The 130,674-nt window shown below is 45.9% G+C and overlaps 2 protein-coding genes across 2 annotated transcripts in view; both read right to left on the reverse strand.

Moving 5' to 3' along the window:
- Window positions 1-894: 894 nt before the first annotated feature.
- ASPG (asparaginase) lies at window positions 895-73,422 on the reverse strand. The gene is made up of 14 exons (XM_056851248.1): window positions 73,266-73,422; window positions 63,528-63,657; window positions 62,017-62,128; window positions 55,505-55,630; window positions 54,343-54,426; window positions 52,993-53,119; window positions 44,246-44,358; window positions 40,859-41,044; window positions 31,533-31,646; window positions 24,033-24,152; window positions 22,800-22,895; window positions 22,096-22,259; window positions 17,669-17,755; window positions 895-1,048 (listed from the first exon to the last, which is right to left on the reverse strand). Exons 1-14 carry the CDS (start codon window positions 73,420-73,422, stop codon window positions 895-897), a joined length of 1,770 nt encoding a protein of 589 aa, XP_056707226.1.
- Window positions 73,423-88,885: 15,463 nt separating this feature from the next.
- TDRD9 (tudor domain containing 9) overlaps window positions 88,886-130,674 on the reverse strand; it is a 96,379-nt gene continuing 54,590 nt past the window's right edge. The window contains exons 14-36 of the mRNA XM_056851249.1: window positions 129,738-129,842; window positions 125,619-125,716; window positions 123,592-123,723; window positions 122,089-122,254; window positions 119,572-119,635; window positions 118,279-118,342; window positions 117,167-117,211; window positions 113,501-113,617; window positions 112,345-112,452; window positions 110,423-110,523; window positions 109,585-109,758; window positions 107,167-107,278; window positions 104,405-104,617; window positions 103,315-103,404; window positions 101,932-102,192; window positions 100,842-101,006; window positions 99,770-99,840; window positions 97,799-97,908; window positions 97,558-97,654; window positions 96,828-96,966; window positions 95,986-96,104; window positions 91,884-91,956; window positions 88,886-88,987 (exon numbers count right to left, since the gene is read on the reverse strand). Coding sequence (XP_056707227.1) covers window positions 88,886-88,987; window positions 91,884-91,956; window positions 95,986-96,104; window positions 96,828-96,966; window positions 97,558-97,654; window positions 97,799-97,908; window positions 99,770-99,840; window positions 100,842-101,006; window positions 101,932-102,192; window positions 103,315-103,404; window positions 104,405-104,617; window positions 107,167-107,278; window positions 109,585-109,758; window positions 110,423-110,523; window positions 112,345-112,452; window positions 113,501-113,617; window positions 117,167-117,211; window positions 118,279-118,342; window positions 119,572-119,635; window positions 122,089-122,254; window positions 123,592-123,723; window positions 125,619-125,716; window positions 129,738-129,842 — 2,726 coding nt within the window. The remainder of the gene's footprint in view (window positions 88,988-91,883; window positions 91,957-95,985; window positions 96,105-96,827; window positions 96,967-97,557; window positions 97,655-97,798; window positions 97,909-99,769; window positions 99,841-100,841; window positions 101,007-101,931; window positions 102,193-103,314; window positions 103,405-104,404; window positions 104,618-107,166; window positions 107,279-109,584; window positions 109,759-110,422; window positions 110,524-112,344; window positions 112,453-113,500; window positions 113,618-117,166; window positions 117,212-118,278; window positions 118,343-119,571; window positions 119,636-122,088; window positions 122,255-123,591; window positions 123,724-125,618; window positions 125,717-129,737; window positions 129,843-130,674) is intronic.

Genomic DNA, 130,674 nt, shown 5'->3' on the forward strand with positions numbered 1-130,674 from the left:
TGAGATCAATTCCCCTGTAGTTTTTTTGGCCACGCCAATTGTCCGTTTTTGGAAACCTCACTGTATACTCTTGACGATCGTCGGGGTCAATTTCCTTCCCTTCCTCTCCCCTCAAACAGACACCTTGCGAGGTAGGTGGGGCTGAGAGAGTTCTGAGAGAACCCAGCAGGCTTCATGTGAAGGAGTGGGGAAACAAACTTGGTTTACCAGATTAGAGTCCACCGCTCTTAACCACTACACCAGACTGGATTGTTAATTATTCATACATACATTTAAAATGCTGTTTTAATGTCCTAATGCATTGATATTCGTCACCTTGGGGCCATATTTGGGTGGAAATGCAGCATATAAATGTTTTAAAAAACAATTTAGTCTATCATCCAAATTAACCATTCCACATTCAGCAGTCATATATACACATCAGCAAATGCCTGTTTTCGTTTTGCAAAAAGAAAAAGAAAAAGCTAGCCTTACCAAATTTGGTTAAAGATTTTAAAAATGCAGCAACTTCGACATGTCCCATATGCTTGGCCTGTAAGACAAAATTTCAATGTCGGTAAGCACCATCACACAATTTGCACATAGATACATGTGTACATGCTGTTGTACACTGCACACTTCAAGTGAGACCCAGCTCCAAATACCCTTCAACATTTTTAGTCAAATTGGAATGAAGAAGAGCTGTTTTTATATGCCAGTTTTCTCTACCACTTAAGGAAGGATCAAACCGGAGCAAAAGTACAATAAAATAAATAAATAAACATGATGGCGGGGGGGGGCAAAGAGGTAAATGCCCCCTTCCCCAGAACTGTGGCCCCGATTACTGCGATTCTCTCCCCCACACATACTTTTTCCAGCTAAATGACCAGGAATACAATCACAGTTCCCCCAACGTCACGTATTCGGTTCTAATAAAAGCATGTCATAGATGTCTACATGATGCATTACCACTTGAAGCGGACTCTTCCCATCATAGCCCTGCTGATTCAGGTCCACGCCACCCAGGTGCCAAGCTCTCAGCCCATCAATATCTCCCTTAAAAGCAAGACTGGAAAAAAGGGAAAAAATGTAATCAGTAAGTAATAACAATGACTGTAATGACTACAGGAGAATTACTCAACTTTAAGGTTAACAATAAGGAAATTGTAATTGTTCAAGACTTTCTATTCCTTGGCTCCATCATCAACCAAAAGGGAGGCTGCAGCCAAGAAATCAGAAGGAGATTGAAACAGGGAAGGGCAGCCACGAAGGAGCTAGAAAAGATTTTTAAGCGTAAGGATGTGTCACTGGCTACCAACATCAAGTTAATTCATGCCATCGTATTCCCTATTACTATGTATGGGTGTGAAAGCTGGACAATGAAGAAAGCTGATAGGAAGAAAGTAGATTCCTTTGAAATGGGGTGTTGGAGGAGAATGTTACGGATACCGTGGACTGCCCAAAAAACAAAAAAACAAATCACACCTGAACTGACCTAGAAGCTAAAATGACTAAACTGAGGCTGTCATACTTTGGTCACATTATGAGAAAACAAGAGTCACTCGAAAAGACAATCACGCTAGGAAAAGTTGAAGGCAGCAGGAAAAGAGGAAGACCCAACAAGAGATGGATTGACTCTATAAAGGAAGCCACAGCCCTCAATTTGCAAGCCCTGAGAAAGGCTATTAGGACGTTTTGGAGGACATTGATTCATAGGGTTGCCATGAGTCGGAAGCGACTTGACGGCACTTAACACACACACAAGAAATTACAATAGGACATATAAGTAATCTTTCTGAGTCAGACAAATAAGCCTTCTAATACGCTGTCTTGAGAGATGTTCTAGTCGGTTTACAAATTTACAATACATGCAGGTCTGTTTAATTGTCATGACTTTTAAGAAATAAATTCTAGGAGCTGTACAGATAAACTGCTAGATACAAGTCCCGTAGCACCTTAGAGACCAGCTCAACCAAACTGGCTTCCTCGGGAGGTGGTGGGCTGTCCTTTGGAAGTTTTTAAGCAGAGACTAGGTGGCCATCTGACAGCAATGCTGATTCTGTGAAGTTAGGCAGATGATGAGAGGGAGGGCAGGAAGGGATGAGTCAGTGCTCGGCTCTCCTGGCCCTTTCTCACATGCACAGGGTAATGCTGATCGCCACTTTGGGTTCAGGAAGCAATTTTCCTCCAGGCCAGATTGGCCAGGGATCCTAGAGGGTTATTATTATTATTTTTTGCCATCTTCTGGGCATGGAGCAGGGGTCACTAGGGGTGAGAGGGGAGGTACTTGTGAATTTCCTGCATTGTGCAGGGGGTTGGACTAGATGCCCTCCCTCTCATGATCTGCCTACGGTCATAGAACAGCATTGCTGACAGATGGTCATCTAGCCTCTGCTTAAAAACCTCCAGGGAAGGAGAGCTTAATAGCACCCGAGGAAGCCTGTTCCACTGAGGAACCACTCTAACAGTTAGAAAATTCTTCCTAATGTTTAGATGGAAACTCTGTTGATTTAATTTTAACCCGTTGGTTCTGGTCCGACCTTCTGGGGCAACAGAAAACAACTCGGCACCCTCCTCTATATGACAGCCCTTCAAGTACTTGAAGATGGTTATCATATCACCTCTCAGTCTTCTCTTCAGGCTAAACATACCCAGCTCCTTCAACTTTTCCTCAATAGGAGTTGGTCTATTGTGGCCTACTGGAGAGGATTCTCCAGGCATGTTCCTGAAGGGCTCTCTTTTGGCCAGACTGAACCTCGCAGTCACTCTCTCTAAGCCTAACAATGGTTGGATAGCCATCTGTCAGCAATGCTGATTCTATAACCTTAAGCAGATGATGAGGGAGGGCATCTTGGCCATCTTCTGGACATGGAGTGGGGGTCACTGGGGAGGTAGTTGTGAGTTTCCTGCATTGTGCAGGGGGTTGGACTAGATGACCCTGGTGGTCCCTTCCAACTCTATGATTCTATTCTATCTTAGGGTTGTTGTAACAACAAAATAAAGAAAGGAGAACCACATGTGGAACTCTGAGCTCCCTGGAGCAGAAGAGAAAAGCCAGCATGAAAGAGAAGCTTATGTCACTCCATGGTAAACTTCAGGGCTGTTTTGTTTTGCTTTTGTGAGGGAAAGGGAGGGCCGCAGGGATTTTTTTTTTTTTAATGAAAGTTTGGAATCAGAATCTTTTGTTCATTTAGCAATGGATTCTGACTGGAGAAAGTAACTCGTAGGGGATACTTTGAAGGAGATACTATTTTGTTGTTCTAAGGGCATGGTGTGGTTTCAGGTGGTTAATCTCATCCACGGTCGTTACCCAACTGGCAATGTGTGGTGATGACATCTCTCCAGTCACGACTACAGTCCTGAAGAGAAAGGCGTGACGGTCAAACCAGTTTCAAACAAATTTATACTTGTTACGTAGATGGGATTCTAGAAGAGTTATCAGATGACAGCTTTGTTCTTATTGACTGTATCCACCTAATGGGGTGTGCGTCTTCACACAAACGCACCCCTCTGTAGACTACGGCTTCCCAAATGCCCCAAACAAAACAGGATGCTCAGAAGGAAGAAGAAGAGTTGGTTTTTAAATGCTGACTTTCTCTACCACGTAAGGAAGAATCAAACCGGCTTACAATCGCCTTCCCTTCCCCTCCCCACAACAGACACCCTGTGAGGTAGGTGGGGCTGAGAGAGTGTGACTAGCCCAAGGTCACCCAGCAGGCTTCATGTGTAGGAGTGGGGAAAGCAACCCAGTTCACCAGATTAGCCTCCACCGCTCATGTGTGGGGAGTGGGGAATCAAACCCGGTTCTCCAGATCAGAGTCCGCTGCTCCAAACCACCACTCTTAACCACACCACAGGAAGCTGCCTACTGGCAGCGCCGCTCCCCGGCATGCCCCGGAATGCCCCCGTGATGCCCGCGTGGGACTTTGCACAGGTAGGACACCGGTGGAAGGCCCAGCTGGCGACTCTGGGTGGTGCTGCTGCGGCAGCGCTGGGAGAATGGCGTCCGGTTCCCCTCGCCAGAGTCCATGCCACCCTGGATGGCTAAGTGGCATGTGCGCTGGCGCAGGGGGGCATGAACACCGGCGCAGCCCTGTCCTGGGCTCCTAAGGACTTTCATCCTTTTGGGTCAGGAATGGGCTGCAAGTTTATACAGTCAGCGTAATTACACGGAAATATGGTTTCCTTAACTGAGCCATTTCGGGCAGCAGATATTGAGGGTGGATTTTCTTTTTGGACATTCTATTTTAAAGAAGTCTTTTCATATGGAAAAAGCGAATGTAAAGGGAGGGCAGGTTGGACCCTGCTATGACTCTTCACCAGTTACTTGAAGTGGAATAGCTGTCTTGCTTGTTCCTGCTGATTGTGTAAACTGTCCTACAAACCTCACTGCGACCTTAACCAAGCTCAAAAGGTTGTTGTAAGGATAAAATGAAGGAGAGGAGAACGAAGTAAGCTGTTTTGGGTCCACACTGGGAAGAAAGGTGGGATACAAGAGAAGTGAAAATAATAATTAAAAAAATACATTACTCTCTCCTTCTTTATCTTATCCTCAGGCTTAGAGAATCCTTGGTCAGCTGCAAATTAGAATCACAGAGTTGGAAGGGACCTCATCTAGTCCAACCCCCTGCGCAATGCAGGAAATTCACAACTACCTCCCCCCACACATTTCCCCAATGTCACACCTCCATGCCCAGAAGTTGGCAAAACAAAAAAACAACCACCACCACCCCGAGACTTAAGGGCATTTTCCACCACCAGTGTCAACAGGAACCAGGGATAATACTAACAAAGAAGAAACTGAGACAGTTCACTCCTGAACGGAGAGGAGATAAATAAACAAAACTAAAAATATTTATGTATTGGAAAAATTTTATACCGCTCAATAGATAGAGAAGAAAGCAGGTTCCCTAGGCTGGCTTCCAACTGGCAAACCAGGGACAAAGAACCACTGCAAATTGTATACCCAGGTGGCATACAAATGCCTGGGTCATCTGCATACCACCATTAGGAGGGACTGTATTCCAATGGTAGAGCATCATGCTTGACACGTAGACAGTCCCAGTTAAATTCCTGTCATCTCTAGTTAAAGGATCTCAGGCAGCCAATGCTGGGAAAGACCTTTCTCTGCTTGTGACCCCAGAGAGATGCTGCCGATCAGTAGACATTACTAAGCTAGATGGTCCATTGGGCTGATGCTATAAGGCAGCTTTGCATGTTCAAGAGTCTTGGTCTTTGCTGGGGCCTTTATAATAATAATGCCCTGACCTGGATGGTCCAGGCTAGTCTGGTCTCATCACGGAAGCTAAGCAAAGTCAGCCCAGGTTAGTCCAAGATCATGTAGTGAGTTTCAGGGCTAAGTGAATCAAACTCAGGTCTCCCCAGGCCTTGTCTGACTCACCACCACTACAAAGTGCTCTATCTCTATATACTCATTCAAAAGGCTTTCCAGAAGATTTCTATTTAGTGCGTTGTGATATTGCCTTTCTTCTAAGGAGCTCAGGGTGGAATACGTGCTTCCCCCTTTCTTCATATTACCCTTGCACAACAACCCTGTGATGTAGGCATGTTAGGCTGAAAGAGAGACTGGCCCAAAGACACCCAGTTAGCTTTGTGGCAAAGGGAGGGATCTGAAATAGGGTCACTCTGCCCCCAGTTTGTCCCTCTGACACTCATACCGGCTCTCTTTTGAACGTCGCCGGGCAGCCCCAACAGGGCTGGCTAGAGCTGTGCCACAAACGTAACCCTACTCCTACAATTTTAACAATCGTTGCAGTTCTCTTCTGTACAAAATCCCTCTGAGCAGTGAGGCAAACAAAAGACTTGGAAATGGCTGCCGGGAACGGAGGAACAGGATTACAAAAACTCTAAGCCGCTGAGCAAGCAATACTACTTGATGAATCAGTCGCCTAAATTAATAGGGGTGTACTAGAAAAAGCTTTCAGCAGGCCGGTTTCACCCAGTGGGTGTGCCCCATGACCAAAGGGGAAAAGGCACAGGCAGTTTCAGATTTCACAACACGTCCCGCCCCGTGAAATGCAGTTTAAAGGAGAAGAAGAAGAAGAGGAGGAAGAAGAAGAGTTGGTTTTTTTATATGCTGACTTTCTCTACCACTTAAGGAGACTCAAACCGGCTTACAATCACCTTCCTTTCCCCTCCCCACAACAGGCACTCAGTAAGGTAGGTGGGGCTGAGAGAGCTCTGAGAGCTGTGACTTGCCCAAGGTCACCAAGCTGGCTTCATGTGTAGGAGTGGGGAAACAAATCTAGTTCACCAGATTAGCCTCTGCCGCTCACGTGGAGGAGTGGGGAATCAAACCCGGTTCTCCAGATCAGAGTCCACTGCTCCAAACCATTGCTCTTAACCACTACACCATGCTGGCGCTCTTAAAGGGGATGCACAGCTTACGTTCAAAATTACATTTCGTTCTTCTTTAAAAGTGACTACCGGAATGAAGGATAAAGAACCCAAGGATAGGTGACAACCATGTGCTTCTTCATAAGAAGAAGGTTTTTATATGCCGCGCAGACAGAATTAGGTGAAAGGTCCAAGGAAAACATCCAAGAATTCCTATGGAAAGGTAATTCTGAACCAGTGCTGTTGTGTGGCTCCTCGCCTGTCCAAAGCTGCTTCTTAATCCTTAAGTGCTGGTAAAATATTTGCAAGTCCTTCAGAAGCATTACAAGTTGAATAGTGGAATGCACTGACTCCAGCAGCCCTAGAGGCGAAAGGAAGAGAAGCCAAGACGGCCGTTCCAGGTTTGTAAAGCACTCAAAATAAGTCTCTGAGGTTCTTGGAGTTGCTGATATGGAGTGTGATACTGGGACAGAGGAAGGAATTTGTGCCCTTTCGTCCTTTGTGAGATCAAAACAGCTGCAAAAAAAGAAAGAAAGAAGCCCTTCTGGGTTACCGAGAGATTCAGAGGAGGAAAAATTAAACCGCAATTAACGGGGTTAAATGAAGTATGAACATATGAAGCTGCCTTAGTCCAAGTCAGACAGGGGTCCGCCTACGCTGGCTGGCAGTGGCTCTCCAAGGTCTCAGGCAGAAGAAGTTTATCCCAACGCCAGATGCTAAAATTGTTTTAACGGGAGAAGCCAGGGACTGACTCTGTATGGGTTCTATCACTGAGCCACAACACATGGGAAGAGAAGTCAAGGCTTGAGAGCCAGTGTGGTATGGTGGTTAAGAGCAGTGGACTCTAATCTGGAGAACCGGCTTTGATTCCCAGCTCCTCCACATGAGCGGTGGACTTTAATCTGGTGAACCGGGTTGGTTTCCCCACTCCTACACATGAAGCCTGCTGGGTGACCTTGGGCCAGTCACAGATCTCTCCGAACTCCCTCAGCCCCACCTACCTCACAGGGTGTCTGTTGTGGGGAGAGGAAGGGAAGAAGATTGTTAGCCGGCATGGTATAGTGGTTAAGAGTGGTGGTTTGGAGCGGTGGAGTCTGATCTGGAGAACTAGGTTTGATTCCCCACTCCTCCACATGAGCTGCGGAGGCTAATCTGGTGAACTGGATTTGTTTCCCCTACACACGAAGCCAGCTGGGTGACCTTGGGCAAGTTATACTCTCTCAGCCTCACCTACCTCACAGGGTGTCTGTTGTGGGGAGGGGAAGGGAAAGTGATTGTAAGCCAGTTTGCGTCTCCCTTAAGTGGTAGAGAAAGTCATAGAATTATAGAGTTGGAAGGGACCCCCAGAGTCATCTAGTCCAACCCTCTGCACACTGCAGGAATTTCACAACTACCTCCCCTACACACACCCAGTGACCCCTACTCCATGCCCAGAAGTCGGCATATAAAAACCAACTCTTCTTCTTCTTCCTTAAAAGGTAGAGAAAATCGGGATATAGAAACCAACTCTTCTTCTTAGATAGCACTTGTGCTGTGTACTTCTATAAAGTCTCAAATTCAACGAGCAAGGGAAGTCTCTCTCTTAATTTTCCATACCTTCCTCAAATTCTGAACCCCCCCCCCCTTTACATTTACGTAAAGGGCAGGGCTCTGAAGACAGGGACAGGCTTGAGTGGTCATCAACAACCGGGGTCACTGGGGCAGAGAATAGGTTTAGCCCCCAACCCAAGGGTGACCTTGAAGGCACACTGTGACAGGCTGAGTACAGAAATGTACCCCAGAGATGCGGCAGACAACCAGAGCAGTGCTCTGGGACAGTCAGGAGGGTACTGTTGAGATCTGAAAGGGGGGAGATTGTTAGAAGTAGTCATACTTAGGTTTCAAGGCAGAGGAAAGTCGTTAGGCTTCAAAGACTGAAAGTCGCGAGTTGTGTTTTGAGGACTAGTCTAGCAGGAATGTGAAGTACAGATCTGAAAGGATATCAGATCTTTGGGTTGTTTCCTTGCCTGAGTGTGCTGAGGTGTTACTGTAGGCCAGCGGGGCAGGGCTGGGCCTGGTGTGTAACTAAGGGCCACCACAAGGATGCAGTCGCCATTCTGAAGTGATTTTAAAATGCCGCTAGGGCTCGATCTTGGTCGGGCCCGTGTAGGGTTGCCAGGTGCCCGGTGGTGGCGGGCAAACCTCCGGCAATTCACTCCTCTGCCTGCCGACCAGCTGAGGATAGGCGGGCAAATGTGCACACGCGCGGGCACACAGCGGCACGTCACTTCTGGGGCCTTATACCACTCAAACTCTTAGTTTGAGTGGTAAAATGGCCACTTGGGATGCGGCACTTCTGGGTGTAAATGCATTGCAAGGGGCCATTTACCCCTTGCAATGTGTTTACACCTGGAGGTGCCGCATCGCAAGCAGCCCTTTACCACTCAAACTAAAAGTTTGAGTGGTATAAGGCCCCTCGTGAGGCGGCCCTTTCGGTTGTAAATCGGAAGTGATGCGCACGTGCGCACCGACGTGTGTGTCACACCGAGCTCTGCCCAAAAAGTCTCCCACAGGAGGAGAGGGGGGACCTGGCAGCCCTAGGCCTGTGGCACTCTTCCTCCCCCACCCCCACCTTGCCAAAACAGCCACAGGAGGAGAGTATGTGGCCATTTTGGCTCTGGGTAAGGCATGGGGGGGGGACAAGAGCCCCTCAGCCCAGTGCACTGCCGGCCTGATCAGGGTCGGGCCCTCATGGCATTTCAAAATCACTTTGCATCATGTCTATCTTAGCCCTTAGTTGCAGAAGGAATTTGGTGTAGGACATTACAGTCCTGTCTGAGAGACTGTTGTACTGAGGCACATACCGTGTAGAACTTAACATCCCACAACTCCTGGTTAAGTTTTGATATTTACCTCAGCTACATGTCTTTTCTGAAATAGACTTTATTCTTATTCACTTTAAATAACCTTTTAAGCATGACTCTGCAACTTTCAAACATTTCTTGTGGGGCTTTGGCAAGCACACTGAGACCAGATTCACCGCAAAAGCAAACAGGCGGACAGAGGATAACCCACTACCACTCAACAGGAGTTTTCCTTTCTTGTCCAGCTTCAAAAAAGGTCCAAAGGCAGAAAAAGCCCAGTTTTGTGGGAAAGTGTTAAGCTGGGCTTCAACACTACATACACAAGGCTTTTAACAATTTGGTTCCCATTTTTATGATTCTTCATGGGGTTTTTTACAAAGACGATGGAGACGCTCACAGCTAAGCTCACACACTGGCATACCCACGCTACTGCCAAGCAAATGAAAACATCCCCACTAAAAAGAATGAAATTGATTAGCACAAGTCATTTATTTAACCAAACCATTTGCCTCACGGTTCATATATCGGGTTAATGATGTTCCTGGCATGGGAAAATTGCCTTTCAGATTCCAGCCCTTTCCCTTCATTATGAGTCAGGAGATTTACTTAAAAACTCTTTCATCAGAGGCATGGCTAATTATGTCCTTTCCACCATCTTAGATATACACAAGATTAGTAATACGGCAAAAGATTTCATAAGAGCATCTGACAAATAAGACTTCAAGTGGAATTGCATGTATTAAACAGGACTTGCTCCTGACTCAACCCTAACCAAAAGGTTGAGGTGGCAGCTACATTCATATGCAGATTTAAAACCATTTTTGAACAAGTTTCGAGAGGGTTGCCTTGTTGGTGTGCAGTAGAAGAACTAGATTTGAGTCCAACAGCACCTTAGAGACCAACCAGGTTTTCAGGGTATGAACTTTCGAGAGCAGCAGCATCTGTCGAAGGGAGCTTTGACTCTCAAAAGCTTATACAGGCACACCTCGCTTTATTGCGCCGCGCAGATATTGCGTTTTCAAGCAAGCCTATCGGCACCATTTCCCCAACAGCACGCGCTCACTTCATGTCTCTGTGTCACATTTTTATAATTCTCGCAATATTTCAAACTTTTACATTATTATTACAGTACACTGGTAAGCTGCAGTACTGCAGTCCAAGCTCTGCTCACGACCTGAGTTCGATCCCGACGGAAGTTGGTTTCAGGTAGCCGGCTCAAGGTTGACTCAGCCTTACATCCTTCTGAGGTCGGTAAAACAAGTTCCCAGCTTGCTGGGGGTAAAGGGAAGATGACTGGGGAAGGCACTGGCAAACCACCCTGTAAACAAAGTCTGCCTAGTTAACGTCGGGATGTGACGTCACCCCATGGGTCAGGAATGATCCGGTGCTTGCACAGGGGACCTTTACCTTACCTTTACATTTTTTAGACAAAATGCTATTGCACACTTAATAGACTACAGTATAGTGTAAACCAAGACCGGGCAACCAAGATTAAGTTAATTCATGCCATAGTATTCCCCATTACTATGTATGGGTATGAAAGCTGGACAATGAAGAAAGCTAGGAAGAAAGTAGATTCCTTTGAAATGCGCTGTTGGAGGAGAGTATTACAGATACCGTGGACCACCAAAAAGACAAATCAGTGGGTTATAGATCAAATCAAGCCTGAACTGATCCCTAGAAGCTAAAATGACTAAACTGAGGCTGTCGTACTTTGGTCACATTATGAGAAGACAAGAGTCCCTGGAAAAGACCGTCATGCTAGGAAAAGTGGAAGGCAGCAGGAAAAGAGGAAGACCCAACAAGAGGGGGATTGACTCAATAAAGGAGGCCACAGCCCTCAATTTGCAAGACCTGAGCAAGGCTGTTAAGGATAGGGCATTTTGGAGAACATTGATTCATAGGGTTGTCATGAGTCGGAAGTGACTTGACGGCACTTAACACACAACACACATAGTGTAAACATAACTTTTATATTAACTGGGAAACAAAAAAATTCATGTGACTCGCTGTATTGCGGTGGTCTGGAACCGAACCCGCAATATCTCCAAGGTATGCTTGTACCCCAAAAATCTTCCTGGTCTCTAAAGTGCAGCTGAATGCGAATCTAGCCTATTGAACAAGGATCAATGCAGGGTTTGTGTTTTTGCCATAAAAAAAAACCCCAACAACGTGCAAAGCATCCTTCGGTGCAGATTTGAGTGGAGGATCACAGTAACAGAACAAAAGAGTGAGGAGCCAGTTGAACAAAATGATTAAGGGTCTGCTTCTCATGAAGCTGCCTTCTACTGAATCGGACCCTCGGTCCATCAGAGTCAGTTTTGTCTACTCAGGAATGGCTCTCCAGGGTCTCAGGCAGGAGTCTTTCGCATCACCTACTTGCCTAGTCCCTTTAACTGGAGATGCCGGGGATTGAACCTGGGACCTTTTGCATGCCAAGCAGATGCTCTACCACTGAGCTATGGCAGGCTCCCCATTTCTCATTTGGGGTTACCCTCCTGGGCCCATTCAAAAGACAGTGGGCTGGATCCAGCCAATTTTTTTGCTCTGTCTCTTCCAACTCCCCTCCTTATTACAATTTGCATCACACGTGGTTAGTCCATGCAGATCCCAGGACCCCAGCATAGACTTTTAGGTGGTCCAAGAGGACCCCCCTCCCCCATTTGTCTGTCAGCTGACTGGATCCACCCCACAGGTTTCATCTCACTGTTCACACTCGAATTGAGACCGCATGATGAAGCTTGGAGACACCAGCTCAATAGCTACAGAGCCAGTTAATACAGCAGACTGAAATAATGACTTGATGGAGGAATTACCAACACAGTCTCCTGTGGATTAATCAGGCGTTGCTTCGATTACGCAAGAACAGGAATTTCGGGATACTTCGCCATAGCAGGGTTAGAATGCCAAGGTCACCCAGCAGGTTTCCATGCAGAGTGGGGATGCGAACCTGGGTTCCCTAGATCCTAGTCTGACACCTTAACCATAACACCACGCTGACTCTCCAAACGGCCCATACAAAAACTACAAAATTGACAACTGTAGTTCACAAAGTGTTCATCCTACACGCACAGTACGGCTACGGCATAGTTCCATGCTTGTGGGAGGAAATCTTCTAGGCCCAGACACCCACCTGGAGAGGGAAGGTACCAAGTGGCTATGAAAGCATGGGGAAACCGTGGCCCTTTCCACTGTGCATGCAGGGCAGTTGTTATCCCAAAAGGGCCCAATACATAGCATGCATACAGTGCTGCCTGTCAAGGTCAGACAGCGTTCTGTGCCACATGAACACACATGAACGCATGAATCTGCCTTATACTGAATCAGACCCTCGGTCCATCAAAGTCAGTATTGTCTTCTCAGACCAGCAGCGGCTCTCCGGGGTGTCAGGCGGAGGTCTCTCACATCACCTACCTGCCTAGTCCCTTTAACTGGAGATGCCGAGGATTGAACCTGGGAGCTTCTGCATCCCAAGCAGATGCTCTACCACTGAGCCACGGCCACTCTTGTGTATGATCCACTGTGCTACACACAGCTCACAAGCCGTGCATTGGCAGCTATTCAGAGGTTGCTAAACCTGTTGATTGTTTATGATTGTTGCCTAATGTAGTACTGAAAAACAGGCAAGTTACAAAGTCCCCGGCAGCCCACAGTATGTGGTTGGCAGGTGGCATTCAATTTGGCAGATCACAAGTTGTACAGGCCTGTCTTAAGAGGACGGCACAAAGAAGAACACTTCTATACCTCTTTATCTTTTTCAGGAGTTCTTACATATCCTCCCTCCACTCCCTGCATGAAGAGAGTTAAAGCCACCCATGGGAGATTGAGATGTTTATAGCTGAAAAGTGTCACCCAGATAGTGAAGAGATTACACTTCTCTGTTGGTGAAGAGCCTTGATAAGCAGGGTAGTGATTTTGCGCAAGGGGAAAGATAATTCTGCCTGGAGCACATTCAAGGATATGGTTCCTATCAGCCAGCCTGCCCCGTGCCTTTCTTTAATGCAATCTTTGCAACCGCTGGGACAGATGACAGATTAAGATAATAAAAACCCCACTCCATATTTTATTTCTCCGGAAGGATAATCAGGTATTAGAGGCATGGTCAAAGTTCCATCAGAATCATAATTTCCCCCCTGACAGCTGTGATCAGAACTGAACACCCATTTTAGTCTACAGATGGGCTATGATAACAGGCTTGAAGGAAAGCATCCTTGGATTTCATAAAGTGGCATTTTGATATATAGGAAAGAGAGAAGAGCTAGAAAGAAAAGGGGAATTTGGATGCTTCCCTACACACTCTTGGGGCTTACATTTTTCCATCTGGGGGCAGCAGCCAAATATGAAGAGGTGAAGGTTCACTGGTTTTTTCCAGTAATTACTGAAACACAAATGTCAATCAAACATAATCTCCGGTCAAGTAAGACCGGAGCCAATTTTAGCATACGGCTCGTTTATGGTGGCTATATGTTTTCTGCCACTTGACATTTGGGTTTTAAATGTTCAGAAAACCATGGGAATTTTTTTAGTTAAAAAAAAAATAGAGCCACACACTTGTGGAAACACCCTTGGAGAAACAAAGAAGCGCATTAACTGGAAACCCAGTCTTGGCTACCGAAAATGTCTCGCTACAAATTTCATTGTAGGCTTTTCTGCGTTCCAGCTCTACAATGTGTGCTCGAAGGGTATGCTCTACTCAGTTCTTAGGTATCCTTCGTCCTCTGCGAACTCCACCGTATTTCAATAATTTAACTGTCCTGGGTTTTCAAAGAGCCTTTATGCTTGCTCGTTTGAATGCCGCGCCATCAGCACTGCTAAATGGAAGGTAGGGCAATTTATCCTACTCAAAGGGACTTTGCTCATGCAACACGAAGAAAGTTGATACACTTGCTCAGATGATGCTGGAGTGTCCCCATTTCAAACTCCAACGTGACCAATGGATTACTCCTATTTTAACTAAACTACCTGCCACCGTAATAGGTGATAAAGCAGCCCCTTTTTGCTGGTGGATAGAGATCCAAGTATAACTGGCAGTGGCCAAGTATCTCTCCACCTTATTTTCCTTAAAGAAATAGGGGGAAAAACTCCCCATTAACTGGTTCTTGTAGGTTATCCGGGCTGTGTAACCGTGGTCTTGGAATTTTCTTTCCTGACGTTTCGCCAGCAACTGTGGCAGGCATCTTCAGAGTAGTAACACTGAAGGACAGTGTCTCTCAGTGTCAAGGGTGTAGGAAGAGTAATATATAGTCAGAAAGGGGTTGGGTTTGAGCTGAGTACTGTACTCAGCTCAAACCCAACCCCTTTCTGACTATATATTACTCTTCCTACACCCTTGACACTGAGAGACACTGTCCTTCAGTGTTACTACTCTGAAGATGCCTGCCACAGTTGCTGGCGAAACGTCAGGAAAGAAAATTCCAAGACCACGGTTACACAGCCCGGATAACCTACAAGAACCAATGAACTCTGACCGTGAAAGCCTTCGACAATATCCCCATTAACTGATCAAGACCAGTGGGTCATGGGAGCTAGAAAGGAAATGAAAGACTTTTGTGCAGGTGGTTGTTCAAATCCCCGGGGCCCTTTTGTTGTCCTGTCACACCAGCCAGTGAAACAGGTTCTTCGGAGGGCAGAAGAGGCTAACGTGGGGTCATTTTTATACATGTAAAGCATATGAATTTTTTTTTTTAGCTACTCCCCTTAATAAGCATGATGGGTGAGTAAGATTGGACGGAGCAGCCTCCAAACCTGTCAGCTGAGAAGTGAAGGAGATGTAAGTTTCTTTAAGCAAACTGCAGCCGCGGCACACAAAGTAATCCTACAGATATGTCCATGGGATAGTTTGCAGTGTTCTGCAGGCAGGCTTTTCTGTATAACACCCCCCCCACACACACACACACACACATTGAAGCAGCTGGGGTCCCCGAAGGCATTCCCACCCCAAATCCCTACAATCCAAAGCACGAGAGATGGGAGAACAACCCAGCAAGGGGGTGCAGCATTCCCTCTGCAAGACAGTCATGGGTGAACTCTAGTCACAAGGGAAGGGGCCGTGGCTCAGTGGAAGAGCCTCTGCTTGGCATGCAGAAGGTCCCAGGTTCAATCGCCGGCATCTCCAGTTAAAGGGACCAGTCGAGTAGGTGATGTGAAAGACCCCTGCCTGAGACCCTGGAGAGCTGCTGCCAGTCTGAGTAGACAGTACTCACTTCGATGGACCAGTGGTCTGATACAGTGGAAGGAAGCTTTGTGTGTTCATGTGTTCACATGCCTCCGAGGAGCTATGGCGGTGCCCTTTTCCTTGAGTGACTGCATCCCACAGAAATCAACAGATCTTCTTAATCCCAGGCAGTTACCAGCTAGGGTTGCCATCTCCCCCCTGGTCACCTGCAGGGGATGGAGGTAGGGTTGCCCGATCCAGGTTGGGAAACTCCTGGGGATTTGGGGATGGACCCTGGGGAGGACAGAGACCTCAGTGGGGTACAATGCCATAGAGTCCACCCTCAAAAGCATCCATTTTTTCCCCAGAGGAACTGATCTCTGTATTCTGGAGATGAGCTGTAATTCCGGGGTTCCCCACATCCCACCTGGAGGCTGGCATCCTCATTACCAACTCTGCCTTCTCCACCCCTCTGTGCTGTGATTGGTCACTGTTCTTCCCAGTCCTGGTGTAAGCAGTTCAGACAGCATGGTATAGTGGTTAAGAGCGGTGGTTTGGAGTGGTGGACTCTAATCTGGAGAACCGGTTTTGATTTCCCCACTCCTCTACATGAGCAGCGGACGCTAACCTGGTGAACCGGGTTGGTTTCCCCACTCCTACACACGAAGCCAGCTGGGAGACCTTGGGCAAGTCACAGTTATCTCAGAACTCTCTCAGCCCCACCTACCTCACAGTATTTCTGTTGTGGGGCGGGGAAGGGAAGGTGATTGTAAGCCGGTTTGATTCTCCCTTAAGTGGTGGAGAAAGTCGGCATATAAAAACCAACCTTCTTCTTCATAGACTGCAGCTGCAGTCTTAAAGATGCATACTAAGGGTGTCAGCTCAATGGGATTTAATTCTGAGCATACCTGCTTAGGATGGCACTGTTGGTTTCCTACTCTGCCCTTGATTCCTCCTACTTGATGATCCAGCAAGCCTTTCGTTCGTTCCTTGGCGGCATGAGTCCTGCCACCTGCTCCTTTCTCCATGCCTACCCGGCTTGCCTGAACTGGTTTTTGGAACCAGACTGCGGTTGGCCTTTTCGATTCAGTTTTGCCAGCTGCCTTGCTTGAGATGCCTCAGCCCAGCTCTTCAGAGAGCCAGGCCTTCCCTCTCTCCCTCAAGAAACCCTGCAAACATCTTTTTAAATGTCATTCAGATGGGTGCTGAGCCACTGTGAACTGTGAGGAAAGGCGGGGTATAAAAGTTTTAATAAATATGAATAAACAAAAAAATAAATAAAAGGAATGATGCACATCGCCCCTTCCCAGAGGGGTCCATCTTTGGGCCCACCCCAAGGCCTCAGGAAAAAGGGAATGGAGTTTATAACTATCCACACTCCTCCTCTCAAACCAATTTTTTTAGGGTATTTTGGTAGAATTTTCCCCACAGTGTAAAAAACAAAACAGGACATGGTAATCTACAGCAGTTAACTTATATGATAAGCAATTGCCAATTTCTATCTTATAGAATTCAAATTCGAGATAAAACAGATCCCTGAAAACACAGGCAAAATGCGCAGAAACACAGGGGGACAGCAAGGCGACCTGTGACAGTCAGAAACGGCATGCATAATAAAAGCAAAGACCCGAAGTCTTCGGAGGGGTGACCGTGAGGGAAACAGCCATGCATAAAAGGCCTAAAAGTGGCAAACAGAAATCAAACCTAACATTAAGGATCTGCCTAGTAGCGATCAGGCATAAAGGGTCTCTTGATGAACGTGTGCTGGAGATATTCGTACTATATGCATATATCATAAATATACCTATATCGATAAAAATGCCTTGCTTACAGTGCTATTTTTATGACCTAATTTTTTTAGTAGCGGCTTGAGAGGCATTCAACGATAACACTGAGTACTTGGTAGGTGGTCGAGGATTGCAAGTCAAGGAATCATGGTCTTAATGATTCCTTTTAAACTGCAGTTATTCATAGTAGTCAATTCCGTTTCCCCTTTCTGCTATTACTTTGCCATCAATTCATACCTCATCGCTTTCTCTTTCCCAGAACGACTACAACTAAACAGAAATCACCTAGTGGACATGATGCTCCCGACTCCAAACAGCTAGGTGATGATGTCATGAAGCCGATTCAGAGTGAGGGTAATGCTTCCTTGACCTCCCTCTAAATGCGCAACTGCATAGCTAATCAGATTTGGCAGCACAACAACCCCTTGGAGACAATTCAGAGTGAAACGAGAGAGAAACAAGTGTACAGATGTTAAGGGATGCATGTGTATAGTTGTCCAGATTCAATGTACAAGGCCAACTCAGAATGGAGGTGCTCTTTTCCTTACCTACAGAGTTCTGTTCCGACATTCACAAGCTCTTGGCTGGAAAGATGAGCCCCAGTTTTGCGGAGCAAGGAAATCACATCCGGATGCCTTTAAGACAGACAGAAGGGGGGGGGAAAGCTTATTCTCAAACTGATAACCTTTTTGGAGATTTCTATAGCATACAGAGAACAGAGATTTATTTGCAAACTTCTGATAAATTGGATCGGAGATCTATTTATCACATTATGATTGTCCTTCAAACAAACAGAACTTTAAAGTCATACCTGTGGTGACAGCCACGTATCAGTGTCTACTTGCCAATCAATCACAGCTATGTTATGAGCCTCTGACCAACATACCCGTTTCAGTCCCACAAAGACAGAGGTTCTAGCCCAAATTGTCTCTAGCTATCATACTCAGCTGAGTCAAACAATGGGGACAAAGAGCTTGCACATCATTAAAAGATTTGCCATGGGACTTAGAAATCACAAAAACAGAAGCAGTATAATGGGTTGAAACCAAACTCTCCCTTGGTTAAGTAGAAGGTCTTCTGCTCATATAAGGGGGGGACACAAATTCTTCTGACCCTCACATTGCATCCTACTCTGTTTCTGAGGACTTCTCACACAGAGATGCAACACCTGCCCTCAGAGGAGGGGTCTCAGAACAGTGACTCTTGCAAAAACACCAAGGATGGACTCCTCTCAGAGAATCATAGAGTTGGAAGGGACCACCAGGGTCATCTAGTCCAACCCCCTGCACAATGCAGGAAATTCACAACTACCTCCCCCCCCCACACCCCCAGTGACCCCCTAAGTTTACTTCTTACACTTCCACCCCCTAAAATAAACCTTTTAAGGGGTATAAAGGTGAACTGTGCTTCCACTTTTAATTCAGAAATAAAGTGTGACTCAGATATCAGAGATTTGGAAAACACTGCCATAGAGGACTATTAGAAATTCTTCCCACTCTACCATGTGGTTTGGCTCGGTCCATTGGAAGCTCTCTGCTTGGCAAATCTTGTTGGCGCTTGATATTCTCTCATGTGAACTGTGTGGGGGAATTCTGTGTGGGGGAATCCTGCCTTGGTTTGAGAAAGCAGATTTGAGCAAGAAGGGGGCAAGGGAGATTAGATCTTGCTTGTTTCATTGCGTGATCACTTCTATGAGCAACCTAGCATCCCTGTTCCTTGTGCTACAAACTGGGCAGTTCATCCCACTTGTTCTTTTCTCTGTCGATTGAAACTGAAATGAGAATATGGCCAAGTGAAGTGGCCTTATATCCTTGTACAATAAAAATAAACCTGTTAGGAATGTTTATGCATGAAAGGCGCCCGGCTTTGGGGTGTGCGTGTTAAGTGCCGTCAAGTTGCTTCCGACTCACGGTGACCCTATGAATCAATGTCCTCCAAAACGTCCTATCTTTAACAGCCTTGCTCAGGTCTTGCAAATTGAGGGCTGTGGCTTCCTTTGTTGAGTCAATCCCCCTCTTGTTGGGTCTTCCTCCTTTCCTGCTGCCTTCCACCTTTCCTAGCATGGTTGTCTTTTCCAGTGACTCTTGTCTTCTCATAATATGACCAAAGTACGATAGCTCAATTTAGTCATTTTAGCTTCTAGGGATCAGTTCAGGCTTGATTTGATCTTTAACCCACTGATTTGTTTTTTTGGCAGTCCATGGTATCCGCAACACTCTCCTCTAACACCACATTTCAAAGGAATCTACTTTTTTCCTGCCAGCTTTCTTCATTGTCCAGCTTTCACACCCATACATCGTAATCGAGAATACGTTTTCATGAATTAAATTGATCGTGGTTGCCAGTGGCATTGGGGTACAAGGATGCTTTCGTACACCCCCACCCCCAATTCATTCCTCGAAGATGTCTACCCAAATTCTATGGACTGGCTGTTTTTGCACCACTAAGGGATTTTTTGCAGAATGTTTTTCCCCCCGTGTAGAATTAATTCCACAGCCCACTTGCACCTACGGTGGCAGTAGCTAAATGAATTCCACACAATTCATCCAATTCCACTTAAGAGCTTTGGGGCAAAGTATGTTGGCAGAGCAGACCTGGAGCGATCATTACCTCAGCCTCTAAGGAACTGACAACAGCTTTAACTTGTCCCTCTCAACCTGACAATAGCATAAAACCTGAACCACAGGCATGGATTCATTTTCATTTTTCAGCTCTCCCTCCCCCTTCCCCTTTCGGCAGCTTTAAAGCAATCAAGAGTCCCAGTAGGACTCTCTTATGGGAGTGGTAAAGCAAAAGAATCTGAATAACAAACTCATGTGAAATTCCTCAGGCAGTCGCTGGGTGCGGCTAAGATACACACAAACACACAGCTGTTTGCAGGAACATCTTACACTGGCGTGCTGGCCGAGGGCCACCTCTGTTCTGTGGTGAGTCTTGTTGGATTTGCTCAAGGGGATTTTAAGAGATCCTTGCAACATTTCCTGCAAACAGCACGGCGAACCATCCGACCGTCATAGTGACAATTACGATTTCATTCCGAGTCACTTAACAGACCCCTTCCACAATGCAAAATGCTAAACCAGGAGTCCTATACCAGTGGAGGCTTCCAACCCAGTTCTTAAGAAGAAAACATTGCTTGCTCGGAATACCATTGATGTGGGGAGAGGGGGGGAGTAAAATACAATTAGCACAAACACACGAAGCTGCCTTATACTGAATCAGACCTTTTGGTCCATCAAGGAGCCAGTGTGGTGTAGTGGTTAAGAGCGGTGGTTTGGAGTGATGTAGTCTGATCTGGAGAACTGGGTTTGATTCCCCACTCCTCCACACGAGCGGGCGGAGGCTAATCTGGTGAACTGGATTTGTTTCCCCACTCCTACACATGAAGCCAGCTGGGTGACTTTGGGCTAGTCACACTCTCTCAGCCCCACTTACCTCACAGGGTGTCTGTTGTGGGGAGGGGAAGGTGATTGTAAGCCTGTTTTCTTTAAGTGGTAAAGAAAGTTGGCATATAAAAAACAACTCTTCTTCTTCAAGGTCAGTATTGTCTTCTCTGATGGGAAGCAGCTCTCCATGGCCTCAGGCAGAGGTCTTTCATATCGCCTACCACCTGACCCTTTTAAGTGGAGAGGCTGGGGATTGAACCTGGGACCTTGTGCATGCCAAACAGATGCTCTACCATTGAGCCACAGCCCCTCCCCAGCTTGCACTGATTAGGACAGACAGGTCCCAGATATACAGTTGCAGATTTATGGAGAACAGGGCAGATTTATGGTCCACCAATGACTATGAGCCATGATGACAAAAGAGGATTTCCATATTCAGAAAATCCCAAGAATCCCAAGTGCTAGGAGACAACATCAGGAGAAAGTCTTGGCCTCGGTTTGCTGGCCCTCCAGGGCAACTGGGTGGCTGCTGTGTGAAACAGGATGCTGGATTAGATGGAACACAAGTCTGATCCAGCAGGGCTCTCCCTACATTCTTATGGCGTAGCTACTATTAACTGTTCTTTAGATTTCTTCCTTAAAACAAAAACTTTCCAGACAGACGAATGAGAAATTTACATAAATGCACATTTTCCCCCCATAACTGATTCTCACGGTTAAGATGAGAGTCTTTGTAGAATTCAGAGCTCTTTGACAAGGTCTAGAAGAACTGAACGACTATTTGGGCAAATGCAGTTGGGTAAATGTTCCGGCTGGACATTAGGAAGCTTTTTTTTACAGAAAGGGTAGTTCAGCTGCCTAGGGAGGTGGTGAACTCCTCCTCTCAGTGGCTGAATTAACACTTGTCAGGGATGCTCTAGGCTGATCCTGCATCAAGTTGAGGGTTGGACCAGATGGCCTGTATGGCCCCTTCCAACTCTATGATTCTATGGGAGTCTCGGATTGGGGGGGACATGAACAGAATATGAGCATAGGAAAGGAAGTCCCTGGAAGTCAAATAGAAAAACACCTTCTGGGTGTAGAGATTTTAATAGATGTATCCTGGTTTTGCATACACCATCAAGTATTTATGTTGGACGGCAAGATTGCACATCCTACTGTATCCAGCCAAAATATTTCCTGGGTATCTTCTAGATCTTTCCTTCAGAAAAAATGTCACAGCGGTAATTTTAGATGAGTCAAAAGATCTACACAACGTCTACTCAGCACACTTGACAGTCTAAAGTTCTCTTCTATCAAGAGTTTTGGATGTGGCAACATCATCTTATCTAAAATGAAACTTTCCTCCCCTGCCCGAGAAATGTGTACGCTCAAAGTACAGGGATATCTGAGGCATGTCCAGAGCTGGGGGAAGGTGAACATTCCCAAAGTGACCGCGTTGCAGAAAGAGAGGAAAGAACTCGGCATTTGTGCTTGCCGTCCACAACAGTAATGGGCCCAAAGATGTTCGGTGGAACTGGGTTTCTATAAAGTGTCAGAGATCTTGCCCTCCCAAAAAGCATCATACAAAATACCTTTTTCAACAATACCTGAATTTGATAGCGTTCATCAGCGGGGTAGCTCCGAATCGGTCTTTCGCATACACTGTTGCTCCAGACTCCAATAGGTAGGTGACTAACTCCAGGTTGCCCTCACAGGATGCAACATGAAGGGGCGTACGCCCATCATAATCCCCAGAGCTCAAGTTTGCACCCTGTAAATTTGTTTAGAAAGGCGTCCTTAAAAATATCATAAGGGTTTCATCTACATGCTAACCTTTTTTTGTGGGGGGGGGTATTTTAATGGTTTTATAATGTAATGTTATCTTATATTTATTGTTATCTTTAAATTGTTGGCAGCCCCTGTAAGGGCAGAAAGGTGGGGTATAAATTTTGCAAATAAATAAAATACATCATGACACCTCCGTTCTGTCAGGGCTTGAGCAAACACAGGCCTATGTCTTGTAATGATCTCTAGGTTCAAGCAGAGGATGCTGTATTGTGGTTGCCTTCTGCATGCCAACCCAAGATGGGAAAGACACACGGAAAGTATCAAAACCTTATCAGTTCATGCAATTTCACGTTCACTGTTTGAGAAGACTCCCTGCTAAATGACTAGATCTTGGGGTTTTTTAGTCTTGGTTTATAACTAGAGACTGGATGGCACCGAATAATCTCCATTGAAAGTGGACTTGAGATATGCGAGTAAGGATGGGGGGGTGTTATAATGTCTGAATTTAAAAAGTGTCTCTTACCATATTCTGTAAAGCTTTCAAGGCATCCAAATCACCAGTTTTTGCAGCTGTACAGGCCAAAGCCGGAGTCAACGCATCTCTAACAGCCTCTAGCTCCTGAAAAAAGAATAAATTATTAGCAATGAAATCTATTCCCCCCACAATAACCTTTATCTTATGATGCCTACATGACTTATCTACTTTCCTTGTGACACACAGTGGACGGCGTTACAGCATGATAGAGGGTTATAAAATTAGGCATGGGGTAGGGAGAATGGACAGAAATAAATGTTCTCCCTTCCCAAAGTACAAGAACTCGAGGGCACCCAATGGACTCAATGAGCAGGTAGATTCAGGACGGACAAAAGGAAATACATCTTTACGTAACAAGTGATTAAAATGTGGAACTCACTGCCAGAGGAGGTAGCGATGGCCACAGGCACAAACAGCTTAAAAAGGGGATTAGACAGATTCATGGAGCAGAGGTCTATCAGTGGCTATTAGCCATGGTGACTAAAGGGAACTCCCACACTCAGAGGCGGTAAACATCAGGGGAAGGCATCGGCCTCTACGCCCTGTTGTTGGACCTCCAGAGGAACTGGTTGGCCACTGTGAGAGACAGGAGGCTGGACTAGACGAACCACTGCTCTGATCCGGCAGGGCCGAATCAGGTGGCCTTTCTAATCCCTTTCAACACTATGAAAACGTAAACTTCACCTCTAACCCAATTTTGTATTTGAATTATTCCAGCAATTATCAAATGCATTAGCTTACACAGCTTCACTGACTGTGCATTTTAGATGTCTTGGGGGCTTTTACGCATGGCTGTTTCACTCACCGTCACCCCTCTGATGACTTTGGGTCTTTGTGTTGATTATGCATGCTGTTTCCGACTGTCAGAGGTCGCCTTGCTCTCCCCCTGCATTTCCCCACATTTTACCTGCTTTCAAGGTAAAACAGGTCTCTAAAAACACAGGCAAAAAGCAGGGAAACGCAGGGGGAAAGGGAGGCGACCTTTGACAAAACAGCCTTGCATAAAAGACTTTATTTTAAGCTGGAATGGAATCCTTAAAAAACAGTACGAATCCAATGAAAGACATTCATTGGAGGCATGAAAAAGTCGCAGGTCAGTTGTGCTGCTGGCTGCATCCTGGAAAGCTGGCATAAAGAGTGCTCGAACGCCAGCACAAGGCTTTGGCCCTTTTTACATGTTCTGTACTTTGCACTGCTCTAACAAACCATTTGAACAGGTACCTCCTTGCAGCTGATATACAGATATTTGGCAATCCCTTGAATAAATTTGCTGTCTCTGAGCGTGATTCGAGTTCCTATGGGTATAACAGTTATCTCTCCTCTTAGATTCTCATTCAGCATCTGAGGGGGGGGAAACAGAAATTAACAACCAAGTTGGGAAAGCAGTTATAGGAATCCATTTCTGATCCTGAAAGATTTACAAATGCAGTCTCATGCAGAGTTACCTCAAACAAGAAGGAAAGTGCCATCAAGTCCCAACCAACTTATGGCAACCCCGTAGGGTTTTCCAGGCAAGAGATAAACAGAGGTGGTTTTGCCATTGCCAGCCTCTGCGTAGTGACCCTGGACTTCCTTGGTGGACTCCCGTCCAAGGACTAACCAGGCCCAGCCCTGCTTAGCTTCCAAAATCCAACGAGATCGAGCTAGCCTGAACCATCCAGGTTACGGACACATCAAACTAAACCCATTGAAATCAATGAGTTCAGACTGGAGTAACTCCACACAGGATTGTGTTGTTGTTAATGTGGATTAGAAGGCTTATTGAAAACCTCCTGAAATCAGATTGTAAAGAAGCATATAGGCTTTTTGAGTTGCTCAAGAGTTTCTACAGGGTTAAAAAAATATTCTTAGTACTATTTGCTTAACAGACCCTATCCCAGTTTAAATAGTTTTAGAGCAGGGGTGTCAAACATATGGACAGTGGGCCGGATTCGGCCCGTGAGCCAGGCAAGGCAGCCACCCCCTACTCTCGATCTGGGCTGGTGAGGCAAGGCCCGGACCAACCAAGTAACATTTATGTCATAAATGGGGAGGGGCCATGGCTCAGTGGTCGAGCATCTGCTTGGCATGCAGAAAGTCCCAGGTTCAATCCCCGGCATCTCTAGTTAAAGGGACTAGGCAAGTAGGTGATGTGAGAGGCCTCTGCCTGATTGAGACCCTGGAGAACCACTGCCGGTCTGAGTAGACAATACTGACTTCGATGGACCAAGGTCTGATTCAGTATAAGGCAGCTTCATGTGTTCATATCCGGCCCTCGTAACAAATGAGTTCGACATCCCTGTTTTAGAGGACAGCCATGCTGGTCTGCAGTACAAGAGCTAGATTCGAGTCCAGAAGCACCTTAGAGACCAACTAGATTTTTGGGGTATGAGTTTTCGAGAGCCAAAGCTCCCTTTGTCAGATACCCACTTCTCATCAGGCACCCCACTTCAGATTTAACAAAAAAAGATCAAGATTGGTTTTACCTTAAATACCTTTCTGTCTTTTAAACTAGAAGACTAAGAAGGAGAAGGCATAACTCAGTGAAAAAGCATTGGCTGTACACCCAAAAGGGCCCTGGTTCAATCACTGGCAGCTCCAGTAACAGGTGCTGGGAAAGTTTTTATCTTCTATAATGTTCCAGTGTGAAAGAGCAACAGTTAAGTCAGAAGGATGGGGCACAGATTAGTGGGAAAGCATGTTCTTTGCATGCCAGGGCTCAGCCCCTGGCATCACCAGCTAAGAAGATCTCTGGTGGCAGGTGCCAGTAAAGATCTTCCTCAGATCTTGGAGAGAAGAGTTGTTATTTATATGCTGACTTTCTCTACCTTTTTTAAGGAGAATTAAACCAGCTCACAATCTCCTTCTCTTCCTCTCCCCACAACAGACACCTTGTAAGGAGAGTGGGGCTGAGAGAGTTCAGAGGGAACTGTGACTGGCCCAAGGTCACCCAGCAGGCTTCATGTACAGGAGTGGGGAAACAAATCCAGTTCACCAGATTAGAGTCCGCCGCTCATGTGGAGGAATGGGGAATCAAACCCGGTTCAACATAGTTGCACAGTTGATTCCTCTATCTTCACAACGTTTAACTACCATGGCTTTTAGACATGCCAGGTCTCCTGCTGTGGTGGGAAGCCTCCCACGCCCACCCCAGGCTCTTGGCTCCCACGGCTGCTCTGTGAAGCAATAGGGGCAAAATCTGGGGTGGGGGATCGGTGTCACAACACCAACATGATGTCACTTCTGGTGTGAACCCTGAAATGCCATTGTTGTTTCAGTGTGATGCTCTAGGACTCACCCGAAACGTAACACAGTTTTGGATGAAACCTAGGTCATGCTGTTGTGGTTACCACACTTCCAGGTTCTTCACACAACACATAGTTGAGTTGTAGAACTCCCTGCCTCAGGATGTGGTGATGGCTGCCAACTTGGAAGGCTCTAAGGGGGGAGTGGACATGTTCATGGGGGAGAGGGCTATCCAGGGCTACTAGTCAAAATGGATACTAGTCATGATGCATACCTATTCTCTACAGTCTTACAGGAGCATGCCTATTATATTAGGTGCTTTAGAACACAGGCAGGACGATGCTGCTGCAGTCATCTTGCTTGAAGGCTTCCTAAAAGCACCTGGCTGGCCACTGTGTGAACAGACCGCTGGACTTGATGGGCCTTGGTCTGATCCAGCATGGCCTTTCTTATGTTCTTATGCCAGAAGTGATATCATGGTGTTGTTGATGCTGTTTGTCGGGACTCCACCCCCTGTCTCCTGGGGGCTGTTAGCACTGGGCGGGCAACCCTAATGGCTTTCCTCCGAAGAATTAAGGAACTGTAGTTGGGTGAGGTGTTGAGGTGTCCCACCCCCGAATTACAACTCCCACATTTCCATTGGAAAAGGAAATCAGTTTGAGTCGGTAATGTGGATACGCACTTAGGCTCTGAACAAAAAATGCCATGTGGACACCTGTTTGAACACATGAAGCTGCCTTATTCTGAATCAGACCCTCGGCCCATCAAATTCAGTATTGTCTACTTAGACCGGCAGCGGATCTCCAGGGCCTCAGGCAGGGGTCTTTCACATCACCTACTTGCCTAGTCCCTTTAACTGGAGATGCCAGGAACTGAACCTGGGACCTTCTGTATGCCAAGCAGATGCTCTACCACTGAGCCACAGCCCCTCCCTCCCCCCAAGATGGCTTCTCAGTCTTTTTCCAAACTGTATCTCCACCACCCCGGAAGCCATTTCTGAACCTCATGAAAAGGGGGACTGAAGAGGTTCTGTGACTGTTCCAGAAAAAGCAGAAGCCATGTGTGCATAATGAGATTTGCTGGATTGGGGTGGGGAGGGGGGTTCCACAGTTTTTGCAATGCAGAATTGCTTTATTAGAGAGGGCGAGCCTGGGAATGCAGTTGGTGGTGATAACCATCTGGAAACATGGCTTTGTAAAGCCAAGACAGCAAGGAGTGTTGTGGGAAGGAAGGCTTCCCCCCAGAGTTAGTACTGTTTAGGCATGCCTTAAAAAGAAAAAAAATAGAAAAAAAGGAAAACACTGTAGGTGTTATGAGCTGGGAATGTTTATCGTTCCTTTTCAGGGGGGCAAAGACACCGATTTGCTATGCAAGGACATGTTCTCTTGTGTTATTTAGGAAGGGGGGGAGGAAATCTTCCCAATGCCCAATCCTAGATGTTTCAGAGAAGTGGAATGATTCACCAGCAACATTTCTATCTCTTCTTTCTAAGGGATGAAAAACGAACCCACAACACCCGCTCATACACTGGCCGTTTATGCTTGGTAATTAGCAGCACATTCCAGGCTGAAGTGCCCCGCATATTTTTTTGAGTTCTTCACGCTGAACTGTCATCCCAAAAGTCACTACGAAGCCGGCGCATACCTGCTTTGCATTTCTTAATGCGAAGAAAAGCGACCTTTAATGCGACCTTTTTAATTTGCTCTGTCCCCGCCTCGGCCCCCACCTCAAAGCATCCACTCAAGGAAGCATGACGAATCACACCGTGGGTTAGCTATGCAAACGACGATTGCTTTTTTTTAAAATAAATTTTATTGATTTTTCAAAACTATAAATTCTTCATAATTTTAACAATGTAAAAATAATGTCAAAATCACAATTACATCAATTGTTGTCTTAATTTCCAATAAACATAAAAATAAAACGACTTCCCCATCACCTCCATCTACCTCTTAATAAAGTGTTGCTATCCTTCGTTAACATATTCTGATCCTAATATTAATCTCATTCTAAAGTTTCATGTTATATAAAATTTTACATTCTGGATCAGAGTAAAAGGTAACCTTCCATTTTCCCCAGATCTTATACATTGTCACAATGATTCATCCAAGCCTCCCATTTTCCCTAATTTCTCCAACTCCACCAGTTCTAACATTTAAATGATTTAATCCCTTTATTCTGAAACATTTGTCCCTTTCCATTTGGCTGCCTAAAATAATCTTGCAGCCATGTTAACATAAATTTAATCATACTAAGTAACATCATCTCCAATATTTTAGGGATATTTTTCTGTTTAATCAATCTTATTTCATTGTAAATCATATCCCAAATCCATATCACAAGTCCACCCCTTATAAAAAAGGAAAAGAAAAAACCAATATCCTTACTACATTCCAACATTTTCCTTGAAATGATAATCACATTAATATTGATAATTCCACTATATATTTATATCACATCGATAGTCTATATAAGGAGGTCTTGTTTACATAATCCCTAAATGATGTCTAAATCTTAATTCCACTACATCATAAATAGCCATGCCACCCATCCACACTGTCAAAGCCTTCCAATCCAGCAATCATATTTAAATCAGTCCTTTAACCATGGTCTAATACTTACTTCTGCAACTGAAATAAGTCAGTCAGATATGGGAACAGGATCTCTTTATTCTCTCTCATTTCCTCAGGCAGGTTGCATAACCAAAAAAAATTCTTTCTGGCCTTCATCTCCCTCATGGCTTCAATTTGTTTTCCTTGACCTGCTCTCTTCTTCCTTATATCCACACGTCCTTCCATAACTTTTTTAGATGAAAAGTCCATTTCTTGCATGTCTGTTCTCATTGTCACAAGCTGGTTACCTTCTTGGACTTCTGTCTTCTTCTTTGTATCCTTGTATTCTTCCATAACTTTTTTGACAGAAGAATCCATTACTTGCATGTCTGTATTGGTAGCCATCATTTGAACCTTCATATCTTTTATGCCTTCTATAACCAGATCCAACTTCTGATTACATATCTGTGATGATTGGTCAAGAGTCGTCATCATTGAAATCAGTTGAGCCATCTGTGTTGATATCTGTTTTAATTGTTTAATTGTCGCCTCAGAATGTTTAGCAAGCATGTCCTGCACTTTTTTTTCCATGGTTAAATTCTGTAAAGTTTCCTTTAATTTCGTAAAGGCAGGGCTATGAATTAAGCCAGATCAGGGAGAGGTTCCAGACATTTACATAAGTAACTTAGTTAAGAAATTGGTGGTCGTCTAGCAGGAGTCCATTGCATGTAGTTAATAAAGAATATTTCATTGACCAGCTTAGTATCTTTTTCGGGTTGAAAAAATAAGTATTTAGGCTTAAAATAACTTTTTAAAGTTGAAAATACCAACGAGTTTTACCAGACGCTCTAGATCGGCAGAACCAGGAAGTATTCCAGGAATTACCTCATCGCGGACCTTCTATCGTCTCTTCTCTATGGTTGTTACCTTCAGGAATGGTTTTAGTGTAACACGAGTGAGACGAATTTCCGGTCCTACGACCTGCTTCCTGTTGATTTGCTTGCAGAACAATAGAGAGGGATATATGAAGCACAGAGTCTTCCGGTCCAGAATATCCTCTTTGTTGTAAAACGTGGCTGGAGGACTCGGACAAATTCTCAAAGGCTTCTCCCTCCCCTTCCTTTAAGGACGCGTCGGATTGGCAGATCTTAAGTCAATCATTCAAGCTCGTTGTTTTAGTTTAAGCTGATCAGTTTGATAAGGCTCCTGCTGCTTTGTCTGATGGATCTCATGCAGCAAAATCATCCAGTTCAATTAAGGGAGGAACACAGTTACCAGTAATATTTTCTTCTACCCCCTGTTATTCGATAACGCCAGTGAAGAACGAAAGATTCTTATCTACTCACTTGGGCGTCTGGAGGCAAGGTTCTAATCTTAATGTAGTCCTTATGATGTTTATAAGGTGCTGGAGGGTAGAGTCTAATGCCGAAGTTGCGCTCTGGTGATTTCAATCCCTTCGTGCCCACGGGATCAACGTCTGAATCTCCGGGGGACTTAATGAAGCTCCCTCGGAGTATTCAGGAGATCAAACCGCATAGATGGCTGCAGGGAATTCCTGCTTCCCAGCCCACTTGCAAGGGCTGGATTGGGGTGTGGTAAATCACCCCAAATTACACGCAAACTTGGATTCCCCCCAGGAGCCCCTGGGAGGACGTGGCACTCAGCCCAGCGTCAGCACCGGAAGTTCTAGCTATGCAAACGACGATTGCTAACGGCTATGCAAACGAAGAAACAGGCGAGTGGGGGGGGGAGGAATTTGTTTGGCTTCCTCCTCTTGCATGGGGACTGTGATTAGGCATTTTAAAGGTCGGATTTAAAAAAGGAGCTTTGCGCGAGCATCAAAATCGACCCTGCATAAATGGCCACCATGTTTTGCTTTTACAGTTTAGATCCCTATATAGTATCTCTGGCGGCATGGTATAGCCCGATCTCATCAGATCTCGGAAGTTATGCAGGGTCGGTACTCGGAAAGGAGACCGCCAAGGAAGACTGTTGGGAATTAGTATACAAGTTTTGTCTCTGCCAGGATTACAAAAAGAGTTAAATGTTTGTGTTTCATTTACATTGACTCAGGGGCATGGTGCTAGTCACTGGGCAAGTGTTGATTGGTCAGATCAAGAACTATTGGTCATGTGATGTTCTGGCGCGATTCTAGAAGCTTCAGTTGAACTGCCATTTTGGTTAAAAAGAGACTTACTTCTTTTCACTTCTTCTTCCTCTAGTAGAGAATGTTAACTATATTCTTTACTATGTTTTAAGCCTTAGAGCCTGTTAGCCACATGCTGGCAACAGTTTAGGAAGCAAATGGTAGATATGAGTTATTAATCTGTATTCCAAGTTTATCCTCTTTTTGACATAGTGTGTGTGTAAAGTGCCGTCAAGTCGCAGCCGACGTATGGCGACCCCCTTTTTTTGGGGGGGGGGTTTCATGGCAAGAGACTAACAGAGGTGGTTTGCCAGTGCCTTCCTCTGCACAGCAACCCTGGTATTCCTTGGTGGTCTCCCCTCCAAATAATAACCAGGGCTGACCCTGCTTAGCTTCTGAGATCTGAAGAGATCAGGCTAGCCTGGGCCATCCAGGTCAGGGCTTTTGACATAGTAAACCTCTATATTTACTGAAGGAAAGCAATGTGTCTTGAACTTTGTGTGTCTAATTTATGATCCACAAGATCACGATTTATCTCAACAAAGACTCTGCATCTCACTTGAAAGCCCCTTGCTGGGGTCACCATAAGTCCGTTGTGACTTAATAGCATTTTGCACACACACGTGCGCGCGCGCACACACACAGTATCTCCAGCTATTATGAAGTAGTTTCAAATTCACAAGAGGTTGGACAGGCAAGTAGGGCAGAGGGGCTGCTGTCTGAGAAACACAAATCTGAAACTGCCTGTGTGCATGATGGAACCACTTCCGCAGATTCTAAACTCAGAAGAACATTTACCTTTCTCTTCTCGGCCAAGTTAAGTTGGGGTTTGCCCAGGACGTAGGACAGCTTTGCAAGAGCAGCTTCAGGTGTCATATCTGCTCCTGGAATTACTCCCACATCCAGGAGTGTCTTTGGTCGACGATAAAAAAGAAACACAAACACGTGCTTGATTAATGAATTGTTTGTATGCATTTTTTGTAGGCTACTGTAATTTTTTGTTTACCTTTAAAATTTGTATTAAAAAAATAAACTAGAGCTGTTCAATCGACTTCTCTTGGAATGTGGCTTGATTCCTTGATGGCTCAGTTGTACAGCCTCTGCTTGGCATGCAGAAGGTCCCAGGTTCAATCCCCGGCATCTTCAGTTAAAGGGACTAGACAAGGAGGTGATGTGAAAGACCTCTGCCTGAGACCCTGGAGAGCCGCTGCCAGTCTGAGTAGGCAATACTGACTTTGATGGACCAAGGGTCTGATTCAGTATAAGGCAGCTTCATACGTTCATGTGTTCCTACACTCCTCAAATGGAATCAATAGAAAAGAGTCCAGTAGCACCTTGAAGACTAAAAAAATTTCTGACAGGGTATGAGCTTTCGTGAGTCACAGCTCACTTCTTCAGATACAGCTAGAATGTGAGTCCACGGGGCAAAAACGCATGGTCGCTTTAGCCTCCTTAATTCCTTGTTTCAGCCAGGATTTAGCCAGGATCGAACACAAGTTCGGCGAAACGCATGCGTTCGATCCTGGCTGAATCCTGGCTGAAACAGGGAATAAAGGAGGCTAAAGCGACCATGCGTTTTTGCCCCATCTATCCTTGAGAAGAGTGATTCTAGCTGTATCTGAACTATGACTCACAAAAGCTCATACCCTGCCAGAAGTTTTGTTAGTCTTTACAGCGCTACTGGACTCTTGCTCTTTTCTACTGCTGCAGACAGACTAACACGGCTACCCATCGTGGTCTATCCTCAAATGGAAGGGTGAGAATTAATTCTACTAACTAACCTCTTCACATCTTACATTCTGTAGCTGTATACCTAAGCTTGGAAAGTTCTAAACCTGAAAGGTGCGGATCAGGCAAACACCTGTATCACACAGATGGTGAGTTTTATTTTATTTACTTAATCTTTATTCTGCCTCTCATTCAAGGAGATGAGGGAAGCAGCATACATATGCCTCTCCTTTTATCCTCACAACCATGTGAGGTAGGTCAAAATGAAGATGTGTGACCGGCTGGCCCACAGTTATCCAGTGAACACATCAGAGGAGGGATCTGACTCCAACCTTAGCCCAAACCCCTACACTAGTGATCCCCAACATGATGCTCATGGGCATTGTGGAACTCCCTGCCCCAGGATGTGGTGATGGCTGCCAACTTGGAAGGCTTGAAGAGGGGAGTGGACATGTTCATGGAGGAGAGGGCTACCCATGGCTACTAGTCAAAATGAATACTAGTCATAATGCATACCTATTCTCGAAAAACAACAAGAAAAGAAGGGAGGGGGAACCAAATGGAACTCAACCAAAATGCTGATTCCAAACCGAAGAGGTTGAGCTGAAAAATGCTAAAATTACAAATATATAAATTTTAATAAGGTGCACAATCAAGTTAAAAACATAAGGCCTCTACCATAGGCAAGACTTTCACATTCAATATATACAAACATAAACACCTGCGATGTACAATCTTACATTGACCAAAGTAGGATCCAAAAAGGACCGAACACAATTATATCATTAGGATGTGTGCTAAATTATAACTCTAGGACTGACCACTGAGGAAGGCCTTCTCAGGCCGAAACGCGTCCTTTTTGGATCCTACTTTGGTCAATGTAAGATTGTACATCACAGGTGTTTATGTTTGTATATATTGAATGTGAAAGTCTTGCCTATGGTAGAGGTCTTAAAAACTTGATTGTGCACCTTATTAAAATTTATATATTTGTAATTTTAGCATTTTTCAGCATACCTATTCTCTCCAGGATCAGAGGAGCATGCATGTTATATTAGGTGCTGTGGAACACAGGCAGGACAGTGCTGCTGCAGTCGTCTTGTTTGGGGGCTTCCCAGAGGCACCTGGTTGGCCACTGTGTGAACAGACTGGTGGACTTGATGGGCCTTGGTCTGATCCAGCATGGCCTTTCTTATGTTCATCATGGTGTCCAACAGTGGGTTTTCTGTGCCCACTTCCTTCTTCCCCAAATGATCTCTGGCCCAAAGAAAAGAGTTGACCTCTGGTGTAGTTTCAGGTGGGTAGCCATGTTGGTCTGTAGAACAAAATTCAAGCCCGGTAGCCCCTTAGAGACCAACAAAATTTTCCAAGGTATAAGCTTTCATGAGTCAAAGCTCATTTCATCAGATGTAGGAGGTGCTTCCAAAGAGGCCAGAAGCCTTTACCTTTGTGTCTGCAGGAAGAACCCAAAAGTGCCCACAGGCTCAACAAACCATCACACCCCATTACTCCAGAGTGGTGTAGTGGTTAAGAGGATCTGGGAGACCAAGGTTCAAATCCCCACTCGTGCCCTGGAAGCTTGCTGGGTGACCTTGGGCCAGTCACACTCTCTCAGCCTAACCTACCTCACAGGGTTGTTGTAAGGATTAAAAAGGAGGAACGGAAACCGATGTAAGATACTTTGGGTACCCACAGGGGAGAAAGGCGGGAATCAAATAAATCAAATCAAATAAAGAAATAAACAAAATACTCCATGAAAGAGCTGGCATAGGCTTAGGGCAAAACCGGCAACAAACCTGAGTTTGCTGCTGAGAAATATGTGGAACAGCATTTAGCACATTGGCCATGATCATTACCACAGAAGTCCATAATTCAACTTCTAGCTGTGCCACACCTATGCAATAATTTTTTTTAATCACTGCAACTTCAATGCAAGACTCTTAACGAGCAACCCTCAAACTACACATACAACATCAGATCAGATTACAGGTAGCTGGTCCTATAGAATGATCCCATAATCTAGTAGTTTCACACTTTCACACTTTCAATGGGAACTACTTCAACTCATATTGAAGATGTACATCTGATACTTCTTGCTTTCATCTCTTTACATTATTACAGGGACGGATGCAACACTTCCTTTTCCTAGAGAAAATGTAAGTGTCAACACACTACTAGGAAAAGCCAAGGCAATAAAAAGAGCCTATCATTAGAAAGACAGCCACATTCCTAAGAGCTGGCCTATTAATTAAATGAGAAAGGCAAAGAGGAGATGTGCCTTTTCACGTCTCAATAGTCCACTGTAATGTCTGTTCCTTGGCTCTGTCAGCAACCAAAAGGGAGCCTGCAACCAAGAAATTAGGAGGAGATCGAGACTGGGAAGGGCAGCCATGAAGGAGCTAGAAAAGATCCTTAAGTGTAAACATGTGTTGCTGGTGACCAAGATCAAGATAACTCATACCAAAGTGTTCCTCATTACTATGTATATATGTGAAAGTTAGACAACGAAGACAGACGACAGGAAGAAAGTTGATTCGCTTGAAATGGTGTTGAATGAGAGTTTTAAGGATACCTGTGAGAGATCCCCTCTCTCTGAGTTTGCTTCTCCAAATCAAGGAACGGGTACTCAGGACTCCGGCCGCCGCATTGGTAGGGTCCCCCACCCCAACCTCCGTTCCTCCTCAACTGCCCACAGAATACTCGCAGTTTGCGGATGTCTTTGATGTTAGAGAATGTGACGAACTACCTCCCCACAGAGAGACGGACTGTGCCATCGAAATTGTGGGGGATGGCAAGCTGTCTAAAGGGAAGGTCTATCCCATGAGCCCTAGTGAGAAGGCGGTGTTACGGGACTATCTGGATGCCAACTTGGCGAGGGGTTTCATACGCCCTTCCAAAGCTCCTTATTCGGCCCCAGCCTTCTTTGTGAAGAAAAAAACGGGAGATCTAAGACTGTGTATTGACTTTCGTAGGCTAAACGCGGTCACCCAGTCTAACGCTTACCCTCTCCCTCTTATTCCCGACCTTCTAGCACAATTAAAGGAGGGCCGAATCTTCACCAAACTGGACTTGGTGGAAGCATACCACCGCATTCGCATTAAAGAAGGAGACGAACCCAAAACGGCCTTTTCCAGCTGTTTTGGAATGTTTGAATACCTAGTCATGCCTTTCGGACTTTCGGGGGCTCCCAGTGTGTTTATGCAATTGATTAATGAGGTTTTACATGATTTGCTGTTTCGGGGGGTGGTGGTATTTCTCGATGACATCCTTATTTACTCTGAAACCATGGAAGAACATGTGCGCCTAGTGCGAGAAGTGCTCCAGCGGCTGCGGGAGCACAAACTGTATGCTAAGGTATCCAAATGTGAGTTCCACCAACCTTCCATTACATTTCTTGGGTACGCGATTTCCCACCAAGGGTTAGAAATGGACCCCGCAAAGGTCCAAGCGGTGCGAGATTGGGAACCCCCCACTACCCGCCGCCAGCTTCAGCAGTTTTTGGGATTTGCTAACTTTTACCGGAACTTCATTCCCAACTTTGCCCAAGTTGCGCTTCCTCTCACTGCCCTGTTGCGTACCAAGGACAAGGGGGCTAGCGCCGCGCTTCCCTCAGCCCGTTTGCAATGGTCCCCCCAGTGCCAGCAAGCTTTTGAACGTTTAAAGCTGCTTTTTTCATCCGAACCCGTTTTGGCTCACCCGGATTGCACCAAGCCTTTTGTGGTGCAAGTGGATGCCTCGGATGTGGCCATGGGCGGGGCCCTATTGCAGAGGGATGAAGGGGGGCGGTTGAGGCCATGCGCCTACTTCTCCAAGAAGTTTTCCCAGTCCGAAATCAACTGGGCTATTTGGGAGAAGGAGGCGGCGGCGGTCAAACATGCCCTCACCATATGGAGGCACTTTTTAGAAGGTGCCGAACTGCCGTTTGAAGTGTGTACCGATCACAAGAATCTCGAGGCTCTCAAGGGAGCTAGAAAGCTCAACGCCAAACAAATTCGGTGGGCCCAATTCTTCGCAAAGTTCCGGTTCACCCTCAAGCATGTCCCTGGCAAAGAAAATGCCCTAGCCGACGCTTTGTCACGACTTCCCCAGTATCGCAACGATTTCGATCGCCCAATCGACTCCCTGTTCACTCCCGAGCAGCGAGGGGAGGTTCCTAGCTTAGCCGTCACTACCCGGTTCCAAGCCCAACAACCAGAGACCCCCCCTACGCTCAAAGGTATCCCGGAAGCCTTCCAACAGCGGCTCCGGGACGCCTCCTTACAGGAGGAGGAGCACCATCTCCTCCCCACTGGCTTGGAACGAACCAACACCTGGTGGGTGCAAGGGGGAAAACTGTATGTCCCATCCTCCCTTCGTAAAGAGGTATTGGGACTTGTACATGGTGCCAGGTTGGCGGGTCATTTCGGTTTCATAAAAACTCTTCACCTGGTACGGAGGCAGTTCTGGTGGCCCGGTATGAGATCCGATGTAGAGCTGTATGTGCGCAGCTGCCCCACTTGCGCCACAGCTAAAAGACGGATGGGAAAACCCCCAGGGCTTCTCAAACCGCTTGAGAACCCCTCCCGTCCCTGGGAAGTCATCGCCATGGATTTTATCACCGACCTACCTCCTAGTCGGGGAAAGACGGTTCTCTGGGTAATCACGGACCTCTTTTCCAAACAGGTCCATTTCGTTCCATGTGCAGGTCTTCCTTCAGCCCAGGGCTTGGCTAAACTGTTCGTCACACACGTCCTCAGGCTACACTCGATCCCGAGGAAGGTCCTCTCCGACCGGGGGGTCCAGTTTCTCCGGCACCACCGGTTCCTTCGGTGCCACAGGGGTAGTAGGGGTGTTTTCCTCGTCGCCTTGCATTCTGTCCCAAAAGGTACAGCAGCAGTCCGAGAGGCAAGGACTTGCAACTTAATGTGAGAGATCCCCTCTCTCTGAGTTTGCTTCTCCAAATCAAATGTTCAGACGGTGGTAAAGAAACAAAGGATTTATTGAAGACATCAGGAGATGAGACAGGCACAGGTAGAAAGTTGCAAGTGAGGGGCTATTCGGGTTTACAGAATATATTGACTCCAGGGCACTGGGGCACTGGGGTTCACACTTATTGTTATGGGAAGTTACAAGCTTGGCATAATACAAAACATCAGACGAGTCCCAGGAAGTCTGGTGAAGCTATCACACTTCCAAGGCCGCATCGGCCTGAGGGAGTACTGACAGGAAGAACAGCGGGGGGGAGGATACTTGGGGCAATCAGGCCTGGCGCCTGAGACCAGAAGGTGTGAACTGCTTTTACGAGTTCACTGATAACAAAGCAGGTGATGGGAAGCAGAGACACATAGACAGAGACCCTCACAATACCATGGACCGCCAAAAAGACAAATCGGTGGGTTCCAGATCAAATCAAGTCAGAGCTTTCCCTAGAAACTAAAATGACTAAACTGAGGCTTTTATACTTTGGTTACGTGAGAAGACAAGACAAAACTGGAGAAGACAATAATGCTAGGAAAAGTTGAAGGCAGCAGGAAGAGAGGAAGACCCAACATGAGGTGGATTGACTCAATGAAGGAAGCCACGACCGTCAACCTGCAAGACCTGAGCAAGGCTGTTAACGATAGGATGTTTTGAAGGACATTGATTCATAGGGTCGCCATGAGTTGGAAGCGGCATGATGGTGCTTACACACACTCACACACACACATGCAACCAATTTTTATTATTATGCATATACAGTATGCTGTGATAGTATCACAAGACTGTATAGCATTAATCAGAACAAAAATATGTAGGCGGGTATCTTTCATACAAAGAACTAGGAAGAGTATTTGTCTGCTTGTATGGGAAGGGAGACAACTCAGATTCAAATTTAGTACTTTTGATCCATCAGAGCCTTCTTCAAGATCCTACCTTCCCATCTCTCTTTTGAGAGTGGTGAAATACTTAAGCGATGTGAAAAAAAGTAATGGATGGTCAAATTTTCATAACCAAAACAATATCTGGACGTACTTGGTCTTTATAAGGATGAAGCATGACCGGATGATGACTGTATTATTTTGGAAATCCTTGAGCATACTTCAGACATGTTTGAACACATGAACACATGAAGCTGCCTTATACTGAATCACACCCTTGATCTATCCAAGTGACTATTGTCTACTCAGACTGGCAGCAGCTCTGCCGGGTCTCAGGCAGAGGCCTTTCACATCACCTACTTGCCTGGTCCCTTTAACTGGAGATGCCGGGGACTGAACCTGGGACCTTCTGCATGCCAAGCAGATGTTCTACCACTGAGCTACTTCCCTTCCCCTTATGTGTTTAAGTGGTTTAAGGGCTGCCATATATGTTTGGGTGTGACAGGTATGAATGTCCACAGGTCTTCAAGATAACGAAGATGACTGAAAAACCCTAGTACATACTCATCCCTCCCAAATATTTGATGGTGCGCTGGGATCTTGATCAGATGTCTCCAGAAAGCTTAAAACGAGTGGCAGACTTAATGTCATTTTCAGCCCAGCCCTGATATGATCTGAAGAGTTGGGTGGGGACCAGGTTTAAGTGGTAGTGTCAAGTCTTGAAGTTGGGACTTGCAGTTTAATGCCTTGTTTTTTTTATTATGCCCCAAATTTGACTAGCCACTTCCACCAGTTAATGCCTAAACTGGGCACACAATTTTCATGCCTAACTAATCATCTTTAACTATTTCAATTTATTCATCGCCAACCTTAAAGTTGAGTAATTCTCCAGTATTCATTACTTTTGTCTTCTTGATGTTCAGCTGTAATCCTGCTTTGGCACTTTCTGCTTTAATCTTCATCAGTAGCCGTTTCAAGTCTTCACTATTTTCTGCCAGTAATGTGGTATCATCTGCATATCTTAAATTGTTAATGTTCCTTCCTCCAATTTTCACTCCGCCTTCACATGAACACATGAAGCTGCCTTATACTGAATCAGCCCCTTGGTCCATCAAAGTAAGGATTGTCTACTCAGATTGGCAGCAGCTCTCCAGGGTCTCAGGCAGGGGTTTTTCACATCCCCTACTTGCCTAGTCCCTTTAACTGGAGATGCCGGGGATCGAACCTGGGACCTTCTGCATGCCAAGCAGATGCTCTACCACTGAGCCACAGCCCCTTCATCTAAATCTAATCCAGCTTTGTGTGTGTGTGTGTGTGTATAAAAAATACAATTTGGTCTTGCGGCACTTCATCAACTTATTGAAACTGAACTTAGAATTTCCAACAAGACTGTTACTTCTTCTCTTTGGAATTACTATCTTAGATTTATAGATCAGATATAATCGTTCAGAACTATACAATATATGTAATATACGATAACACATTACTTATATTATACTATGCTGACAGGTTAAAATATATAACAGTAGATTTGTATAACAATGTTCATGTTCTACTAAGTACTTATTCCATAAGTCGATTAAAAGGTTTGGTATATAATATTAGTATTTTACAATAATAATTAAGTATTGTAGTCTCAGGTCTTCTCCACCCTTTATAAGGCTTATTTCTTTCTAGATTTATAAATGATTTATTAGTATAAGTCAGAAGGTATAGAATGATTTAGATCTGCTCCAAATAGTAATGGATGATGGTCTTGTCGTAGGTATTGAGTACTGTGTATGTATAATGTGTGTGTTTTTTCTTCTTTTGTGTTGTTTTGAAAAATATATTTTTTTAAAAAAAGACTATTACTTCTTTGTGGAACCAGCATAAGGACCTGAGAACGCTGGCTGATTATTTCATTTTACACCTGATGTATCTAGTTAAATGGACCCTAGCCCACAAGAATTGAAGCTTCAATAAATCTGTTTTTAAGTAAGGCATCGCGGGGTACTTTTTTCACTGCAACAGTCCAACATGACTAACTCAATGGAAATTCCGTATCTATACAATTTTATAATTCAACCTACAGATACAAATTTATTTCTTTAAAATGTGTTCGTATTTCCTTCCCAACTGAAAACATTTACATTTATCTCCCAACCCAAACAAACTGTGATGATCCAATAGACCAGGGGTGGGGAACGTAAGGCCCGGGGGCTGTATAAGGCCTGCGAAATCATTTGGTCTGGCCCTTTATGGATCCTGGCAGATCTCTAGCTCAGAAGGATGCTGCCCTGCCTGAATCTTTTGATCCCAGCTGCAGACAGCAGAGCTCAAAAGCGAGTCACTCTATGTGGCAGATACTCGAAGCAGTCTCCGGTTGTGCCTCTTGGCTAAATGTTTGACCAAATATAGCAGGCTAATTTTTAAGTTGATAATTTTGTATGGCCCACGAATGATGTTATAAATATCCAAATGGCCCTTGGCAGAAAAAAGGTCCCCCACCCCTGCAATAGACCCTAACCACAAACACAACGCTACATAGGCAGTGGACAGCCCTATCGTTTTTCTCACCTTTCCTGTGGCATACACTAAAGACACAGCTCCTCGCAGACACTGGGTGCAGTTCAGTATCACGACATCACGATCGGTCGCCTTCTTCAGCTCCTCTAGTAAATCTGGGCGGTTATTGGGGGCGTTCCCACTTCCGTAGGTCTCAAGCACAACCCCCTCCATTGGGCTCTGAAGAAATGCCTTCACCTGTGTGAGAGAAAAACATGGTCAGAAGCCTCCCTTCCAAACCCACCTTTCTCCAGTGTGCAAACACACACCCTATCCTACGAAGCCTAACCTGCCACTGGAACGAATACATGTGCTTCCCCTGTTTATCCCAATTTCCACCTCTCTTCCTTTGCTTTATTTTCTTCCCCATGTCATATTGTTGTTATTTCATTTATAACCCACTTTCTCCCCAATGACACGAGCCCTGTGGTGCAGTGATAAGCTGCAGTACTGCAGTCAAAAGCTCTGCTCATCACCTGAGTTCGATCCCGACGGAAGTCAGTTGCAGGTAGCCGCTCAAGGTTGACTCAACTTCCATCCTTCCAAGGTTGGTAATATGAGTACCCAGCTTGCTGGGGGTAAAGTGTAGACAACTGGGGAAGGCAATGGCAAACCGTAAACATAGTCTGCCTAGCAAAAGTTGGGATGTGACGTCACCCCATGGGTCAGTAATGACCCGGTACCTTGACCTTTTTCTCCCCAATGGGAACCCAAAATGACTTACAAAGTTCTCCTCACCAACATTACAACATTCTAAACCAAAGTCACCCAGCAAGCTTATATGGCAGAGTGGGGATTCGAACCTGGGACTCCCAGACACTAGTCCAACTACAACACCACACTGGCTCCATACTACGGATAATAAATTGCTTGTGCAGTGCGCTGTTTTCTTGTACTAGGAAAAAACGCCATGAGTGCTGAAGGGACAACTAAACAATAACAGTTTTAGAATTCAGCATCCAACTGTCAGTCCTTGTACATTTGGAGAAGATGGCTGTGATTACAAAGAGCCAGCACAGGTTCCTCAAGAACAAGTCATATCAGACTAACCTTTTTTACTACTTTTTTGGATCAGGGGAATGCTGTGGATATAGTTTATCTTGATTTCAGTAAGGCTTTTTGATAAGGTTCCACATATTTTTGATAACAAGTTGATAAAATGTGGTTTGGATCCTACTACTGTTAGGTGGATGTCTAACTGGTTGACAGATCGCACCCAAAGAATGCTTGTTAATAGTTTCTCATCCTCTTGGAGAAGAGTGACAAGTGGAGTGCCTCAGGGATCTGTCCTGGACCCTGTGTTGTTCATCTTTATAAATGACTTAGATGAGGGAATAGAGGGGATGCTCATTAAATTTATCACAGAGAGGATGGAGCAGAGTTGTTTTCTGTTGCCCCAGAAGGTCAGACCAATAGGTTGAAATTAAATCAAAAGAGTTTGCAGCTAAACATTAGGAAGAACTTCCTGATAGTTCGAGTGGTTCCTTGGTGGAACAGGCTTCCTCAGAAGGTGGTGGGCTCTCCTTCTTTGGAGGTTTTGAAGCAGAGGCTAGATGGCCATCTGATAGCAATGCTGATTCCATGACTCACTATGAATTTAAGCAGATCATGAGAAGAAGGCAAGAAGGGATGAGCCAGTGCTAGACTCTTGTGGCCCTTTCTTATATGCCCAGGGTATTTCCAATTGCCACTCTGGGGTCAGGAAGGAATTTTCCTTCAGGCCAGATTGGCCCAGTGATCCTGAAGGTATTTTGGCTTTCTCAGGGCATAAAACAGGGGTCACTGGGGGGAGTGGGGGGAGGTAGCTGTGAATTTCTTGATTTATGCAGGGGGTTAGACTAGATGACCCTTGAGATACCTTCCAGCTCTGCGCTTCGATGTTTCAAATCCAAAGTATATCATGTCACAGAATTTTGGTTTTCTTTATGCGTTTTTTTTTTAATCACCATCATAGGAAGAAGCCAGCTCTTGAAAAGATTTAGAGTATTTGGGGTCTTACTGTCCGAATGTAGTACAGCTTTTCATTCTCAGGGTCAATCCTGAAAGTACGGATAATCACAAGCATGCCTTTGAACAGGATAATAAATCTAATGACACAGCTCATAGGGAATCTAGATAACGGGGTGTTCAGATATTTTACCCCAAAAAAGAATACGGAGTTATTTTTTTCATAATGGGGGAGCAGGTAATGCTAGTATTTACCTGCCTCTATCCCACAGGATGGGATATCTATACATAAAAATTCATAGGAAAAAACACAATGAAGGAAGAGATGAGCTGAAACAGACACTTGGTCAGCACTGATGGTTTGTAGTAGACAAGGTATTATGTGCCAGAGATGCAACTCATGTGCACATTTTGATTATAATGAGGGAGGGGGCATCAAGCCCACTGTTTAGGACAGGCAGTGATAACTTGATAAAAATAATTAAAACAGTGGTTAGGAGAGGCTTGGTGTAGTGGCCAAGCAGTGGTTTGGACCGGTGGACTCTGATCCGAAGAACCGGCTTTGATTCCCCACTCCTCCACATGGGCGGCGGAGGCTAATCAGGTGAATTGTCTTTGTTTACCCACTCCTCCACATGAAGCCAGCTGGGTGACCTTGGGCTAGTCACAGCTCTCTCAGCCCCACTTTCCTCACAGGGTGTCCGTTGTGGGGAGGGGAAGGGAAGGTGATTGTAAGCCGGTTTGATTCTCCCTTAAGCGGTAGAGAAATTCGGCATATAAAAACCAACTCTTCTTCTTCTACTAATCTGGAGATCCAGGTTTGATTCCCCACTCCTCCACATGAGCAGCAGACACTAATCTGGTGAACCGGGTTGGTTTCCCCACTACTACTCATGAAGCCTGCTGGGGGACCTTGGGCCAATCACAGTTCCCTCCAAACTCCCCCAGCCCCAACTACCTCACAAGGTGTCTGTTGTGGGGAGGGGAAGGCGATTATAAGCCGCTCTGAGACTCCTTAAAGGTCTAGAAAAGCGGGTTATAAAAACCAGCTCTTCTTATTCCACGAATACTATGGGATTGCTGATTAAAAATAAATAGCACAAAAGCACTCTGGGAGCGGCTTGGTAATACCAGGGTCTTTTCTTGCTGCTAGTTACTCGTAATCTGCACTCCTACACTTTGGTGTCATCATACGTTTTCCTTCTTGAGATGCTTCTAGGCACCGTGGTGTAGTGGTTAAAGTGTCAGACTAGGCTCTGGGAAACCCACTCTGCCACGGAAACCTGCTGGGTGACCTTGGGCCTGTCACACTCTCTCAGCCCCACCTACCTTACAGGGCTGCTGTGAGGATAAAACAGAGGAGAGGAGAATGATGTAAGACCCTTTGGATCCCCATTGGGGAGAAAGGCGGGATATAAAGTAAATAAATAAACTGAGGCAGGAGGAATTTACCGCTGCGGTGGTGATCCCTGGGAAGATCCGCAGTATCCCAACATTGCTGTTCATGTTGGTGTGGACCTCAAACTTCTTGGTGGTATTGGATCTCCATACGGTTTCCCAGTTAACTGTTAGTATAACAAAGAAAACACAGAATACTTACATTTTATGGGCTTTCCTGACCACCTCAATTTAAAGCACACTTTCCTACCCCCGAAGCCTTGACCATAAACTTTTTCAGGCCAAGCAACGCATGATTTCAGGGAGCACCGATGTGCAATTTTACTATACATAGACGCCACCAAGGAATCTGATGTAGATTAGGGTCACAAAACAGGGGTGAAGTTATTAGCTGTTCTCCCTGTTGAACCTGATACCCCTGGTTTGTTTTTAGCTATGCTAGGGAAAGACAGGCATAGTATAGGCACCCTTCTTCCTCAGTAGCCCAGGAGACCAACTCCAATCAGGAAACTGACACATGGGGAAGAGTTAATAATCTTCCAGTGTAACAACCTTGAGCCAGCATGGTGCAGTGGGTTAAGGTGTCGGACTAGGATCTGGGAAACCCAGGTTTGAATCCCAACTCTGCCATGGAAGCTTACTGGGTGACCTTGAGCCAGTCACACACTCTCAGCCTTGACCCTGGCAAGTATTTGGATGGGAGACCTCCAAGGAATACCAGGGGTGTGAAGCAGAAACAGGAAACAGCAAACTACCTCCGAATATCTCTTGCCTTGAAAACCCTATGGGGTCGCCATCAGTCAGCTGTGACTTGACAGCCAAAACAAAAATTGCAACCTCAGTTGGTGGGGGGGGAGGTTTATAGTAGCTTTTTAGGCCTGAATTATGTCTGTGAACATAGATGCCACTGCTGTCTCTGGTTTGGCCCTTGTCTCATGCGACCTCCGTATGTGTATGTGTGCGTGTGTTCAAACTGCCATCAAGTTGCAGCCAACTTATGGAAACCCAGTAGGGTCTTCAAGGCAAGAGGCTAACAGAGGCGGTTTGCCATTGCCTTCATAGAATCATAGAATTTGAAGGGGCCACCAGGGTCATCTAGTCCAATTCCCTACACAATGCAGAAAATTCACAACCACCTCCCTCCACAGCCCCAGTGACCCCCTACTCCAAGCCCAGAAGATCGGGGGGAACCCTCCAGGATCCCTGGCCAATCTGGCCGGGAGGAAAATTGCTTCCTGATGCCAAAGTGGCAATCGGCATTAACCTGGCCATGTAAGAAAGGGCCACAAGAGCCAAACACTGACGCAACCCTTCCTGCCCTCCCTCTCATGATCTAACTAACTTCACAGAATCAGCATTGCTGACAGATGGCCATCTAGCCTCTGTTTTAAAACCTCCATCTCTGTTTTCCCCAGTGTTTTTCTCTGTCCAGCTCAGTATTTAGGGGAGGGGCTGTGGCTCAGTGGTAGTGCACCTGCTTGATAGGCAGAAGGTCCCATGTTCAATCTCCAGCATCTCCAGCTAAAGGAACCAGGCAAGTAGGTGATGTGAAAGACCTCTACCTGAGACCCTGGAGAGCCGCTGCCGGTCTGAGTAGACAATACTGACTTTGATGGACCGAGGGTCTGATTCAGTATAAGGCAGCTTCAAGTGTTTAAAAACCTCCTCAGCATAGCAACCCTGGGGGTCTCCCATCCAAATATTATCACATCCATAGCGATTCCTTGGTGGTTTCCCACTGAAATACCAACCAGGGCAGACCCTGCTTAGCTAACAAGATCTGATGAGATCGGGGCAGCCTGGTCCATTCAGGTCAGGGCATAACCTCCATGCCACCTTGAAAGCTGCTCCTAAACATCAACAGACTCCCAAAGATCAGTGTGGGATGCAGCAGAAGAAGGGACTGTGTGCAAACTACAGAGCCCCCCCCTCCCCATGCCCAAGCAGAAGTGCCATCTGCTCACTGATGGACTTCGATCCAATCCAACGGGTGTGGTGCTCCCTCCCGTGAGAATTTAACAAGCCGCCGAATTTTGACATAGGCCATACTCACAGACTAATCTGCAAGGGTAATGTCACAGTTCGGCGCTACTGAACCATTCGGTGTGCAGTATTTTAGGCGCTTTGCGCGAGGATGGCATGAAGGCGCTCTAGTGTATAAAAACACATTCTGATATTTCAATCCCAACTTCCTCTGACTGAACAAGGGCACCTCTATTACCATGCGCCTTGGGAGGGGGGAAGGAAGAAACCCTCAGCAAAGCCACCTTGCCAGGCGTCGACGCAACACATATTTCACACATGTTTAAAAGACAGATGTTGTTACTCTTACCACTAATCATCTCTGGAGTTTATAATGCAGTTACTAGTGATTAAATAAAATGGCAATGATTCAATTAAGAGTGATTATATGTTTCAAACCAGATGCCAGCAGTTTAACTAATAGTCACTCTTGAGTTCCATTACTAAATGCCAAATCGTTCATTATTAATTCTGGGGAAGCTCGCTCACTATTCCATGCATTGCCAACAACAGCACGTAAATAATCCGGAAAGACTGGCAGGGTTGCCGCATCCAGAAAGACGTGGGCACACATCAATCCCGCGCATGGAGCAATTCATTCCAGCTACACAATGGTGGGAACGTACAAAAACGTCTGGCTAAGGAGGAGTCTGGAAAAGCAGGAGTACTCTTTGTGTCGTTTTAATTAGTAACTTTTTTTACGGGGCACTTTAAAAAAGGTAAGTAGGTGCATGTCCCATTCATGCCTACGAAATACATATTGCTAGGGAGCACATGTCATAACTTCGGCCATTTGGAACGCAGCGCTAAGGGCAGAAATAGCTTGCGCTGAGGTTAGCAGGATGGGCATCCACGCAGACAATGTTCAGGATTCAGTCTTGCTCTGCGAACATAAAAACAGCCGTGCTGGATCAGACCAGTGGTCCACCTAGTCCAGCCACCTGTATCACACATTGGCCAATGTTGTGAGGATAAAATGGGTTTGTTTCCCCACGTCTCCACAGGAAACCTGCTGGATGACCTTGGGCTAGTCATAGTTCTCTTAGAACTCTCTCAGCCCCACCTACCCCACAAGATGTCTGTTGTGGGGGGAGGGGAAGGGAAGGCGATTGTTAGCTGGTTTGATTCTCCTTAAAAGGTAGAGAAAATCGGCATATAAAAACCAGCTCTTCTTCGAGCCCGAGCAGATAGTGGCTTGGGTTAGCGACTAGGACCTGGGAGAGCCAGAGTCAACTTCCCCACTCAGTTATGAAGCTCACTGTCAGGCCTTTGGCCACTCACTTTCTCTCAGCCTAACCTACCTCATAGGGTTGTCATTCGAGGCAAAATGGAGGAAGAGAGAACCGTCTGCGCTAACCCCTATTCCTTGGTGGGAGGGGTGAAATAAAAAAAACACACGCGAAAGATAGGAAGCAACAAAATAATCGTCACAACAGCATGACATTTTCCAAATAGGTACACACAGAATCTCATCTAGCCAACTGCTTTGTTAGTAATAGTTTTAACAGATTTTTTTCCCAGATGCAACGCAACAAACTCCCAGTAACCTGTTCTGACTTGGACAGGCAGAGATTGTAAAAGAGCTTTTAGCTGATGGAGGATACTCCTTTGCATTATGCAAATCTGAACATCAATCTCATCGTCATGAACTAAGATAAGGGTACAGCGGATTTTGTTCAATAAAAGCAAGCCTTTATATATATCTCTCTCTCTCTCAAAAGAAAGTTTGGCTGCAAACCCAAACATACTTAACTGAGACCTATCCAAATCAATGGGACTGAGTTCTGAGCAGACATGCTTAGGAACACATTGAAAAATAATCGATAAAAAGGTTCACTGCACACATGTATCTCAGAACTGCTTTACTCTTTCCAAATGCAGTGAACAAATTTGCTATCAAGTGTCTGAACCTAACACATCACACACTGCTTTCCCATTCCAGTTTCCACGGGTCAGAAGAGGATAAAGCAGCAAAAAGTTGGCTAGCCCAATCTTGTCAGATCTCAGAAGCTAGGTGGGATTGGCACTGGTAAATATTTAGATGGGAGACCACCAAGGAATTGCAGGGTTGTTATGCAGAGGAAGGCAATGGCAAACCACCTCTGTAAGTCTCTTGCCTTGAAAACCCTACGGGGTCACCATAAGTCAGCTGTGACTTGACAGCATTTTACACACACACAGTTTAGGCTGGGGCAACAGCAACAGAGGGTAAAGTACCGCCAAGTCACAGCCGACTTATGGTAACCCATTAGGGCTTTCAAGGCAAGAGACTAACAGAGGTGGTTTGCCACTGCCTGACTCCGCATAACACAGGTATTCTTTGATGGCAGGACCGACCCTGCTTAGCTTCTGAGATCTGATGAGACCAGGCTAGCCTGGGCCATCCAGGTCAAGGCATGCCCTCCTTACAGTAGATAAAATTAATACTTTAGAGCTGAGAATTTTCAAAACTAGATTTTTATGGCAAGGCCTCAGAATCCAGAGTAAGCTCTTAATTTTTTTTAAAAAAAGACAGAGTCACATCCTAGCATTTAGTTAACGTTAGCACCTTCCTCAGGTGAGCAGAACCTTCCTCTTGCGTTGCACCAAGGTCCATGGTGCCACAGGAAAGGTGCCAAATAATCCACTGAGTAGGAGAGGGAATGGGAGCAAACAACCCATTGAGTAGGAAAGGGAAATGTATCTGGTTGAAGTCAAGGGCTCCAGAGCCCATTCAGCGTGGTGTAGTGGTTAAGAGCCAGCATGGTGTAGTGGTTAAGAGTGGTGGTTTGGAGTGGTGGACTCTGATCTGGAGAACTGGGTTTGATTCCCCGCTCCTCCACGTGAGCGGTGGAGGCTAATCTGGTGAACTGGATTTGTTTCCCCACTCCTACTCATGAAGCCAGCTGGGTGACATTGGGCTAGTCACAGTTCTCTTAGAGCTCTCTCAGCCCCATCTACCTCACAGGGTGTCTGTTGTGAGGAGGGGAAGGGAAGGTGATTGTAAGTCGGTTTGATTCTCCCTTAAGTGGTAGAGAAAGTCGGCATATAAAAACCAACTCTTCTTCTTCTTCTTCTTCAGTACGCACAAACTCCACGCTCGTTAAGGAAACCCCTGCCATGCAAGCCAAGCTCCTTGGCCAAGGACCCTCTCTCTGAAGGGAGGAGCAATTTCACTAATCCAAGCATGTTCTAGAAAGCAGCCAGGCTTTTTTGGTTAGGCAACCGGCTGGAGCCACGCTTGCGGTACAGGTTTGAACTCATTCATTTACAGGAGTGCAGTGGCTCAAAGAAGCGACGCCTCTCTAAGGAGGGGTGACCAAATTCCAGGTTACGAAATCAAACCTGAAAGGCAACTTTCACAAGATCCACGCTCCAGACAAACAGTGACGCCGGCACCCCGCCCCTGACCCTGCGAGGCGAAAAGCAAACCAGCCCCATTACGTCAGAGTATGCCAACTTCTGTTCTGAAGGTAGGGAGGCAGCCGAGAGGTGGACAATCTTGAGCGGCCGATAGGTGGAAGTCCGCGGGAGAGAAACGAGGTTGATGTGGCAGCCTTTCCTTCTTTCAAGCTCCCTTGACCAACAGTTCTTGAGCAGTAAAAGGGGAGCCTTATTTCTTTAAAGAAAATATGGTGGATAGATTTGTGGCTACCGCCAATGTTGTTCTTGGATCTCTATCCGCCAGTAAAAAGGGGACTGTTTTATCTTTTATCTTTTGGCCAAGATGACCAGCAGTTAATTAGAAAGGGGCTAGGGGATGAGCCTGAACAATTTATTTTCCCCTATTTATATATAAGAGCCCCATGGCACAGAGTGGTAAGCTGCAGCACTGCAGTCCAAGCTCTGCTCACGACCTGAGTTCGATCCCAACGAAGTCGGGTTCAGGTAGCCGGCTCAAGGTTGACTCAGCCTTCCGAGGTCGGTAAAATGAGCACCCAGCTTGCTGGGGGTAAAGCGTAGACGACTGGGGAAGGCAATGGCTAACCACCCCATAAATATAGTCTGCCTAGTAAACGTCAGGATGTGACATCACCCCATGGGTCAGGAATGACCCGGTGCTTGCACAGGGGACTACCTTTACCTTTTTATTTATATAACAGATACTCAAAAGATAAGACAGTTAATGCAGCAGGTGGTGTAGAAGCTCAGTCCACAACGGGGACTCAAGCGGCTTCCAACGTTCTCACCTTCACCATTTTATCCTCACCGCAGCCCCATGAGGCCGAGAGTGTAGATGGCTGGCTCAATGTCACCCAGCGAGCTTCCACAGCAGAGTGGGGATTCGAACCTGGGTCTCCCAGATCCAAGCCACCCAACCCTACCCCGTGCTTTTATATTTTGTAAGCTACTCTGGACCCCCACTGGGGAGAAAAGCAGGGTTAACATACTTGGAGCAAATAATTTTGGTCAAGAATGATGCACATTCAAAATGTTTTCCAATTGATTAAAGGTAGTATTCAGTGAGCTGACTGTACTGATCTAGTATGGTGTAGGACAGGGGTAGGAGAACTGCGGCTCAAGAGCCGCATGCGGCTCTTTGGCCCCTTGAGTGCAGCTCTGGGCTGCAGGATCGCGGCCGCCCACCCGAGAGAAGCCACCTTCCCCGGGCGCGGAGGGGGGGGGCTGGCTTCTTTCGGCGGAGGATTGGGGCTGCACGTCGCGGCGGAGGAGAGCCTGGTGTCCCTTCCCTGCTCTGGCTCTGCGCGCACGCAGAAGTCCCGCAAAAGTTCTCTGCCTTTCCTAATATCTGGATGTCTTAATGTCATACCTAATTAGCTATCCCAGAATCCCAGACGGTGAACAACGCTTGCTAAGAGCAGAAGATAATACTGGAATTGACAGGGTTCTGCCTGGCCTGCCAGTATCTGACTGAAACAAGGAAGGAGTGAGCCGACTCCCTGAGTGTCTGAATCGCATCATCTTCTACTTTTAGTTACCTCGCTCCCAGTCCTGGAAGTCTGCCATAGTCTTCTTGATCATCTCTGGTCTGGGATTGCTGTCTTGCTTTTTGCTTTTTGGTGGAGTTCCTGAGCCCCATCATTTGTCACAGAGAGTCAGACAAAACCAGTACATCTTCTCTTGCCAACTTGGAAGGCTTTAAGAGGGGAGTGGACATGTTCATGGAGGAGAGGAGTATTAGGAAGAATTTTCTAACAGTCAGAGCGGTTCCTCAGTGGAACAGACTTCCTTGGGAGGTGGTGAGCTCTCCTTCCCTGGAGGTTTTTAAGAAGAGGCTAGATGGCCATCTGTCAGCAATGCTGTTTCTATTACCTTAGGCAGATCATGAGAGGGGGGGGCATCTTGGCCATCTTCTGGGCATGGAGTAGGGGTCACTGGGGGTACTGAACTTGAATCTAGCTCTTCTACTAGAGACCAACAAGGCTACCCTATGAAACTATCTTCTGACAAAGGGAGCTCCGACTCTCAAAAGCTCTACCTTGAAAATCTTGTTGGTCTCTAAGGCGCTTCTGGACTTGAAGGTAGTTGTTCTAACTTCTTGAAAAGGTAAAGGTAGCCTCCTGTGCAAGCACCAGGTCATTCCTGACCCATGGGGTGATGTCACATCCCGCCGTTTACTAGGCAGACTGTGTTTGCGGGGTGGTTTGCCACTGCCTTCTCCAGTCGTCTACACTTTACCCTCAACAAGCTAGGTACCGACCTCGGAAGGATGGAAGGCTGAGTCAACCTTGAGCCAGCTCCCTGAAACCAACTTCTGTCAGGATCGAACTCAGGTCATGAGCAGAGTTTTTGACTGCAGTACCGCAGCTTACCACTCTGCGCCACGGGGCTCTAAACTTCTTGAAGTATAAGCTAAAAAATTCTCTGAAATCCAACCATATCATCATCCCATCCAGGGGAGCGTCAGCTGTTTGAACGTTAAGCCTGCAATGACGCAAGCAGGACTCGCCAGAGCGCATGCGTTAGGCTCCATACCACCCCATGCTTTGGATAAGCTATGGGGCAGCCACACAAGTACTGGCAACGGGGAATCCTCATAACAACTTGAGACAATCTTGCCAGATGTTTGTATAATTGGTAATATATTATGTAAGTAATTTCAAACGACTCTTTTAAGATTTACACAATTGACTTCTTAATAGAGACTAACCTATTACTATTTTATTATTATTATTATTATTATTATTAGAGTTGGTTTTTATATGCCAACTTCTCTACCACTTAAGGGAGAATCAAACCGGCTTACAATCACATTCCCTTCCACTCCCCATAACAAGATACCCCCTGAGGTGGGTGGGGCTGAGAGAGTCTGACTTGCCCAAGGTCACCCAGCTGGCTTCGTGTGTAGGACAACCTATAAACATGCCTGGTCTGATATATATTGTCTGTATATGTATATATATATATCTGTAAATGTGCGTATGTTTTACATGGGTTCCAACTGACCGCTGAGGAAGGCCAAGCAGGCTGAAACGGTTTGGGCACATGGTTATAGATATCAATCTCAGGAGATGCCATTGTGCTGTTTTAACATTTTAAAAAATAATTTTATTTTGACATATAAATAAATTATATTTTCATTATCTATAGATTTTATTCATCCCACCCAACCTTGGGTACCCAGCAGCAGGGAATCCTCGTGCCAGTTTGTAAACTCAATAATCATCAAAGGGAGACAGCAACCTCGAGTACTATCCACAAACTAGCTTACAACACACAACACACACACACACACACACACTGAGGATAATGATTCAGAACCCTAATCCAACATTGCAATCATTCAGGAAAGGGTTACAGATGATACTGTCGTGGAGAAATATCGCAGCATTGCTTACTTGTAAAATCAACTTCAGCATTTGCAAGTGGAGGCAGGTTAGGTGAGGAAAAGGCATTGAAACTCTCTGCATCCACCTTAGTCACCCGGTTTCCCCTGTACAATTTATTATAAAAGTACAGGCACACCTACGGGACAAGAAAAGAAACTTGTCAGGGTGCAAACCTTGTAATTAAAAAGATCCAACAGATTATTTTTTTAAAAAAACAACAACACTTGTCTGCCTCTTTCTTTAAAATATAATGAGAATTATTGTTGGGGAGGTTAATATCCTATGTGCTTGAAGAAGCGCCACGTCTGTCGCTTTATAATTTGCGTTATAAAGACCACAGAAACTAAATATAAAGACAACCGCTTGTGGCATTTCCTAGCACAAACAGGTTTCTCAGCTCTCAAGGACTGCCAATAACCTCTGAAGTTCAGATCTAAGGGACCAAGATGTTAAAAAGAAGTAGGAAGGTTGAATAGGTCACACCTAAAGACTTGGCCTCAAGTGCCAAGCATGAGAGGGGCTGTGGCTCAGTGGCAGAGCATCTGCTTGGCATGCAGAAGGTCCCAGGTTCAATCCCTGCTATTTCTAGTTAAAGGGACTAGGCAGATAAATGATGTGGAAGTCCCCTGCCTGAGACCCTGGAGAGCCAGTGACAGTCTGAGTAGACAATACTGACTTTGATGGACCAAGGGTCTGATTCAGTATAAGGCAGCTTCACGTGTTCATATGAGATGGTGCCACCGTAATATTGACCACATTGTGTGATTTTTAGCCCCTTTGGCCAGAGGGATAGACTAGATGATTTTTCAGCTCTACAACACATTATTTTTATTTGTTTGTTTGAAACATTTGTACCCCACCTCTCCAATAATGTGCTTTAGATGACTTATAAGCAAAACATACCTAAGTGCCATCAACTCAAAACCAAATTATCCAGCAAGGTCCATTAAGTACCCTGGTCCCAGACCTTCTATGACATTCTAGGTTTAAAACAGCACTAGAACTGGGGCAGAAAAAAATCTGGTAACCAGAGCACATAAACAAGAAGGGACTGTAGCTCATTGGTAGAGCATCTGCTTGGCACGCAGAAGGTCCCAGGTTCGATTTCTGGCATCTCCAGTTAAAAGGATCAGGTATTAGGTAACATGAAAAAAACTCAACCTGAGACCCTGGAGAGCCACTGCCAGTCTTTTTTTTTTTTTAATACAAAAGCATTAATTTCTATGACTAGCTGGCAAAGTTAACAATTCCACAATATCAGCACATTCGATTTCACAGTATTTGAGCATTCGGAAAACCCTGAAGCATTTAACAAGAAAGCTGAGGAGGAAAAAGTAGGGACAGTGCAAGCAACCCAACCTCAGGGATTACGAACTGTCCAGCAATCAGTAAGGACCCCAGCAGGTTGGATCTGCCGTCATTCCTCAGTTCATATATGGGCACCTAGGGAGAAAGGCAGAAATTACAGCCGATGGCTTTTTTGTTGTTGAAAAATCAGCAATGAGAGAAAAAAGAAGGCTCCTGCCTCAAAGCAAATAGAAGGCCATGAATAATTTATAGGACATTCTCTTATCATATGATTTACTGGGACTCGGACATATTTCTTCATCTAAACTATGGCAGATGGTAGGATTTCTCCCTTTGAATATAAAACATTATTCTCTGCCCCCTCATGAAATTATCCTTCTCTTTTGCATGATTTTTTTTCATGTTTTGGGGGTAGGGGAAGGAGGAATTCAACGTATAAGAAATATCCCTTGACAAGAACCGTTGTCCGACAGTTAATCTATTGCAGTGGTTCCCAAACTTTTCAGGCCACCGCCCCCTTGGTTCCACAAACTCAACCCTAGCACCCCCTACCCTATCCAACAACAAATTGAAAGGGCCCACCTCTAGCGCCCCCTGCTGTCCCCTTGCCTCTTAGTGCCCCCCTAGGTAATCACACTGACCCCCAGGAAGGGGTACTGCCCACTTTGGGAACCACTGATCTATTGCTTCTCTTTTCGTTTCGAAATTTTGGCTGGTACAGATAGCGGCTGCTGGGCTCCTGCCGAGGGTGGCTCAATCATCATACAGGCCTTCTTTAGGGCATAATGCTAATTCACACCCTCATGTCCCCCTACTTGAAACAGGGACAGTGAACACCTACCAAACGAGGGTTTGGATCCTACGAACAAATTCTGTGCGTGCCAGACTGCCCTGCCATGGTGTGCGTTTCCCCTTCCGTCAGAACGCCCATTTCCACGAGGGCCGATTAAAAACCACTGCTCTTACCAAATGGACGTTTTAGCATAAGAGGAAGCGTACTCTGCGCAACAGACCATCCTGCTCACCCAGAATTCATTTGTAAGATCCGAGCCAGTGTTGCTGCAGGGGTTTGATTTATTTTTTTCGAAAATGCATATCCTCCCCCTCACGGACACTTGCTCAAGGTTGAGTGAGGCAACCTGCTTCCGAACTTAAGCCTAACTCACAGAATACAGCCCACCTCTCTTTTTTTTTTTTCAAGGAAGCTGCCTACCTGCGAGCCGGTCAGGACGATGGTTTTCCCCAGATTCTCACACATAAACGACAACGCTGAGGCTGTATAAGCCATTGTGTCCGTGCCATGAAGGATCACAAAGCCATCGTGCTTTTCATAGTTCGCCTGGCAATCCAAAAGAAATGTTTCACATTGAGAAGGTGAATTTTAGAAAAAGGCAAGAAAACAACCAACCCTGACTGGAAAGGATCATTAAATAAACATAGAATAGAATCAAGAATCATAGAATCAGAGTTGGAAGGGACCACCAGGGTCATCTGCACAATACAGGAAATTCCAAACTACTTCCCCCCCACACCCCCAGTGACCCATACTCCATGTCCAGAAGATGACCAAGGTGCCCTCCCTCTCACGATCTGCCTAAGGACATAGAATCAGCATTGCTGACAGATGGCCATCTAGCCTCTGCTTAAAAACCTCCAGGGAAGGAGAGCTTACCTCCTCCCGAGGAAGCCTGTCCCACTGGGGAACTGCTCTAACTGTTAAAGAATTCTTCCTAATGACTAGACGGAAACTCTTCTGATTTAATTTCAACCTGTTGGTTCTGGAGCAACAGAAAACAACTCGGCACCCTCCTCTATATGACAGCCCTTCAAATACATGGCGGGTTGCACCTTACTACTATGCTCAGCTAACAGTGCTTCGTTCCTCCACCACCAGGAGCTTTCCACTAAAATAGGCATCTTGCATTGGAGGAAGGTACGCCACCAGTAGCAAACTGGAGCAATAGGATACAGCATTTAAGAACAATGGCGAAGCGTGCTGAATTTTTTTTAAAAATTCACAATTACTTTTCTTCTCCAAATAATATTTTAAGACTGCATGCATTTCAGATGCCATCATTTAATTACGGCTGTAACGAAACAGTGTAGAAAAAGAGCTGCCCCTGTGTTTGTTGCAGAGCATTGCTTTCCACCTTTGCATTCCTCTGCTTCTCATTTTTGTGAATACCACTTCTTTCCCTTCCCTTAAAGACCCCCTGCCAGACATCTTAAAATTGGGGAACATTAGGGTAACATGGAAAGGAGGGGGAGCATCATAACTGCATGTAAATTAAGAGAAAAACCTAAAACAAATATGTAATATTTTTTAAAATTACTTGGTAAATCATTTGAAAGCAACAGGTGAGATCCAAACTGACAAACTGGAGTATTTGTAGGAGTGATTTTTACCACCCTCCCCTGGCAATTCCCTGTACCCCCTCCCAAGAAACCCACTACTGAGGGTTAGGGACCCATCACAGGGAGAGGATGTGGCTCAGGGGTAGAGCATCTGCTTGGCATTGCAGAAGGTCCCATGTTCAATCCCCGGCATCTCTAGTTAAAGGGACTAGGCAAGTAGGTGATGTGAAAGACCTCAGCCTGAGACTCTGGAGAGCCGCTGCCAGTCTGAATAGACAATACTGACTTCGATGGACCAAGGGTCTGATTCAATATAAGGCAGCTTCATGAGTTCATCAAAATAATATGTCAAACGAACAAGGGAAGGGGGCTGATGCAAGAAGGGGAACTGGACAAAATCTCACCTCCAACTCTGTGCAACAATCCCTGTCCTTCGGCATCTGACAAAGGCAGCTTTGCCTCTTGAAAGCTTTGCCTCTTGGGGAAGGGCCGTGGCTCAGTGGTAGAGCGCTGCTTTGCATGCAGAAGGTCCCAAGGTTCAATCCCCGGCATCTCCAGTTAAAGGGACCAGGCAAGTAGGTGATGTGAAAGACCTCTGCCTGAGTTCCTGGAGAGCCGCTGCTGGTCTGAGTAGACAATACTGACTTTGATGGACCGAGGGTCTGATTCAATTTAAGGCAGCTTCATGTGTTTGTGTGTTCAAAGCTCATACCCCAAAAATCTTGTTGGCCTCTAAGGTGCTATTGGACTTGAATCTAGTTGTCCATCAGCAGTAGCTTTTCAGGGGTATGGGGCAGGGGCGGGATTGCTAGGAAAGGCACTAAAAATTGCTCTCGGAAAGCAATTCTGTTCACGGAAGACTCTGATCCAACCAGATAAAAGTCAGTACCCTGTGCACTCACCCCAACATGTTGACACACTCAATGGCCAGAATGCTCCCAAGGAGAGCAGCATTCTCTTATACCGCCACTTGTGCGTGTGTGCGTGTTAAGTGCCGTCAAGTCGCTTCCAACTCATGGCGACCCTATGAATCAACGTCCTCCAAAATGCCCTATCTTTGACAGCCTTGCTCAGGTCTTGCATACTGAGGGCTGTGGCTTCCTTTATTGAGTCAATCCATCTCTTGTTAGGTCTTCCTCTTTTCCGTCTGCCCTCAACTTTTCCTAGCATGACTGTCTTTCCCAGTGACTCTTGCCTTCTCATGATGTGACCAAAATACGATAGCCTCAGTTTAGTCATTTTCGCTTCTAGGGTCAGTTCGGGCTTGATTTGATCTATAACCCAGATTTGTTTTGTTGGCAGTCCAAAAAATGCCTCCACTTATACCACCCATATTTCCAGCGTGGTGAGTGGTTAAGAGCGGTGGTTTGGAGCGGTGGACTCTGATCTGGAGAACTAGGTTTGATTCCCCACTCCTCCACATGAGTGGCGGAGGCTAATCTGGTGAACTGGATTTGTTTCCCCGCTCCTACACATGAAGCCAGTTGAGTGACCTTGGGCTAGTCACACTCTCTCAGCCCCACCTACCTCACAGGGTGTCTGTTGTGGGGAGGGGAAGGGAAGGTGATTGTAAGCCGGTTTGAGTCTCCCTTAAGTGGTAGAGAAAGTCGGCATATAAAAACCAACTCTTCTTCTTCTTATATCAATACGGCATCTCCTTGGTACAGGAGATGAGTTGCTTGAAGAACCTCAAGTTCAATCCTCGGTAGCTCACATGGACACATGAAGCTGCTTTATACTGAATCAGACCCTTGGTCCATCAAAGTCAGTACTGTCTACTCAGACGGGCAGCGACTCTCTAGGGTCTCAGGCAGAGGTCTTTCACATCACCTCCCTGCCTAGTCCCTTTAACTGCAGATGCCGGGGATCGAACCTAGGACCTTCTGCAATGCCAAGCAGATGCTCTACCACTGAGCCACCGCTCCAGTTAGAAGATCTCAAATAGCAGGGCTAAGAAAAGACTCCTCTCTGCCCACCCGACAGCCACTGCCAGACAGAGAGAATAATACTGGTCTGGCTCAGTGTAACACAGCTGTGTAAGTTTATATGTATAAGACAGTCTCATCTCTGGGAAAAAATGGATGTTGAACATTGAGGAAAAGGGCCAGTAGAGGGGGAGAGACACAGGCCTCACAACAGCAGCTGACCAAGGCAAATCGAGCAATGTCGCTGGGGTCCCATTTTATTTGTGTTTTCCTGTCTGGCATTTTAATATTTCCTTTCAGAGAAGCACCATTTTTTCTCCAGTGGAACATAATTAATTGTTCAAGAACACAGTCGACATAAAAATCTTATTTCTTTCAGTTGCTAATTATGAGGGAAATTCAAAGACCCATACTGCCACGTATACATATTAATGATGTGTTCTTAACCAGAGGAAGACTGCTAATTAAGCAAAGCTTAGCAGTGGCTTTAAAACAGGAATGTTAACATATGTAAATGAGTCGTATGGACTGATTTTTTTGTTGTTGTTGTCTCTGCTTTTACTTTGGGGATTATAACATTTACGAGAACAGATTAAGCAAACTGGGGATATTGTGGTAGGCCGGGAGGAAGCCCTGTGAGCCAGCCTCAAGTGAGGCGAACTACTAACGTAAGACTGCCCTCTTCTGTTCAAAACACAGGAACAGTGCATTAAATTGAATTCATTTCACTATGGTTTTAAAAATTCCTACGCAGGATTTTATTTTTCCCCCCTAAAATTTGACAAAGTTACATTCCTTTGAAATGTGGTGTAGGAGGAGAGAGTTAAGGATACTGTGGATTGGCAAAAAAAAAAAACAAATCAGTGGGTTATAGATCAAATCAAGCCTGAACTGACCCCAGAAGCTAAATGATGAAACCGAGGCTGTCGTACTTTGGTCACATCATGAGAACACAAGAGTCACTGGAAAAGACAGTCATGCTAGGAAAAGTTGAAGGCAGCAGGAAAAGAGGAAGACCTAATAAGAGATGATTCACAGTGGGTAGCCGTGTTAGTCTGTCTGCAGTAGTAGAAAAGGGAAAGAATCCAGTAGCACCTTAAAGACTAACACAAATATTTTCTGGTAGGGTATGAGCTTTCTGAAGAAGTGAGCCATGGCTCATGAAAGCTCATACCCCACCAGAAAATATTTTTGTTAGTCTTTAAGGTGCTACTGGACTCTTGCCCTTTTCTACTAATAAGAGATGGATTGACTCTATAAAGGAAGCCACAGCCCTCAGTTTGCAAGACTTGAGCAAGGCTGTCAAAGATAGGGCATTTTGGAGGACATTGATTCATAGGGTCGCCATCAGTCGGAAGCGACTTGACGGCACTTAACACACACAAAGCAAGGTCTAAGCCACAAGGAAAAGTTAATCTCTGGAAGATTTACAGCATACTAGACAATGGGGGCATCTAACAAAAGGATATATAAGCAAATCTTTCTGACGTTGCCTTACACTACTGAGTCGGAGCTAGGCCAATACTGTCTACCTTGCCCGGCAGTAGTTCTCCAAGGTCCTAGGCAAAGATCATTCCATAGTCCTAATAGCCACAATCTTTTATCTGGAACTGCCAAGGATTGAACCATGGACCCTATGTGACCCTACCACTCATGGACCCTATGATACCCTACCTATGTGGACCCTATTACTCAATTGTAGAACCACCTGTCCCCACAACACGGAATTATGTGAGGAAAATTCCATCAGTTTCATTGGCTCAGAACTATATTCAGCCGTGGATTCAGGCTGTTTTTCAGGTGTGCAAGGACCTCTGTCCCCAAAGCACCATTTTCCTGCCTCCCCCACCTATGGCCCAAAATATGCCCCGAAATCCTGTTCCCGGGGATCCCTCTCCCCCAAGAAACTCACCCGCATGCCACAGGAAAAACTTGGCAGTGCTCAAAGTTACCTTCTATCTCCACCTTGTGGTCAAATGGATTTTAGCCAGAAATTAAAAACTGGAAAGACGGTCTCCCGTACACTGATCATGTAACAGACAAAAGACACTATAATTTGTTTACCTCCTGCTCCCAACCCCCCAGGATAAGGACATAAGAACATAAGAAAGGCCATGCTGGATTAGACCAAGGTCCATCAAGTCCAGCAGTCTGTTCACACAGTGGCCAACCAGGTGCCTCTAGGAAGCCCCCAAACAAGACGACTGCAGCAGCACCATCCTGCCTGTGTTCCAAAGCACCTAATATAATAGGCATGCTCCTCTGATCCTGGAGAGAATAGGTATGCATCATGACTAGTATCCATTTTGACTTACAGCCTTGAATACCCTCTCCTCCATGAACATGTCCACTCCCCTCTTAAAGCCTTCCAAGTTGGCAGCCATCACCACATCCTGGGCCAGGGAGTTCCACAATTTAATTATGCCTTGTGTGAAGAAATACTTACTTTTATCTGTTTTAAATATCTCATCCTCCAGCTTCAACAGATTCTAGTATTATGAGAGAGGGAGGAAAGCTTCTCCCTGTCCACTCTCTCCATATGTGCGTGTGTGTTAAGTGCAGTCAAGTCGCTCTCCATACCATCCATAATTTTATAGACCTCTATCATGCCTCCCCTTAATCGCATTCCTGTGAGCAAGCTATTAGGTCCCTCTTGGATCCTGCTTAACTATTCATCCTTGGTAAACTTGTTTAGAACCACCAAAGTTCTGGGTGTTACAGGGGAAGGCTAGCCTCACTGGCAGTGTTCAAGCAATGCACTTAGCAGATTACATCAATTCCACAAATCTTAAGCTACGGTCAGCTTGAAAGGTCATTTTAAAAAGGAGATGGAATGTAAACAGCACGTTGTTGTGGGTAAAGAAAGCCTATTGAATGAACGGCACAACCTGGATTGGTCCAGCCTAATGCATCCTCAACATGCAAGCTGGTGTGTGTGTGTGAGTGCGCGCGTATGCTGATGTCTGCCGGGCCATACCTGATCCCTAAGGTCTGAAGCAGTTTGGATCGTAATGTAAAAGAAAAAAACATAACAAACTTCTATGTGTAATGTCATATCCCTGGTTTATAGAATCATAGAGTTGGAAGGGGCCACACAGGCCATCTAGTCCAAAACCCTGCTTAATGCAGGATCAGCCTAGAGCATCCCTCACAAGTGCTTGTCCAGCCTCTGTTTAAAGACTGCCAGTGAGGGGGAGCTCACCAGCTCCCTAGGGAGCCCATTCCACTGTTGAACAACTCTTAATTATAATATTTTTTTTACAGTTTTTAGAACTGTAAAACCTTTAGAATTTTAGCATAAATTTTATTGTATTATTATGAAGTAGTGTTACTAGATTGTTAATTTCTGGTTGTGAGCTGCCCTGAGCCCAGGTTCGGTCAGGAAAGGGTGGGACAGAAATCCAATCAATCAATCAGTCAATCAATCAGGTCAATGCTGGAATACCTCAAGGCACTTTGCAATCTTGCCCCAGTCAGCTGGTGACATGTTTGCAGAATCCAGCAGCGGAGAAAGTTCTGTGATGGTGTAGATTATTCTTTTGTTTTCCTTAGAAAGGCTTTCAAGGAGAGAGAGAGAGAAAAACTTTGAGGAATTATGTTACTTCTGTCACTTTCCTTGGCCATTTATGCAAGGTCAATTTTAATGCTCGCTCAAAGCTCTTTTTAAAAAAAATGTGATGTTTAAAATGCCTATTCAAGGTCCCGATGCAAAAGGAGAAATTCCATCTTCCCCACGTTTTCATAGCCATTAGCAATCGCCGTTTGCATAGCTAAGAGGCAGCTGTGGTTTTGCATGCTTCCTTGAGGGGATTCTTCGAGGCAGGCGGAGCAAACAAAAAAGGCTGCGTTAAAGGGGCTCTTAAGAAATGCAAAGCAGGTATGCGCCGGCTTCTCAGTCACTTCCTGAATGACGGTTCAGCGTGGAAAAACTCAAAAAAATATGTGGGGCACTTCAGCCTGGAATGCACTGCTAATTACCAAGTATAAATGGCCGTCCCTCTCCATGGATGGGGGGAGGTTACAAAGCATTTTTGCCTTGACTTCAGGATGCACCCCACCTGGTTGTTGAAGCCACGATCAGTCTTAATTATATCTGCAAAACTTTGCAATGAACACCGTTTTTTCCTTTTGCATGAAAAAGCAGCTGTTCTTCATTTGAAAATTTAGCCTGTGAGCATCTTAGGGCCAAACGATACATTTCAACCTATGAAAAGCGCCGTTTTAGTCGGGCGGTAAAACAAATCCCCAAGGATCAACGCTTGTGTATCTGCAATATCCGTGCGCAGGAGGATTTACCCCATTATTTATTTCATTATACACTCTATGCACAGCCCAGGATTAAGCTTCTTGATGGGCTAGTAGTGGGTACAAACCTCCACCCAGAAAAGGAGAAAATCATATTCTTGCTGTCTGACTCCAACGAGTACATTTCTCATAGAACATCATTGTTTGCTCTGGCAGCAAGAAAAATAAGAGCTAAGGTAGTTAGCTCTAGAGCACAATCTCACAAATGATGCTGTTTTTGGTGGTTCATATCAATGTTAATTCTACTAGATTTTATTTTCTTGTACATGTCTCTCTTTTTTAACATTGTGCTACTCTGTGGATGATGTTTTCTGAAGGCCTATGGCCACATACAAATAAATTCTACTACTACCTATGCAAGTGTACTAAGGGGACTTGCAAGCATATTGCAGCTGCGAGTTCCCTGTGGGACCTCCATTTATAAATGCCTCAGGGTGGCCCGTTTGGATTGGGGACCATGCCATGGGGGCAGGACAGGGCAAATAATGCCCTCTAGAGCCCATTCAGCTTGTGAAAACAGCGCAGGGGGTGGCAGGAGCTCCTTTCCCCCCCAATCCTGATATGAATTGGGGGCCCAGTGGTAAAAAGGTAAGAAGTTATAGAAAATCAGAACTCGTTAAGAGTGGAAACGCTGAATTTCCCAATACGTACGGAAGTACCAAAGAGTCATCTCCAAGGGCAAGGCGGCTGTACAGTTTTGTTTCCTTGGCATATGCTACATCGTGAAGGATTGGAATCTTCGCCAGGGCCCCTGCTAGTTTGTTAGCTTCAGGAGCAAGACCTAGGACGTGGAAGGGGAAAAGGAAAATCATAAAATGAAAATACATTTCCATTGATTTCTTATCCTGAATGTTCTGAAATTAGTTCCTCAAAGGATACAGGTTGGTTTACATTCTATGGCAACACATTGCATTCAGGGCAGTGGTGAACAGAGCACCATTATGGACTCTAGATATAATGGTCTCACAGAGCCCTTCCTTTAGATCAGTGGTTCCCAAAGTGGGCAGTACCACCCCTGGGGGGCGGTGGGATTACCTAGGGGGGTGCTAGAGGTGGGCCCCTTCAACTTCGTTGTTCACTAATTTACAATAGATCAAGCTATGGCACCATGCTGGCAAATTTGGTGGAAACTATCAGAATTTTCCCCCCAGAATATTGTCGAAGGCTTTCACGGTCAGAGTTCATTGGTTCTTGTAGGTTATCCGGGCTGTGTAACCGTGGTCTTGGAATTTTCTTTCCTGACGTTTCGCCAGCAACTGTGGCAGGCATCTTCAGAGAGACACTGTCCTTCAGTGTTACTACTCTGAAGATGCCTGCCACAGTTGCTGGCGAAACGTCAGGAAAGAAAATTCCAAGACCACGGTTACACAGCCCGGATAACCTACAAGAACCAATTTCCCCCCAGACTTTGAAGAGCTGGTACCACGGGATCAAGTTCATCAGTTTTGTTGAATAAATTTCAACTAAAAAGTTTTAATTTGATTTAGAATAGCTGTGCAATTAATTGTGACTGTTTTGAAATTGTATTGTGATTATCTTCTTTAGTGGGTCACCCCAAACCTCTATTTTGAATAATGCTTTTTATAGGGTAGGGTAGGGGGCGCCGGGGTTGAGTTTGTGGAACCGAGGGGGCGGTGGCCCGAAAAGTTTGGGAACCACTGCTTTAGATGGTTATACTTCAAGTGTAAAAGGTATTGGCTACTTTGGACCTGCCCCCACGGAGCCCATGAGCCAGGGCCCTGGACTCCTGCCCTGCTTCAGGGACATACAGTCCAAGGATGGCTCCAGAAATGATCCTCCTAGCAGTAATCCAATCAGATAGCAATGTTTGGTTGGCAGTGCATAATCACAGCTGCGCATAGAGTTTGCTCAAGTTCCCAGTGCAAGTTTCCTGTGGAAGGACAACCTTGCCATCCCAGTCAAACGCAGAAATGACAGTATATCCAGCTTACTGAGAAGAATCACATTCAGAGCCACGCCAGTACTTCAGAGTCAACATTTGTATGAAAGTTGTTGCTTCTGGAGATTTTTCACTTGATTTGTTCCAGTCTCAACAATTATCAAACCAATCATCACAAACAGGTCTCCAGCAGAAGGCATCTGACAAAGTCAGCAGTTGGTGGAAACATGATAATGCGAGTTTGTGTCAATTGCAAATGAGGCTAAAAAATGCCCTTTCTACACTTAAAAAGGTAAAGGTCCTCTGTGCAAGCACCGGGTCATTCCTGACCCATGGGGTGACGTCACATCCCGACGTTTACTAGGCAAACTTGTTTTACGGGGGGGTTTGCCAGTGCCTCCCTCAGTCATCTTCCCTTTACCCCCAACGAGCTGGGAACTCATTTTACCGACCTCAGAAGGATGGAAGGCTGAGTCAACCTTGAGCCGGCTACCTGAAACCAACTTCCATTGGGATCAAACTCGGGTCGTGAGCAGAGCTTGGACTGCAGTACTGCAGCTTACCACTCTGCGCCATGGGGCTCCTCCTACACTTACAAAGTGGAAATCGTTTCAGAGGGTAGCCAGGTTGGTCTCCAGTAGACCAGCTAGATTCAAGTCCAGTGACACCTTAAGGTTGAAGGCAGCAGGAACAGAGGAAGACCCAACGAGAGATGGATTGACTCAATAATGGAAGCCATGGTCCTCAGTTTGCAAGACCTGAGCAAGGCTGTTAAAGATAAGATATTCTGGAGGACATTGATTCATAGGGTCGCCATGAGTCAGAAGCGACTTGACGGCACTTAACACACACATAGCACCTTATAGGATTTGGGGGATTATATTCCCCAACAGGATTTGGGGGATATAAGCTTTTGCGGCTCCAAGCTCTCTTCGTCATATATCTGATGAAGGGAGCTCTGACTCTCAGAAGCTTATACCCCCAAAATCTTGTTGGTTTCTTAGGTGCTACTGGACTCCAATCCAGCTGTTCTACTAGAGATCAACATGGCTACCCTCTGGAACGGTCCCCACTTCGTAAGAGTAAAAAAGAGTAATGGCAAGTTATGCCACCAAAAAACATGACGAAGACAATAGATACCCATGGATGTTGAAATACAAGTGCTCCCCCCCCCACGCCACTGGCACAGCCATGCCCATAAGAGTCAGAGGACCTCAGAATGCCAACAGCGGGCACGACCAATCAGCTCCCACCCCAGTGGTAGTCAAGCCTGAGGTGAGCCAGCGTGGCATAGCAGTTAACAGAGGTGGTTTGGAGCGGTGGAGGCTAATCTGGAGAACCGAGTTGGTTTCCCCACTCCTCCACGGGAAGCCAGCTGGGTGACCTTGGGCAAGCCACAGCTCTCTTAGAGCTCTCTCAGCCCCACCTACCTCACAAGGTGTCTGCCGTGGGGAGGGGAAGGGAAAGTGATTGTAAGCTGGTTTGATTCTTCCTTACGTGGTAGAGAAAGTCGGCATATACAAACCAAGTCTTCTTCCTCAGTGCCCAATCACAGGTCCCCCAGCCCTACAAAAACCCTGTCGTGGATTCCCCACAACCCATGAGGCAGGGCATGGAGCAGAGGACTCCGTCTGACAGCTCCAAAGTGCATCTTGGTATTGTTTTGCTGATAGTTCCCACGCACCCAAATATATCTGGTATTCTTCTAGAGGGATTCTTCAGGAGGCCGTGGGGTATTCATGGCTACTAGTCAAAATGGATACTAGTTATGAAGCATACCTATTCTCTCCAGGATCAGAGGGCATGCCCATTATATTAGGTGCTTTGGAACACAGGCAGGACAATGCTGCTACAGTCGTCTTGTTTGTGGGCTTCCTAGAGGTACCTGGTTGGCCACTGTGTGAACAGACAGCTGGACTTCAGTCTGATCCAGCATGGCCGTTCTTATGTTAATATGGACTCTCTGAAAAACTCAAAAACTGTTGGGTTAATCAGGGAGCAGTTGGGGTCTGGGTTTGCTGGCTTCCTGCACTGCCAAGTCCTGGTTCCCCTTCCCCTGTGCTCCTCTGGTTTACAGAGACAGAGGCTGACACATGGCTTGGAAGGTACAAACAGCTGTTTCTGTCAGTTTCAACTGAGCCGCTTCCCCCTGCCCCCTCATTCCTGGTTCAGCACATGTGGCTTGGTCGGACAATGGCCTAGCAGGTGAAAAATTGATGGAAGAGGAGTCCAAAAGGAAGCCCAACTGGCTGAATTAAGACTGGGATCCTAAATTAAATAGTTGATGCTTCATCCTCTTAAGTTTTGGGGGGGAACTGCAGGCATTGGCTCGGATGCAGCAATGCGCAAACAGAAACGGACGTAGCGCTGTTCTGCTTGTGCTAGTGATAGATCTTGTGCAAGATCTAGCAATTCACTCACTATATACTGCAGTGCCCAGAAATTGGTAGCATAAGATACAGCACAGGGAGAAACACAAGCAGGAGGAGGAGGAGGAGGAAGAGTTGGTTTTTATATGCCAACTTTCTCTACCACTTATGGGAGAATTAAACCAGCTTACTATCACCTTCCCTTCCCCTCCCCTCCCCTCTGTGAGGTAGGTGGGGCTGAGAGAGTGTGACTAGCCCAAGGTCACCCAGCTGTCTTCATGTGTAGGAGTGGGGAATCAAACCCGGTTCTCCTGATCACAGTCCACCGCTCCAAACCACCGCTCTTAACCACTACACCACACTGACTCTCTGAGTTAGTGCAAGTGGCTACCGCTGTCTTTTTCTAGCGTTCGGTGTGTGCAGGCGCTCTAGAGCAAGCGGAAATTTTGCACTGGACCCAACCTTATCTCTTAAAAAATGTAGGGTTGGAACCTAGAAATGTAAAAACTGTGCTATAGAAATCTAAGTCCAGCTGATTCATATCCTCGTTGCAGTTATTCATGCAGGACAAAAGCCAGCGTCACAGAAGGGAAAGGAAACATCCCCCTGAAAGGGACGTGCTTGCATTCCTGGAACATATAATCTCATCTACCTTGCGATATTTCATCATCATCTGAAATGTTTGCACAGAAAAATGGTCATTACACATAACACTGTTGCAATCCTCGTAAAAAAGAAGACAAAGAAAAGCCACTTTAAAATCTTGAGAGGAAAGTTTCCAGTGGTTCCCTCTCCCATCTGTAAACAGGTGGAGAAGCCATACAAGATAAATCAGGACTTTCCCCCCTTTTGCTTTAAGACACAAAAATCTAGGTTACCCCAATTGAAGGCTGACCTTCAGTAAAACTCGTAAATGAAAATGAAAGTTGGATCAAGCAGAAAACCATTCATTAATGATTGACACAAACACTATTGAGCAAAGCCACAAATAAGCTAAACCTCCAGTGGAGTATAACATAAATATTTCCCTAACTTCAGCATGTCAGCAAATAAACATGCATTGATCTGACCCATAAATGTTGCAGCGATAGATTATAATCTTCATAAGAACATAAGAAAGGCCATGCTGGATCAGACCAAGGCCCATCAAGTCCAGCAGTCTGATCACACGGTGGCCAACCAGGTGCCTCTAGGAAGCCCACACTGCAGCAGCATTGTCCTGCCTGTGTTCCACAGTACCTAATAATTTCGGCATGCTCCTCTGATCCTGGAGAGAATAGGTATGCATCATGACTAATAGCCATTTTAACTAGTAGCCATGAATACCCCTCTCCTCCATGAACATGTCCACTTCCCTCTTAAAGCCTTCCAAGTTGGCAGCCATCACCACATCCTGAGGCAGGGAGTTCCACAATTTAACTCTGCGTTGTGTGAAGAAATGCTTCCTTTTATCTGTTTTGAATCTAACACCCTCCAGCTTCAACAGATGACCCCGCGTTCCTGGTATTATATGAGAGGGAGAAAAACGTCAGTTCATCTATGATGGCGAGGGTAGAAAAGTAAAACAGATGGTTCTCGCCGACCACTCTGTTCAGCCGATGGTAGTCTTCCTCTTATGCAAGAGTTCCGTATTTGTTTCAGGATATCGTAAAGCCCCCAAATATTAAGCTCTGGGCAGATTTGAGAATCTCAGTAAAATAAAACTGGACAATACAGTACATATCGGCTGCATGTATTTCAAGTGGCGTTTAATAAATCCTTTAAGGCAATGTGTGTTACAGTCAGTGAAATCCTTGCAAAAATACCTAGCACAAAATGCATAGCGTTTACCTAGCACTTGGAAGTTTTCCAAGGGACTGTTGTATGATGTGGTGTTTTCCACACAGGGGCAGGCTTATGAGATTTCTCTGTTGCTCATGCAGCTGCCGATACAGCACGTAGGCAACGGGTCTTCCACAGGGCACGTTTCTCCACATTACCCCTGCCCAGTCCCTCAGGGTAGCTATTCGCCTGACGCATCCCCCCAACTGAGGACTTTGTTTTCTGCTTGATCCAACCCACAGCATTCATTTATTTAATTTATACTCTGCCTTTCTCCCCAATAGAGACCCAAAGAAGATTACATCATTCTCCTCTCCTCCATTTTATCCTCACAACCCTGGGGGGGGGGGTAGGTTAGGCTGAGTGTGATCCTGACCCAAGGTCAATCCATGGCAGGGCATGGTTTCAAACCCGAATCTCCCAGATCCTAGTCTGACACTGCAACCACTATATGTAGAAGAAGAAGAGTTGGTTTTTATACCCCACTTTTCTCTACCATAAGGAATCTCAAAGCAGCTTACAATCGCCTTCCCTTCCCCTCCCCACAACAGGCACCTTGGACATCCAGCAAGATTCATGTGGAGGAGTGGGGAGTCAAACCGTTCTCCACCAGTATATCAATCCATTTTTTAAAAGGAAGTCTTTCCCCTTAAATCTCCAAGATGAAAGGGGCTACGGGTGCGTGGAAACTGTTCCCACCCTGCTTGTTGCAGCTGCTATAATGGCAAATGCCTAAAGATATGGCCTTTGTACAACACTCTATTTTTTTTCTTGCTTGCCTCAGGTTCAAACTGCACATAATGCTGTACATCCGTGATTCGAACTCAAGAGCTATTATTTGGCCATAAATGCAGGCAACCCCTCCACCAATATATACTCTATGTTGTAAGATAAAATCCAGGATAAAACTTAGCAGGTGAGAACATTAAAAGGCTTCATTTACAAAAGCCACCCGTCTTCTGAAGTCCAGAAAGAATCAGAAACTATCAGATGCTGGCTAGAGAAAACGAATCTGACTTTTGCTAGTATTTTCAAGGATTCATTTTTTTAGTGAGATGAGGCAGGGATACAGATACAACAAATAAGAGTTCAGGATTGCTGTAACTGCAACACTTGTAGCCTGCTCCTATGCAAATCTTACATTCATGTTTATACTTCCTGCTCCATCCTCCCCACATCTTTCCTCAAGGTGCCCTGTCCCCCCACCACCACCCGACCAGCATTGGTGGAGATCAGTTAGGTGAAGTGGGAGGAAGGAGACAAGAAAATGCCATTCTTCCACTAGAAAATTTAGTCTGACTCCAACTGATATCTTAGCATAATCTTCATTTTATCAGTGGAGAACTTTCTTAACCATGCAACAGCCACTGAACAGTTTATTCCACTCATAACAGCAGTACCTCTAGGGATGCCAACCTCCAGGTGGGACCTGGGGATCCCCCGGAATTACGGCTCATCCCCAGACCACAGAGATCAGTTCCCCTGGAGAAAAGGGATGCTTTAGAGCAGCAGTTCCCAAACCTTTTGGGTCATGGAGCATTTTTCAGGAGAGTAATTCGTCACGGAGCGCTAATTTTCACCTAGCATCTACATACTAAACCGAATGACAGTAATATTTTTCTTTCCAATCTCTTCACAGAGTATTAGGAGATGTTTTGCGGAGCACTAAGTGCTCCATGGAGCATGGTTTGGGAACTGCTGCTTTAGAGGTGGACTCTGTGGCATTGTACTCTGCGGAGGTCCCTGTCCCCCCCAGGGTCCAACCCCAAATCTCCAGGAGTTTCCCAGCCTGAAGTTGGCAATCCTATCCCCCCATTCCCCGCTAGTGGCCAGGGGTGACCTGGCAACACTAAGTGCCTCTCTTTTGTATTTATAATTACTAACGTGGATAAGCACACACTGAAAGGGTAAGAGAAACAGCAGATTTTAACAACCCTGCTTTTGAAGACTCCAAGCTGAATAATATTGGTAGCAGATAGCAGCTGCAGGACCTACACCCCCTTGAAGCAAAACATAAGAAAGGCCCTGCTGGATCAGACCAAGGCCCATCAAGTCCAGCAGTCTGTTCACACAGTGGCCAACCAGGTGCCTCTAGGAAGCCCCAAACAAGACGACTGCAGCAGCACAGTCCTGCCTGTCTTCCACAGCACCTAAGATAATAGGAATGCTTCTCTGATCCTGGAGAGAACAGGTATGCATCATGACTAGTATCCATTTTTACTAGTAGCCATGAATAGCCCTCTCCTCCATGAATATGTCCACTCCACTCTTAAAGCCTTCCAAGTTGGCAGCCATCACCACATCCTGGGGCAGGGAGTTCCACAATTTAACTCTGCGTTGTGCAAAGAAATACTTCCTTTTATCTGTTTTGAATCTCTCACCCTCCAGCTTCAGCAGATGACCCCAAGGGAGAAAAGCTTCTCCCTGCCCACTCTCTCCATATCATGCATGATTTTTTGACCTCTATCATGTTGCCCCTTAACCACCCTCTTTCCAAGCTAAACAGCCCTAAGCATTTTAACTGCTCCTCATAGGGCAGCTGCTCTAGTCCCCTGATCATTTTGGTTGCTCTTTTCTGCTCTCGCTCTTTTCCCACCCCACAGATATATTCAGGTGAATGTCTGCATGGAGCCTTTCTGTATGCCATTCTCCCCGGTCAATCGGGAACCAAGGTAAAGTGCTGTGCAGAGACAAGCTCCATTCACAACACTCAACTGAAGGCACATGCATATTCTCACCCTGATGTTCCTACATAGGGACTGCCTTAGTCAGCTATGTCAGGCTGAAATTCAACACACGCATCTGCAGATGTATTGATGGATACTTAAGCAGCTGAATATTTACCTGTCAGGCAGGAGCCTTGGGAAGTTTTAAGAGATGCTTCCCAAATTAAAGAAAATGTTGATCATAACAAAATTGTTTGGGGGAAATACCTTTCTTTTTATCTTTTTATGGGACTTTGCAGCACCTCGTGTGTGTGTGTGTGTGTGTTAAGAGTATGTGCTTTAAGTGCCATCAAGTTGCTTCCTGTGGCATCTTAAAGACCAATAAAATTTTATTGCCACACAAGCTTAAGTGGGCTCAAGGCCATGAAATCTTACACCGGAATAACATCTTGTCATTCTTGAAGGTGCCACAAACTCCAATAAAAAAAACATTTTAAAGGAAGTCATATTTGGAATTATTCTCTCTGTAGCAATTCCATCATCATGTTTGCTTATGAACCCTTCAACAGCAAAAAAAGAAAACTCGCCATGATCGCTTGTTTTAAAAAAATTGTAGAAAAGAGCAAGAGTCCTGTATCACCTTAAAGACTAACAAAATATCTGGTAGGGTATAAGCATTCGTAAGTCACAGCTCACGCTGAGACTCATGAAAGCTCATACCCTACCAGAAATTTTGTAAGTCTGTAAGGTGCTACTGGACTCTTGCTCTTTTTGTTTTTAAATCTGATTATTATCCTACCCAATATGTGGTTCTACAACGATGCCCTTTTCTACTTTTCTCATACCCTACCAGAATTTTTTTTTCCAGTGCATTCCTAAAGAGAGTTAACCCAGTCTAAGCCCACTGAAATGAATGGGCTTAGACTGGAGTAACTCTCCTTAGGAATGCAGTGCAAGCCTTTAAGGTGCTACTGGACTCTTATTCTTTTCTTTTAAAAAAACTGATTATTATCCTATCCAATGCGTGGTTCTACAACAATGCGCTTTTCTACAAATCTTCTTGCCAGTAATTGCATCACTTGCCAGTTGTCCCGCACCATCAGCGCCATTTATTGCAAACAAGTTTTAAAGAAATGATTATTATCCTATCCAATGCGTGGTTCTACAACTACGCACTTTCCTACTTTTCTCATACCCTACCAGAAATTTTGTTAGTCTTTAAGGTGTTACTGGACTCTTTTTTTAAAAAAGGATGATTATCCGATGATTATCCAATGCACTTTTCCACAAATCTTCTTGCTTGTAACTGCATCACCTGCCAGTTGTCCCGCACTATCAGCGCCGTTTAGTGCCAAAACTACTTTTAAAATAAGAAGGTTGCACGCAGGATCTGGGGAGGGGGCTCGGAGGCAAGACTGAAGGGCGACTGAAACCGGCTTACAACCCCCTTCCCCTCCCCACAACAGACCCCCTGGGAGGTAGGTGGGGCTGAGAGAGCCGTGACTAGCCCCAGGTCCCCCCAGCCGGCCTTCCCGTGGAGGAGTGGGGGAAACCAATCCCCCGCCCCGGGAGAGCCAAGAGGGGATCGCCCTGCCATGCGTGCCCACCCGGCTGCGCCCCCTCGCTCGCTCACCCTCCGACCGGGGGATCATCCCGATGGTCCCTCCCGTGTTGACCACCAGCACCCGCACTTCGGCCACGGTCTGGCAGCCGCCCACGGTCTCCAGCGCCGGCGAGGGCTGGGTGAAGGAGAGGAGCCTGGACAGCACCGCTCGCTCGGGCTCGGCCATCGCCCTGGGTGTGGGGGGGGGGGGTTGCAGGGGGGGGGACCCGGCTTGCCCGCGTAACGCCAGGACAACCCCCCCCCCCCGCGACCGGCACTTGGCGCGGCCCCTTCCCCGCTCTCATTGGCCGCGGCCTCCACCCGCCGACCCCCGAGGACCAACTGCCACCACCCACACCCCCTCCCATTAGGCCGCTGGGTCGGTCCCCCGTGAGGGACGTCGCCTGAGGGAGCGGGGCCCCCTGCAGGGGGGGCGGGGAACGGCGCTGCCGCTTCCCCGCTCTCATTGGCCGCGGCCTCCACCCGCCGACCCCCGAGGACCAACTGCCACCACCCACCCCCACACCTCCTCCCATTAGGCCGCTGGGTCGGTCCCCCGTGAGGGAGGTCTCCTGTGGGACCGGGGCCCCCCGTGAGGGAGGTCGCCTGAGGGAGCGGGGCCCCCTGAGTAAGCGGGGCCCCGGCCGACCCCCGAGGACCAACTGCCACCACCCACCCCCACACCTCCTCCCATTAGGCCGCTGGGTCGGTCCCCCGTGAGGGAGGTCTCCTGTGGGACCGGGGCCCCCCGTGAGGGAGGTCGCCTGAGGGAGCGGGGCCCCCTGAGTAAGCGGGGCCCCGGCCGACCCCCGAGGACCAACTGCCACCACCCACCCCCACACCTCCTCCCATTAGGCCGCTGGGTCGGTCCCCCGTGAGGGAGGTCGCCTGAGGGAGCGGGGCCCCCTGCAGGGGAGGCGGGGAACGGCGCTGCCGCTTCCCCGCTCTCATTGGCCGCGGCCTCCACCCGCCGACCCCCGAGGACCAACTGCCACCACCCACCCCCACACCTCCTCCCAATAGGCCGCTGGGTCGGTCCCCCGTGAGGGAGGTCGCCTGTGGGAGCGGGGCCCCCCGTGAGGGAGGTCGCCTGAGGGAGCGGGGCCCCCTGAGGGAGCGGGGCCCCGGCCGACCCCCGAGGACCAACTGCCACCACCCACCCCCACACCTCCTCCCATTAGGCCGCTGGGTCGGTCCCCCGTGAGGGAGGTCTCCTGTGGGACCGGGGCCCCCCGTGAGGGAGGTCACCTGAGGGAGCGGGGCCCCCTGAGTAAGCGGGGCCCCGGCCGACCCCCGAGGACCAACTGCCACCACCCACCCCCACACCTCCTCCCATTAGGCCGCTGGGTCGGTCCCCCGTGAGGGAGGTCTCCTGTGGGACCGGGGCCCCCCGTGAGGGAGGTCGCCTGAGGGAGCGGGGCCCCCTGAGTAAGCGGGGCCCCGGCCGACCCCCGAGGACCAACTGCCGCCACCCACCCCCACACCTCCTCCCATTAGGCCGCTGGGTCGGTCCCCCGTGAGGGAGGTCGCCTGAGGGAGCGGGGCCCCCTGCAGGGGAGGCGGGGAATGGCGCTGCCGCTTCCCTCCCGGGCGTGGGAGGGGGGCAACCAAAGAGGGAAGAAAAAAGGGCCGCGAACTTAGCCTAACGGCTCTTGTAGGTTATCCGGGCTGTGTAACCGTGGTCTTGGTATTTTCTTTCCTGACGTTTCTCCCGCTGCTGTGGCAGGCATCTTCAGAGGAGCAACACTGAAGGACAGTGTCTCTCAGTGTCAAGTGTGTAGGAAGAGTGATATATTATCAGAAAGGGGTTGGGTTTGAGCTGAATCATCGTCCTGCAAAAAGTATCAACGGTAATGTGGTGATCATTGTCCTGTAAGTATCAAGATAATGTGCTAATGAGGGTGTGGTATGTTAATGTGGAACCATTGTATCCTGAAGTGATCTGTTAATGTGTGAAATCCAAGGCTAATCTGCATGGCTATTGTGGACTGTAGTCTTTGTTAGTCTGGAGGTTTTCAGGACAGTAAGCCAAGCTTTATTCATTCTTAAACTCTCTTCTTTAACACAACTTAGTTTAAGAATGAATAAGGCTTGGCTTAACATATCACACCCTCATTAGCACATTATCTTGATACTTACAGGACAATGATCAGCACATTAGCTTTGATACTTTTTGCAGGACGATGATTCAGCTCAAACCCAACCCCTTTCTGACTATATATCACTCTTCCTACACACTTGACACTGAGAGACACTGTCCTTCAGTGTTGCTCCTCTGAAGATGCCAGCCACAGCAGCGGGCGAAAACGTCAGGAAAGAAAATACCAAGACCACGGTCACACAGCCCGGATAACCTACAAGAACCAATGAACTCTGACCGTGAAAGCCGTCGACAATATTGAGTCTAACGGTGGCTGGTTTCACGCCTCAGCAGCAGGCTGGAGGAGGGGGGGAGAGAGGCCTCTCTCCCGCCTTTTTGTTAGGGCAGGCGGGGTGCCGAGGGGAGGAGAAGGCGCGCGCTGTGTGAATGCCACACAGAGGGAAAGAAGGCAGCTAAGGGAAGACATGATAGAGGTCGATGAAATTGTGCATGGTGTAGAGAGAGCGGGCAGGAAGAAGCTTTTCTCCCTCTCCCATAATACCAGAAAGCGGGGTCATCTGCTGAAGCTGGAGGGTGAGAGATGCAAAACAGACAAAAGGAAACATTTCTTCACATGACGCATAGTTAAATTGTGGAGGGGCCGTGGCTCAGTGGTAGAGCCTCTGCTTGGCAGGCAGAAGGTCCCAGGTTCAATCCCCGGCGTCTGATTCCCAACCTTTTTGAGTATGAGAAGCCTTTTTTAATATTGTGACAGCAGGTAGACTTCCCCTGACTATGGAAGATCCACTGATTTAGCAATTTGTAATAATCTCTTTTCCTTTCTCTAAATGTATTAGGACAGCAAGGGAATAGCTTGTTGCTGGGCAGAATATCCCTGTATGTCTGTGTGCTAAGGAAGTGGGTTAGGAGTCATGGAGAGTCAGAGTGAACTATAAACAATGATAGGAGGAACTGGGTGAAACTGTGATTCTACTGTTACTCTACTGCCGCCTCGATGTCTAGAGTGTTATCAGCGCTAACCTGAATGTTGATGGGTTGTCATATCTTGAATTTGGATAAATATCCCTTCCTCAGTATGATCGGGGCTCAGAGATTTCTGCCCATTAGGGCCTCTGAGTCAGCAGCTGCAAATAAACTGTTTTCTTGAATAACGATCTCAGGTCTCTCTCTCCCCCCACGAACCCTTGTTTACTGTATCAATATCAATAAATGTCTTGGTCCTCCATGCAACAACAGTTGCACTTTTAATATTCATTGATTGAGAAAATACATCAATAGGATCCAAATGATAATACACAGCGCACATATGGATTCACAGAACCCCCTTGCAATAACTCTGTGGCCCCCATGGGTCCACAGCTCACTAGTTGGGAACCACTGAGTTAAAGGGTCCAGGCAAGTAGGTGATGTGAAAGACCTCCGCCTGAGACCCTGAACAGCTGCTGCCGGTCTGAGTGGACAATGCTGGCTTTGATGGCCAAGGGTCTGATTCAGTATAAGTTGGCTTCATGTGTTCAAATTGTGGAACTCCCTGCCCCAGGATGTGGAGATGGCTGCCAACTTGGAAGGCTTGAAGAGGGGAGTGGATATGTTCATGGAGGAGAGGGTATTCAGGGCTGTAAGTCAAAATGGATACTAGTCATTATGCATACCTATTCTCTCCAGGATCAGAGGAGCATGCCTATTAGGTGCTTTGGAACACAGGCAGGATCATGCTGCTGCAGTCGTCTTGTTTGGGGGCTTCCTAGAGGCACCTGGTTGGCCACTGTGTGAACAGACTGCTGGACTTGATGGGCCTTGGTCTGATCCAGCAGGGCTTTTCTTATGGAAGAAGAAGAGTTGGGCCATTTATGCATGGAAGGTTTTGCCTTGGATTTGCCACTCTCTAGATGCACATCTTCCCCATCCACATTCTCAGAACTCTGCAGGGGGGTTATTTTTGACTTCTGAGGATTTGGATGGGGAAAATGTGCATCTACTGAGCAGCAAATCCAAGGCCAAACCTCCCATGCATAAATGGCCTTGGTTTTTATATGCCGACTTTCTCCACAACTTAAGGGAGACTCAAACCGGCTTACGATCACCTTCCCCACCCTGTGAGGTAAGTGGGGCTGAGAGAGTGTGACTAGCCCACTGTCACCCAGCTGGCTTTATGTGGAGGAGTGGGGAAGCACTTTGAAATGATGGGACAAAACGATTAATTGCTTTTTACTTTTTGCTATTGTGATACTGCGGTGGCTAATTATTAGAAATCGGAGCTATTACAGTGCACCCTCTGACCTGCTAACCCTTCTTGCTCCCAGGTATGAAGAATGGGTTATGACAGATAAATTTTATTGCTGTAACCACCAGGTCATAACAAACAGGAACGGGTTGGTTATGCATTGTTTAAGGAAAGGCATATTGCACATGCTCAGAATTTTTTTAAAATATGAGTTCAGAAACCCATCTCTTAACCCAAATGCACAGAGTCATTAAAATCTTCATGATCAGAGGGGACTTGTGCAGCAAGAAGAAAACCATCAAGGATCCTACAGTATCCAGGTGCAAACCCAGCAGTTCAGAATAGCGCCTTTCACCAGATGACTCCAAGGTAAGTATATACATGTTAAAGACATCCTATATCATGGATAAAATAGTACCCAAAAAGCCACATTGAGATGATACCTATTCCAAACCCCTAGTCTTACTTTTTAAATGCTTTCCATCTTTGGTCCTGAACTATGGCCATTTATGCAGGGTCGATTTTGATACTCGCTCAAAACTCCTTTTTTAAATTCGACCTTTAAAATGACTATTCACGGTCCTAGTGCAAGAGGAGAAAGTCAAACAAATTCCGCCAACTCCTTCGTTTGCATAGCCATTAGCAATCGACATTTGCATAGCTAAACCATGGCTATGATTCTTCATGTGAATGCTTTGAGGCAGGGCGGAGCAAACACGAAAGGTCACATTAAAGGAGGTAGAGGAATGCGAAGGAATGCGCATTCTTAAGGAATGCAAAGCAGCGGCTTCGCAATGACGTCTGGAATGATTCAGTATGAACAATTTTAAAAAATATGCGGGGCATTTCAGCCTGTAACTTGCTGCTAATTACCAATCATAAACGGCCTCATCATCCCCCCCCCCACAAGAAACTACCTTATATTGAGTCACCCCTTTGGTCTATCAAAAACAATATTGTCTACTCTGACTAGCAATAGCTCTTCAGGGTTTCAGGTCAAAGTTTGTCACTGTACTACCTGATCTTACCTGGAGATGCCAGGGATGATTCATTTCTGTAGTTTTGACTGGGGATTACATGCCAAATAATTTACTCCTTGCTCAATGCAACTTCTGTTTTTCATTTTTGAGCTTTACAGGAATTGCACAGAAAACGATGCCATTCACCAGACAAAGATACGTATTTGATTTCCAGAACGGCCCAAAGTCCAGTTATTCTCTTTCCACACCAAGGGAAGACTAAAGGGGCAATCCGTCAACTGTTTTCCAATTTAAAACCCTGATTAGTCCATACGCCATAACTTCAAGCACATTCCATTAATAATGTGCATTCCATTCACTTTGAAGAACCTATAAGGAGAAATAATTCAAAGGATTATTTAGTGATAAATTCTACAACAAGGGCTCTTTCAAACTATTATTTGTTAAGTACAGATTTATTCTGCCCTTCCTCTAAGGAGCTTGGGGGAGCGTACAAGATCTTTTCATCCTCCATTTTATCCTTACAACAAGAAGTGGGGAAAAATAATGTGATTTTAATCTGTTCCTTGTGATAATGTGATTCTAATCATCAACCAGAAGGAGATTGAAACTGGGAAGGACAACCATGATGGAGCTAGAAAACATTCTTAAGTGTGAGGATGTATTGCTGGCGATCAAGATAATTCAGACCATAGTATTCCTCATTACTATGTATGGGTGTGAAAGTTGGACAATGAAGAACTTTAATTCCTTTGCAATGTGGTGTTGGAGGAGAGTTTTACAGATACCAAAGAGATGAATCAATGGGTTCTAGATCAAATCAAGCCTGAAGCTAAAATGACTAAAATGAGGCTATCACACTTTGGTCACATTAGGAGAAGGCAAGAGTCACTGGAAAAAATAATACTAGGGAAAGTTGAAGGCAGCAGGAAAAGAGGAAGGTACAATATTAAATGGATTGACTCAATCAAGGAAGCCATGGCTCTCAGTTTGCAAGACTTGAGCAAGGTTGTTGATAGAGCGTCCTAGAGGCTATTAATTCACAGGTTCACCATAAATCGGAAGCAACTTGACAGCACTTAACACACACCTAATCAGTTCTACAGATAACACCAGGCAGCAGCAGAAGAGTTGGTTTTTTATATGCCGACTTTCTCTACGACTTGAGGCAGAATCAAAGTGGCTTACAATCACCTTCCCTTCCCCTCCCCATAACAGACACCCTGTGAGGTAGGTGGGGCTGAGAGAGCTCTAGCCCAAGGTCAACCAGCTGGCTTCAGGTGTAGAAGCGGGAAAACAGATCCAGTTCACCAGATTTGCCTCTGCCGCTTGTGTGGAGGAGTGGGGAATCAAATCAGGTTCTCCAGATCAGAGTCCATCACTCCAAACCACCGCTCTTAACCACTACACCATGCTGAAAGGGATCTGGAGCCCTTGACTTCAACCAGATACATTTCCCTTTCCTACTCAGTGAGTTATTTGCTCCCATTCCCTCTCCTACTCAGTGGATTATTTGGCACCTTGTGGCACCATGGACCTTGGTGCAACCCAAGAGGAAGGTTCTGTGCATCTGAAGGTTCCTGCCATTAGCTAAATGCTAGGATGTGACACTGTATTTTTAAAAAATGAACAGCTTACTCTGGATTCTGAGGCCTCGCCGTAAAAATATCTGATTTTTCAAATTCACAGCTCTAAAGCATTAATTTTATCTACTCTAAGGATGGCATGCCTTGACCTGGATGGTCCTGGAATTAGAACTGATCTCCAGCCTACAGAGATCAGTTCCCCTGGAGAAAAGGACAGCTTTGGAGGGCGGGCTCCATGGCATCATATCCCTGTTGTGCTTTCACCCCTTCCCAAACTCCATCCCTCCCAAGCTGCGCCCCAAATCTCCAGGAGTTTTCCAACCCGGATTTGACTACCACTATCTTTTCTGTGTCAACAAGCTATTTCTTACAGTGCAATTTCAAAACCAAATTAAATGACGCAATTTGAACCACCTGTTGTATATTCCCTTGCTCCAGATGCTGTTATCTTGTTAAAAATTATAATAAAAGCCACTACATGTTGCCGCGCTACTGTTTGTGCAAGCAGAACTGTTCTGTATACACTTTCCCTTTGCTGGTTCCAACCCAACGTATATGTGTCCAATATATCACCTGTCTTACCCAAATGTGATTATAAGATTAAATAATTCTTATTGCAGCTATTAGAACCACGAAAACTTGCGCCTTCCACTTTTAATTTTAAGTGAATTCAACCCACGATGACAAACCATTCATCAGTTATCCTATAGCAATGCTAACACCTTTACCAGCATGTCTTCCTGAAGTTTAATTCTATTCGTCATTTATATGTGCGGTTGCCAGTCTCCAGGTGGTGGCTGGAGATCTTCCCGCTAATTCAACTGATCTCCAGGCGATAGAGAACAGTTCCCCTGGAGAAAATGGCCACTTTGGCCATTGGACTCTATGGCATTGAAGCCCCTCCCCTTTCCAAACCCCACCCTCCTCAGGCTCCATCCCCAAAATCTCCAGGTATTTCCCAACCTGGAGCTGGCAACCCTATTAATACATTTTTCCTTGTCTTCTTAGGTGGTCTCCCATCTAAGTATTGACCACAGCTGACCCTGCTTAACAACCAAGCTCTAACAAGCTCAGGCTAAAGTAGGCCATCCGGGCTGCTCATCCAAAATTAGACACACAATTTTCACTGATTTCATCAGTTTTAACATTACCTGTTTTTATAATCAGACCTACACTTGAGACTTATTCAGCAAAAAGGTTATGTTTAAGATATACTGGACACCCCGGTGACAGTGTCTAATTGTCAAGCGTTGTCACTTACTGGACATGTCTCTCCAACATATGCTTTGGGCATGTCCACTCATTCCGTCTTTCTGGGAAGAAGCTATTACTCATATCAATGTTGTATTAGACAGTTCACTGATTTTTGAGGATGTCTATGTACTTTTAAACTATTTGCCTGTCTCTTGGAAGCTAACCAATGGTCAACAAAAATGGACCTTCTGTGCCCTTACTACAGCTAAACATTCTTATTACAACATTGGAAAGATAAATGCCCGCCTCTGGTAAATCAATTGATTGAGTACTTTACAACTCTATCAATATTTGAATGCATGGCATATAGAAGGCAATTGTGCATGGACTTATTTTTAGATATTTGGAAACCATTAATAGAAACTTATGTGTAGATCCTTCACCACTGTAGTTATATTTTAGTCTTTATGTATATCGGGGTTTTTAAAAAAAAAAACTTTGGTTTTTTTCCTGTATTTTCGAAAGAAAAAAAGAGAAAAAATCAGACCAACACTTTTATAATTTTACATTATATATTTACCTCTTTGCAGTCAAGACTTAAAAATTTGGTGATCACTTTAATAAAATTGCTGCTTCTTAAGGAGATTTGGGCTCCCGTGAGCGTGGAAGACATTTCTCCCTTAAGATTGTCAACCAGCGTTTGAAGGGAAGAGGAGAAAGAAATAACAAAATGTCAATTAAAAAAGAAGTAATTATTTCTCTCTTAAGTCTTGTTTTAATAACTACGGTGTGCAACTTACTGATCGATATACCACTGATGTTCTTCTACCAAGGCTTTGCAAAAGGTCACTGGATTATCCTCCCTCCCTTAAAATTAATCAATCAACAGAATACTGTTGTTCAGTGAAGCCAAGAACTAGTTTGATGAGAGGGGAGTCTGCTTTCTCTCTTTCGATAAAGACCTGGCCAGCAGCAGCAGCAATTGGCCTAGGCCAGCCTGTTCCCTCCACTCCTTGAGTCCAAAGGAAGTAGCCCCATGGCTCCTGGGCGACTTTACCTTCCTAATCTGCCACTGCCCTTTTTGTACCTTTCCCTGCTCTTTGCTGTCCTTCATGAAGAAGAGGAAGAGCTGGTTTTTATACCCAGATTTTACTCTACCTTTGAGTCTCAAGGCAACTTAAAATTGCAAGCCTCTCTCTACAACAGGCATCTTGTGAGGCTGAGAGAGTTCGGAGAGAAATGTGACAAGGTCACCCAGCAGGCTTCCTGTGCAGGAGCGGGGAAACCAACCTGGTTCTCCAGATTAGAGTCCGCCACTCACGTGGAGGAGTGGGGAATCAAACCTGGTTCTCCAGATTAGAGTCCTCCGTTCTTAACCACTACACTGTTCTGAGCAACCAGTAAGAGGGGGCAACCAGAACTGTTCACAGTATTCTATACGGGGCATGCATTTATATAGTGGCTTTGAAGTTCTAATTTCTAACAAATTTTGACACTGAATCTGCCTATTTTTCCATCACTGTACAGAGGTTTTCAGGGAACTATAAACCAGGAACACCTCTCCCCAAGCTCTCTCTGCTTCGGGGCTTCCTTTTGATTATGCATGCTTTTCCCGACCATAAGAGGTCACCTTGCTCTCTCTGCATGTTTTGCCCATGTTTTCCGGGTGCTGTTTTAACCAGAATCTGGAAAACATGGGCAAAATGCATGGGGAGGGAGAGGCAACCTCTGATGGTCGGGAAAGGCATGCATAATCAAAAGGAAGCCCCGAAGCATTCGGCAGGGGTGACCACAGGGAAAGAGCCCTGCATAAATGGCCCATATTTCCTGTCTGCATTTTTGCCAAATATGTGGGGTATTTGGGGATTCCCAGGGATTCTAATAGAATGGGTGAAGAAGTATAGAAGCTGGTGGGGTCAGTCAATAGTTCAGGGGGGAAATCAAGCTGCACGTGCTCAGGAACGTTCTTTATTGCGGTGCACTCTGGTTTTCTAAAACAGCCATTCTACCACTCAGAACACATCATGTGCTATGCAATTATTCTAAGTTCTGTCCTCTCCGGAAGATCTACACCACCCGCTAGCTTTGGAAGCAAGGCTATCCTGCCGAAGAGTCAACCTTGCCCATCATCTCTCTTCCTCATAGCTTTCCACCATTTGTCTACTCACCTCTACCACATTCCGTGCTCCCCATGCCAGTGGTGCCTATGGTGTTGAGCACCAGCACCCGGGCTCTGGCCTCTTCTATGGTGGGCCAGGGCTCAGGTGAGCCCCACAAGCTCTCATGACTCAACTAAGAGCTTCTCAGCTGCTGGCGCCTTGGGGTAGGGTTTGCGGCCATGTTCTCTGCCCAGCGTAGAATCCACCAGCAGACACCAGAAGGATCACTGCAATCGGCGCAGTGGATTTTTCCAAAGCCTCAATTATAATGTTTCCATGCCCTTTTCTATTTTTATCCTGAACGCATGCATCTCCCATCTGACATTTATGCTTATGCTGTGATCTCATTCTGGAGTCGCTACTGTGAAGGAATGGCAGATGATTTCCCGTTCATGAACTCTCCACCCGCAAACCTGTGCAATGAGGCTGCAACTGGAAATCGTAAGGAAAGTCACACCAAGGGGTGTGCAGAACTCATTTTTAAAAAAACTAAAGAATCCCCATTCTTTTTAAAAGAACCAATATTCTTCACAGTGGCAAAGTTAATTCACACTATATAAAAATACACTGCAGTACTCCACTAATTGTTTTCCAGAAAAGTACTATATCTGTGGATAAGTTTCTGTTCTTTGCAGTGAAAATATGGGCCGAGTTAACACCCTGTGAATAATCTACTAGGATTCTAACCCTTAAACTGTTAAATATTTGAATGATGTATGTTGAAATTTTATGTAGGGAATTAATTTTATAATAGTGGGCTTTTTTCTGCTTCTGAATGGATTGTGGACCATAATAAAGACTGACTGTACCAGAAATGCCATACTAAAAATAATTTCAAAACAAGTCTTACTTCAGAGAAAATAATAAGTTGTGTGCACGCTGCTCTGTGCCTCTCGGCGTATTTGACCTTCTGGACTGTGACTGAGCGTGTACTCTTTGGATTTGCCCTTCTGGGATGATGCTTGGATATCTAAATACCTGTGTTTTACACCAGGACGGTGTTTAAGGATTATTCACACTTATGCGTTCAATGCAAAAATACCAATATACACATAAGAAAGGCCCTGCTGGATCAGACCAAGGGCCATCAAGTCCAGCAGTCTGTTCACACAGTGGCCAACCAGGTGTCTCTAGGATGCCCACAAACAAGACAACTGCAGCAGCACCATCCTGCCTGTGTTCCACAGCACCTATTATATTCGGCATGCTCCTCTGATCCTGGAGAGAATAGGGATACATCATGACTAGTATCCATTTTTACTAGTAGCCATGGATACCCTCTCCTCCATGAACACGCCCACTCCATGAACATGTCCACTCAGCAAACATATTGCTGCTACAGTTAGCAACCTCAGGGTGAGGCCTAGAGTTCTCCCAGAATTACAGCTGACCTCCAGGGTACACAGATCAGTTGTCTTGGAGGAAATGGCAGCGTTGGAGGGTGAGCTGTATGACATCACATCCACAGTGTCCTCCCTGCCCATCCCTCAACCTCTGCCCTCCGAGGTCACTGCCTCCAAATCTCCAGGAATTTCCCAAGCCAGAGTGGGCAGAGGTTAATAATAGTAGGGTTGCCAGCTCCAGGTTGGGCAATACCTGGACATCTTGAGGGCAGAGCCCGAGGAGGGCGGAGTTTGGGGAGGGGGAGGGACCTCAATGCCATAGAGTCCATTTGCCAAAGCAACCATTTTCTCCAGGGGAACTTATCTCCGTAAGCTGGAGATCAGTTGTAATAGCAGATCACCGGCTAGTACCTGAAGGTTGGCAACCCTATCTAATAGGAGCATAAAGCATGGAGCTATTCTTTGTGGAAGAACTGATAAGAGCCTGAACTGTCTCCAAGGGTTTGTCCGCTGGTCCCAGACAATCCAAAAATGCCCAGCTCGGGACTCATGTTTCCTGGTCGTTCTGGGCAACAATTGCTGCTAATAACATTAGGAAGAAAAAAAATATGTCCACGTCTGTCACACACACTTCCACGACAATGTGGGGTTTATTTTGTAGCCCTGACAGAAGGCACAGATTGTGTGAAAGTATTCGGCACAATGCAGACTGTTCAGGATGTCATTAAAGGTGACCTGCCGTGCCTCAGGCAGGAATGAAAGGAAAGGAAACGAGGGCAGTGTCCAACTCAATTGGAAGGAAACCGGAGAAATCAGGAGAGACAGAGGCCTGGAGGAAAGTGTTCTCTTCCAAAAGGAAGGGTCCCACTCTCTGCTCTTCCTACTGGTAATAAGGAAATAGAGTGGGAAAGAGCTTTGAGTGACCTCATTCCACCATACCTTCACCTCTAAGGCTGAAGACGGGTGTGAAATTGTTAGAAGAGCGGGGCTGGTTGAAAACACATCTACCGATGGCATTTCAGTGCAAACCTCCAGATGACCTCTGAGCAGTTTTGCATGTTACTGTTTTAACACGTAAAACTGCTCAGGGAGGTGACGCAGTGACGCAGACAAGCTACAAGGCATGCACAAGCTACAAGGCATGCACAAGCTACAGACAAGCTACAAGGCATGCAAGACTTTCTCCTGCACAAGACACGGGTAGAGTATCCCTTATTTAGACATCCCATATCCAGACTGATCTGAAAACCAGACCCTTCGAGCAGGCATGCAGGCAAATCCGTGCTGTCCGCTTTCAATGTTTCCTCTCTCCTAAAAAAAACAAAATAGTGTACGCTGCATCGTAGGTGGTGACTAAAAGCCTGCAGTTGTTAGTTTGTTGTTGCTCTTGTTTAACAGCTGATATGGGTATCCTGGTGAGATAGTTACACCTTTGCTTTCTGATGGTTCAATGCACACATCACCTACTCGCCTAGTCCCTTTAACTGAAGATGCCAGGGATTGCACCTGGGACCTTCTGCATGCCAAGCAGATGCACTACCACTGAGGTGGGGCTCTTGTGGTTGGCAATATGCGAGCAACTCTACTAACTGCCCATGCTCCTTTTGCTCCCTATGCCCTAAAGCCTAAACTTTTTAATGGAAATAAAATGTAAAGGTGAAAACGTCACGGGCTACACGTGGAACGGTAAGACACTTAAAACATTAAGCACAAAGATCACCAGAGGGCAGCAGATTCCCGGGAATGAGGTACAGTAGAATGAATGTGGGTGATTGGTCCCATCTGGGAAGATCATCTTATAGGGGCTTTATTCATGGGGAGGGAGAGAGTGGGTTTTATTTTTTATTTTACTTGTGTTCGTATTTGTGGTAGCATTCGTGTGGTTTGCAATTTTGGTCTACCTCTGCAAGTAAACAAATATTTCATGTACTTTGAATCGGTTGGTCTCCGTTACTCTTTCTCTTGAGAATACTGTGTGGGCATAAAACCTCCATCTTCACTCACAAAAGATCCTTTATCAGGCTGGAGACCTTGTAACAAACTAATTTTCCCCTTTCTGGATCCAGTTTGGGTAACAAGCACCTGTGCTCAGCAGTATGGGAGTTCGTCCAGCACGGTCCTGTCCCACATGATTTAGTGGCACCAGTTCCAGTCCCACCCAACTGGCCACAATGTGAACATGTGCATCGTTCACAAAGAATAAGACTGCTGGATGGCACATGTGGGAAGCTCCTGTATCACCCCAGCACCAGTGATTGTAACATGACTGATAACGTTGCATTACGAGACAGTTATTCAATAGCTCTTACACTGATTTATGAGAATATAAAAGAATTAAGCACCACCAAGTCACAACCAATTTATGGCAACCCATTGGGGCATTCAAGGCATGAAACTAACGGAGGTGGTTTGCCCCTGCCTTCCTCTGCGTAACAACCTTGGTATTCCTTGGTGGTCTCCCATCCAAGTACTAACCAGGGCTGACCTTGCCTAGCTTCTAAGATCTCACTAGCATGGGCCAGAAGAAGAATGTGCTGTGGAGTCACAACCAACTCATGGTGACCTCAGGGCTACGGGGTGGTCAAGGCAAGAGATAAGCAGAGGTGATTTTGCCATTGCCTTCCTCTGCCTAACAACCCCAGTCTTCCTGGGCGATCTTCCATCCAACTACTGACTGGCCAACCATGCTTTGTTCCCAAGCTCTGACAAGCCCAGTCCAGTCTGGGCTATTCAAGCTGCTTCTAACCCCCCTAAACCCCCAACAAAACTCTGTATTACAGCAGGTCCCTGATTTCCAATGAAGATAAACAAGTCTCAGAGCAGCTTTATTAGACCATACTGTGAATGTTGGAGTTTAATAACCAATAGAGTTTCAAAAGGATTTTCCATAAGGCTAGGAAAGACTACAATATTTACTACTTTACTGTGTGGATGGAAAGAGCAAAACAAAACTGATTTAATCTAAGTTGTTATTTTGCTAAGACATTTTTTATTTTTCCCAACACAAAATCACCAAGGCACAGAGTATGGTGTTCATTAACTTTTTCCCCTTGAAAACAAACCTAGAAAGTTTTTACGCACCCAGTAACAGAAATGTCAATATTAAATGCAACACGTGAACAGCTGATGCGTGTTAATTCAAAGGCAAAAAGGGAAATAAATACTGCATGGCACAAAAACCAGGCAGAAAGTCAAAAGAGTTAAAATGCAAACCCCTTAGTTGTATTCATCAGTTTGGTCATCAGAAGAACAGTTAACCAAACTACCCAAAAAGAGAATCTTCTTAACTGAAGCAAAACGTGCATCTTCTTAAACGTTTACAGAGAAAACCAAGGGACAAACTAGACAAGTCTCTGATAAGATCTCCTCTCTCTTTCAACTTCAATAAAGAGCAGTAGTGTGTGTGTGTGTGTGTGTGTGTGTGTGTGTGTGTGTGTGTGTGTGAGAGTGAGTGAGAGAGAGAGAGAGAGAGAGAGAGAGAGAGAGAGAGAGAGAGAGAGAGAGAGAGAGAGAGAGAGAATGGGGGGAGGGGAGTTAAGAATGATTTCGGGCTGGTCAAGGGTGGCTGAAAGCTTTTGCGGAGGTACTATTTGCCTCAGTAGGGAAGACATACATTTCCCCCCATGTTTCCTCCTTACTGGATAAACAGTGCTTCATGGGGGCAAAATTTAGAGCAGGAAAATAGCACCGAAGGGTCAAACCCCTTCTCTCCCAGCCCAATCATCCCTAACCAATCTCCTGCCACCAGCTATTTAGCAAAGTTTCAAGAGAAGGGAAATGAGACAAAATATTGGAAGATCCAGCTTTGCCTCCCAGATCATCCCAAATTTAGGTACGATGCACATACTTTTTTTTAAAAGATCAAAAAGATGATTGGGGGAATATAAACTAAGAACTTAAGATGCATTTCTTCAAATGTTTCTTGCATTCCCTTGGTCTTGTACTTGAACGAGGACTGCAAAAAAACAGTCAACGTTCTGAACTTAAAACACATTGATTTGGAAATAAATTTTGCTGATTTCAATGGGGCTTCCTTTCAGAAGGCACGCTTGGAATTGGAGACTCAGATGTTTAACAGAACCAACTTATGCAACTGGTAAAGGGATGCGTTCTTCTCATCTGCGTCCTGCATGTCAGACTGGTCGATGACAAACTTCGTCTTCAGCTAATGGAAAAATAAAATTGGGAAAGATTATTAAAAAACCTAGCTAGGTCATAGCAAAGTGAAGATTTCTGAGTTCTGGCAGGGAAAGCCCATGGTGAGAAAGAGGGAAGAGGACACAGCTTTGTGAGAATGCTCACACAGCCCTTGAATCTATGGGATACGGGGGCCATTTGGAACAAGATGAGCACCGTCAACCTTAGGGGGGCCGTGGGTCAGTGATAGAGCACGAGCCCCAGAGGCAGAAGTCCCATATTCAGTTGGTGCTATCTCTGCCTAAAAAGGGTACCTGGTACTGAGGCCAGTACAAATGAAGTAAGGTTGGAACAAAACAGAACTAATCAGAAAAGCAGTTCTTAGAAGAATTGTTTATATGCTGATTTTCTCTACCTTTTAAGGAGAATCTCTTTAAAGCCGGCTTACAATCTCCTTCCCTTCCTCTCCACAGAACAGATGCCTTGTGAGGTGGGTGAGGCTCAGAGAGCTCGAAGAGAACTGTGACTAGCCCAAGGCCATCCAGCAGGCTCCGATCAAACTTTCCCAGCTAGCGTTATCAGCCTCCTGGTGGGGCCTTGAGTTCTGCCAGAATTACAACTGATCTCCAGACTACAGAGGCCACTGGAGAAAATAGCAGCTTCAGAGGGTAGACCAGGGGCGTCGAACTCAATTGTTACATAAATGTCACTTGGTCGGGTCAGGCCATGCCTCACCAGCCCAGATCATAAGAACATAAGAAAAGCCATGCTGGATCAGACCAAGGCTCATCAAGTCCAGCAGTCTGTTCACACAGTGGCCAACCAGGTGCCTCTAGGAAACCCACAACCAACCGCAGCAGCACTGTCCTGCCTGAGTTCCACAGCACCTAATATAACAGGCATGCTCCTCTGATCCTGTAGAGAATAGGTATGCATCATGACTAGTACCCATTTTGACTAGTAGCCAGGAATAGCCCTCTCCTCCATGAACATGTCCACTCCTTTCAAGTTGGCAGCCATCGTAAGAACATCAGACCAGATCGAGAGTGGGGGAGGGGGCTGCCTCATGGGCCAGACAAGAGCTCTGAAGGGGCTGGATCTGGCTCAAGGACCTTATGTTTGACACAGCTGGGGTAGACTCTGTGGCATCATTTTCCTGCTGAGCTCCCTCCCTTCCCCAAACTCCACCCTCTCCTCAAGCACCCCCTCCCAGACTTCCTGGAATTTCCCAAGGCAGATTCGGCAACCCTATTTCTTAGTGCAGCTGGAAGCTGGTTAGGACTGCTTCACAGGATACAGCCCTAGCAGAGATTATTCTTAGCTGACGCCAACTTGTGACCCAGTGTTTTGAAGTAGTTATGCTAGGGATGTGGAAGACCTGATATTCAAATCCCCACTCTGTACAAAGCTCACCGGATGACATGCAGCCAGTTACTCTCTCTCAGCCTAACAGACCTCACAGAACTGTTGTGAAGATAAAATTAGAGGAGTCATGTTCCATTCGCAGACTGCCGGTTGTGCATTTTGGCCTGCTGGGTGCTTCTGGCAACCCTCCTGGCTTTTGTGGGGCAAGAATTCACAGTATTTATCCAGGCCTTAATGGGATGCTTTTCAAGGGGTTGGTCTGCTGCTTGAAAGGCTTGGGAGTCACTATTAAGGACGCATGAACATCCACCAGTTCTAGTGATGTTTTAGATTGTTTTAGAACATTTTAACCTGTATACTTACACTTTGTCTTCTTCGTTGTCGTCTTCATCATCTTCATAATTTTCGTCATCTTCTGGTGTAGTGGTTAAGAGTGGTGGACTCTGATCTGGAGGACCGGGTTTCATTCCCCACTTCTCCACATGAGCAGCAGAGGCTAATCTGGTGAACTGGATTTGTTTCCCCACTCCTACACACAAAGCCAGCTGGGTGAACTTGGGCAAGTCACAGCTCTCTTGGCTCCACCTACCTCACAGGGTGTCTGTTGTGGGGAGGGAAAGGGAAGGTGATTGTAAGCCGGTTTGATTCTTCCTTAAGTGGTAGAGAAAGCCAGCATACAAAAAACCACCTCTTCTTCTTCCGTTGCAAACAGAGACTTGATTTTTCAACAGTCAGTTCGATAGTTCATCGATCTGTTTGTGGGTGTTCGGCTGGTTGCTTCACTGTTTTCCATGGTAACCATGCAGTATAGTACAACTGGCTTTTTGCGCATGTGTGTTCTTCTCACAGCCTGAGTGAGTTCTACTATCCCCTAATATCCTTGCTCCATAACTACACTGCTCAGCAGGCAATTGTTTAAAGAGATCACTCACAAATCATATACATCAGTCATAAATAAATGTTGTGTTCCGTCCCTTCAGTGTTTGGCTAAGTAGCCCTTAGCTGCAGAAAGGCTGCAGATCAGTTTGAATTGGCAGCATCTTTGTGCATACGCAGTTCTGGGAAAACCCAATGCAAACCGGTTTGGGGGGCATTTGTTGCCGCTTGACACGATCCAAACAGACCGAATGATCAGCTCAGGTGTGAGTGCAGCCTCTGAACACTGTCAGTTCGACCGCTGAATGTATTCACAGTAAAACCTGCCGCATCCTTAATCATAACATCGTGTTATTCTAAAGGCTTTTAACTGGAGAGCCAGCGTGGTGTAGTGGTTAAGAGCGGTGGTTTGGAGCGGTGGACTCTAATCTGGAGAACCAGGTTTGATTCCCCACTCCTCCACATGAGCAGTGGAGGCTAATCTGGTGAACTGGATTTGTTTCCCCACTCCTACGCACGAAGCCAGCTGGGTGACTGTGGGCCAGTCACAGCTCTCTCAGCCCCACCTCCTCTGTTGTGAGGAGGGGAAGGGAAGATGATTGTAAGCCAGTTTGAGTCTCCCTTAAGTGGTAGAGAAAGTCAGCATATAAAAAACCCAACTCTTCTTCTTGGCAAAATCTTACCTGGCCCCACTCATATGGGTTGGCATACCACTTAGGAGAAATTATTTCCCGAGGCTTTGGTTTGCAAATCAGGCTGGGGAGAAAAAAAAGATACAATAATTATTAGTAAGAAACACACAAATAAAAGGTGTCTCCTTATACAGAGAACTTATTTTAACTGCCCAGATGCTCACTGAATGAAATCCAACTGCGTTGTATTTCAGCATCAATGTTTACAAGAATCACGGCACAGAGGTTTCCCACTTTTCTTCTATGCACAGCAGATTTGGGCAGCATCCATGCATTACTGTGTATTGTGCTAGCTGTTGGAAGGGAAGGACAGGAGCAATGTCTCTTTATACAAAGCCCACCTGTACTCCAGAAGGGGCAGTAGAGCTAGCAGCAAGATAGGTCAGTTTCCTCTATATCCTTCCTCTTGTCTGGCTCTGCTGCTGTCTCTTTGCTTACCCAGACTGCTATTCTCAAGGATTCTCCTTCCTTCCAGCTAACCTATTCACTTCCTGCTTCTTTGCCATTATGTGCTCTCTGCAGTCTCTCTCCACCCTAGCCAAGACAGCTAGAATGCTTTCTCTTTCTTTCCTATACTAGTATGTAGGTTCCTTGACCAATAAGTACTTTCATGTAGTTCCTAAAGCAACAAGCCTCATGTGGACTTTACTGACTTTCCATTGTACACAAACCAGCTCCAAGCCAACGCTACTGTTGCCCTGTGACAATCATTTGTAGCTGGAATGGGTTGACCACAGGGAAATCATCACTGTAGCCTTATGATAGTGTAATATCCAATGGGGAGAAGGCCTTGGCTTCTATGACCTGTTGCTGGACCTCCCGAGGAACTGGTTGGCCACTGTGTGAGACAGGGTGCTGGACTAGATGGACCTCTGGTCTGATCCAGGCAGGGCCCTTCTGATGTTCCAATGAAGGCCTCTCTGCCCTGCTGTTGGCCCTCCGGAGGAACGGGTTGGTCACTGTGTGAGACAGGATGCTGGACTAGATGGACCACTGGTCTGATCCAGCAGAGCTCTTCTTATGTGTGGATAGATGCCGTCTTGGATTTTTTTCCCCTTGAAGGCTTTCAAGGGAAGGAGGAATAAATATCTTTTGGGAACTAACCTGCCTGGGAAAGGGAACGTTTAGATGGCCTCTACCGTATCCTTTACAACAATAGCTTTTTTTAAATACTTGATCCCGAAGGCTCGTAATTCAGTTCTCTCAGCTGGAAATTCTTGCCTAACTTATTCAGCTGGACACAAGGAAAACTTGGGAGCATTGTTTTGTTTCTTTAAGCAGAAAGATGACATCATAAGATCACCTACGTAAACAAACAAGCCTTCACAGGAACCTGTAGGGCCAAAATGTCTCAGGAAGCAGTCTCTGCTCTGAGACTAGATCCTCCACATTCGATTATTCCTAGCAGACTTCAGCTCAGATTTGGGTTGGGGGGAGAAGAGAGCAATCAGTTTAGGAATCGCCTGTGCATATGGACGACTTCTCCAGGGCCTCGGGCTGAGAAAGGTCTCTTCCCAAGACCTGACAGCTGAGAAGCTTTTAAGTGGAGACTGCAGGGGCGGATTCTGCAAGAGAGATGTTCCAACACTACAGGAGGGGAGGGTTGTGCATTCTTGAAGGTCAAATGGAGGGGTGAAGGACTGTTTACCCCCTTCGGTGATTGGGGAAGGCCCAGGTTCGGTGATTGGGACAGGCACCAGTGTGGTGCAGCAGTTAAGAGTGGTGGTTTGGAGTGGTGGACTCTGATCTGGAGAACCGTGTTTGATTTCCCACTCCTCCACAGGAGCGGCGGAGGCTAATCTGGTGAACTGGATTTGTTTCCCCACCCTTCCACACGAAGCCAGCTGGGTGACCCTGGGCAAGCCACAGCTCTCTCAGCCCCACCTACCTCACAGGGCGTCTGTTGTGGGGAGGGGAAGGGAAGGTGATTGTAAGCCGGTCTGATTCTTCCTTAAGCGGTAGAGAAAGTCGGCATAGCTGGGTGACCCTGGGCAAGCCACAGCTCTCTCAGCCCCACCTACCTCACAGGGCGTCTGTTGTGGGGAGGGGAAGGGAAGGTGATTGTAAGCAGGTTTGATTCTTCCTTAAGCGGTAGAGAAAGTCGGCATATAAAAAACAACTCTTCTTCTTCAAGTGCATGACCTCTTTGACTATGAATCCACAGGACACACATGAAAAGTAGCAGAGGGGCCAAATGAAGGGTGAGGCTATACAGGGGGTCAGCAGGAAAGCCCCTCAGGTCTGGATTGCCACCGGGCCCTCCACTAGGCACTATAGAAGAAGAAGAGTTGGTTTTTATATGCTGACTTACTCTACCTTTTAAGGATAATCAAACCGGCTTACAATCACCTTCCCTTTCCCCTCCCCAAAACAAAAACCTTGTGAGGTAGGTGGGGCTGATGGAATTTGGAGAGAACTGTGACTCATCCAAGGTCACCCAGCAGGCTTCATGTGTACGAGGGTGGGGGGAACCAAACCCAGTTCATCAGATTAGAGTCTGCTGCTCATGTGGAAGAGTGGGGAACCAAATCTGGTTCTCCAGATTAGAGTCCATCTCCCTCAACCACTACAGCACGCTGGCTCTACAGTGGCTCAGTGGAGAAAGTAGGGCCGTACTGGCCCTATCCAGGTCATCCTGACAAGACAGGCATTTAGCAGATTAAAGTCGACCTCCAGTGCTAACGTTTGCACAAACCAGGGAATGCACATAGATGTGCATTCTTTCAACAACAGATATAGTTCCTGGCTATTTTTAGAATGTTTTTTTCGCATGTGACAAGTCGATTACTACCGACTCCCCGCCTGCCATCTCCCATTTCCCCGAGCTCTGCAAAATACAGCAGGGATACATTTTAATTCATTCTGTCTGGACCTGTTTTTCAAAATGCATATTCTCCTCTTAAGTAGTGGTGACATATGGTAAATACAATTAACTTAAACACTGCAAAGCAGGAAGAAGTTGAATTGCCCTGAATACATAATAATGTATTCTGTATTGGGGTATTTTATTTTTCATCACTGTGTTTGGCAAAAAATAACAAGCTTTGGCTTTTTAAAAAAACACATGGTACCTCCCGCAGAATCAGAGTGGGTAGCAACATTTGACAGCAAGTTATTTTTTAAGGGTATGTGTGTGAGCGAGAGAGAGAGAGACAGAAAGAACCACAACTGATATTTGCTTATTATCTGGACAAGAATTCATCAAAAGGTTCCGCACTACAGCAGGATGATCTGGAGACTTGGAGTTTCAAAGATAAGGAGGCGATCCTTGAGAACACCTCCTGGCATAGCCTCACTTCTCATACTTAAGGCATAAAAAAGCGGCTCCTAACCAGCGTGGTGTAGTGGTTAAGAGCGGCGGACTCTAATCTGGAGAGACGGGTTTGAGTCTCCACTCCTCTACATGAGCGATGGACTCTAATCTGGAGAGCCGTGTTGGTTTCCCCACTCCTCCACATGAAGCCTGCTGGGTCACCTTGGGCTGTTCACAGTTCTCTCAGAACTCTCTCAGCCGAACAATGCACTTTCTATCCACTTTCAATGCACTTTAACGATCGTTTGCAAGTGGATTTTGCCGTTTCACCCAGGCCATTTATGCAGGGTCGATTTTGATACTTGCTCAAAGCTCCTTTTTTAAATCCAACCTTTTAAATGCCTATTCATGGTCCCGATGCAATAGGAGAAAGTAGAACAAATTCCACCACCCCCACTCGCCTGCTCCTTTGTTCCTTCATTTGCACAGCCATTAGCAATCGTCGTTTGCATAGCTAACCGTGGCTGTGATTCTTCATGCTTCCTTGAGTGAATGCTTCAAGGTGGGGACGGAGCAAATAAAAAAGGTTGCGTTAAAGGGGCTCTTAAGAAATGCGAAGCAGGTATGTGCTGGCTTTGCAGTGATTTCTGGAATGAATATGAAGGGCACTTCAGCCTGGAACACGCTGCTAATTTCCAAGCATAAACAGCCACAGTAAAATCCAGCTTCAAAGCGCATTGAAAGTGGATTGAAAGTGCATTATTCGGCATGTGTGAAAGCGCCCTAAATGTAAAAATGATTCAACCAACGGGGAAAACGTTAAAGAGAGAGAGAGCTTACCTTAAAAGGTTCTGGCGAGCCACGTTCTGTAAATGAGTAATTCTCTCCTTACCCAAATGTATCAAGCCTTTAGGGCCATCGCTGACTAGTTTGTTAATGGCTTTTCTTAGGATGTTTATCTGTAAACAGAGAGGAGCTGTGGTTGAGAACTGCTGGACTGACAGCCAGTTAGATAATTTTTTTAAAAATGAATTGTCTAGCCAGAATGGTAGTGGTTACTGTATCCAACTACAATCCCTGTTCTGCTCTCATTGATTCTACACAGGGCTGTTCTCCAGGATTTCCCCCCTGGCATGTGACCCTGGTGGCCTATTCGCCAAGTCATTCTTTAAAAAAAAATCAGTGGGTAAATCACTATTGTGGAAGCCACCTTCATTTCTGACACCAGTCGTTGGCCACATGAGAGAGCAAGTGTGCTGTAGTGGTTAATAGTGTTGGACCAGAATCTGGCAGACCCAGGTTCAAATCCCTACTCGTGCCATGGAAGCTTGCTCGGTGACATAAGAACAAAAGAAAGGCCATGCTGGATCAGACCAAGCCCAGCAGTCCGTTCACACAGTGGCCAACCAGGTGCCTCTAGGAAGCCCCAAACAAGACAACTGCAGCAGCACCATCCTGCCTGTGTTCCACAGCACCTACTATAATAGGCCTTGGGTCAGTCACACTCTTTCAGCCTAACCTACCTCACAGGGTTGTCGTGAGGATAAAATGGAGGAGAGGGGAATGATGTAAGCCACTTAGGGTCCCCGTTGAGGAGAAAGGCAGGATGTTAAGTGAATTAAATAAACAAATCTGGCAATCTAGTCATTCACTGTCATAATGCAGAGAATTAAATTTTTTACCTGTGTTATGTCGTCAGCATTAATCTGCACATCAAACGCAAGCTCCATGTCATGGTCCTGGAAGATTGGGGTTCCCAGAGCATGGTTCCACCCCAGACCACAAAGGACACCAGTGTATCTCCTTCTGCTCTCATCCACCCTAAGCAAAGCGTAGAGCATTTAAAGGCCACATGTACTTTATGAGGCAAGAATCTGGGCGGACCTAACGCTTAACCGGATGAGCCCCGTGGCGCAGAGTGGTAAAGCTGCAGTACTGCAGTCAAAAGCTCTGCTCACAACCTGAGTTCGATCCCGACAGAAGTCGGTTGCAGGTACCCGGCTCAAGGTTGACTCAGACTTCCATCCTTCCGAGGTCAGTACAATGAAGACCCAGCTTGTTGGGGGGTAAAGTGTAGACAACTGGGGAAGGCACTGGCAAACCACCCCGTAAAACATAGTCGGCCTAGTAAACGTTGTGATGCGACGTCACCCCTTGGGTCAGTAATGATCCGGTGCTTGCCAGGGGAACTACCTTTACCTTTTTTGATGCTTAACCATAATTTAGGGTTTTTCCTAACCAAGGTTAAAAATGGGGGTGACGACGGGAGAGACGAGAGGTGCCCAGTTCCCACAGGCCAACAGTCTGTCTTGGTACTCGAATATTTTTTCCTAGAGACTGTAAAAGGAAGCCGTACAGGCAATTAATTTGTTGTATTGACTTCTGGGTTATTGCTTACAAGTGAGCACTTACCGCAGGTCTATCACAGGGGCAAACAGCATGCTCAGCAGAGCCGGCAGTCCAGGAATATGAGGCATGAGAGAAGTGTCTCTTAGCACCATGGTAGAGCCTGTTATCAACAAGAACACACCACTTTTAAGGAGGCATCAACCTGACAAATAGAAATCTACAGCAGGAAACTGATTTAAAGAACAGAAACAAAAGACTGTTTTATTTAGTGATGTGCTTAAAACCACTTAAAACATATCTCTACCTGTTGAGTTCACCGATATGGACGCAGCAACCAACATTTGCTGAAACGAATCCTCTGGGACGTCATCAACAACCACAGAGTTGATACTATCCTTCTCTACCAAGACAGTTCTAGGAGGGGGAATAACAACAATAATAGGTTGTCAAGTGGCAACCAACTCAAGGCGACCCCAGAACTATGCGGTTTTCAAAGCAATGGATAAGCAGAGGTAGTTTTCCGTTGCTCTCCTCCGCGCAGCAACCAGTCTTCCTTCATGATCTCCCATTCAAGTATTGACTGCAGCCGACCTTGCATAGCTCCCAAGGCCTCCCAAGGCCTGCCAAGCTCAGGGCAAACTGGCCTAACAGGGCTACTAAAATGTGCCATCGAGTTGCGACCGACTCACGGCAACCTCAGGACCACGGGGTTTTTAAGGCAAGAGATGAGCAGAGGTGGTTTCCCATTGCTTTTCTCTTCCTCTGCACAGCAATCCCAACCTCCATTGGTGGTCTTCCCTCCAAGTACTAACTGTGGAGAGGGGCCGTGGCTCAGTGGTAGAGCATTTGCTTGTCATGCAGAAGGTCCCAGGTTCAATCCCCGGCATCTCCAGTTAAAGGGACTAGGCAAGTAGGTGATGTGAGAGACCCCTGCCTGAGACCCTGGAGAGCCGCTGCCGGTCTGAGTAGACAATACTGACTTTGATGGACCAAGGGGGTCTGATTCAGTATCAGGCAGCTTCATGTGTTCACGTGTGGCTGAGCCTGCTTAGCTTCCAGGCTCTGGTGATATGGCAACACTTTTCTCCGTACGTTTATACAAACGCTGCACAAAGAACTTTAAGTATGAAACAGCTAATAAAATCTTCATTGGCCAATCAGAAGCCTTGCTGGGCAAAAACCTCACTTGGGCCCTCCCACTTTCAAAAAATATTTGGCAGGCACCAGGAAAGGTGTTGGTGCACAGACCCCACATTGGGGACCCCTGGCCTAATCCCAGGGCATGGTTTCAGGGTGCAGGAAGAAGAGTTGGTTTTTACATGCCGACTTTCTCTACCACTTAAGGAAGAATCAAACCGGTTTACAATCGCCACCCCTTCTGCTCCCCACAACAGACACCCTGTGAGGTAGGTGGGGCTGAGAGAGCTCTAAGAGAGCTGTGACTAGCCCAAGGTCACCCAGCTGGCTTCATGTGGACTGGGGAAACCAACCCAGTTCCCCAGATCAGCGTCCACCGCTCATGTGGACAAGTGGGGAATCAAACCCGGTTCTCCAGATTCGAGTCCACCGCTCCAAATCACTGCCCTTAACCACTACGCCACGCGGGCTCTCAGGTACAACAATGCTGCCGAAGCTCTGGAGGTCTGGGTTTGGTCAGTGCCTAAATAGGAGATACCCGCCAAAATTAAGGTGTCTCTCCTTATGACCACCCAGGACCCCATAAAAATTGAATCGGTGGCAAGATTCCTACAGTTTGCAATTCAAGAACGTGAGCGCTTGTGTACCAAATAAGGCTGGCCTAGTACTGTTAAATTACCTAATGCGCTTAAACTGATTTTACTGTAAAAATTATGGAGATCCTTGTATTGTATGGATTCTATGTATTTGCTTTTGTACATTTTATCTTATGCCAATAAAGGCTTTGTTGTTGTTGTTGGAGATCGCCATGTATGTCCCCTCGAGTTATGTGATGGAGGAAAGTTGGGATCCAAATGAAATACCCAAGTAAATGTATTTATTACACTAACATACCACCTCTTCTTCTGTTAAGAAACCCTAGGCAGGTTATGATAAGAGATTCTGAGAGGCCAACCATCGAGGGCACTAACCAGACCATGTATATAGTTTTAGCAAGATGGCTGCATTGCCTTCAGATCCTACCCAAGGGCCTGAGTTTTCTAGATGCTTCTTAACATGTCAAGAAATGGCCATTCCCAGCAGCAAAACAGGAAAGACTCGAAGCTTTCCCACAAGACACACTGACACACTATCCTACCTGAACCTGGAGATCCTGGTCATACTGCTGAATTTCAGATTGTATGGGTTGAAGGGACCAATCAACACTGCCTTTGGAAGCAAGAGCGGGGAAAGTCACCAATTAAGTCAACGTATGAGCGTGTCCTAGTAGTATTAGTAGTAAAGTGTAGATGTCTGTCTTTGGAAATGCTGGGGAGGGGTCAGGGGAGGAGAGGTTTTCTACTGACCCCCTATGATAACCATCTTCAAGTACTTGAAGGGCTAGCCTATAGAGGATGGTGCCAAGTTGTTTTCTGTTGCCCCAGAAGGTCGGACCAGAACCAACGGGTTAAAATTAAATCAAAAGAGTTTCCGTCTAGACATTAGGAAGAATTTTCTAACAGTTAGAGTGATTCCTCAGTGGAACAGGCTTCCTCGGGAGGTGGGTAAGCTCTCCGTCCCTGGAGGTTTTTAACCAGAGGCTAGATGGCCATCTGTCAGCAATGCTGATTCTATGACCTTAGGCAGATCATGAGAGGGAGGACATCTTGACCATCTTCTGGGCATGGAGTAGGGGGTCACTGTGTGTGTAGGCGGGGGAGGTAGTTGTGAATTTCCTGCACTGTGCAGGGGGTTAGACTAGATGACCCTGGTGGTCCCTTCCAACTCTATGATTCTATTATTCCACTCTTGCAGGAAAAGTGGAGGGTAAAAAAAACCCTGCCTTTGATAAGTCCTTGAAACTATATCTAAGCACAGGTGGTCCATGAACTATGGGTGATACTATTGGGAAATATCCTTGGCAGGCACAATGAGATACAAGGGCTGGCTGTCATTCTGAACCAAGGTATGGAGCTGCAAATCCCACCCCTCAGGGTTCAACTAAATGTCATACGAGACCCAAGCCGGGGATCCCCTAACCCGGCTCGCAGTACATGGAACACCCAGGATATATCATTCCCAAAGTTTCAACAAGGCCAGGAAGCTGAAAGGCTTCACTGTTGACCCTATTAATAGATCTGGATGGAAGGTATAGCTTACATTCTGCGATACTGACCACAGCACACGGTTCTGAAAATGGAGGGGGGGGGAGTCATACCTTCTCAACTCACCTTGCAGTTGGGTGCACCGAGCCTATCGATGGCACACCTATCCAACAACGCTTTGATCAGGCGCTCCTCTTCTTCCTCTCTCGAGTTAGTCTCAGCAGGTGCAACCCTCTCCCCCTTGTTCTCATCTGGCTTTGCAAACAGCTCCTGGAGAGTTTCGCTACTTAGCTGAAGAGAAAAATTGAGACGGGAGCAGGCAGAAAGAGAAAGAATGTTGAAGGTGCTATTAGAAGTTCTTCCTCTTTGTGGCGGGCCGAGGGCATCCTGGAGTTGGTCGTTAGGAAAGTGGGGCCGAAACCTTCTCTCTCCAACCCGCCCTTCCACTGGGAAGAGATCCACAACCACCCCTCCCCAGTTCTAAACTATGGGCAGTCAAAGAAAATGACTTTGGGAGGGGCTGTGGCAGAACATCTGCTTGATACGCAGAAGGTCCCAGGTTCAATCCCCGGCATCTCCAGTTAAAGGGATTAGGCAAGTAGGTGATGTGAATACACCCCTGCCTCAGACCCTGGAGAGCCGCTGCTGGTCTGAGTAGACGATACTGACTTTGATGGATCAAGGGTCTGATTCAGTATAAGGCAGCTTCATGTGTTCATGTGACTTCCTCCCAACAACAAGCCTTCAGAGGCGGGGGGGGGGAGCAATTGGGCAGCTGTGAAAAACCAAGAAATGAAAGATTTGAGTCCACTAGCACCTTAGAGACCAACAAGATTTTGGGGATATAAGCTTTAGAGAGTCAAAGGTCCCTTGGTCAGTATCTGACAAAGGGAGCTTTGACTCTCAAAAGCTCATCCCTGAAAATCTTGTTGGTCTCTAAGGTGTTTCTGGACTCGAATCAAGCTGTCCTCTTCCAAAACTGCCGTTCTGAGCCGAACCAGTCTCCTGCTGATTTTTAAAATGACATTCTGCAAGTTGGCTCCAGGGAACCCTGACCCGACTCGCCAAGAAAGGCACTGTATAGTTCGGCCCTACGAAGTACATTCTGCCCGCCTCTTGGCTTTGCCTTTCATTTAAAGAAAGAAAGGAAGAGTAAAATAAATTTTTAAAATACCCAGCCCTAGTTGAAGCAAAGGTTAAAGAGTACAAGGCATACTTTTGATTCATAGGAGTCCTCTGACAACTCTGCATAGCATTCTTGGATAAGTACGTCTCGGATATTCACAATATCCATGAAGCCAGAGTGCCGGTAAACATCCACGTGCAGGACACTGTGCACAATCGAAAACACCTTCACCATCAGGGCGCAGTGGTTGACCAAAGAGGCAAACCTTTGACTCGCCGCATAGCTCCACTGCTCTCCACACACTAGAGAATGTGCAGAGGGCCGTATTCGGCGCAGCTTAAATTCCAAAGCCTGAGACGCACAAAAAGACAAAAATGCGTTCTTAATTTCCGCCCCCACCCCCGGAAAATGAAAAAAATTCAAAGGGTTTGATTTTTTTCTATTTTCTACAGAAGTCATCAATTTTAAAAAATTATTCATAATCTGCTTTTAAACCAGTGGTTCCCAACGTGGGGCACATGCCCCACAGGGGAGCAATTTGATTTTTAAGGGGGGCAATTTGAGAATGAGTTATTAACAGTGAACTTTTTGCATTTCTTATGGTTCTAGGGGCCTTATATACAGTATATAAATATATATTGTGACATACCCATTTTAAAAAATAAAATCAGAAGGTACATGGCGGTCAGCTGGTGACAACGTCACAGGGGGAAAGCCTGCTATGAATTATATGTCACGGAGCGGGGGCATCAGGATTTTAGAGATGCTTAGGTGGGCCGTGGCCAAAAAAAAGGTTGGGAACCACTGTTTTAAACAAAAGGCTCCAAAGGGGCATAACTAGAAAAGATGAAGTAGAGAAAACAGCAACACAATAAATCTCAAAAATCAAGCCAAATGAAGCATCAGTAGTACAATAAATAAATAAACTATTTCAGATTTCTTTTTTTTTATAACTGCACAGTTCATTGGTCAAGCTCTTCCTGTGGATCGTATCAATTTACAGTACAAGCCACCCTGAGTCTCAGTGACTATAAATAATAGAAATTAATTAATTAATTAAGCCAGTGAAACATAAAGGTCTTTACCTCCTTACAAAACTGTTGTAAACACAAAGCAAAGGCAGCGCCTCAAGGAAGGGCTGTAGCTCATTGGTAGAGCATCTGCTTGGCATGCAGAAGGTCCCAGGTTCAATCCCTGGCATCTCCAGTTAAAAGGGACTGAAGGCAAGTAGGTGATGTGAAAGACCCTCTGCCTGAGACCCTGGAGAGCCTCTGCTGGTCTGAGTAGACAATATTGACTTTGGTGGACCCAAGGGTCTGATTCTGTATAAGGCAGCTTCATGTTGCTCTGGAAAGGCACGCAGAGCAACCACCAAAAAACAACCTTATGATTTCCCATGAATTGGAAACTGGGCCTCTCAAGCTGATCTTAAATTTCAAGGGAAGGACAACACAAAGGAAGGATAAATGCTACCTGGAAAGGAAGAGTTCGAAGGTGATCTGGAATCTCCCGCAGATGGTCCAAGGCCACTTTGGATCTATTGCCATAGTCTACATAGAAAACCTAGGTAATAAAGGCCACAGCAGTTTGAAGACTGAAAATTCTTTCAAAGCTCAAAAGGAAACAGGCCGGTAGCAAATGCAAGACCGCAACCTGACACCTAATAATGACTAAGTGCTGTCACGTTGCAACCGACTTATGGCAACCCCTCATGGGGTCTCAAGGCAAGAGGTGAGCACAGGGGGGCTGCCATTGCCTTCCTCCGCATAGTGACTCTGGTCTTTCCCGGTATTCTCCCATCCAAGTACTAAACCACGGCCAACGCTGCTCAGCTTCCAAGCTCTGAGGAACTCAGGCTACTCTGGGATATTCAGGAAGCTACAACCTCACACCTATGAGCCTGTTAAACCTTTCAATTGGGAGTCAACATCAGGAGAAGGCCTAGATGGAACACTAGCCATTCGGGTTTGTCTTACGTTCTTATACTGTAGCATATTTAAAGATTAAAAATTGAATAAATGCCTATTCTTCTTGAGTTCAATCCCCACCTCTTTCGCCCTTTGCTTTCTCCTTAATTTAGAAGACGATGACGATGAAGACGAAAACCCATGTGTAGCATGTGTGTTTCCCCAAACAGCATTCCCTGGGACTGTTTCAATTTAGGAAAACGAGTGGGGTGGGGCACTGAAGATCCTTCATCGTTTGAGCTGTGGTCCTGATCCTAATCAGGCACCACACACATGCTGGAATTTAAGAGAACCTGCAACTTATGCGTGATTGTGTGTTACATCTGACCGTGGATGGGAGGGGGGGACTTCAGACACAACCTGTGTACTCAAGTGTGGTGGGAAGACACATTCTTTAAGAAGCAACAAATTCCATTTAGGAATATTTTGGTAATGACAGAATCCATTTATGAACAACCTGTATGGCATACGGTAGATTTACAGACCTATTCCTTCTTTATAAGTTTATGATTTGATTGTTAAGTTGTATTTACTGCATTTTAAGAACAAAGATCAATTAAAATCACACACTCTAGCATTAGAAATGAAAAGGGTACCTCAACACTCTCCCCAGACACATACAGGATTTGGGCTCTGTAGTATTTTTCATCTTCCCAGTCTGTGAACGGCGCCATACAAACCAAGTCAGGATAGGGACGGATCGACAGAGGCTTCAGTTCTAACTGGCTGATCTCTGAAGTAAGATTTTTTAAGACAGCTATATTTTTTTCATCGATTCTGTAACCCCAAAAGTGTCCAACTTCCACCACCTGAAAGAAAAATAAAATACTGTATAACAATATGATTCTCTCCCTACCCCGCCTACGTAACTTTTAATTGCCAGAGTTGCACAATGCCAGAAGAGAGAACCTGGCAAGATCCACACAACGCAGAGTTAAACTGTGGAACTCCCTGCCCCAGGATGTGGTGACAGCTGCCAACCTGGAAGGCTTTAAGAGGGGAGTGGACATGTTCATGGAGGAGAGGGCTATTCACGGCTACTAGTCAAAATGGATACTAGTCATGATGCATATCTATCTTCTCCAGGATCAGAGAGTCATCAGGCTTGGTCCTCATTAGTACTTTTTTTTTTTAAAGAAAATTTCCATGCCTCCTCTCCAGATAACCATAGCCCATTTAATTTGATAATCTGTCTTCCAACAGACTTGCTTTGCAAGAGAATACAAAGGGAATGTATTCGTTCCTACTGTTAAACTTCAAACATCTCGCAGTGACAGGGTTGAATTTTTGCCTATCATTGTGCACAGTGCTGAATGTCTAAGGAGAAAAGGTGTAGAGGAGCTGAAGCTCTCTCCCTGTCCCAGGAAAGCGGGCTTTCACATTACCTTGGCAACACAGGTTGTGCAACCGCATCATTTCTTTCTGTACTGATGGTTCACAGGAGAAGCCCCGGACTGTTCATAAGAGCTAGCTCCTCCCCATGTTTCAATATACCTACTCTCTTTAGCATCAGAGGAGCATGCCGAATATATTAGGTGCTGTGGAACACAGGCAGGATAATGCTGCTGTAGTCGTCCTATTTGTGGGCTTCGTAGAGGCACTTGGTTGGCCGTTATTTATCAATAGACCTTTGAGCCATTATAGTTTGGGCACCTGGTACAGAGGTAGATTCCTTTCCTGCACTCCATCTGCGCTTTAATAGGGGACCCTGACTGCTTTCCCCGTGCTACCTGCGGCCCTGCGTAACGATAAATGAGCGCCTACTTGATTTTAACGCAGAACTGTTGGTTTTAAATTAGAACTTGAATTTTTTCCTGTATATTCTTATTGTTGTTTTATGGTGTTTTAACAGATGTTAGCCGCTCTGAGCCCAGTTTTGACCGGGATAGAAAGCGGGATATAAACCCAAAATAAATAAATAAATGTGTGAACAGACTGCTGGACTTGGTGGACCTTGGTCTGGTCCAGCATGGCTTTTCTTACGTTCACAAATAAATAAATAGAAGGCAACTCCACTTGCAGCCTGAAGGTCAGGATTTAGACCAGTGGTCTCCAACAGTGCTGAGCTTGTGGGCACATCTGGAATTTAGAGAAAGGGCAAAGTTGTCATGCCCAGGAGATGTAAGATGCTCTGAGGCTTGCCTGGGGGTCCCCAAAGCTCTGGGAACAACAGTCTTTCCTGGGGAGGGGCTGTGGCTCAGTTTGTAGACCATCTGCTTGGCATGCAGAAGGTCCCAGGTTCAATCCCCAGCATCTCCAATTAAAGGGACTAGGCAGGTAGGTGATGTGAAAGACCTCTACCTGAGACCCTGGAGAGCCGCTGCCAGTCTGAGTAGACAATAGTGACTTTGATGGACCAAGAGTCTGATTCAGTATAAGGCAGCTTCATGTGTTTGAGGGCCATAAAATGCTCAAATTGCCAGCAGAGCAGGAGATGAGTTTCTTGCAAGGAGATAACCATTAACTCAACTGCCAGGAAGGAGAAAGACGGACAGCTATTGCAAAACATAAGCTGGCCAATAAGACCTGTGAGAGACATGCTCCACAGGACTGGGGAAGGATGCTAGGAGGGCATCAGCTCCCAAATCCAGGGATGGGTAAGAGGTTTTCCCCTAGCTAGGGCAGGAAGGGTTACAAGGCCTCTGGACACACTGATAATGTTCAAGCACTTGTTCCAGCTCAGTGGAGCAAGCTGAGCTTGTTCCATCCCACCTCCAGGAGGGATGCTAGAATTAACAGTGTTGCATTTACCTGTAACTACTGTTCATCTTTGTGTCTTCTGTGCAGGCATGTAGGGGACTGCACTGAAGACATGAAGGCGAAAACAGTGTTGCACTTACCTGTAACTGTTGTTCATTGATTGCCTTCTGGGCAGCCACGCATGGGATGCGCATGTGCAGTCTCATGCACGACTGCACGGAAGACACAAAGATGAAGTGACTGTGACTCTAATGTTAAGACTAGCGAATGTGCTTTTATTTTCTTTCTTAGATCTGCAATAGTCCTTTATGTATAGAGTCCCCAAATGATTGCCTCAGCTTAACTTCAGTAACATAGCGTAGATCCTTGTGCTGTGGTGGCAGCTGCTGTCAAAGCAACATTTTTAAAAGTCTTCACAGCCAATCAAACCTCCAGATTGAGAGTGGGGTGTGTGCGGCTGCCTTAGCTGGCTCACGAACTGGATACAAGCTCTCAAGGGGCCGAATCCAGCCCTCAGGCCTCATGTTTGACAGTCTGATATGAATGAGATCAGGGACAAACCCATTCCTGACCTCTGAAGCCCAAATCTCCCACTTTTAGAGTACCCCGGTGCCGCTAGCTGCAGTGGTATCATTTTTAGACATGGAGACATCCCTACCTCTGTGATGTTGATTGACAAATCAAGGCCTGTAATTGTCTGCGAATTGTCTAAGCCGCTGCTGAACTTCTGCATGGGAGCCACTGTATGTTTCTGAAAGTCCACCTTCACACTAGTAAAGGGAAAACAAGCACAACAATACAGCACAGGCACACACAAGACCAACATCAGTGAGCCGACAGCATGGATGTCTCTTTCCAGTAAAAGCGTTCCAGCATGATACCATCTGACTGCGGCTTAAAGAATACAGATGTTCGCCTCAAGGTCATTGTACAAGAGAAAAATGCCAGACAGTTCATTTGAGGACAAAAGAAAAAAATGTATTGATCTTTCAAAGAACTACAAAGTAATTCAAAGTACAATGATCTATTCTACCTGCGATGTTAACGTCATGTTTTTTTTTCCCAGGGAACTGATGTGTTTATATGGCAAGCCAGCCTGGTGTGTAGTGATTAGAATGCTGGACTGAGATGTGGGCGGCCCAGGTTCGAATCCCCACTCCGCCACAAAAGCTCGCTGGGTGATCTTAAGCTAGTCATTCCCTCTCAGCCTAACCTACCTCACAGGGTTGCTGCTGTGAGGAGAAAAAAGGGGGTATAAATATCTAAAAAAAATACCTAACTTTTTTTTTTTAAGATGACACTTATTTCATAAAAATTGTGGCAAGTTTACATGGATTTGCTCTGTCTCATTTTGTACATCATTTGTAAATCAAATTTCAATTACATTTTTAAGAGCAACAGAGTGTATTTGGGGGACAGCCAAGAGATTCTCTTGTTCCGGGCATCCACGTTACCCTCTTAGCACTCACAACTTTAGGCATGCTAGACGGTTTCTGCCACAGAGCAAGCTTCCTCTTCTCCTCTTCTTTCCTACTGGCCTTTTCTAGCAGAAGGGGAAGAAGAAAAGTTGGGTTTTACATGCCAACTTTCTCTACCTTTTAAGGAGAATCAAACCGGCTTACAATCTCCTTCCCTTCCTCTCCACACAGCAGACACCTTGTGAGGTAGGTGGGCCGAGTTCAGAAAACTGTGACTAGCCCAAGGTCACCCAGCAGGCTTCATGAGGAGGAGTGGGGAAACCAACCTGGTCCACCAGATCAGAGTTCGCCGCTTATGTGGAGGAGTGGGGAATCAAACCTGGTTCTCCAGATTAGAATCCACTGCTCTGAGCCACTACACCATGCTGGCTCTCCCCACAGCAGAGATTATCCAGCACGTACATAACTCAGTCACAGAATTCAACCCTGTGTTTGATTGCATCTACTTGAGGTGTAATTCAAATCATTAGTTCTTTTTTTTTTTATCTGCTTTGGCATTTGAGCATTGTGCAATCCCACGCAAACGAAAAACAGTGCTCGCTGGCTGTGGAATTCAGCACCATTTGCTGACATTTTTTCTTTTAAAAAAGAAGTTTCTGGACCAGTGGTTCTCAACCTTTTTCCGACCGTGGCTCCCTTCCGATCTTGTTTCCTTCCTGCGGCACCCCCCTGTCCTACCGGCAGAAAGGTAGCTATTTAAATGTTTTGTTTGTAAATAGCCAAGGAACAACAAAGCATAAACAGCCACACAAAATGCACATCTGCAGTTCTTATTGGGGAACTGAAATTTACAACAAATACCCCACAGAAAGGGAATACCACACGCTAAGAAACAACAATGTTCACATACAAGGGAGAACAAAGCCTCTACCGCTGTTTTCTATTTGTTTTCTTTTTTTTGTTTTCTGTTTTCTTTTCTTTTCTTTCACTTCGGTTTTCTTCACTTCTCACTTCCCTCTGTGGCCCCCTAGGCTCGTGCCGTGGCCCCCCATGTATGCAATTTTCACCTGTGGCCCCCTTGGAATATCCTGGGGGGCCCCGGGGGGCCATATGGCCCCAGGTTGAGAACCACTATTCTAGACCATGCAGTGGGCTGAAAAGGGTTTTCAGGGGGCAAGGATCCAGCCTTGCACTTAGTTCCATACAGCTTGCAGAACAAAATTATGCAAACTAAGGAACTATAAGCACTTTTGGTTCGTTTGCAATGAAGTGGTGGTGGAAAGCGCCATCGAGTCACAGCTGACGTATGGTGACCCCATAGGGTTCTCGAGGCAAGAGACGTTCAGAGGGGGTTTGCCCTTGCCTGCCTCCGCGTGGGCTGAGACAGTTCGGAGAGATCTGTGACTGGCCCAAGGTCACCCCCAACAGGCTTCATGTGGAGGAGCAGGGAACCTGGTTCTCCAGATTAGAGTCCGCCGCTCTTAACCACTACACCACGCTGGCTCTCTCATTTGCAATACTGGTTGCAAATCAGGCTTTTCTTGGGAATGCACACACACACACCTGTTTGTGAACAGGTCACTCAATACTACTAAAAGTGAAATAAAAATCACTGCCTGTTCTTTACAAAACCCAGGGCATCTAACATGATACCATACCGTGCGCCCCTCATTATTACACTTGATCCCATGTCCATTTTTTCTTCAATGTCTTCTGGCAAATGAACATTAAGTTCAAATCGAGTCCGCAGTTGTGACATCTTAAGGGCCATGTAGACAGCAGGAAGCATTTTAAAGCGTTCTGTTGGATTCCGGGAAAACTCTATAAAAGCTCTGTTTAAAAAAAAGAATTGGGTGGGGGGAGCATCAGACCTGAAAAAATATTGCAAGAGTCTCCATATACTTCTAAAAACAAGCATAATCCCTAAATTAAAATGGGGTTGGGAAAATTTCAGGACTTTTCACTTTAGAACATTGTGACATACTATCTGAAGCACAGAACATATAAGGAAAGAACGGCTCACAATTATCCGCTTATCTACAAATGTACTCATCTTCAGATATTTATTAACACATCGAAGTACTCCATGGAAAATTGAAGGTGGTTAATGTAAAACATTTCTTATCTTTATATCAATATAAAACAGCCTGGAAGCATCACTAATCTTGTGTGTATAAAGCGCTGTCAAATTGCAGCCGATTTATGGTGTCCCTTTATGGTGTTTTCAAGGCAAGAGACTAAACAGAGCTGGTTTGCCATTGCCTTCCTTTGCATAGCAACCCGGGTATTCCTTGGTTGTCTCCCATCTAAATACTAACCAGGGCTGACCCTACTTAGCTTCCACGATTCAACAAGATTGGCCTAGTCTGGGCCATCCAGGTCAGGGCATTAAACTTTAATATAGATGCCAGCACTCTAAAACCAGCAAGCCACCAAACCTGAACCCCACCACATTCAGGTACAGTCAAGCTTAGAATGCTAAGAAAGTCGACTTACTTGGTTCCATCATAGGAAATGGATTTTACTTGGCCACACTGTCTGAACAGTGACTGCAGTTGTTTATAGTAAAGGAATCCATACGAGGGCATGCTCTTCAACTGTTCAAAATAAAAAGAAAGGACTATAGATAGGTAGAGTTTTGGCATTTCAAGGCACGTGAATCTCTGAGTGTCCCAATACATACAGCCTTAGAACTTCAACATTTGACACTGGAGAGTGATAATAAAAAGTTCAGATGGGTTATGGAACATCCAACTCTTTTCTTCCCTGTGTGGGAAACTTCAGCTCCCAGGCCCATAGTCCACCAGTACCCAAGGCTGATTCAGAGGACATGTGTCTCCCATCTTTCATCAGATGCTTTCTAGGAGTTTCCCGCTGCGAACTTAATTCCCAAGCGCCACTGATGTATTTTATATGATGTTAGCTGCCCTGAGCCCAGTTTCGCCAGGGGAGGGCGGGATATAAATAAAATTTATCATCATCATCATTATTATTAACCTGAATCAAGTTCTCAAGCGCCTGGAAAAAGAGTTCACAGCATGCAACTCCAGGCACACCACTGATCCACAGTCCTCGTGAGGGCCACGAGGACTGGTAAATGTTGACAGCAGTCCCCAAAGTCTTCTTTCCACTGAATTCTCATCTCCTCTGTCCTTGGGGTCTCTGTCATATTTCTCTCTGCCTCCCCTTTGGCTATCCTACCACTTCCTGACTCTTTGTAAGGCACTGAGGAAGTGTCTCTGAAAACCTATGATCTTAGCAACCAGGCTCCATTTAATTACCGTCTGCATCACTGTAGCCCCTGCAAGCCTGACGCTTGGTTTCTTAGGCCCCTCTTTGGCTACAGTTTCAGCTCTGCCTGTAAAAAGCAGGGACAAACTATATGTTACCCTTTCTAAGATGCAGCCTCTGGGTTTCCCTGAACCCACTGTGACTGAGATAGTCAGGCACCAGGTGTGAAGGAACTCATTCCCCAAGCACAGGGAGGAAACAGTGTGAGGGAGAAGGCTGATCCCACCACCCCAAAAGCCATGGTCCTGTGCAGATTCCCACAGCAGGAAAAATACACCTCCCTGCAGCAGGTTCGGCTTGGGTAAACAGCACGGGAGAGAAGGCTGAAGCCTCTCCTTTCCCTATGACATGCTCCTGAGTTGAATCAGGCCTTTGCACACTTGGGAATCATAGAATCATAGAGTTGGAAGGGACCACCAGGGTCATCTAGTCCAACCCCCTGCACAAGGCAGGACATTCACAACTACCTCCCCCCCCCCACACACACACAGTGACCCCCCTACTCCATGCCCAGAAGATGGCCAAGGTGCCCTCCCTCTCATCATCTGCTTAAGGTCGTAGAATCAGCACTGCTGACAGATGGCCATCTAGCCTCTGTTTAAAAACCTCCAGGGAAGGAGTAAAATGCTCTCCTGTTGCCTGTCTGGGGGAATGTTAGTTCCCAGCCGCCGAAAACAAAATAAAAGGTGATCTAAAAATAAAAAGGGGAAATTCCGCCATTGAAAACAGCGAGGCTATACCACCCAAAAAGGTGATGTAGCCACGCCGCAGCTCAAGGGGGCTTTCCCGGGTCCAAAGTGCGTCTCCAGGTCCATGCCAGCGTGGGCTTCCTCTTCTGGGATTTCAGCATAGCACTGCACAGTGGCGTGGCTTCCTGGCTCTGGCGTGTTTGCCCCTACACTGGCACAGGGTCATGGTGGCTCCGAAAGAGCTTCAGCCCCCCTCTTCAGGATTGCAGCCTTAATCTGGGACTTAATGCATGTGAAGGAGAGGTTCTTCCACTGACCACAGCCCCCCTCCCACTCATGTTAGGCATATTGTGTATTTTGGCCCTAAAGCACAAAAAGAGCAAGCCATAGCAGTGGTTATCACATGCAGGCTGGGTGGCTTGAATGTAATTAACCTACCACAACTGTTGTTTTGGGATCGTTGCCCGACAGCTCCCTCGCAGCAATTTCTTCCTCGTGGTGCCCCAAAGCAAAGTAATTTGGATAGAAAGCCCCAGCCAACACGACCTGAGAAATTAGAGAAAGCCAACTGCAAGCGTCACAATTTTCTCTTGGAAACCTCTTTTCTCTGCTGTGGGCATGTATGTGTGATTGGGAATCAGGGCACGGAGGGGAAAGCAACCCAATTTAACAATATTTTTATTATCTCCCGTAAGCCACCCGGATTCTCCTATGCAGAGAGACAGCATAGAAATCAATTAAGTAAATACTACATCAACCCTATTACTATGTATGGATGAGAAAGCTGGACAACGAAGAAAGCTGATAGGAAGAAAGTAGACTCCTTTGAAATGTGGTGTTGGAGGAGAGTGTTACAGATAGTGTGGACTGCCAAAAAAACAAATCAGTGCGTTATAGATCAAATTAAGCCTGAACTGACCCTAGAAATTAAAATGACTAAACTGAGGCTGTCGTACTTTGGTCACATCATGAAATGACAAGAGTCACTGGAAAAGACAGTCATGCTAGGAAAAGTTGAGGGCAGCAGGAAAAGAGGAAGACCCAACAAGAGATGGATGGACTCAATAAAGGAAGCCACGGCCTTCAATTTGCAAGACCTGAATAAGGCTGTCAAAGATAGGACGTTTTGGAGGACTTTAATTCATAGGGTCGCCATGAGTCGGAAGCGACTTGATGGCACTTAACACATAACACATCAACCGACTGGTCCCACACTAGTTTCTCTTGACATTTTGTGGTTCTCTCAGGCACAATGCACAAAAAAATTCATCCCTTTGGACCTCTGGCCCACATGCGCCCACTGTAAAGCAACACTGATAGAAATGATATCGTGCTTCTGCTTCCTTCTCTGGTAATTGCGATGGGACTCTGTGGAAGCAGGCACACTAGACCCCGAATTAAAAGGAAAGGCAAAACTTTGAAGTTCTTGTACCCTTACTTAACAAAAACACATAAACGTTTAATGAAATTAACACAAAAACGACCCAGCGGAGCATTAAAACCCTCTTTTTTAAAATTGTAAAGTCTCACGGATCTTTAGCAGACATCAGTCTGCTGCAAGTTGCACTCTGTACATCAAAATGCATCCCAATACCTGCAAAATGAAGCGCTGCTTATACACATAGTCACGATCCATGGCGGGGGGCTGCTGGCTAACGTGCATGTTGAATTGGCTGACTCGCTTTTTCAACTCCTCGTACAATTCAGCCACCTGAAAGAAGTTTTCAGTCTAACATCAGCCATAATTTCGCAGGCTACCAAAATATACAAATGAAAGATTGCTTGTTTAAAGAAAAAAGGAGAAAGCACTTCGTATTTGCCAACAGTCAGGGCCAGTTTCTGGGAGGGAGGGGGGCTGGGCAGAGAGTACCCATGCTCCCCAAGCCCACTACTAGGCCCCCTTTTTCCCACCCACCCATGTGCCCCCACCTGCGTATGCATCCTTCTTCTGCCCACCACCTGCAGTCACAGCTGCCCCCAGCACATGCATGCCCTTTCCCCTGACGGTGCCGGGGGGATGGGTGCAGCCAGAAGTGCCACAAGCAAGACTATGAGGGATGCTGATGCCTTCTGCACCACCCACATGCCCTTCTTCAGCAGCACTAGGCAGCATATGCAGTTGGGAACACAGGTAACAAAGCACTCACAAGCAAGCAGCGGAAGTGTGTGAGTGCAGCTATCAGAGGCGAAGCAGGAGTAGGGCCAGCATGGTGTAGTGGTTAAGAGAGGTGGACTCTAATCTGGAGATCCAAGTTTGATTCCCCGCTCCTCCACATGAGCGGAGGACTCTAACCCAGAGAACCAGGTTTGCTTCCCCACTCCTACACATGAAGCCTGCTGGATGACCTTGGGCTGGTCACAGTTCTCTCAGAACTCTCTCAGCCCCACCTACCTCACAAGGTGTCTGCTGTGGAGAGGGGAAGGAGACTGTAAGCCAAACCAACTCCTCCTCCTCCTTCTAGGGAGTCGGCAGAGGTGGGCCCAGCCAGAATCCATGGGCCCCAGCAGCTGCCCCACCCCAAGGTATGCAGGCGCTGGCCCCAACAGCAGTTAAACATTTTACGATACGTTCTTTTGAAATCCCAAACCGTTTAACTCTGCTTATTACTAGTCCCGTGATGTCCAAGCACTCCTATACAAGTTGGCCTTACACAACTTCCTATACTGGTGGAGGACTGGCTTCTTAGGCATCGGGGTAAGGCACACAGCACCAGGTAGCAGCTCCTTTTCAGGCCAGAGCACTATTTAAAACGGTACTTTGACCAGCTAGTAAGAAAGCACACAGGCGAATAACTGGCACGATTCGCACTGCAGAGTTGCACTCTATTATGTAAGTAACTGAAAGACTGAGATGCTAATTTTTATTTTTTGTTATTTTTTTTGCAGCTGGGAACGATTTAATAGAAGATTTCGAACTCCTGCATTAGTACATCATGGTGTCAAGTTGTTTTCTGTTGCCCAAGAAGGTCGGACCAGAACCAACAGGTTGAAATTAAATCAAAAGAGTTTCCGTCTAGACATTAGGAAAAACCTTCTAACAGTTAGAGCGGTTCCTCAGTGGAACAGGCTTCCTCGGGAGGTGGTAAGCGCTCCTTCCCTGGAGGTTTTTAAGCAGAGGTTAGATGGCCATCTGTCAGCAATTATGATTCTGTGACCTTAGGCAGATGATGAGAGGGAAGGCACCTTGGCCATCTTCTGATCACTGGGGGGTGGGGGAGGTAGTTGTGAATTTCCTGCATTGTGCAGGGGGTTGGACTTGATGACCCTGGTGGTCCCTTCCAACTCTATGAATCTATCATACTGAAAGCCTCACCCTGCCCAAGAAGTAATAGGTCTGTCTGTGCATGAAGGTCAAAGTAGCAGTCTAGATCAGGATTACTGCTCGTAGCAAAAAGCGAAAAGAAAAACTATGGACTGAAGCTTCCATCAAAGGTTGTTCAGGGGTTACCACTGTTGTTTGAAGCATTTCTACCATAAACAGCTCCCACTAAGTGCACAAGCAACTATGCCTTATGATTCCAGTACAATTGCTAATGGCCTTTATGGCAGGAATGGGCACAGTTTTTATTTTTTTACATGAAGCTGTTCTTCTGCATAGACCTCTACCTGAAAATTCTAAATATGCAGATATTTACCCTAATGGGAAAGCTTCAGAGGCTAAGCAGGGTCGGCCCAGGTTAGCATTTGGATGGGAGACCATCAGGGAAGTCCAGGGTTGCTACGCAGAGGCAGGCAACAGAAACCCACCTCAGAATGCCATTTTGCCTTGAAAACCCCACTGGGGGTTGCCATAAGACAGGTGTGACTTGACGGCAAAAGAAATTGTGTATGCGTTTGTGGGGTGGGGACAGGGCTTTGGGGTGGGGGGAGAGAAAGCCAAGACACCTGTTCAGCTTGCCTCTCTAATTCTGTGACCTGATGGCAAAAAAACACTTGTGTTTGGGGAGGGGACAGGGCTTTGGGTATGTATGTGGGGGAGGGGGAGAAAGCCAAGGCACCTGTTCAGCTTACCTCTCTAATTCGTTTTATATGAATATAATTGGAACGACCCCAATCAAGCTCATCCTGGAAAAAATGAAGCAATTTAACAAAAAACATGCTTGCTGTAATTCACACAAAAAAAGCTACAGGAACCCACCCTTCCAGAGTCCACCCAAGAACTTGGCTTCATTTGCCTCCACTGCTACTAGAAGTGTTCTGGCAAAAGGGGACATCAGGGAACAAGCAAACCAGTCATGGTGCGCCAGTGCTCTCTCTGCTACTGTGAAGACCCCCCCCCAGTCCCGCCCACAAGATCATCTCTGTCCACGGACCACTGCATGGAGGAAATCTCTACATGATCCACGTGGGCCCTCCATCTTCCAGGATAGTACAGGTCTCATACAGAGGGACCTACTTACAAAGAATCAGCCTGTCTTTCTAAGGTAAAGGTAGTCCCCTGAGCAAGCACTGGGTCAGTGAACACATTAAGCAGCCTTATACTGAATCAGACCCTTGGTCTATCAAAGTCAGTATTGTCTACTCAGATCACCAGCGGCTCTCCAGAGTCTCAGGCAGAGGTCGTTCACATCACCCACTTGCCTAGTCCTTTTAACTGGAGATGCCAGGGATTGAACTTGGGAGGGACCTTCTGCATGTCAAGCAGATGCTCTACCACTGAGCCATGGCCCCTCCCATGGGGTGATGTCACATTCCGACGTTTACTAGGCAGACTACATTTTATGGGGTGGTTTGCCATTGCCTTCCCCAGTCTTCTACACTTTACCCCCAAGCAAGCCGGATACTCATTTTACCAACCTCGTGAGGATGGAAGGCTGAGTCAACCTTGAGCCGGCTACTTGAAAACAACTTCCGTCGGGATCAAACTCAGGTCGTGAGCAGAGCTTGGACTCCAGGACTGCAGCTTACCACTCTGCTCTACAGGGCTTTGATACAATTTATCTTCATGCAAAACTGAGGGTCATTGCTGTCAGTTAGCATTTGCCACTTAAGGACTGATTTTATTCATTTTATATTTTACGTCATTGATACCCCACCTTTCCCCCAATGGGGACTCAATGGGGACTCATTTCCCCAATGGGGACTGCAGCTTAGACAGCAGCACTGCAGCTTACCACTCTGCACCATGGGGCTTTTAACTTTCAAAAAACTTCCCAGTGGAAGAGGGTGGAGTGGGAGAGAATCACCAATGCAAAATCAACTTTCTGGTCTCGCAATTCAACAGGCCAGGCTGAGCCCTAAACCGTAAAGCAGAGCTAACCTTGGGATGTCTGAGCTTTCCTTTTTGCTTGCTTTCCTGCCACTCCTGAAATTAACAGAGAGAAAAAAGATTTGATATATACACGGTGGTTTGTACTTGGAAATGGAGGTTCTAAAGTTGCAAGCAGCACAGGATGGTTAGGAACAGTCCACTACATAAAAGCCAGTCTCCCGGTTCAGTTGTGCTAACACGCAGTCCTTACAAATGTAGTCTTTCCTCCTGTCCTGGCTTGCTCTCCCACTGCCACAGAACCTCTTGCTAATGCCATACACACACATACTGCAAGCAAATGCTATTTAAATACTAGCAACTATCTGCCACAGTCTGCAGTAACTATATCACCCTCCAATTGTATCAGCCAGATGGCAAAACAATGTAAAAATCCTTAGGCTTGTTTACGGATTGTGCCAACGTCCAGGAATGACCACCAGAAATACTAGTAGCTTACAGAAATGCAGTTGTTTATTTACAGTGCTATATACACACTCTCTCAACTCCCGACACAGACTCAGAGTCTTACACTTATATACATAATGCCACAACCAGGCATCAATTAGCAGTACATGCTTAGTCACTATCCAGGTGCAACACCACACCTCAGCCTCTGGCCTCAACTGGATCTGGCCAGTATAATCAGGCCTCCTAGGGGCTTTCCAGGCCTATGGTTGACAGTTAGATCCCTTCCATCTAAGTCTGCCTGTCACAGCTAATATGACAGCCTTGCATATTCCAACAGGCCCATCAAGTTCAGTAGTCTGTTCACATAGTGGCCAACTAGGCGCCTCTAGGAAGCCCACAAATAAGACGACTGCAGCAGCATTATCCTGCCCGTGTTCCACAGTACCTAATATAATTAAGCATGCTCCTCTGATCCTGGAGAGAATAGGTATGCATCATGACTAGTATCCAGTAGCCATGAATAGCCCTCTCCTTCATGAACATGTCCACTCCCCTCTTAAAGCCTTCCAAGAAGGCAGCCATCATCACATCCTGGGGCAGGGAGTTCCACAATTTGACAATGAGTTGTGTGAAGAAATATTTCCTTTTATCTGTTTTGAATCTCTCACTTTCTCTGGCATCCCTGCTTGAATGGGGGGGGGGGGAGAGCTCACCTTAAATGCCATAACCAGCACGATGCAATCACTCTTGCTGTTCCCAGAAAAATGCAGTTTATTCCTGTGAATCAATAATTTGTCACATGAGATTTAAAAAGGTGGTGATTGGTTCTGTTTTAATGCTATTGCTCTAAGTATTTGCTAACATTCATTATAATGCTTTCCAAAAAAATGAAACGGTTGGGTATCAATAATGTTTCAGAACACAAGGAGTCATTTTGGAAAATTCCAAAAAAATTATCTGCCAAAAAAAAGAATCAGTACACAGAATGGAGGAGATTAGTGTTGTGCTTATTTGTACATATTCTGAAATAAAAAATTAGACCTGCCCTCCTAGAGTCAGCGTGGTGTAGTGGTTAAGAGTGGTGGTTTGGAGTGTTGGACTCTGATCTGGAGAACCAGGTTTGATTCCCCACTCCTCCACATGAACGGCGGAGGCTAATCTGCTGAACTGCATTTTTTTTCCCGTAGCGCAGTACTGCAGCTTGCTGGGGGTAAAGGGAAGATGACTGGGGAAGGCACTGGCAAACCACCCCGTAAACAAAGTCTGCCTAGTAAACATCAGGATGTGACGTCACCCCATGAGTCAGGAATGGGACCTTTACCTTTACACATGAAGCCAGCTGGGTGGCCTTGGGCTAGTCACACTCTCTCAGCCCCACCTACATCACAGGGTATCTGTTTGGGGGGGGGGGGAAGGTGATTGTAAGCCGGTTTGATTCTCCCTTAAGTGGTAGAGAAAGTTGGCATATAAAAACTAACTACTCTTCTTCTAATTAGGGGAAATTGTTTTTAAAAAATGCAAATCGCAGCTCACAGGGTGACTCTGGCCCACATAATAATTTCAGAGGTGTAGTAGTGTTAGTCTTTTGTTGACATAAATAGGAATCTTGAATGAAACTGGAGATAGGTATTATGAAATTATTGTGAGGCAAACTATTTCTAATAGTATAATCACATCAGTAATTTTTGATATAACTGTAAAACTAATCTGAAGTTATTATTCCAAAAATGAAACCTTCATCTGGTTGTAAATATTAAGGTTATACCAGCAAGAATGAGTCTTTATGTAGAAAACTATGGTTTAAATCTAGTCTTACTGACTAGTGATTTAAATCAAATCCACCCTGCTCTCACACAAGTGGGAATACTTCTTCTAAATTCATGTTCACTGTGATACACAAAGTACGTCACCACCATCAGAAATATGGTTTTTATTCATGTGCGCATTTAGTCAATTAATGGGAATTATTCATTCTCTTTAACCAAGGACAACCTGAGCAAAACTACCTGTATCCATCAAGATGTTGTCTGAAAGGTATCGCAAAGAAGTTCTTCAAGGAAAGGGCTGCAGCTGCAGAAGATAAATGGAAGTTTAGCTCTAAGGTACGGATCTTATTTTCCCCTTGCAAAAAGGGACGTCGAGCCACTCACCAATATAAATCAGACAACAGCTAAATCATGCAAGTTATCAGAGGAACAAATTATGCGAAAACACATAGTCGCTTTAGCCTCCTTTATTCCGTTTCAGCCAGGATTCAGCCAGGATCGAACGCATGCGTTTTTGCCGAACGTGCGTTCGATCCTGGCTAAATCCTGTCTGAAACAGGGAATAAAGGAGGCTAAAGAGACCGTGCGTTTTCACCCTATGATTATTTTTAGTAAAGGACCCTGGAAACACACATTAGTTTGATTTTTTTTAAAAAAACTCTTTGAAACATAACAAACTCTACTGTAGTCGGCCATCAGCTCTTGAACATTATTTCAAGTTTTCTCCCCAGAATACAGTGCTCCTGCAGTAAGGCACTCAAAATATTGCATTTCTAAGAAAATGCCTCGTTTCTCCCGCAGCCAGTATACCACTGTAGATACGGAATGGAAGGTCGTCATGAAAACGTGTCAGTCCATATTGGACAGAGCCTGTGTCACCATGCATGACCATTCTATATATATGTCCATATACAGCAATGTAGGATGAAGCGTTTCCAATAACTTACCTATCATTATTATCCCTGCAATAACAGAACATATATAACACATTCAAAGATTCAAAGCACTTCAAATAGATCTTAGTCATAATATTGTCGAAGGCTTTCACGGTCAGAGTTCATTGGTTCTTGTAGGTTATCCGGGCTGTGTAACCGTGGTCTTGGTATTTTCTTTCCTGACGTTTCCCAGCAGCTGTGGCAGGCATCTTCAGAGGAGTAACACTGAAGGAGAGACACTGTCCTTCAGTGTTACTCCTCTGAAGATGCCTGCCACAGCTGCTGGCGAAACGTCAGGAAAGAAAATACCAAGACCACGGTTACACAGCCCGGATAACCTACAAGATCTTAGTCATATTTATAACAACCCTGTAAGGTAGGCCAGTATCCCCCACCTCTGGTCAAATGGATGGGGAAGGTGAAGGAACTGAAGAAGAGTTGGTTTTTATATGCTGACTTTCTCTACCACTTAAGGAAGAATCAAACCAGCTTACAATCACCTTCCCATCCCCTCCCCACAACAGACACCCTGTGAGGTAGGTGGGGTTGAGTTAAGAGAGAGCTGTGACTTGTCCAAGGTCACCCAGCAGGCTTCATGTGGAGGAGTGGAGAAACCAACCCGGTTCACCAGATTAGCCTCCGCCACTCATGTGGAGGAGTGGGGAATCAAACCCGGTTCTCCAGGTTAGAATCCACCGCTCTAAACCACCACTCTTAACCACTACACCATGCTGGGTGCGTGAGTAAGATGAAATTTCAACTCCCGCTCCTTTCCAGCTCCTAGTCTTAGCGCCTGTGCCATTCCATCTTTCCATGTAAAATATATTCCCATCAGTTTTTTAAAGTGTAATTTTGGGAAAGGTCCAGCTCCAGAGCTGTAATTTGGGATTAAGGACGAATGGGGCGCACTAGTTCTGAGAAGAAGGGGGGGAATCTTCTTCCCCTTATTGTGTGCTATTCTGTGACCTTTCGCACGTGCTAAAAATTGAGGGGGTTTTGCTGTATCTTTCCTTCACATCATTCTGCACTCTCCCTGCCGATAGTCTTACTACAGAGATCAACCAATTAGAACAGAAGCCTCTGTTGATCTGTCCCTGCCTATCAGGACTTGGTTGATCTCCAGCACCGTTTACAGACTAGGAAGATGAAAAAATACTATAGAGCCCAAATCCTGTCTGTGTCTAGGGAGAGTGCTGAGGTGCCCTCTTCATTCCTAATGCTAGAATGTGTGTTTTTAATTGATCTTTGTTCTTAAAATATAATAAATACAACTTAACAATCAAATCATAAACTTATAAGGAAGGAATAGATCTGTAAATCCACCGTATGCCAGTGGTTGCTCATAAATGGATTCTGTCATTACCAAAATATCTCTAAGTGGAACTTGTTACTTCTTAAAGCATGTATCTTCCCACACTATGGATTACACAGGTTGTGTTTGGGGTCCCCTCTTACCCAAAGTTAGGTGTAACACGATCATCACACATAAGTTGCCGGTTCTCTTAAATTCCCAGCATGTGTGTGGTGCCTGATTAGGATCAGGACCACAGCTCAAATGGTGAAGGGTTTTCAGTGCCTCTCCAGTTATTTTCCAAAACTGAAACAGTCCCTGGGAATGCTGTTTGGGGAAACCCACATTCTACACACGTGGGTTTCCCCAATACCGCCCAGCCCTTAAACACAGTCTGCCCAGTTATTTATAACCTAGAACCTGTATCCTTTGGATATTCTAGCAACAAAACCAAAACAATCAGCCTAGCTAATCATTATTCCCAATATGAGGACAGATTAGTGTCACTCTCAAACCTGTCGTCTAATTTACCTATTATGAGACATTCTTCCAGACATCCAAAGACATTGCCGAGGACTATTAGTTTGCCAAGGTGCTGGTCTACAGGTAAATTCGCCAACACCTTTCCCAGGAAGGTCAGTTCGCCATCGTAAGGATTTGCGTCGTCAGAATCTACAGCAATCGCAAGCGCTCCTATCTATACCAAAACAAAAGCAATGAGGATACACACACACACACACTACTCCCACAAACTAATACCAGGCCTACACAGCTCATAAACTTCCAAGCTAAGCCAGAAGTGATTTGAGTAGTGATCATGTGGAACATCTCAGCTTCCTGAGCATTATGTGGCCTTATCCTACTGGAACTTTTTTAGAAACATTTTTGTGCTTATCTGTTTAGTTTAGGTTTTTTTTGGGGGGGGGATGGCATGACTTGTATTACAGATGTTCTTGGCTATGGACTCTATTTGAAGTTCAGCATTACATTCATGTCGGGTTTTTTTCTTTCTAGGTGTTTTGGGGACTGCCCAGTTAAAACAAGACCACCTGGTAAGCCTAATTACAGGTGTTTAACCTGATAATGGTTACACCTTCAGAGATCTTGCTTCAGGTGCCCCCACCACCTAAGGCCAGGCGTGCGGCAAACCAAGAAAGGTCCTTCTCAGTCGTTTTGCCAAAAATTTGGAACTCCCTCCCCAGGGAGAGTAGACTGGGTCCTTCAGTCATTGTCTTCAGCCAGCCAGTGAAGACTTCTCTGTTTTGTTTGATATACCCCCCACCCCGGTAAGCTTCTACTGTTCCTTAATCTAGACAATCTGGGTTTGATTCCCCTCTCCTCCACATGCAGCCTGCTGGGTGACCTTGGGCTAGTCACAGTTCTCTCAGAACTCTCTCAGCCCCACCTACCTCACAAGGTGTCTGCTGTGGGGAGGGGAAGGCAAAGGCGATTGTAAGCCAGTTTGATTCTCCTTTACAAGAAATCCAGCATATAAAAACCAACTTTTCTTCTCCTACCTTTCTCCCTGGTTGCATTGCACTTGTACGCTCATATGTTTTTACTGTTATTGTTAAACATTTTACATATGTTTTAAAAAACGTTTTAAACCTTTTAATGCCTTGTTGTTTGCAACTACTCTTCAACTCCCTTTGTTTAGCTGCAACATGTTCAGCAATGCTAGAGATAAGACAGAAAGCCTTTTACCTGGGAATCTGTATGTGAATTGGATAATTTGAGGGCTCTTTTAGCAGGGGTGGATTTTAATACTACATTGGCAGTTGCCAAGTTTTCCCCCCAGTCCATTAAGATTAAAAAATATGGATTTTCTTATTGGTTATACAGATATCTGTTTACATATATAGTTCTTTTTCTTTAGTTTTGATCTTTAGTGTGACACTGTTCAGGGCCGAATCGGCCATATGAACAGCATAATTAAAGTAAAGAAGTTGTTCGCAGCCTTAGGGACCCTATTTGAGTGGAAAATCATCACATAAAGGTTGGAAATAAAATAACGTGCCAAGGAGAAGCACCTACCTCCTTCAGCAGCAGAATGGTGCGTTCGATATCGCTGATGTTGGGGGGAGAAAGGGCTGTCGCCAGCAAAGCTCTGGGCTCGCCCATCTCAAGCAGCTTTACCTTCAGCACGGTACTCTCCAATGGACAGCGCTGAAAGGATGAAACAAAATGGCACCCAGTTGACAAAATTCCCATTAAAAAAAAAGAGCATCAAGTTTTTATTAAGAGACTCAAGACAGTCAAGCCGCTGCTGGGGTCGTCTACATGCTATCCACACTGAAGTATACAATACATGAAATGTGCGTCAATATTCTTTCGACAATTGATTTTTCTCTTTGAGCAGGAGAGAGAGAAAAAGCTGAACTTTCCCCCTTTTTTGCCTTTTCAAAAAGGAAAAAAAATTGCTTTACCACAAATACTTTTCCACATGGGGGGACTTATTTGGGTTCTTTACACCTTTTCCCTGGTAAGGAGAAAAGAGCACAGGGTGAGAAATTCTGAGTGGGCAACTGACAGGAAGAGAGAAATATGCAATTCACCTTTCCCCTCAGTTCTTCCCTTGAAACTGCAGCCTCCCACAACTCCTTTTTGTATGGGGGGGGGAGACTTCCTGTTTCTCATTTGTCATTTCATGTGGCCCTAAGTAGACTGAAAGAAAAAGAAGAAGAGTAGGTTTTTATATGCCAACTTTCTCTACCACTTGAGGAAGAATCAAACCGGCTCACAATCACCTTCCCTTCCCCTCCCCACAACAGACACCCCATGAGGTAGGTGGGGCTGAGAGAGCTCTGAGAGAACTCTCAGCCCATGTGGCTAGCCCAAGGTCACCCAGCTGGCTTCATGTGGAGGAGTGGGGGAATCAAACCCGGTTCTCCAGATTAGAGTCCACCGCTCCAAATCACTGCTCTTAATCACTACACCAAAGTGCTACAAAACTCTGCTAACTAGAAAGCATGTAGACATGGGACAACTTCACTTTTTTTAAGCTTTCAGGACAAAGTGGAATAAAAATTCAGCTAACGATTCGAACTAGCACCAAGTAAAACACATGGGCAAATGAGAAGGTTTACACAGCGTGCTTTTAAGTTTATGTGATGGATAATTGTGCCTGTTAGTGAGTTAAGCTAATGGACACATAAAGCATCAGGATCTGATAAAATCCCCTCCTCCTCCTGCATCATCACCAATTTAAGAAGAAGAACAAGAGTTGGTTTTTATATGCTGACTTTCTCTACCACTTAAGGGAGAATCAAACTGGCTTACAATCTCCTTCCCTTCCAACAGACACCCTGTGAGGTAGGTGGGGCTGAGAGAGCTGTGACTGGCCCAAGGGTCACCCAGCTGGCTTCATGTGGAGGAGTGGGGAAACAAATCCAGTTCACCAGATTAGCCTCCACAGATCCTGTGGAGGAGTGAGGAATCAAACCTGGTTCTCCAGATCAGATTCCACAGCTCTTAACCGCTATACCACACTGACTTTCAATTTAGCTCTTCATTTTCAGGGGAACCCCCCCCCCTCACATAGAGGTTACCACCCAATGAAAAATGCGGAGTTAGTCCTGAAAAAGGTCTGAAGGCAGTTTGGCAGCTACAGCTAAGCTAATCAGCAATGCAATCCCAAGCCCAGTTGCACCCATCTAAGTACACTGAAGTCAATGGCTCAGTAGGATGCAGCTCTATTTAGGATTGCACCGTTGATCCTCCAAGTTCCTGCACAGGAGACTGACTGGGAACCAAATGCAGGCTGCTCTGCTTGCTCCATGGGTATGGAAAAGATGGAAAGGTTTCCTGAGAACTGATGGTCATAGTGATGGAGCAAACCAGTAATGCCTACAGAAAACACACTTATTTTAGTTTTACTATCGACTCTGGACAAACAGGTTTTATAGGCTTTTGAAGTACGACCAAAACCTCCAACACCTGCTTGACCAGGAATACTGGGGGTAAGGGTGAGATCTTCATCAACAATGGGTGTATTATACCACCTTGTACAAAAAAACAACATGTCCAGCATCAAATACACAAATGCTCCCTTTAACACTTACCAATATCTCGGGAACGGAGCTCTCAGGTATGTAGTTTGCCCAGAAGTCTTTAGATACTAGCCTATAGCAGTATCCTTCTGAAACACGACCGGCACGACCTTTGTGTAACAGAAGCAGAATATGCAATCGCAATCCACAGGTTGTTTTTATGGCTTAAACTGGCATATTAACATTTTGTTCTTAAGAACATAAGAAAAGCCACGCTGGATCAGACCAAGGCCCATCAAGTCCAGCGGTCTGTTTACACAGTGGCCAACCAGGTGTCTCTAGGAAGCCCACAAACAAGACCACTGCACCAGCATTGTCCTGCCTGTGTTCCACAGCACCTAATATAATAGGCATGCTCCTCTGGTACTGGAGAAAATAGGTATGCAATATGACTAGTAGCCATGAATAGCCCTATCCTCCATGAACATGTCCACTCCCCTCTTAAAGCCTTCCATGTTGGCAGCCATCACCACATCCTGGGGCAGGAAGTTCCACAATTTAACTCTGCGTTGTGTGAAGACATACTTCCTTTTACCTGTTTCGAATCTCTCACCCTCCAGCTTCAGCAGATGACCCTGCATTTTGGTCCACTCTCTCAATACCATGCGTAATTTTATAGACCTCTGTCATATCTCCCCTTAACCCCCTTCTTTCTAAGCTAAACAGCCCTAAGCGTTTCAACCGCTCTTCATAGGGTAGTTGCTCTATTCCCCGGATCATTTTGGTTGCTCTTTTCTGCACCTTCTCAAGCTCTGATATCCCTTTTTAGGTATGGTGACAAGAACTGTACAAAGTATTCCAAGTGTGGTCTCACCACAGATTTGTGCAAGGGCAGTATGATAGCAGCAGCAGTTTTATTCTCTAGTCCTTGTTCTAATTGTGGTCAGCATAATTTGCCCTTTTCACAGCAGCCGCACACTGGGTTGACATCTTTATCGAGATATCTGCTACCACCCCAAGATTCCTTTCCTGGTCTGTCGCTGCCAGCACAGATCCCATCAGTGTATATGTGAAGTTGGGATTTTTTCCCCCCAATATGCATCACTCTACACTTGCTCACATTGAATCTCATTTGACATTTTAATATCCACTCCTCCAGTTTGGAGAGATACTTTTGGAGCTCTTCACATTGTTCTTCTAACAATGGCTCAGAGAGAGATAGGCACATTGTTAATTCCGATGTGCAATTAAAATCAAATGCTCAGTTAAACCCAAGAAGAGTCTGAAGGCACCTCAATAAAACATAAAAAACACCCCTGCTGGATCAGACCAATGGTCCTTCGAACTCGGCATTCTATTTCAAACAGCATCTAACCAGAGGTCCTGGAAGATGCACAAGCAGGAAAGAGGCTAAAGCCTTTTCCCTACCACCAACAGGCAATAAGATGTACTGCCTATGAACAGGGAGGTTCTATTTCATCACTGTGGCTAATACAGCCATCCTACCCTCCAAAAATGCATCTAATCTCTTTTAAAGCCATCACCACACTGTGGCCACAAATTCCACAAGTTATGTGCTGCGTTCATTATTATTATTTTCCTTTTGTTTGTTTCCTTCTTCTTTTGTTTGTTCATAACCTACTACCCACCAATTCCACCAATTCCCCAAAATTCTAATATTTTTGGAGTTACATTTTTTTGCCGTCAAGTAGCAGCTGACTTATGGTGACCCTGTAGAGTTTTCAAGGCAAGGGATCACACTAAAGACCTACATAAAGCACATAGAGTCCTTCAGGACCACTGGCTCGCTGTTTGTTTCCTTCAACCCATCCTCCACGGATAATATGGCATCCAAGACCACAGTTTTCCAGGGGGATTGAGGCATGTATCTCCTTAGCATTTGGGGGTCAACATTTCCCGGCTCCCAAAGGCATCATTCCACTAGGGCAGCAGCCCCCTCAGTGGCTGTCTCTAGCAGTGCTCCAGTGGCAGAAATTTGCAGAGCCGTGACCTGGACATCAGTGTTCACCTTGGTCAAACACTCATTTATGCAGGGAAAATTTGCATTTAGTTTGCTGAAGTTTTCTGCTCTGTATTTTCAAACATCATATGCATGAGAATGGCATCTGCAGGACTTAAAAACTCAACACAGAGATACTAGGCGTTGCCAGGCACCACACGATAAGAGTTCCCAGGATCCGAGAGAGAGAAAGTTCTCAGGCCCTGGCAGAGAGAGACACAACAAACGGCAGGAGTTGGACTTGGCTGGTCTGACCGCAAAGCATCCTGGGAAACGAAATCCAGGCCAAGCCCTGACAAGAACTCCCCTTCCCCCAATTCCAAGAGTACCTTGTGATTAATTAGGCATCCCCAGTGAATCACGGAGCTTCTGTGTCCCTCCCCCTGAAAACGCAGCCTTGGAGCGGGGGTCAGCTCTTAAAGGGACTACATGTGCTTTTGCTTGTTATTCCTCTCCACCTTTCTTCAACAGCTCCCTTCTGGGAGCTGCCTTCCAACCTTTGCAGCCTCTCTTCGGTGCCCTCCTGCACATTTCATGAGGGTTTAACTCCCTCTTTTGTGCTTTGCTTTGAGGGAAGGGGTTGGATGGGAGGGACAGACACGTGAGAGGGAGAAGCCAAAATGGGAGTGGGGAGAGAAACCCAAAGTTAAAAGATATGCATGGAAATGGGGCGAATTTGAGTCGCTCTTTCCTCGAAGCAGTATTTTCATTACTTCTAAAACAGGATCCTAGAACTGCGGGAAAAGAACGAGGCCACAGCAAAGTCACGTCTCAAGGTCGGTAAAATTATGAATAATGCAAAGGAAGCCTCGAAGCAGTTCAGCAAGACTATGAAGTAAATAAAAAAAGGTAAAGGTCCCCTGTGCAAGCACAGGGTCATTCCTGACCCATGGGGTGACGTCACATCCTGACGTTTACTAGGCAGACTTTGTTTACGGGGTGGTTTGCCAGTGCCTTCCCCAGTCATCTTCCCTTTACCCTCAGCAAGCAGGGTACATTACATCAGAAGGATGGAAGGTTGAGTCAACCTTGAGCCGGCTACCTGAAACCAACTTCCATCGGGATCAAACTTAGGTTGTGAGCAGAGCTTTTGACTGCAGTACTGCAGCTTACCACTCTGCGCCACGGGGCTCCTACGAAGTAAATACCCCTGCATAAATGGCCACTATCAATTGAACCCCTACATGTCTGCAGATGCAGCTTTGGGCAGGAGAGTCCTCCCGCAGGCATTTCCCCAACAATTCCTCTAACATGCAACGAGCTACCCACCCGGGACGACTCAGCTGTTCAACGTCCCACTTCGAGATACCTTCCGTCACTGATGGACAACAAACGATCGGACTTACCATGAGGGTTACATAAGAACATAAGAACAGCCCTGCTGGGTCAGACCAGGGCCCATCAAGTCCAGCAGTCTGTTCACACAGTGGCCAACCAGGTGCCTCTAGAAAGCCCACAAACAAGACGAGTGTAGCAGCACCATCCTGCCTGTGTTCCACAGCACCCAAAATAATAGGCATGCTCCTCTGATACTAGAGAGAATAGGTATGCATCATGACTAGTATCCATTGTAACTAACAGCCATGAATACCCCTCTCCTCCATGAATATGTCCACTCCCCTCTTAAAGCCCTCCAAGTTGGCAGCCATCACATCCTGGGGAAGGGAGTTCCACAATTTAACTCTGCGTTGTGTGAAAAAATACTTCCTTTTGTCTGTTTTGAATCTCTCAACCTCCAGCTTTAGCAGATGACCCCGTGTTCTAGTATTATGGGAGGGAGAAAAACTTCTCCTTGTCCACTCTCTCCAAACCATGCATAATTTTATAGACCTCTATCATGTCTCCCCTCAGCCGCCTTCTTTCCAAGGCGCCTTCTTCTCCTCAGGGCAACGGAAGGTACCCCTGCCCTCCCATAAGGCAGGAGGAATTTCTGGGAGAGGAAATTAAAAGGCAGTTCGACAGATGATGCTTCCGGAAAAGAACTAAGAAATTCCTCTCGACATGAAGCTTGGCAAGCATGAACTAGGGCTTGCCCTCAGCAGGATGCGGAAGACGTACAGAAATAAATTTTCACAGCCCTCCCTGACGAGGGAACAGAGCTACTGGATAACACCGGGGGGGGGGGGGATAAGAGTGCCTGAAGCCTCTCCTCGACAAGAAAGATGTCTTACCTCTCCTCTGATTACAACTGTTTTTAGAACTCCAGCACAGCCGCAGGCTTTGATAGTTGGTGTCTTCATCACAAACCAGCGTTCTGGTTAGACAGAAATCGATGACTGTGGTGATTTAAAAAAGAAAAAGGAGAGCAATTCCATCAACGGATAATTGGCGGGAGAAAATTAGCTGAATACAAAGCAATGGCCAAATTGTAGAACATTGTCAACAAAAGACAAATGGAAGAATTTCGAGATAATTGGAAATTATGAGTATGTGTTCAATTAAACATTGTGAAATAAACCTATAGGAGGAAAGCTCTTGTTCATAGGGAAGCCTTGGTCTGGGACCCTCGTATCTTCGGGACCGCCTCTCCTGGTATACCCCCCAAAAAACACTAAGATCGTCCAATGGAATTTTACTGGTGGTCCCTGGCCCTAAGAGCGTGCGGCTGTCCTCGACAAGAGCCAGGGCTTTTTCGGCCCTGGCTCCAGCCTGGTGGAATGCTCTGCCTGGTAACATCAGGGCCCTGTGGGATCTGAAAGTTTTCCGCAGGGCCTGCAAGACAGAGCTTTTCCACCAGGCCTACAATTGAGGACAGCCACCTATATCAGCTTACGCTATCTATATAATCTTACTGACCTCCCCCACTTCCCCCCTTGAGTGGGAACAATAAAAGGGAAGGGCTACCACCTGTGCAGTCCATACAGCTTTAGATTCAATGCGTCATCATGTTAGGTTTTACAATTTTATATTGGTTTTATTATGGATATTTTTATTTTGGTTTGCTATCATTTTAAAATGATGTTACCCGCCCTGAGCCAGCTTCCTGGGAAGGGCGGGTTATAAGTCCAATAAATAAATCAATAAATAAAATATACTAGAATATTAAGTAGCCTATTAACTGTAGTTCATCAATAGTGCAAAGCAGTCATATAGGGTTTTTTGTTTTGT

This window comes from Euleptes europaea, chromosome 6 (genome assembly GCF_029931775.1).
Source record: "Euleptes europaea isolate rEulEur1 chromosome 6, rEulEur1.hap1, whole genome shotgun sequence".
In the NCBI taxonomy this organism is placed as follows: domain Eukaryota; kingdom Metazoa; phylum Chordata; class Lepidosauria; order Squamata; family Sphaerodactylidae; genus Euleptes; species Euleptes europaea.

Bases quoted from the DNA above. Each gene is read 5' to 3' on its own strand.
- ASPG (XM_056851248.1), bottom strand. From the start codon at position 73,422: ATGGCCGAGCCCGAGCGAGCGGTGCTGTCCAGGCTCCTCTCCTTCACC. The intron at 54,427-55,504 runs GTAGGCAGCTTC...CTTTCTCCCTAG, and splicing joins TCGTCCTGACCGGCTCGCAG to GTGCCCATATATGAACTGAG. The intron at 22,896-24,032 runs GTACCTGTTCAA...TTCTTTTTTCAG, and splicing joins TGTATATCAGCTGCAAGGAG to GAGCTAGAGGCTGTTAGAGA.